The sequence below is a fragment of the Lissotriton vulgaris genome, chromosome 2_1 (assembly GCF_964263255.1).
Source record: "Lissotriton vulgaris chromosome 2_1, aLisVul1.2, whole genome shotgun sequence".
Classification (NCBI taxonomy): Eukaryota; Metazoa; Chordata; class Amphibia; order Caudata; family Salamandridae; genus Lissotriton; species Lissotriton vulgaris.
In genome coordinates this window covers 208,989,607-209,133,785 of record NC_141687.1, presented here as the reverse complement: position 1 = coordinate 209,133,785, position 144,179 = coordinate 208,989,607, and positions in this window count along the sequence as shown.

The window sequence follows — 144,179 nt, the reverse complement described above, 5'->3', positions numbered from 1 at the left end:
CTCCCTAGCGGAAGTTGAACTAGCTATTATAGAGAGTTCTCTGAATAAAGCCCCGGGACCAGATGGAGTCCCGATTGACACCTATAAAGCTGACATCTCTCTCTGGGCCCCCCTTCTGACCAATGTTTTAAATAGTTACACAAAAAAGAGATTTCCATCTACTTGGCAGGAGGCGATTGTAGTCCCAATTTTTAAAAAGGGCCATTGTAGCGATCCAAAGTGTTACAGGCCAATTTCACTTTTGGATTCGCTGATGAAAGTGGCTGGCAGAATTATACTGAACAGACTACATATATGGGCCAAGGAGGTTAATGCCCCGTCTAAGTTTCAGTACTGCTTCACATCTGGCGTAGGCACAGTTGAGCAAGGACTTAACCTAACCATAATCATGGCCAAGTACACAGTGGCAAAGAAGGAAAACCTATTCATGACCTTCGTTAACCTTAGTTCAGCGTTTGACTGCCTAAGTCACGAAGTGTTGTGGGACACCCCAATATACTTAATTTTATTGAAGAATTGTACAGAGGGGCAGGGGCAAAGGTCCGCTTTGGTAAAAACGGAGATGCACTAACAAATTCCCAATTATGAATGGTGTGCGCCAGGGCTGCATCCTGGCACCCTTTCTATTCAATCTATACATAAATAGTGTGGCAGCCTTTTTAATTGATAAGGATTTGGATTACCCTAAAATAGATGGTGTAGAAGTGCCAATATACTATACGCGGACGACGCAGTCCTAATGGCAAGGACCCAAGTAAGCCTCCTAAAGGCGCTAAAGAGCTTTGCAGGAAACATGGATGGAAGAGGCTTAAAAATAAATGTAGGGAAAACCCTAACCATGTGCTGCTCCTCAAAAAAGAATGTATTGTGTAACACCTTTTTAAATCAGTCAAGGATAGTACTTACTAATACCTTTTCCTATTTAGGGATAGCTTTTAACAAAAAAGGTTCCTGGTCCACAGCGGTAGTCGCAAGAAAGTTCGCTTTTACTCGCACTATAGGGGCTCTGAAACACTTTGCAAACAGACTGGGGGGCAGGCCGATACGCGTCCTGTTGGACATTTACAAGGCTAAGTGCGTATCGACGGCCACTTATGGGGCAGGTATCTGGGGGGTTGCAGATTCCTCAGAAATTCAAACGTGTGAAAATGCCTTTCTGAGATATCTGCTGGTTGTCCCTAAATCCACTTCTAGCTATGTATGTCATAAAGAGCTTGCCGTAGTCTATTTAACAGATTTAATCAAGGTTTCCCCAGTCCTGTTATGGTATAAAGAGTGGACAACACCTGAAACTGAAATTAACCGGGCTATCATTCAGGATTGTGTCAAACAGCAGGGGGCAAAACACATCCTTTGGCTTAGCTATATAAAATACTTTTTAACAGACATAGGCCACCCTGGGTTTTACAGCGCCCCTCCACACTATCTTACATCTCCAAAAAAACTCTCAAGGATGTTTGTCTCGAGCATTTGGAAGAACAACGTGGCCAGATAGAGAGGAAGAAGGGGACTGTCATCCAACATCAAAACATCAAAACATCAACATCAAAACTCTGCCAACCCTGGCAAAAATTTCACCAATCCCCGCACTGCACAGCACCTGCTCCAAGCGACAATACAACAAACCTACCCTATGCAACGGAACCAACAAAGCACACCATGGAGGGAAAAAAGGGGTAAATAGACGAAGAAGGAATGGAGCCTCATAAATTAAGAAAAAGAAACACTAATAGACAAAAAAGAAAAGATAAATAGAAAAACCAAAAACCCAAGGGAGGGAGGGAGGGGCAACAAATTCCCTAACTACGCTCCCAGCCACCAGGTCACCAAGGACAAAATGGTGACTGGGAGGAGCAGTCCTACGCATTTAAACGTTGGGCTACTTTTGGGCTATCTCAAAAAGCAGCCCAAAAACAAAATGCCCGCTTGACGTCTCAAGCCCCCTCCTCCCGCCCCTCCCATACAGCCCGGGGGGACCTCCCATTGGTCGGCCGTCCCCCCCAAGTCCCCCTTGGGAAGGAGGGGTGGGAGGGGAGCAGACCACAAACAACTTCTGTGTGTGTAAAAGGCCACTTTTTTGGAACAGGTGCACATAACAAATAAAAACTCCTCGGCCAATGCATTACAAAACTAAACCTCACTAAATAAACAGTTACCTAACCCCTACACCCCTCCCCCGCCCCTAACAGTTATTTGAAACCAGCCCCCACCCCACCCAAGCATTACAACATTACAAAAATACAATATCATAATTCAATGCATAACACATAAGCTTATAAAACTAAACATCTATTATACCAAAACTCCCCTGCCTGCCCCTTCACCACTTAACGATCACCCAACCTCTGAAAGTGCCCCAACAATCAAACCACCTAAACAATCCCTGACGATGACCCAACTTTAAACTATCCAACACAAAAACTCTACCAACCTTGGCAAAAATTCCACCAATCCCTGCCACCCAGAAAGCCGGGGGCGGAAGAGACTACCCCCCCCCCCGTTTTGCCCCCCAATCAAACAGCAATCGCGCCTGACTGAAACCACTGATCCCGCAGTTCCATGTAAACACTCACTTAGACCCCCCTAGAGTGTTCCTGCACAAAAAGACACCTAGATAGAACTTCTCTAATCTTCAACAAATAGAGGTCCATACCCATCCGGGATAAGTGGACACCATCGCTCCTGAAAAACTCCACAGACTCAAACTTAATGTCCCTATGGCACACTCTCCCAAAACCTAAGCTCCTGCGAAATCTAGAAATTTCAAGATTCACCTTCTTACGCGCCCTATCAATCGCCCTCTCCAGATTCTACGAGGCATAAGCTCGGTCCACAAAACATGGCAGTCAGACCACTTTTCCTTCAAAAGCCCCAAATCTCTTTTTATTGCCCTTAACAAAACAACACCATTTACCCCACAAAGGTCATTTTCACCCAAATGGATTAACAAAACATCCGGACATTGACCCCCGACCAACCACTTGTTCAAACACGGAACCAACTCCCTCCATAACATCCCCCCTTTTCCTTTCTAAACAATTTTAAACAAGCGCTCATTAAAACCCAATATTCTCCCGAAATAACAACTGCCAGCTTGAACATGGGCCAATTTAACAAAAGAGTGCCCGACTATCCAAATGGTAAACTCCGGGGAGCGGGGGCCCGCTACGGAACCTGAAACAAGAAAAACAATATGAGCTTTATGAAAAAGAGGTTGACGCAAGCGCTTCTTCTGCATCGCTCCGCACATAGCGTTGAAAGCAGTTGGATGACCAGCGCCCAAGTCGCATAATATCCACCCTAGACCAGCCTCGATTACCAGCTTCTGTTGCCGCCCCAATCCTAAATGAATGTGTCCCAAACAGGACCCCATCCAGGCCTATCTGTCTCTAACCTTTACGCAGCACCATACGCAGGTGATAATCCGTCACCCTGCCCCCGTCAGCATGTTGAAAAACCCTCAAACTATCTTCACCTCCAGATAGCCTCCTCCAAAGCCTAGCCCAATGTAAGGGGCATGTCGACACCGGGGAAGCTGCTTTCAACCAAACCCCTTTCCCACAACTTCTCTGATCTGTTGTAGCTCTGGTCAACCAAACATGGACACCCTTCTCAGCGAAGAAGACCTCCTGCCAAGTGATACCAAATCTTGACCTGGAACCTAACAACTCGGAAACCCTAAAGGCTTCAAAAAACATCCAAACCATGAGAGTAGAAAACAAACATGCCTCAAAGCCATCTCTGCAAACCGCAGGTAACACTGCTAACAAACGCGCCAAAGTCTGCCAAGATAAAGGCCTACGTGTCAAACGAGCCCCACGCGGCTCCCTATCCCAACCTTCCATCATTCGCCTCCCTACCTCCCCAGCAGAAGGGGAATAACCCCACAACAGCTTTCCCATAAAAGAAAAGTCTGCCAATTTTCCAGCGATGGTGACCTTAAAAAGACCTTTGCCAATCAGGTCTAGCAAAAACTGAATCACATCCTCTGAGTGCCTCCATGATTCCTCCCTCCTACAGGCACCTGATGCTAAGAATTCCCTCCAGGCCAAAGCATAAGGTGAACGAGTAGAATCCGCACATTGAACCTGCCACCAGCTGTACAACCCTACATTGCCTACATACCACAGATGTTCCGGCATTGGTGTTGGTGTCCTATCCGCCTCCTTGGCCAGCCCATGGAATCTCTCCCACTGCGAACGAGACAAAGCATCCGCAATGTCATTGTCCACACCAGGGATATGCAAAGCCCTGAATGAAATATCATATCTCAGGCAACCAAGAACAAACACCCGAAGCAATTTCAAAATCTGCTCGTCTCTTGACGACTGTCTGTTGATGATTTGAACCACTTCCAAGTTATCAATCCTGAACCACACCTTCTTATGTGCCAGTTCCTCACCCCACAATGTAGGTGCTATCAGCACCGGAAAAAGCTCCAAAAAGGTGATGCTCTTCCCATCATCCGCCCACTCTTCCGGCCACCGCTCCGCTCACCATCTGCCCTGCCAGTATATACCAAAACCATCACTGCCCGCCGCATCTGAAAAAATCTGAACATCCCACTGAAAATTATCTTCCCTGGCCAATTGTATACCATTAAAGGAATGCAGAAATGTTCTCCACATACGCAGATCCTCCTTCACCCCTGCTGACAAGCGGACATGGTGGTGAGGCAGATGGTGCCCTGACAAAGCATGGCTCAATCTCCTGCAAAAGGTCCTCCCCGCCCTGACTACCCTGCAGGCAAAATTGAGATGTCCTAACAAGACCTGTATGTCCTTCACCGTTACCTTGTGTTGTGACAGCATTTTGTCCAACAAATTCAACATTTTCTCTTTCTTCTCAACTTTCAATCGTGCCTGCATTGCAACACAATCAATTTCGATGCCCAAGAAAGACATGGTTGTACATGAACCCGTTGTTTTGTCTGGTGCCAAAGGCACCCCAGCTCACCCATAAGCTCATGGAACTTCTCCAATGCTACCTGCCAGTCCGCGGAGCCCGGGGAACTCACAAAAAAGAAGTTGTCTAAGTAATGCGTTACCAGCCTCTCACCAGTGTGCTGTGTGAAATACCACTGTAAAAAAGTACTGAAACACTCAAACAAAGCACAAGACATTGAACAACCCATCGGCAAAGCCTTGCCCATGTACCATTGACCTTCAAAATGGATTCCCAAAAGATTCCAATCATCTGGGTGTACGGGAAGCAAATGAAATGCAGACTTTATGTCGCATTTCGCCATGTCTGCAGTTTCGTCCGCAGTCACCACCATTGACATAGCAACGTCAACTGAGGAATATGACACTGATGATGCGTCTTTGTCAATAAAATTATTGACAAAAAAACGGTCAGGCCACGATAGGTATTGTATTAGTCTGTACTGTCCAACTTCCTTTTTGGGCACCACCCCGATCGGGGACACAATGAGGTCTTCCAAGGGCCAATCCTGAAACGGACCTGCCATCCTACCTTCTCGAACTTCCTTGTCCAATTTTTCCTGTACCACTGACTTGAGCTCAAAGGCTGACTTCAAGTTTTTGGCCCACTGCCTCTGCCGTGGCCCCTCATAACCCAAACGAAACCCCTCTTTAAAACCCTCCAACAGTACCCACTTGGCTCTCAAGTTTTCATAACCCTGCAGACCAGCCCTCAATGCCTCAAGTCTAACTGGCGTAGGAGCCCTTGGGCCCAGACCCCTGAGATACCCTAGCTCCCCTACCACTTTGCAACTGCTGTGAAGGCCCTGCTGTGTTCCCACCTGTCTGATGCCACTGCTGATTTCCTTGTGGCTTGACTCCCCAACATCTAACCAAGGGGTGTTTCTTTCCACACTGAGAGCATTCGTGCTTGAACCTGCAATACTCCCTTGTGTACATGCCCTTATTAAATTCCCGGTATGCTCCTGACCCAACTTGAGTTGCCGATGCAATCCCCACCCCTTCCTGGCTGGGTTTCCCTAAGGGTAAACCACTTGCTCACCTAACTTTACTCACCCGTGTGCAAACTGGGGGGGAGGTGTCCCCCCCCAGCTCTCCCTCACTCCATTCTAACACCGACTGCGCCGATGGCGCAGAAACTGTCGCCCCTTGGAAACCCCTCAGACCTAACCCCCTCCACCTCTTTTTCTTGCTCCTCGCCTCTCAGCGCGCTCTTGCTCCTATAGCGTGCAACCAACTCGCTGTGCCCCCCCTCATCCAGGCCCCTCACACCTTCCTCCCAAGATGGGAAAACATCCAAACCCTCCCAAGCTTGGCCCCCCGCCGCCAGGTCCAGATCCTCATCTGACATCTCAAATACCCTAGCACATGGGTACTCACAAACTTTCTCTCTGGGGCCAAATTTACAGTGTGGTTTGTGGCCGAGGGCCGCACCGTTGGGGGCGGGGTCAGTGGGGGATGGGGCGGGGCTCGAGCAACAAAAAAACTGGTACCATGAGGTTGATCACTGGTCCCTGCAGCGGACGCCTTCGTCCACTGAGCCACCAGACCCGACATACACACATCTCTCTATCTCTCTCGTTCTTTCTCAGTCTCTCTCTCTCTCTCTCTCTCTGTCCCTCCCTCTCTCCCTCTTCCTCCCTCTCTCTACCTCTCTCTCCCTCTCTGTCTCCCTCTGTCTCACTCACTCTGACTGTCTCACTCCCTCTCTCCTTCTGTCTCACTCACTCTGACTGTCTCACTCTCTCTCTGTCTACCTCTCTCTCTCTGTTTCCCTCTCCCTGTTACCCTCTCCCTCTATCTGTTTCGCTCTCCCTCACTCTGTTTCCCTCTCCTCACTCTGTTTCCCTCTCCCTAACTGTGTTTCCCGCTCCCCCCTTTGTAGAAAAAGGTAGGGCTAGGACCTTTCTCAAGATTTGCCCGGCGCTAACCGCCCTTGTACCATTCAAGTTTACCAAGCAATGAGGCAGGCGCCGGAGACCAGAAGGCAGGAAACAGAAGTTTTATTCCGACGGAGCAGAACACATCAGATCAGACAACAAGGTATCATCTCGAGGTGCTCTAACAGCCTCTCGGAGGCCTGGCCTCTTATACACTGGTTTATGGCATGTGACCTTTCTTTAATACAATCAGATCTTTGTGAAGCAAGAAAAAGACATCCCCGTAATCCTAGTGTCAATCCCACCCCCATATACCTTCACAATAGAGGTCCTCAACCTGCTGATAAGAGGAGGGGGCCATCACGCAGCTGAGTGTTCCGTCGAGTCTTAGGATGTGTGCGCCTGATCATATCACAGGGGGGTGGGGAGGCCTGGGTCAATAGAGGGTCCTTTGAAGGAGAGCGACCTCATACAATAAAGGGCAGTAAATGATATCTTCCGGCTTAGGCAATGGCCTCGGACCTGTGTGGACAGTCGGACACGGGGTGAGGGGCCATCAATGGAGTGGTATTCATGCTGCGTGGACAATCCAGCGCAGGAGGGAGGTTTATCAACAGAGGGGCATTCATGGGAGGAGAGGAGGTGTTGGTCAGGCGTTGGCGTGACTCCCAAGGACAGGGTCATGCAGAAGGGTCATGCTCATAAGGAGGAGGAGGGAGGGGGAGCCAGGGTGCGCAGAGGATGCTTGCTGGGTCAGAGGGACGTGCTGGCGATTCGATCGTGGACAGGGAGACCATGATACCTAAAATGGCTGCCGTGCTCGTAGTAAATAGGTGACCTAGAATAGCCGCCGTGCATGTAGTACATAGGTGACAAGCTGGCGCAAATGATGTTCAGATCGCAAATTAAAATTCCACAGTCCTCCCTTTTAACATATCTCGCCAACTTGTCAGTTTGGATTTATCCCCATAAGGCCACGTATTTCTACTTCATAGAGGGGACTCATGTGCTCATTTCGGAAGTCCAAAGTCTTTGGGCACATACAGTTAGAAACAAGGCCGCACAAAGGTGGCAGACATTGGATACCTAAACAACACCCACATAAGATCACAACAGGTATCAGCACGAAGGAAAACAACCTCCAACCCCAATTCTTCAAAGTGTCCCAAAACCAGTTCCCAAGCGACCATCCTTCTTGTTCTTGGTGAACCTCTGAGGAAAGTCTGTGGAGGTGTTCAATGGCTTTGTAGACTGAAGGCGAGTTGTCAGGCACGTATGTGCAGCAGCTGGATCCGATGATGCGGCATGCTCCTCCTCGGTCGGCTAGGACCACGTCTAGGACAAGTCTATTTTGAAGGGTCACAAGGCGGACCGCCTGAAGTTCCGCAGTGTTGTTGGCGAGGATACCGGCAGTGATGTTGATCGTTGTTTCTACTGCCTGGGTCAGGTGCCGGATAGCACGGCTGTTTGCCATTGGGCCCCACAGAGGAACAAGTCCCTTTGCTGCATCTAGGAACTGTGCTCCGGTGGAGTCGGCTTGTCCAACGTCATCTGCACGCCTCTGTCGGTGATGGTTGGCAGGGGCTACATATGTGGGTGGAAGAACGAAGGCAATGTAACATGCGCCCTTCCAACCTCTCGGGAGCCAGGTGTAAGCTTTGGTGCCACACACAAAGTACATGTTCGGAGAAGCAACAAAGGAAGGGGGGTCAGCTGAGTCCAATGTTCTGGTGATTCGGCAGGCGCTGTGACCCACCAGTTGCGTTCCCTGGCCTTCTAGGCACACAAGGCCGGTGACATTGATAACAGACAGGGCCACAGTCAGAGTGGCGGTAGTTTGTTTTTGCAGATGAGAGAAGGTGGTTCTGGCTGGATTGTGGAGCACCTGTACTTCGACTCGTTCCTTGGCTGGAATGTCTTTGAGGAAGGTGGCGCCGGCGAGCGCAGGACACAGGGCAGTAGGAGTCTTTCCTGTTTTGTTCAGCCAGAACCCAGAGTAGAAGTGTGACACTGTCCGGCTGGAGGTGGCGTTGTCCTTGTGGCTCTCTTGCATGAGGATCAGCCAGGCGAGGCAAGAGCCGTGAACTGAGAAGGGTGAAGGGATGAAGGGAATAGAGTGTCCAGTGGCATGCGGGAGCAACCCGCAGATCCAACAGTTCGTAGCATTCGCAGCAAGGTTGTGTTGGTGCAACAGTTGCACGAAGGAATTGTTCCAGAATTCCCTGCGCCTTTCTCGGAGCTGAGGCGACAGAGAGATTAGGTGATGCTCTTTCAGGGGGGTCGGCTGTGCAGTAGGTATCAATGCCTCATGAGCCGGTGTGCTATCCTCCAGAATCCAGAAGGAGGTCATGAGGAGGAGGCAGAAGAGGAAGACAATGAGGAGTGCGATTGTCTTTGATTTGTGCAAGTTGTCAGTCTTTGGATTTCTATACTGGGTATTTCCTGTTGCTTCCATCATCTTCTTATCTGGCGCTTCCATCATCTTCTTATCTGGCGCTTCCATCACCTTCAAGGGGGCTCGGTAGCGGGCAGAACCACAGACTTCGTTTAGCTTCTCTCCCGGCAACCCTTGATTGTGTTTAGGTCACCGTTCTGAGATTTAACTTAGTCCGTGGCCTACTTAGCCGAAACTCCCTCCTTTCGACGCAGGAAATACCCTTCTCTGGATGGCACTGTGGGATCAGAGAATTTTGCAAGTTCGAGTGCCTCAGTATCGGGATAACAGTCCAATATCGGTCGGTCTTTGCTCAGGAGCTCTTCTTGGGTGCTGACGTTTTCTGTCGTGGCCAGGTTTGCAGAGACCTTTCGGCAATGATGCGCGTGCAGCCAGTGCTTCTTCCCCTCCACTCGGAGTGCCGTTCGGGTGGTGATCAGCACTTGCCAGGGGCCCGTCCACCGAGGTTCCAGACTCTTGGTTCGCTGGAAATTTCGTATCAATACGAAATCTCCCGGTTGGATGTCGTGGCCGGGGCCCCTGGAAGCATCGGGGATGGCCTGCTGCACCTGTTGATGAATGACAGACAACGTTTTAGTTAACTTGCACAAATAATCAGACAGTAGGACGTCCGGGACGTCATGAATGGAGGTCGGTTTGGGAGCAGTCCAGAGATTCATCGGTCGCCCAAACACGACCTCGTAGGGGGTCAGATGGTGCTTGGTGGGAGTGGAGCGCATCGATAACAAGGCCAGTGGGAGGGCATCCGGCCAGTTAAGTCCAGTGGTGGCCACTATTTTTGCCAGTTTCAGCTTCAGTGTGGCATTATGGCGTTCCACTAGACCGGCGGATTGGGGGTGGAAGACCGCATGAAACCGCTGCTTCACCCCCAACCCCTTTAGGATTAATTGGATAACCTCAGCTATGAAGTGGGGGCCATTGTCGCTCCATAAAATTCGGCAAAGGCCATAGCGAGGGAAGAATTCTTTCAGTAGTACTTTGGCAGTAGTCATGGCAGTGTTGTCACGGGTTGGATAGGCCTCTACCCATTTACTGAAGGCACATACAATGACTAGTACATACTTCAGGTTTTGGCATCTCTCTAGTTGGATGTAATCCATCTGAAGGACCTCGAAGGGGTGATTGGGGGTCCCAAACCCTCCCCGGGGCACTACAGTTCCTTTCCCGGGGTTGTGTTGCAGGCAGATAAGGCACTGCTGAACTAGGCGTCTGGCTGAGTCAGGGATTTTGTCATTGTGCCAGACTTTGGAAATGAGTTCGATCATGGGTGCAGATCCTATGTGTGCGGGGGAATGTGCCATTGTCAGTATGGGGATCAGGTATGAGTCGGGCAGCAACCATTTGTTTGCATCCTTTGTTCGCCAGCAACCCTCTTCGTCCTTCAAACCCACCCTGGCCCACTTAGTCAGTTCGTGAGGGGTGCTGGCCGACTGTATGTCTCTGATCATTTCCCTTGTGTCACTCCATTTTTCTGCTTGTGACCTGGTCACATATATGCGTGTCACCGTCCTATTTTCAGCTGTGGTTCGTGCAGTGATGTCGGCTAATGCATTCCCTTGTCCGACTAAGTCTGTCACCCTTTTGTGTGCCTGACATTTGATCACCGCTAATCGTTTGGGGAGGAGAACTGCCTCAATCAGAGCGGAGACTAAATCTCCGTGGAGGATTGGGGTACCGTGGGACGTCAGGAATCCCCTCTCCCTCCACAGGAGCCCAAAATGGTGGACCACTCCGAAGGCATACTGGCTGTCCGTATATACGTTCGTGGTGGTCCCTGCGGCTATGATGCATGCTCGGGTGAGGGCTATCAGCTCTGCTGCCTGGGCAGATCGTTGTGTGATGCAGGCTGTCTCAACTACTGTTCGGGCTGTCGTGACTGCATAGGCAGCTGAAGTGGTGCCATCTGGGAGTTTGATGCATGAGCCGTCTACCCATAGCTCTCCATCGGGGTCAGTGAAAGCAGTGTCTCGGAGGTCAACCCTACTCCTAGTCTGTTCGTCTGTGAGGGTCACACAGTCGTGTATGGGAGGGACGTCGGGGTCGTTTTCAGGCAGGGGTAACAATGTGGCAGGATTCAAAGTCGTGCATCTCTTTAGTGTGATGTGGGGTGCAAGCAGAGTCAACTCGTACCCTGTCAGTCGTGCGCTAGTCAGGTGTTGGGTCTTGGTCTGGTTCAAAAGGGTGTCAACTGCATGGGGCACTAATACAGTGAGGGAGTTGGAAAGTACGATTCCCTCGCTCTGACGGATAGAGACAGCAGCGGCAGCTACTGCTCGAAGGCAGGCAGGTAAAGCTCTGGCTACAGGATCAAGAGTGGCGGAGAAGTAGGCACAAGGGCGCTGCTTAGGGCCAATCGATTGAGTCAGGACAGACAATGCGCATCCCTCCCTTTCGTGGGTGAAGAGGGAGAAGGGTTTGGAGTAATCCGGCGTTCCGAGGACGGGTGCTGAGCAGAGTGCATCCCGCAATTCCTTAAAGGAGGCTTGACACTCAGTGGTCCAAGGAAGCGGGGAGGGGACATCTTTGGTCAGCAGGGCAAGTAATGGTTTCACAATGAGGCTATAATTAGGCAACCACTGTCTGCAAAAAGAGGTTAGGCCAACCAAAGAGCGGACCTGTTTTTGTGTTTTTGGGATGGGGGTGTCTAGGATGGTTTGGATTCGGTCAGGGGTAAGTTTCCTCCCTTCTTTGGACAGAAGATGGCCTAGGTAAGTCACCTGTGGCTGACAGAACTGCAACTTCTTTTTGGAGACTTTATGGCCATTTTCTGCAAGGAAGTGTAGGAGTTGGACAGTGGCTGTCGTTGCAAGCGGGGTGGTGTCGGCCGCCAAAAGGATATCGTCGACATATTGGATCAACACCACTCCCTCTGGTAGCTGGAAGGCATCCAGCTGTCTTTTGAGGGCCTGTCTGTAAATGCTGGGACTTTCAGTGTACCCCTGGGGAGCTCTACAAAATCGGTACGAGCGGGATTTTAAAGTGAAGCCGAAGAGGTAACGGCTGTCTGGATGGATGGGGATAGAGAAAAACGCGTTCTTAAGGTCGATAACAGTGAAGGTGGTGGCGGTGGACGGGATGAGGGTCAAAATGGTGGTGATATCAGAGACTACGGGATATTGGGGTACAACCACTTTGTTAATCTCTCGTAAATCGATGATGAAGCGGTACGCTTTCTCATCCCCTTCACCTTGCTTCTTAACAATAGGTAGGATTGGGCTGTTGCAGACGTTGCTAACCACCTCTTCAACCACTCCTGCATCTACCAGAGACTGAATGATCGCTACCAGTGCCTTCTCACCCTCTGGGGATATCCGATATTGCGGGAGTTTCGGGAGCATAGCGTCCTGTCGTACAGTTATGTGGATAGGATCAATCATCATTCGCCCCACATCAGAGTCATTTTTGGCCCACAGGTACGGAGGCAGGGTGTTAAGCAGGGACAGGTCAGCGTCAGTTATGGAGCACATGTGTCGCGGGGGAGGGGACCTGGGCATGTCTGGGTTGTCGTACAGGATGACTCGTATTCCATCCGGGGAACACCTAATGGTAGCTCGAAAATGCTTCAGTAAGTCAATGCCCATAATGGCGTCAGGGGAGTTGGAGGAGAGTAGGAATGTCGCGTCAGCAGTGTTGTTTTCTAGGTCAAAGGTAATAGGTACGGACAGGGGGTTAGTGGAGGGCGTCCCATCGAAACCTATCGACGTTATGTGTGAGCCAGACAAGGGTGCCCTTGGAATCAGTCGTTTTGATAACACACTACGTGTCGCCCCAGTGTCTACCAAGAATGGAGACTCTGTACCCAAGACCTTAGCGGTGACATAAGGACCTTGCTGGTCAACACAGAGCTCGACTGGATCCCTCCCTTGCCCCTGGCAGTCCTATGCAAAATCGGGGGCATTTTCACCTTCGGATAGCTGATATTGGTTCTGTCGGGGACGGTCAAATGTGTTCAGTCTTCCTGATCTGTCATTGTTGGTGTCGTTGGAGTTCCCTCGTCCCTGTACTCTATTCCTCGGACCACCTGCCACATCCCTGGAATCCCTATTTCTATTCATCTCTAGCAGAACCGGACACTGGGTTTTCCAATGGCCGAACCCTTTGCAGAAGGCGCATTGGTCATTGCTAATGTCTCTCCGTCCAGTGTGGGATGTTGGGGTGTGATCTTTAGGAGGTAGATCTCTGGGGGTGTTTGATTGGTAGTTCCCCCTTTGATGTTCCCGTCCTAGTGCTATACCCTGTATCTGGGCTATCATTACCCTTTCCTTTAAATCTTTCTTCTTTTTCTCGGACGCCCTATCATTCTCATTCTTTTGGTGCTCGTAATACTGAGCCATCTGAAGGATAGCTGCGGGTTTGGAGGCCCCCCAACTACTCTCACTCGTCTGCAGTTTTTGGGAGACTTCTTGTGTTAGTCCCTTTACATAATTTTGCACAAACAGGTGCTGTCCGGTTGCGGTGGTCATGTCTTGGCCACTGTAGTCGGAGAACACTGTCTCAAATCGGGAGAAGTATTCTGACACATCTTCCTGGGGTTTCTGTCGACAGGCCGTGACTATCGACCAGTCTACTTTTCTTTCCGGGACCAGTGTTTTTAATTTCTGAACTATTTTATCTGGGAGTTCCAGTATGTCCTTCACTGGTTTACTCCCCGGCTCTCGCTGTCTATCTAGTTTACCGAGTTGGTCCCAGGTATGTCCAAACAGATCCGTGTGGTCAGCCTTCCGGATTTGCTTCCACACGTCAGCCGGCAGACATAACCCAAAGAACAAGTCAATATCTGCTAAAGTCATTATTGTCGAACCCAAGGCTGTGCCTAATTCGGTATAAAATGCTGTCGGGTTCTTTCTTAAGTCGGGCAGGGTTTGCTTAAAGGTTAGGATATCTTGTCGGTCCCATGGTTGGTAAACCCAATTGTACACAACCCTTCCCTTTGCATTTTCGTTATTAATATCATCGCTCGTTCCCTGGCCCCGTGGCGGGATCCAGTAAGGAGCCGCTTCTCTGATAGGCATCATAGTATTGGCTACTTCTGCCGAGGTTGTTTCAGGGACCGTAACCTTGGCTTCTGGTTTCTGTTCCGCGAGGTGGCGGAAGACCTCAAGCATTTGCATGAAGAGCTCCGTCGCCTCATGTTCCGTCCCATCTCCAACATCAATTTTCTTATACAGTGTTGTTAGTTTAGCGGGTCCCTTGCTCTGATACCTATCTTCATACGCGTCCAGGGTATAGTAGCTGAATCGCAAGATGAAATGCCGTCTGTGGCTGTCGGCATGTGAATTATATATGCTCATTGTATAATCTTCGCTCTCCCTTCGTTCTACTAATGTCTTTGCTATTTTGTCGATCCCATCCCGCTCATCTTTGCTCAACCTATTTAGTCTGGCTGGTGATTGTTTGCTAGGCTCGGGGTCGTGTGATGAGGTTGTTAATGTGGCTGGTGCAAAGGCCGTAAGGGCTGGTGCACTAGCACTGAGATCGCTTTCGCTCACACTCGGAGCGTGAAAGCTTTGTCGGCAGGGGGCATATGGAGGGGGCATGTAGATGATTGGGGGACCTAGTAGTAACTCATCGTTCGCCCGTTGTTTGGAGGGCAATTCAGGATAGAGCGCAGAGGGGGTCCTAACAGGACATTGGCCTGTCGACCCTGATTCTTGGTTTTGCATAGTATCTTTTCTTTCTTTTATTTCTTCTTCTAGTTGCTTCGCGGCTAGGTGGGCTGCCTTTCGTAATTCTTTCCCTATTTTTGCTTCTTCTCTTTTCTTTCGTTGTTCCGTTTCTTTGCGCCACATGCCGATACTGTCGAGCATAGTGGGCGTGGTCTTATTCTTCTGGAGCGCTATTTCTAATGTTTTTATTTTATTTTCGTCAAAGGAACCTATCAGTGGCCACTGACTTTCAGGGTTCTTTTTCGTATATTTATGCCATAGTTTAGTGTAAGCTATAGCGACTAGTCCATACTTAGTGAACATGTCCTTATTAGGGGTGCCCTCCAGTGGAGCTGGATGGTTCATCTCTAATAAGCGGTCCGGGCTAAACAGGCTACCAAGCAGTGGGGAGAAGACAGGCATGACGGATTACAACGGGGACAAAAGTCTGCACTACCTATCTTATCACGGCGGACAAAGACTAGACAGAATATTTCTATTCTACGTTATTTGGAGGCCGTGAATACCTCAAAAGAACCAATACCGAATAATCGGCCAATCAGACAATCCAGTGGGGAGAATAAGTGGGTACGAAAAATTATCGTTACCCACTCTTTCTCTACCTGCAAAGAGAGACCTTGTTCTTCCCTGTTTGCAGACAAAGAATCTCCAGACAATAATCCACGAACGACAGTTCGGGAAACAGTGGGGGAGGAAGATAGGCACGACGGATTACAATGGGGACAAAAGTCTGCGTTACCTATCCTTCACTGCTTGCAAAGAGAGAGCCTGTTTGTTTTTCCCCGTTTGCAGACAGTGAATCTCCAGAGGGTTTCAACAAAGCGTAATACTAGTATTATCCAAACAAAAACAATTTTCCTCAATTCGTCGTGTTTACACGACCTTACCCGGACCGCATGGACGGTTTCCTGTCCTCTGGATCCAGCGCCCGATCGTCCTCTCTCCTTCGTGTTGTTCGCGGCACTCCTGATGGTTCCCAGTCAGGACCGTAGATCACTCGAGAGAGGTCTGTTCAGAACTAGTGAAGGTCGGATGATCGGCTGTCAGACGAGGGTCTATCGGACACGAGCTCTTCCCGATCGTTGCAGTCGTTCACTCTGTCATCGGGACCTCTCCCACTGGATCCACGTGTCGCTGATGGGCCCCATGCTTTGGGACGCCAATTGTAGAAAAAGGTAGGGCTAGGACCTTTCTCAAGATTTGCCCGGCGCTAACCGCCCTTGTACCATTCAAGTTTACCAAGCAATGAGGCAGGCGCCGGAGACCAGAAGGCAGGAAACAGAAGTTTTATTCCGACGGAGCAGAACACATCAGATCAGACAACAAGGTATCATCTCGAGGTGCTCTAACAGCCTCTCGGAGGCCTGGCCTCTTATACACTGGTTTATGGCATGTGACCTTTCTTTAATACAATCAGATCTTTGTGAAGCAAGAAAAAGACATCCCCGTAATCCTAGTGTCAATCCCACCCCCATATACCTTCACAATAGAGGTCCTCAACCTGCTGATAAGAGGAGGGGGCCATCACGCAGCTGAGTGTTCCGTCGAGTCTTAGGATGTGTGCGCCTGATCATATCACAAGGGGGTGGGGAGGCCTGGGTCAATAGAGGGTCCTTTGAAGGAGAGCGACCTCATACAATAAAGGGCAGTAAATGATATCTCCCGGCTTAGGCAATGGCCTCGGACCTGTGTGGACAGTCGGACACGGGGTGAGGGGCCATCAATGGAGTGGTATTCATGCTGCGTGGACAATCCAGCGCAGGAGGGAGGTTTATCAACAGAGGGGCATTCATGGGAGGAGAGGAGGTGTTGGTCAGGCGTTGGCGTGACTCCCAAGGACAGGGTCATGCAGAAGGGTCATGCTCATAAGGAGGAGGAGGGAGGGGGAGCCAGGGTGCGCGGAGGATGCTTGCTGGGTCAGAGGGACGTGCTGGCGATTCGATCGTGGACAGGGAGACCATGATACCTAAAATGGCTGCCGTGCTCGTAGTAAATAGGTGACCTAGAATAGCCGCCGTGCATGTAGTACATAGGTGACAAGCTGGCGCAGATGATGTTCAGATCGCAAATTAAAATTCCACACCTTCTCTCTGTCTCCCTCTCTCTCCTCCCCTCTCCCTCCTTCACTCTGTCTCTCTCTGTCTCCTTCCCTCTGTCTCCCTCTCTCTCCTTCCCCCTCCCTCACTCGGAGGTCTCCCTCACTCTGAGGTCTCCCTCACTCTGAGGTCTCCCTCCCTCACTCTGTCTCCCTCCCTCGCTCTGCTTCCCTCCCTCACTCTCCCTCTGTCTGCCTCTCCCTCGCTCTCCCTCTGTCTGCCTCTGTCTCCCTCCCTCGCTCTCCCTCTGTCTGCCTCTCCCTCACTCTCCCTCTTTCTGGCTCTCCCTGGCACTCCCTCCCTCGCTCACCCTCTGTCTGCCTCTGTCTCCCTCCCTCGCTCTCCCTCTGTCTACCTCTCCCTCACTCTCCCTCTTTCTGGCTCTCCCTGGCTCTCCCTCCCTCGCTCTCCCTCTGTCTGCCTGTCTCCCTACCTCGGCCTCTGTCTCCCACCCTCGCTCTCCCTCTGTCTGCCTCTCCCTCACTCTCCCTCTTTCTGGCTCTCCCTGGCTCTCCCTCCCTCGCTCTCCCTCGCTCTCCATCACTCTCCCTCGATCTCCCTCACTCTCCCTCTGTCTGCCTCTCCCTCGCACTCCCCCTGTCTGGCTCTCCTTCACTCTCCCTCTGTCTGCCTCTGTCTCCCTCCCTCGCTCTCCATCACTCTCCCGCGCTCTCCCTCGCTCTCCCTCTGTCTGCCTCTCCCTCGCTCTCCCTTGCTCTCCATCACTCTCCCTCGCTCTCCCTCTGTCTGCCTCCGTCTGCCTCTGTCTTCCTCCCTCGCTCTCCCCCTGTCTGCCTCTGTCTGCCTCTGTCTCCCTCCCTCGCTCTCCCTCTGTCTGCCTCTCCCTCGCTCTCCCTCTGTCTGGCTCTCCCTCGCTCTCCCTCCCTCGCTCTCCCTCTGTCTGCTTCTGTCTCCCTCCCTCGCTCTCCATCATTCTCCCACACTCTCCCTCGATCTCCCTCGCTCTCCCTCTGTCTGCCTCTCCCTCGCTCTCCCTCTGGCTGCCTCTCCCTCGCTCTCCCTCAGGGAGGGAGATGTGTGTCTGTCCTAAGCCCCCCAACACTCACTCCAGTGTATGTCAGGGGAAAGGAGATGTGCATCTGTCCTAAGCCCCAGCCTTTCAGAGCAGCTTTGAGGGAAGCAGCAAAGCTCAGCAGCATCGGTGACCACAGCAGACACCGGACTCTGAAGAGAGGACGAGTGAGGGAGAAGGGAAAGGAGAAACATAGAGTGCATTGGATGTGGGAATGACGAGAGCAATGCTCCAGGGCATTGAAAGTTGAGACAGAAGGGAAAGGTGTTTTCAAACAAATATTTATTTATTTGATTTTAATTAAAGACAAGAAAAACAGGTATGAGCACATCAGGATCCGTAGGATTACGATAGTTGTGGACAGCTTGTATTAATAATGCATGTGCTGTGACATGGCATGCACATATTTGTGCAATACATTTGATTCGCTCAGTGCCTCTGTCTCTCTCCCCCTCTTCCTCCCTCCTCCTCCCTCTGTCACCCTCTTCACCTCATCCTGCCTATGTGTGCCTGGGCTGAGACAGCTTCCGGGCACACACACACACACAGCCGAGCTATTGACAGGTCTTTAAAAGACCATTCCCATGTTAACGAGGCTTTGTTCACCTCGTAGGCCCCTGCAGCTCCACGGAATCGTCCGGCCCCGGCCCTCACAGAGCAGCAGTTTCTTGACTCGCGCTGCCGCAGGAGTTTTTGCTGACACTCTTAAAAAATATATATATACATTAAAACACGGGTACGATGTTTGGACGGTCCGCGGGCCGCCAGGGAAGGCTTGCCGTGCCGCCCGCGGGCCGTACTATGAGTACCCCTGCCCTAGCATCACCTTCAACATCCGCGGAAAACTGCCCCATACCCCTCCCCAAAGGCTGTAACCCCCCCCTCACCCCATGACTTGCGCCCATTCACCCTCCCCCGGGGAGCTACCACCCCCTGAACAAATCTTCCTTCCAACCGGAGATGGCGAAAAAAGAAGAGGGCTAACTGACTCCCTCCCCTCCCAACCCGGCCCCCCACCTGCCTCTCTGTACCTCTGCCCAAATGACACTTTTCAAACAAGCATTAGAAATGCAATAGGTCTCGCAGCATTAGAGTTAGTGCTTTTAGAATTGTTTATGGGTTTTTTTGTAAATCTTTAGCATGAGGTTGAGGGTGAGTGAGGGTGAGTGAGGGTGAGGGGTTGAGGGTGAGTGAGGGTGAGGCTGAGGGGTTGAGGGTGAGTGAGGGTGAGTGAGGGGTTGAGGGTGAGTGAGGGGTTGAGGGTGAGTGAGGGTGAGTGAGGGGTTGAGGGTGAGTGAGGGTGAGTGAGGGGTTGAGGGTGAGTGAGGGTGAGGGGTTGAGGGTGGGTGAGGGGTTGAGGGTGGGTGAGGGTGAGGGGTTGAGGGTGAGTGAGGGTGAGGGTGAGTGAGGGTGAGTGAGGGGTTGAGGGTGAGGGTGAGTGAGGGTGAGGGTGAGTGAGGGTGAGTGAGGGTGAGTGAGGGTGAGTGAGGGGTTGAGGGTGAGTGAGGGTGAGTGAGGGGTTGAGGGTGAGTGAGGGTGAGTGAGGGGTTGAGGGTGAGTGAGGGTGAGTGAGGGGTTGAGGGTGAGTGAGGGTGAGGGGTTGAGGGTGGGTGAGGGGTTGAGGGTGGGTGAGGGTGAGGGGTTGAGGGTGAGTGAGGGTGAGGGTGAGTGAGGGTGAGTGAGGGGTTGAGGGTGAGGGTGAGTGAGGGTGAGGGTGAGTGAGGGTGAGTGAGGGTGAGTGAGGGTGAGTGAGGGTGGGTGAGTGTGAGTGAGGGTGAGTGGGGGTGAGTGTGGGTGAGTGTGGGTGAGGGATTGAGGGTGAGGGGTTGAGGGTGAGGGGTTGAGGGTGAGGGGTTGAGGGTGAGTGAGGGTGAGGGGTTGAGGGTGAGTGAGGGTGAGTGAGGGTGAGGGGTTGAGGGTGAGGGAGGGTGAGGGGTTGAGGGTGAGGGGGGGTGAGTGAGGGTGAGGGGTTGAGGGTGAAGGTGAGTGAGGGTGAGGGTGAGTGAGGGTGGGTGAGTGTGAGTGTTACAAAGAGACCCTACCAGTATACAACTTGATGAATTTTGGTGTACAATTTAAAATATACTGCTGCCAGAGAATCCTGTGCATTTCTTTAAGAGACCCCATTAATAGTTTCACTCAGATCAAAGAGAGATGGGAGCGATGGCTGAGGGAGGAGGGGGAGGGCGAGGGGAAAACGAGAAGAGGTGGGGTGAGCCGCGGGGGAGGGGAGGGGAGGGGAAGGCACACGTCAGAGGACATGGTGGGGAAGCAAAGCAAATGAGAGGAGCAAGTGAGAGAGTGGGGTGACAAGGGAAGAGTGAGGCGAGTGATGGAATGGGGTTACGAGTAGAAAGACATTGGCGAGGAGAGGCAGGAGAGAAAGAAAACAAGACGGACGTTCTAGCTTACAAGTGTATACCAATGTTATGTAAGTCTTTCCTAGGGCATGTACAACAAAACTATCCAAGTTACATGTGCCCATAAATCAAAATTACTGCCCGTGTCAACTGCACAAAGTTCTTGTTTCTCCTAGCTACTGCCACTCTCAAAACTGTGACCTTCTGGTTTGTGCTCATTTGAGAACCTGAGTGCCACACCAACAGCTTATTCCATACTCACGAGTCAGATATAGGGGCATCAACAAGCATCATGGACTACACATGTACAAAGATTCCACTGCTAATGTCCGTATTGCTAGTGGAAGCTGGGTAGCATCAGCGCAGGGAAAGCATGAGGTACAGCTAACCAACACGCAGGGCGAACTACAACTCCCAGCTCGTCCCACTTCCTGCAGCTATTTGTAGCTCATCAGAAACTAACAGATGTATTCTATTAGTGAGCTCACAGTGCAGACATCAGATACCTACTCAACAAGAGATTTGTTACAAAGAGACCCTACCAGTATACAACTTGATGAATTTTGGTGTACAATTTAAAATATACTGCTGCCAGAGAATCCTGTGCATTTCTTTAAGAGACCCCATTAATAGTTTCACTCAGATCAAAGAGAGATGGGAGCGATGGCTGAGGGAGGAGGGGGAGGGCGAGGGGAAAGCGAGAAGAGGTGGGGTGAGCCGCGGGGGAGGGGAGGGGAGGGGAGGGGAAGGCACACGTCAGAGGACATGGTGGGGAAGCAAAGCAAATGAGAGGAGCAAGGGAGAGAGTGGGGTGACAAGGGAAGAGTGAGGCTAGTGATGGAATGGGGTTACAAGTAGAACGACATTGGCGAGGAGAGGCAGGAGAGAAAGAAAACAAGACGGACGGACGGAAGAGAGGGGAGGGGGGAGGAGAAATGCGACACGGAGGGAAGGGGAGGGGGCGGAGCGGGTTAAAATATACAAACCAAAAACAAGCCTTTCACCGTAACACGGCGGGCAGGGGAGGGGGCGGGCAGGGGAGGGGGCGGAGAGGGGAGAGGTGCGACACGGCAGGATGTGACCGTTGCGGCGGTGTTACGCGGAAGGAAGTTAGACGGCGTTAGACGGAAGGAAGAGAGGGGAGGGGGAGGAGAAATGCGACACGGCGGGAGGGGGCGGAGCGGGTAAACAAAGACGGACGTGCACGCGCACGCGCTTTTAAGGTCAATGCGCATGCGCATAAGCTCAATGCGCATGCGCATTGACCTTAAAAGTCACGGGCACTGCAAGGAATCGCCACGATTCCTTGCAGTGTGGATAAAGAGTGGATAACTCGCAATACTCTCGCCTTGCTCGATGCGCATGCGCATCGACAGGCGAGACCTAAAACCAGTTGGTGCCCCCGCCTCCGTGGCCTACTCCCCTCCCCCTGGCTTACCCACCGACAACTCTGCCTGCCCACTTCCCAACTGAGAGGGGGAAAACTGGCCCTGAAACACTCCCTACACCACACTTATCCCCCCTGTTATCACGAGCTGTTGAAGCTGTTCTCCCCCTTGCACACAATCCGCCTGAAGGGGGGCATCAGGAGGGGCCAAAACCCCCCTCCACGCACATCGCCAACTCCCTCAGCTGCACCGGGAGCCGCTGACAGAGACGCCGCACGCCTCTTACCGGCTCGGCCCCCACCGCTTTTGGCACCCCGCGCGGGAGCTGATAAGGCCCGCTCCGCCTTCACAAAAACCGCTGCTGGCTCCACCGCTGACACGGCAGAAACGCTCCCCTCGCCCACAACCTTTTGCCTGCCCGCCCACCAAGGCTTACCTTCACCGTGCTCTCCGGACCTCCCTGCTGTACACGCCGCAGCTGGCCGACTTCCGCGGACTGTTCAGACGCCGATGACAACTTGGGTTTCTTCGGCAACGTGCATGCCACTACTGCCGCTGCAACACCCACTGAGGCCTGCCGCGCCGGGCGCGGCGACCCAACTACGTTGCCCAAACATAAATCCAACCAGCCGGCCTCACTTAAAAGTCGAAGGGCCTCAAAGACACGAACATCTTCTGCCGCCATGCTTCACAACCCGCAAACAAAGCATGCTAATGAAAGAATGCCCCAATAAATCTATGAAACCTTTGCCTATCGCAAAAACACACGCAAGAAATGCAAACAATTCCCTAACTACTCTTCCAGCCACCAGGTCACCAAGGACAAAATGATGGCTGGGAGGAGCAGCCCAGCGCATTTAAACGTTGGGCTGCTTTTGGGCTATCTCAAAAAGCAGCCCAAAAACAAAATGCCCGCTTGACGTCTCAAGCCCCCTAGCCCTCCCAAACAGCTTGGGGGGGGGGGGACCTCCCTTTGGTCGGCCGCCCCCTCCAAGCCCTACTTTAACGCGCCAGCACCACGTTATTCCCAGCTCTGCGCGGCCTGCCATCGGGGCAGCCACCACCAGGCGCCATTTCACGTGGGGCCAGCCAAGGCACAGCTCAGCTTGGGGCACGAGGGGCAACTACCAAAAGGCAACAGGGGCAGCCACCACCAGGCCCCATTCCGAGAGGAGCCCACCACTGCACAGCACAGCTTGGGGCACAAAGGGCAACCACCACCAAGCCTTGGTGCACAGGGAGCCCACCGGGACAGGGAAAGGCTGTGCGCTAGGGATATCGCCCCCAGGCCTTCCTTTACGAGGGGCCACCCTCGGCACATGGCCAACTCGGCGTGCACATCGGCGCTCACCAGCCTCACCACCTGCACTTCCAGAGGGCTGGGTGCCCCGCCAATCACCCTTACAGAAGGGCCCCCAACTGGCCTCCTGCGGCCTCAGCGACCACTAGGCCACCCAGTTGCCTTATCCACCAGCACGAGAGCCGCCCGCAGCGCCATGTGGCAGCCTGCAACCCAGAAAGCGGTGCCCTCTCAGCCCATGCAGGGGTGCACCACCCTCCAAGTTGCATCCCACACTTACTCGCTCCTCACCTCATATTCTTTGCACAGGTGCAAAAGTCCTGCTGGAACGTGTCCCAGGCCTGGGGCACGCAGGTGCAGCCAGGTGCACCCACACCTCAGCAGCTTCAAGTTGAGAGGTCTGGTGTCTGAGCCGCAATTGGCATGCTGCCGCCATCCCAGATGTTCAAGGGGCCGATAGAGTCCAATCCCACAAGGCGAGAACTGTCACATTTACCCGGAATGTCGAGCCACCACGTGACTACTTCCGGCAAGCTCCTCACATTGTAGGATTATCAGCAGCGGGGTGGCTCGCTCCGCTCCGGCAACCACGCCATATCTCCTTCACTCCTCCCAGGGACGGTAGCGCTGGCAGGCCTTGAAGGGGCCGGCGAGGTCAGGCAGGTCCGCACCACAGCAGCGGCAGGCTGGAAGACTCGATGTCCTGGACCTCCCCGGTAACTCGCCATAGCCGGAGTCACTTCTGGGGTTTCAATGGGCAGATGAGCCGCTGCCTCACAGAGGGAGTGCAGCTGCACACTCATGGGGTGCCAGGCCGCAGTGCGGTGTCTCCTGCAAGCTCCGTGTGTTCCACAATGTTCAGCATCGATGGGGCCCCACTGAAGCAACTGAATGGTGGCCTCAACTCCAGGCACAGTTCAGGGGCAGGTTGCTAGACAGGGCTCCCGCGGCCACAACTGGCTGGTTGCTGCGAGGGCAGATGGCCAAGATGGCAGCGAGTACACCCAGCCGCTGCGGGGAGCCACTGTTGTCCAGCGGCGTTGTTGGAGGAGGAATCAGCCTCTTCATGGTGAGGGTAGCCTCCTTCCCACGTCTAAAAAGAGCCCATTCAGCCTCCCCCGTGCATTCCATGGCATAAGATGTGCCCCAGGGAGTCGGAGATCAGGGGAAACAAGTCCTACTCCATTCCCTCCTAGGTCTCCCCATCAGGGCCCGGTGTTTCTGATATTCAGAATTCGAGGGAGGTAGAGGTAGAAGTACAGGCAGAAAGGCATTCCGATGTCCTGGGCTCCACTGTAGGCGGAATGTGTCCCAGAGAGAGAGAGAGAAAGAGAGACGACTTGGGAATTCCAGTGTGCAATAGTGTTGGCATTGTGTGTTCTTGGCGGTGGCGGAGAAGAAGATGGCAGTACTAGAAGATGCCCTGAGCCACCTTGGGGTGTAACTGATATTCATAATCTGCTAGGTGTCCAAGACTGAATTAGACCACACTGGCATTCAAAGATCCTGCTAAGTGGTTCACAACCAGGGTAATGCTCTGACGATTCAGCCAGTTTCTGAGGCGAAGAGCCTCTGGGCACAGGATACAGGACCCCATCCCGCTCTGCTTGTTGGCGGTGGTGTTGTCCATGAGGACCTGAATCAGCCTCCCTTTGATGGTCTGAAGAAAGGCTTTTAGTACCAAGCTAATGGCCTGCAACTCCAAAAAGTTGTGTTCAGATCCGGGACTCCCCTGGAGACCAGAGTTCTTATCTTCACCTCTTTGAGGTGGCTTCCTCATCCCCAACCTAGCAGTGAAGCATCTGTCACCACCGTCAGATCTCGGTGGGGTCGGGAGAGTGGTTTTCTACTGGTACGATTGCTGTAGAGCAGCCACTACTATAGGTCTTTTGCAGTCTCCTCTCAACTCTTTAACCTGTTTGGAATCGGACATGTTCCCTTTATGCCAAGCCCTCGGAGACGCGAGATCCCACTTCAGAGCCTGCATGCATCATCTGGTGTAGTTGACAAGCAGGATGCAGGAGGCCGAAAGACACAGAAGAGTGAATACAACTCACTCGGATCCAGGACCGAGGTTGAAACATTGGTATCATACCCTGAATGACCTTTAGTTTTCAACCCAGAGGAAAGTCTGAAAACTGCAGCCTAACCAGGATGGGTTTGATAAATGGGAGCCTCTGCAAAGGAGTCAGGTGTGACTTCGACACTGTGATTCAGAACACAAAGAATGTTAGGAGGGTCACGTCCTCTGAAGGTAATCTACAACTGACTGTGACGAATCCACCTTTAATAGCCAGTCATCAAGATAGGGGAATATTCATCTGAAGATGCGCTACGATCACCACTATCTCTTTTGTGAACACCCGAGGGTCACTGACAAGGCCAAAGGGGAACACAAAAAACTGAAAATGCTCTTGGCCCACCTTGAACCGCAGTTAGTGCCTGTGGGACCTGTTTAGGAATATGAAAATAAACCTCCTGCAGATCCATCACTACCATCCCATCTCTGTGATATAGGGTAGATAGAACCTGGGCTAGTGTAAAAGCCGCTCTGATGCAAGTGGAATATGACAGACAGGAATGGCAGGGTGTAAGCATGTTTGACTATTTGGACAATCCACTTGTCAGATGTAATTCTGTACCACCCTTGGAGGTAATAACTTATCCTGCCTCACGTAGAGCCGCCTTGTGCCTTCGAGGGCAAACTAAAGTGGCTTGGAAGCTGAAGCGGGAAGGGCGAGGGACTAGGCTGTACGTTCTCCCTGCAGGCCTGGACGTTGTCGGCTGGTTCCTCAGCCCTGCCCTTGAAAGCACTGGATAGAGAGGCATCCAACTGATTTAGTGGGCCTTGACTTTACATGTAAGTCTCGAAAGGGGCAGCATTGTTGGGAATTCTGCTGCTCTGATGTAGAAAGGCAGAGGGAGTGTGCTGTGGCCCTGTTTTCTTTCAAGCAACCAAGTGCTGAATCTGCTTTGCCTCCAAAGAGAGGGGTTCCGTATCCATTAGTGATGCCTGGACATCACCCAAAAACACCCATAGATCTCATCTGCTAGTGGTGCTGAAGCACCAGGATGGTACTGACCACCCTGGCCAAGCAGTGGGGAGTGTCCAGTAATGAGCAGAGGAAGGGCCGGCTCTAGGCTCATGGTGGCCCTGGGCAGGGAGCGTAGGTAGGAGGCCCGGATGAGGGGTCCGGGCGGGGCGGAGCGCGCAGGCCAGTAAAGAGGGGAGGAGGTCAGGGAGTTTAGAAGTGGAACAGAGCCAGAGGCCGCCAAATCCCTACCAGGGGCCACCACGCAAATATGTATCCATCCTCAGAGGATTAATATATTAAGGATATATATTGGCGTGGTGGCCCCTGGGGTTTGGTGGCCCTGTGCAGGTGCACAGCTTGCACATGCCTAGAGCTGGCCCTGGCAGAGGACACATTTTGCCACATCCTGACCTTCCTGAATGATTTGTGCAAGATATGAGCGAAATCCATCAGGGACTGCCAGCAAGGCCTGGCTGACCATGTTCCACAATGCGTGCAAATATCATCCAAGTAAACAGCTGGCAATGACAGATCAAAGAGCAAGCATTGCTGAGGGAAAAAATCCTTTTCCTGAATATCTTCATACGTTTTGATGCCTTATCTGGAGTAGTTGTAGGGAACAAGTTCCGGTTCAGCTTACTTATAGATGTCTAGACCACTAGGCTCTCGGGTGTAGGATGCTGAGTGAAGAAGGCAGGATCACTTGGGGTAGGTCTGTGGCGTATAGCCACTTCCTATTTACAAGCAGGCAATAGCAAAGCTTGGCCCAAATGCCTAGTAACATGTCTGTGAGGGCCTCATTAAAAGATAAAAGTTGCTTTGTAGAAGGTTGGCCAGGATGCAGAACCTTCACTAAAAGATTAGATTTGACCTCTATTGAAGGGAGTTTTGAGTCTAAAACTTCGACCGCACATCTGATCACCACAACATATGATGTTGATTCTTCTGTGGGGGGTTTCGGTAGTGACACAGCCCAGTGTCGGGTAAGTGTCCCAACTACTGGCCTCTTGTAAACCCATAAGAAGATTGTCATCATCATAATAGTGGGACGCATCCTCCCAGTCTTTTTCATTGTCATCACCCATGCCATGTTGGATGATCCAAAAAGATTGTGGCGTGCCTGTGGATGACACCTCAATAGTAGCAACTTCGTGTCTGAGTCTGGGTTTGTGCTGGATGTAGCTTTGGTTGAGGTTGAGTCACATTTGTTTCAGAGTCTAACTCCTCCAATTGCACCAGGGTTGGCATCGACGTGGCAGAAACTGGCGTGGCTCTTACTGCTGGAATTGGAGTCTGGTTAAGCATTGACCTCTGAGTTAGAGCAAACCCCACAGCAGGGATAAGAGGCACAGACAGCATCAAGGAAGGATCCACCAATGGCAATCTGACTGGAAGTGCCCAGAGAGAACAGGAAATGTGACATATGTTCTCAGCATGGCCTAATTCAAAGCCGCTGTCTACTGTGACATTGGCAATGGGCCCGGAAATTCGGAATACGTTGGAGGATGAGTTCCTAGGTAGGAAACTGAGATTGAGAGGCACCTTGATGTCAAAACAAATTCTTTGTTCAAGAGAGACGGAACGGGAACAAATCCAGCTTTGATTTCTTGCTTTTCTTTTTATTAGAATTTCCTGAGAATTTCTAATAGGAGAAGTTCTGCCACAGGAACAGCCTTGAGAACAGGAGCAGGTCCACGCCCTCAAGTTTGACTCGGAGCCAGACTTATGCTCCTTGGCAATCTAGGATCATCTTGGGGTTCACTCTGTCCTGTCCTCAGAAGCCCTGGAGTCGTGGAACAAGTCCAGACACTACATGCATACCTCATGTTGATCTGTCACAAACATCTGTTTGTGACAGTCCATAAAAGGCTTAAACCCTGTTGTTTTAGGTGCAGACATCTTATCGCATAAGTGGTCTTTTCCAAAAGTTTCAATGTGTCATAAAAATATCATACTCTGGTATATCTTTCAACTATCTGTTTATTTCTTCAGTCTTATTTTTACAACACAATTTTAACACAGTCTTTCATCTAAGACCAACAAACACATGTTTTGAGTTAACCCTCATTGTCAAGGCTGTAAAAAATACACGCAAGACATATCTCAGATCTCCTAAATAGAGTTATACATTATATTCCTATACATACTTATACAAACACTCCCATGTGCGTATTTCCTAGCTCTTTCTGGAAGAGCATATTATTCAAATGCCATGTCCTGTGGGAACATGTTCCCTTGCAGGCTGTAAAACAATTGTAGCAAAATCTCTCGTTAAAGATAAGAAAAAAGCTTTGGCACGGGCACCAGATCTGCACATAAAACTGCCGAAAGGAAGGAACTGACACACTCTGGTGCTTATATGTGGGCATGAATGTCACTCCAGGGGTTGGGGAAAGCTGATGCGGAGCCGCACAAAACCACCTGCTGGTGCTGGAGCAATGCCGAGAAAACTCTCCAGACCCAGTCTGATGCCTGGGGGCTTTGACAAGGTGAGGAATCTGCGGCTAGAAGCATCTATCAAAAGCTGGTGGTTTGTCTAATCAGTGACTTGCTTCTGTGTGATCGCTTATTACTGGAGATTGGAGCATGGTCTCTACTAAGGACCTCCCTCAGCGGGCTGTGCAGGTAAGAGTGGTGGGGCGGAGGGCCGGGTGGGGAGGTGGGGGTAATTTTGACAGACGACAAGAGAAATTTAATTATTTATTTAATTTCCCCTCATGACGTCAGAGAATCAGAAAAACTTGCAGTATCTGTCAAAAAAGATGGTGGGGCTTATTTACAAGCCCCTTGCACCGATGGTACGTCACTTTCAATATGAGAAAAAGTGACATACTGGCAGTGCAAGGGGCTTGTAAATAAGCCACTGAAATCTAGGAGCAGCGGGGATATTGGTCCGCCGCCATTTCAATAGCTGGCCTCTTCCTGAAGGACTCATCTAACTGAGAAAAAGGACATAATCAACTATTTTCTTTTCAGTTGAGATTAACAACAGGCAGTCACTGTAATTAATAATCAACTGGGTCATTAATTACTTGACTGAGTAACTGCACATATGTAGATCTTCATAACTAGGCCTCGAGGGACCTTTTACTTCGCCATGGGGAATGCTTGAAACATCCTAAACCTGCTAAGTTATCAGAGTTCTGTAGAAGGGGGAAGAGAAAGTCGAATCACCAAATGGAGGGAGTTTCAAGTTTTAGCTGCAAGAGCGGAAACTTTTCTAACTTTTTAAATCGAGGCACAAGTGCTAAGCATTGGATAGTTTTTTATCCCTCATTGGCATAGTTTTTTTTATCCCACATTTTCCTCTGGGTAGTAATGCATTCTAGTATTGATCGCTACCGGTAGTAAATAGCTGGCGGGAACATCGCTGCTGCAGTGCGCTTTTGTTACAAGGGGCTGATTTTGAGGCAAAAACCAGCCCCCACTGTCAAAAAACAGCCCCCACCCTTCCGGCACACAGGGGAAACGCCAAGTGCCCTGTACGGCCAGTCCAGCCCTGGATACAGACTTAAGATACCCTATGAAAGAGGAGTTGCTTGAGCCACACAAATGATAAGGAGATGGAGCAAAACAAGAACGGTCCTCTTTTACTTTCAGCAGCCTATTTAGCAAGAAAATTGTGGAACCATATTAAACTTGACTGTTGGCTTTGATACAGAAAAGTTATGAATCAGATTACGGACGTATAATGAGTGACTTAGCTAAAACTTTCCTGTACAATAAAATTGGGCATGCCACCCTTTACTTACGCAAAACCAAAGGGGATGATGAATGGAGTGCTAAACATTGCAAGCACTCACACCCAGTCAACTGATCTGGGTTTAATCTATCATCATTCTTTAGCACACTCTGCCACATCAGTTCAGACATGGCCATATGCAAATCAGTCTGACCCTGTGCCTCATGGGAACAGTCTAGCCCGAACTGCCAAGCCATGTCTTCCCTGGACCGGAAACAAGCTTCCTGGGACCAGTTTCTGGCTAATCAGCCGTCATCAGCCTGGCTAGCTCGAATCCAGTGGCAAAGTGAGCAAGGGACCCACGTCTGGGCATACTCTGCCAACTTAGGGCGAACAAAGCAAAACCAAAGGGGATGATGGACGAAGTGTTGAATATTGCAAGCACTCGCCCCCAGTCAACTGATCTGGGTGTAATCCATCATCATTCTTTAGCTCACCCTGCCACCCCAGTTCAGAGATGGCCATATGCAAATCAGTCTGACCCTGTGCCTCATGGGAACAGTCCACCCGCACTGCCAAGCCATGTCTTCCCTGGACCGGAAACAAGCATCCTGGGAACGGTTTCTGGCTAATCAGCTGTCATCAGCCATGCTAGCTTGAATCCAGTGGCAAAGTGATCAAGCGACCCACGCCTGGGCATACTCTGCCAACTTAGGGTGAACAAAGCAAAACCAAAGGGGATGATGGACGAAGTGTTGACCATTGCAAGCACTCACCTCAGTCAACTGATCTGGGTTTAATCCATCATCATTCTTTAGCTCACTCTGCCACCCCAGTTCAGACATGGCCATATGCAAATGAGTCTGACCCTGTGCCTCATGGGAACAGTCCAGCCCGAACTGCCAAGCCATGTCTTCCCTGGACCAGAAACAAGCACCTGGGACCGGTTTCTGGCTAATCAGCCGTCATCAGCCAGGATAGCTTGAATCTAGTGGCAAAGTGCGCAAGGGACCCACGTCTGGGCATACCCTGCCAACTTAGGGCGAAAAAAGAAAAACTAAAGGGGATGATAGACAGAGTGTTGAACATTGCACACACTCACCCCCAGTCAACTGATCTGGGTTTTATCCATCATCATTCTTTAGCTCACCCTACCACCCCAGTTCAGACGTGGCCATATGCAAATCTCTCTGAACCTGTGCCTCATGGGAACAGTCCAGCCCGAACTGCCAAGTCATGTCTTCCCTGGACCGTAAACAAGCATCCTGGGACCCACGTCTGGGCATACCCTTCCAACTTAGGGCGAACAAAGCAAAACCAAAGGGGATGATGGACAGAGTGTTGAACATTAAATGCTCTCACCCCCAGTCAACTGATCTGGGTTTAATCCATCATAATTCTTTAGCTCGCTCTGCCACCCCATTTCAGACATGGCCATATGCAAATCAGTCTGACCCTGTCCCTTATGGGAACAGTCCAGCCCAAACTGCCAAGCCATGCATTCCCTGGACCGGAAACAAGCATCCTGGAACCAGTTTCTGGCTAATCAGCCGTCATCAGCCAGGCTAGCTTGAATCCAGTGGCAAAATGAGCATGGTTCCCATGTCTGGGCATACCCTGCCAATTTAGGGCGAACAAAGCAAAACCAAAGGGGATGATGGACGGAGTGTTGAACATTGCAAGCACTCACCCCCAGTCAACTGATTTGGGTTTAATCCATCATCATTCTTTAGCTCACTCTTTACTTACGCATCATACCTTTCATTAGTGCATATTTAACAAAATTGTCATTGGCATACATAACGGCAACTCTTTCCTCTCACATTCCCATGTGTTGGCACTTTGAAATTCGAGAAGACTTGGGGACATTTTTAAAGGTTCAGCTCGCCTGCTCCACAATAAATATGGTGGAATACCCTGTCCATTCACTATTTATAGTCGGGAACCACTGACGGCTGGGCCTACACTGGCTCAGCTGGCAGAAATCTTTGACTGACATCCCAATGGAAATTGGGTCTTCAGCCCATCTGCTGTATTCAGGGCGGACATTCATCATGTTGTCCTGTTCGAGACCGCCAGGGTTAGATTGGTGGTCCTGAACAGGAAATGGGATTTATTGACCCCCAGTAGTGGGGAAAGAAACTCCCATTGCAGAAGGGCCATGTGTTTTTTGTATTTGAAAAACAACAACACTTTTTAGAGTAGGTACATTGACAACAACACTAACAAGGTGCTCTCATTAAAACTGGAACTTATGTTCATTAATACAAGATCAAAGTGAATGTATCCATCTTTGAGTTGATTACTGCAGTTCTGTTTTCTAAGGACTTACATTGAAAACCTTGCAAAGATTATAATTCGGGATCCCGATTTATGGCATTTCTTTTTTTGTCATATCCGTCTGTATTTATTCATATTTATTATTTTCTAATATCTGAATTTATTCATATTCAATTTTAGGTTTTGTACAAAAAATGAAGCTGAAATTAGTATACTTCCACATTTATTTAACCAATAAATGTGCACTTATGCTTGAATGCCTGCCAGGTTACAGTGCTGTGATCACCGACAGAAGATAAATCAATGCACTTATATGAAAATATGTAAATTTCAGTATCAACCTTGTGCATATCTACTGCTGTTAAAGCGTCTGTACTAAAATTCCTTTCTTTTTTAATCCCCTTACTTATCAACACAGCTATTGGCCTGGCAGTCATGGCAGACAATATTTAGAATTACTCAAAAAGCAACCTGTAAGACTTGGCCTTTTTTTAGCTAAAGTTCCCTAAACGTTTTGCTTTCCCCCTAGACCGTTTCCCTGACATAGAGTTGCCAATTCAGATGCTTTGGGTACTTTGCCACTGCTGATCAGTGTCAAAGTACAAGTGTTCCCTGTGTAAAGTGTAATGGTAATTGGTTGGCCATGATTGTTATTCCTAAGAGACTGCACGAGAACCGGACCTCTGGTCATTGGTCCAGGGGCCTGAAAAGGCCTTAGAGAAGGAAGTGGGCCAAGTGGCGCATGGAGATCCCAGAGTATTGAGGAGGGGTTGCTGGCTAGCCCCTAGTCTCAAAAGAGGGGGAGGAAGAGTAAGCAACACCCCCAGGGATCAGAAGCACCATCCAGGAAACTGGGGGGGTGCGTATGAGAGCCCCCGGGTGGAGGCCTAGTGCATACTTGGCATAGGTGTGAGGAAGGACACCTAGCACCAGGAAGGCGTGGGGAGTCTGTAGCCAGAGCTCCTGCCATCCTGAAGTTTGTGGATTCCATTCCTAAGTGGCAGGCCCAGAAAAATAAATAGAAGGATAAAAGAGGGTTGTGTTCCCCAGTGGGAACACCTGTGGGACAGTGTCCAGTCAGTGGGGCTGGAAGGTAGGATGACTGGAGGTAGTATCCTGACCGATGGGCCTTCCCACGGTACCAGTCCAGGGTGGGGTTGGTGTGGGACCAGCACCCCTGGAGGGGTCCCCCTGGCCAGGAGGGATCCATGCAACAGCATTGTTGGCCCAGGGAGTAGTGATACAGAAGACCCCCTGGGTGAAGAAAGCGTGGAACAGGAGGGTGTCACTGTGGTAGAGGGCCTGCGTCCTAGTTCTATCGCCCAAAGCCGGGAGGTCCACCAAGGTAATGATTGGTCTATTCTGGCTTTTGGCTGGAAGGGGGTTGTGTAGGACTTCACCTTTTTTGGGCTAAAGTTCCCTAAACTTTGTAGCTTTCCCCCTAGACCGTTTTCCTGACAGAGTTTCCAATTTAGATGCTTCGGGTAGTTTGCTACTGCTGTTCAGTGTCAACATACAAGTGTTTCCTGTGTAAAGTGCAATGATAATTGGTTGACCATGATTGGTATGTTTGCCTTACTAGTAAAGTCCCTAGTGATGTGCACTGTGTGTGCCAGGGCTAGTAATGCAAAGGTGTGTGGAGAAGGCAACTCAGGCCTGCAGTGTAGGGCATGCGTGCACTTTGCTAAGTTAGCATGTTGTCCTAACAAGTGCAACCACTTGTCAGGCCTTACTTTCCCTTTTGCGTACACAGTAGGCAGCCCTGTGGTAGGTTCCGGGTAACCCCTGGGCAGTGTGCAGTGTAAGTAAAAGGCAGGACATATACTGAGGTGTGAGCTATGTCCTGACAGTGAAAAACACTCCATTTCGTTTTTCACTGGTGAAAGGCCATCCTGCCCATAGGACAGAATGGAGGAGGCTGGGTATTGTGTTTGTTAAGCTAGTTTATCATAAGTTTAAAATGGAGAGGTGAAGTTTAGTATGTATGAACTCACAGTGTCATAACACATCTTTCTATGAAAGTGGTTTTGACACTGTGTGTTCAGAAACCACTCTTTTAGAAAGTGGCTGAGTTTTGTGCTTTAAGCATTTCTGTGTGTCTCTGTTGAATATGGAGTGACTGTCTGGATCTGAGAGGTGAGAGGAGCTGGGGGAGGTCTTGACCCAGGGAGGGGTTAAGATGGCACCAGGCTAACCTGCATCTGCAGAGTAGGTGGTGGAGAAGCCCCGGGAGGTGAAGAGGCCTGGGTTGCAGCTATAAAACAATTGACCCATCTCCTGCTGAGTGATTAAGGATCCAGACCCCCATTATCGTAATATACATTGCCAATATTGCTGCTAACGAACTGCCGGACTGTCTTATGATGCCTGACATTATTTCTGCATAACGTAGTACACGATTATAGCGCTACGCATTGCATTATTTCTCCATTGCAAAGTACAGGATTGGGGTGTGACACATTGCATTATTCCTTCATTGCGCAGTGCATGATTGTAGCGGTACACATTGCATTATTTCCCCCATTGCAAGGTACCGGGGTGTATTGTTACTCATTGTATTATATCTCCTTTGCCCACCACAGGATTGTATTGCTAGCAGCGCACTATTGTTTGTCCATTGCAACGTGTGTGATTCTAGCATTGCGACCAGCATAGCATTTTGAAAGCGATGGTTGGGATTTGAACCTACCAGCCAGCTGGAATGAATATTACCCTTTATTATATGTTGGCTTTTGTATCGTTCGGTCTGATCATTTATCTTTTTGTATAAAGTTTATACTCATTTTATCAAACTCGTGTAGAGTCCATTTGTGGTGTCATCAGTGGGTTGCTGTGAGTGTGGATGTACATACTGTACACTCTTGCCTTGGAGATAGGCCTGGCTGCTTGTGCCAAGCTACTAAGGGGGTGAACAGGGCTATCTCAAACGGTGTCCTTACTTGGCCTAACGTTGAGTGAGGAGTTCCGGGTCTCGCATTTGGTGACAGTGGTGCAGGACTGGGACTCCCGCTTCCAACACAACCCAATTTCCGTTTTTATCCACATATTAAAAATAAATACAGACACAAAAAATATCTGTTTTCTGTCTGTATATATCTGTAAAAATCTGTCAAAACAAGGAGCCTTAATTATAATGAATATAAAATGCAACTGGTACTGTTATCTTCAAACTTTCTTACATTTTTGTCCATATCCGGTAAGCCTAAAACCCTTCATTGGCTGTCCATTCAACTGAGAGAGGCATTTAAAGCCCTCTGTATCATGCACAGGATCTATCATTCTGTTCACCAGCTGTCTGGTGCAATTTTTCATCAGTATACCCCTGATTGCAGACTTCCTTCCGTTTCATCTAAATCGTCTACCATTCCAGAGTTTAAATCCTCCATATGGGAAGGAAAGGAAATTCTACATAGTATTTGCCCACAAACTATGGAACAGTATCCTTCTTGTCCCGAAGAACAAACACATATTGGCAATATTCAGGAAAGCATTGAAAACCTGTGTTTTTTTAGCCTCAATTGTTAAGGATATTGTGGACTTTATCACGGTTCCTTTGCTCTGTAACCAGTGACCTCTGATAGAATGCATCATGGCTACACTCTATAAAACGCTAGATAGATAGATAGATAGATAGATAGATAGATAGATAGATAGATAGATAGATAGATAGATAGATAGATAGAGTGAAGAAGATCATGTGAGTTGTGGATAGATGGGGTGGGTGAGAGTAGAGAGGGGAAGGTGGGAAGTCAAAACTGGACCCAGAAGATGTAGAAAAGCCAGGTACCCAAAGAACCACCCAAGGTAAGTCTCTAGGAAACCCAGAGAGGCCGTGTGCAGAGTGGGAACACAACCACTGCTCAATACAAATCAATGGTTAAGACACAGGTGCAGTTTTTTTATTTATCTTTTTATTAAACTTACATAGGAATCAGCAGTCTATGCACTTTAATAATGCATGGGAGGAAAGGCATTGTACCATTACATAGGAGGGGAATGCTACGGGGTGAGGTCATCTTGTTCATCACAATGGGCAGTACACAAATCTCTCCATGGTAGGTATTCCAAGGGCTCCAAATACAGGACCACTTTTTTGGGCATCCCCTAGCCGAGTAGACCATCTTCTCTCTATACATGCACCAATCAAAGTCCTTTTCCCAGGCTTCTAGTGTGGGTGAGTAGGTCACACCCCATAATTGCGCAATATTTCTTTTAGCAAGCATGAACGCTTGTGTAGCCCACTGTGTCTGGTGAGTGTTCAAGTCTGTGGGTTCCCATATATATAGGAGGCACCTTCGCACCTCTGGGTGAAGACAGGCATGTAGCACCGCATTGATTGTATCTTGTACCTTGTGCCAGAAGGAACTGCCATACGTGTAAGTATCGCTAATGTTTAAGGTCGTGCACAGCCTCGTTTTATCCAAAATTTTTGAGTTTTTTCGTGCTCCTGGGTATCACTCCCCGCTAGGAATGTGTTCAATGAATTGGTAGGTTGCAGTTATAAATCCAGTACAACTGTCACCCTAGGCCCAGGATAATTGCTGAAAAATTCAGCGTTTTTTATGTATATGAATGATGTTTCACTCCTTGTTAGTTACATATGTTCTGTTTTATTTCATTACACTTGAGTTTCGTGTTCAGTTCACACTACTGTTTATTTGATAAAGAATATATTCCATCAAATGCATTTCGGTGGTTAAACGGTTAAACCACCTTCATCAGGGAAACCATCTGAAAGTCAAACAATGATATCACTAAGCATACGGTATTGTAACATCCAAAATATTATAACTTTCCAAAAGCATCCAAATTATACCACTGGTATTATTAATTGCCAAAACCTACTAATAACAGGTTAACGTTTTCTCTGCCGTTCATATATTAATAAGTTGTTTCTAATCATACTGTGCTGAAAGCCCTTAAGGAGTGGGATTCGGTACTGCAGTAATTCGCCCTTATGTACTCGTGTTGGTGTTAAAAAAACGCTGTGTCGCTAGAACTGTGCTCTCCCATTATTAACGGTACGCTGGTGGCTAAGTAACGTTACCCAAAAAAAACTTACTTCGCTTTAAATTGGGTGGCGCACTGCCTTGTTCATGATACAACTACGGCACTTCTACGATCTTACATCCCTGTTCTCTGGACATTTTAACCCTCTCACCTTCTTGATTCAAAGTCGCTGGTTGGCTATGGGTTCTGCGATGTGATTCCTATTACGCGCCGTATATGCTTCAAGGTTTATGTAACGTGACGTAATTTACTGCGCATGCGCTATAAGCATTAAACGCTGGTGTTGTGTGCGTAAAGGTTTTTTTTTTACGCAACGGGCTAACTTTATTAGCTATCTGAAACGGCATTGATTGCGTCGGTGTATGTAGTTCGGTTAACTCTAGCCACACTTTATGACCATGGTCTAGCTAGCGATGAGGTACATCTGCCCATGATTTCTCGCTCTCAAAAGCTACATGTTACAATAAAACAGATCAGTTCATGGTTAACACATCACATGATCATAAATGACATGTAAATTCAGTCCTATCATTTAACCCATGCGGCTTCAAGCTATTTAAATGATAAATCCAATAATTTTCACGTTTCAGCAAGATTTTTTTATTACCTGGTCCTTCTTTCCTGTCGATCTCCTCCAAAACACATGGCCTTCATTGACTTATGTGATATTTCTTCTCCTAAAAATGTGTTGCCACTGTTGATTTTGATGAACTCGTGCGAATGTTACTTTTATGTTCAGTTAGTCTTGTTTTAAGTTTTCTTTCAGTGTGGCCTACATATACAGACCCACACGGGCATTTCAACATGTATATTATGTTGGTGGTGTCGCAAGTTGCATTAACTTGAAGGTGGATTTTGTTTCCTTTCATCGGGTGGGACATGAAATCACATTATGACAATTGCTACAATTCAAGCACGGTGTGGTTCCTCGAAAGGTCTTTTTCTGACAAGGTGCATTGGGTAATTTTAAGTAATCTGACACGTTTTTAGCTCGGGTATAAGCAAACATAGGTTCACTCGCAAATATTCCTTTAAAATCAGATTCTAGTGTTAATATGGGCCAGTGTCTTTTGATTATCGCCTTGAATTGATGGCTTACATTGGAGTACTTACTGACACATGTAAGTCGTTGCTCTGTGGAGCGCGTTTTGCTGGATAGTAGTTCCTCTCGTGTTTTGGATTATGTCCTTTGAAGCGCCTGTTGTATGGTTTGTTCCGGGTATCCTCTGTCCTAGAACCTTTTGGTCATGATAGCCAGTTGTTGCTTTGATTGTTCTTCTTCCGAGACCACTCTCTTCACCCTGAGAAATTGGGAGTAGGGTAGGTGTCTTTTCAATGCTGGGGGGTGATGGCTGTCGTATTTAAGCAAATTATATCTATCCGTGTCTTTCCGATAGAGGTTTGTGGTAAAGTTGCATCCCACTTTGGGTTTTTCAACATCCAGATATTGAATGCTTATTTCACTTATTTTTCATGTGAATTTTATTCTCTCATCCTTGGTATCCAAAATCTCTATTTGTTCCTCTAAACTTTAGTTGGTGCCCTTCCAAACCACGAATATGTCATCTATAAACCGAACATACATGTTGATGTGTTCCTTCCAAACGTCATTGTTGTAGATATGTTCTTCCTCAAATTATGCCATATAGAGGTTGGCGTATGCTGGGGTGGCACAATTTCCCATTGACGTGCCGCTTCTCTGGATAAACCATCTGTTCTCATAGAAGAAATAGCTGTGCATTAAGGTAAACTCCATGAGTTCCATTATAAACACCTGTAATTCCTGTGTGTAATCACTTTGTACTAGGGCTTTTTCTACGGCCTCCATGCCTTGTCGGTGTGGTATGGACGTGTATAAGGCTTTCACGTCGATGGTCGCCATGGTGAGGTGTTCTTCACTCTTCATAGCCTTTAATTTCACCAAGAAGTCTGTGGTGTCCCTTATGTAAGATTGGGTTTTAAGTACCAGTGGTTGAAGATGTTTATCCCAAAATTTCCCAATCGGTTCATGCAGGCTTTTTTTGGTGGATACAATAGGACGGCATGGTGGTCTGGTTAAGTGCTTGGGTACTTTTGGTACCATATATAACAGGGCTGTTCGGGTTGTCTTGTGTCAAATATTTTTTGGTCTGTTCGTTGATCACACCTCTTTCATGGGCTTTTTGCAAAATGGTTTGTAGAGTTTTTCTTATTTCTTCAGTGGGATTGAAATCTATCTCCATGTAAGTATCCTCATCTGCCAAATGTTCTGTGACAGCTTCTTGGTAATAGGTTTTGTTGAGAATTACCAATGCTCCCCCTTTATCTGCCTTCTGGCAGATGATTTCCTTGTTGCTTGCTATGGATTTTAATGTACCAAACTCTTTTTTAGACATGTTCATCTTTTTGCTTCTCTTTTTTGTGTTCAATTGACTGATATCTTTTTTACATAATTGTTTAAACAGATCGATCGTCTTGTGGCTGATTGGTGCCATATATGAGTTTGTGTTTTTAAACCTCTCAATTCATCTGGTGCTTGAGGTCTGGTGTCCGTGATGACATTATCAAAAAAATGCCATAATCTCATCTTCCTGGTTAACTTAAACAAGCTAACTTCCAATTCCAGCAGGTTAGTATGTGCCGTAGGTACAAACAACATTCCCTTTTGTAAAGTATTTATTTGCACTGGATTCAATCTGCAGTTAGAGATATTTAATATCAAATTGTTACCATCTCCTGAGGCACAGCCGGGAGAACGCTATCACTTGTTTTTAAACTTTTGTGTTTTAAAAATTGTTCTTCTACTTACTTGTTCTCCCCATCCTGGGCATTTGTTTCAGTTAACTCCCATGCTCTGGGCACTCCTGCGCAGCTGAATCAAGCGCTGCTGCGGGCCACTACCCTCTCGCCGCCATTCCCCAGAGGCCACAGGCCACGCCCACCACCTACAGGCCACGCCCCTCCCGTTTTCCCCTTCAAATACAATGTGTATCCCCCGGTCGCGCAGCGGATGGGCGCAGCGGGTGCGCCGTCAGCGCGTCGAAGGCGCGCCAAAGGCAAGCCCGTCTGCGCCCGTCCGCGACCGGCATGGACCAGGGGCCATGGGCCCTGCCCCTTTTTTAACCTATACCCCAGCCCAACTTTTGTCTCTCAATACTGGTCAGCTTATTGACCCTTTTCTGCTTCAGCGCATTATTACATTGGATATTTCTTCTCCATCGGCCTCACGACCCGAACATACGCCATTCTCTCCCCGGTCTCAGACTCTTTCCACCCCGGCCCCTTTCCCCCTTTCCCCTTCTAGCACGGCCACTGCCTTCCTGCTCAATACTGGATCTGCAGGTAGACATCAGCTGGAGATTTTTAATTTGCTGGACACAGACGCCCCCGATTTCCTTTTTCTCATGGAGACTTGGTTCTCTGCTGATTCCCTTCCTGATCTTTTCTCCGCCCTCCATGACTCTTACTACGCTCTTCGGGCGGATCGTCCCGCTGGTAAAGTCGGTGGGGGTGTGGCGATGATCATTCGCTCTAGGTTTCAGTTTCAGTTTCTCCCCTATCCTCCCATACTCGGTGTAGATTTTATAGTTGCCCGTTCAGTCAATCTCCGGGCCCCCCTTACAATAGCCCTTTTCTATCGCCCTCCGTAGCACTTGCCTACCTTTATTTCTGCTTTGCAAGAACAACTGGCTACGCTCGTTGTCAATAATTCCTCTGTGCTTCATTTGGGGGACTTCAATTATTGGCCGGGCGACCGCAGGGAAAACCTGTCTTCCAAAGACTTTTCTGCCACCCTTCAGTCTCTTAATTTCCTTTCACATCTTCACTCCCCTACCCATGTCCATGGTTATGTTTTGGACCAAATCTGGTCAGCTAGTTGTTCTATTCTTCCCTCTATCATTGATCTCCTTTTCTATTGAGCTTGGAACCCAAGAGAAGCCCCCCCTACCCAAAAACGTCATGGCCCGCAATTGGAATCGGGTGGACCTTGATTCTCTTTGTGTCTCCCTTGCTTCCTCTGCCCCTGATCTATGTAATCTCCCTATTGACCATCAAACAGACGCTGTGAATCACTGGCTGTCCTCCTCCTGTGATCTAGTTGCCCCCCTTAGGAAAGTTAAGACCTGCCGCCCCCATGACGCCCAAAAATGGTTTACAGATGAGCTAAAAATCCTCAAACTGGACCTTAGACGTTCTGAACGTCATTGGAGGCGTAAATACTGTCCCATCTTGCGAGCTAAATATAAGATGCTCTTGGCAAGCTATAAAAAAGCTATTCTGCGAGCCAAAACGATCTACTTTTCGGAGAGAATATCTCTGTCAGCTAATAAGCCCAAGGAGATTTTCTCCATAGTTCGCAACCTTGTTGCCTATGACAGAGCCAACCCTTCCCAAGACCTCTGTCTGTCTCTGAACGACTTCTTCCTGGAGAAGATCGCCAAGATTAAGTCTAATATTCCTTTAGTCCCCCCGCCCCCCTTCCCCTGCCCCTTTTTTGTCCTTCCCTCTTCTCAATCAGTTTCCCCTCATGTCCCTGGACTCTTTCTTGGCTCTTCTTCAGAAAGTGAAGTCCGGCTCCCCAGCTGACTGTGCGCCAGGTGGCATTTTGAAAGAGCTCTTCACCCATTGCCCTGATCCTCCTCTTTCCCTTCTTAATGCCTATATCTCCTCTGGTTCAGTTCCTAAATTTTTCAAATCCGCTATAGTTCGTCCCATTCTAAAAATAACTGGTTTAGACCCTTCCCTTCCTTCTAACTTTAGACCCATTTCCCTTCTCCCCTACCTTGGGAAGATCCTCTATATGATATCACTTCCTGTCTCTCTTCTTACATCGAGTACAACTACCTCCTGCCCTCCCACCAAGCGGGCTTCCGTCCGGCTCACTCTACCGAGTCAGTTGTTCTGTCCGTCTTGGACGAGCTAAAGAGTAAGGCAGATTCCAACTTGCCCCTAGCCTTGGTGCTCCTTGATCTGTCCGCTGCGTTTGACACGGTCGACCATTCCATCCTTCTCGACCGTGTCTGCGCCGCGGGCGTTCAGGGCACTGCCCTCTCTTGGCTCGCCTCCTTTTTAAAAGACCGGACTCAGGCGGTGCATCTTTCTTGCCATACCGCCCCCACTTGCTTGGTCCCCTGTGGAGTCCCCCAAGGTTCCTCCCTGTCCCCTCTCTTCTTCAATCTTTATATCCGTCCCCTTATTCTTTCGCTTCTTGACATGGGGGTCTCCGTGTATAATTATGCGGATGACCTCCAGCTTGTTTTTGATCTTTCTTCTCCCTTGCACTCCCTACCCAAATTCCACTCCACCTTAGTTTTCATTTCAGACTGGATGAATCGGAATCAACTGAAACTCTATCTGGACAAGACGGAGCTGGTCCTGACCGGCCCCTCCTCTACCCCTTGGTCGGCCGCTTTTTGGCCCTCTACTTTCGCCACCCCCCCTATACCAGCGGCCTCGGCAAAGACCTTGGGTATTAAAGTCAGCCGGGACCTCTCTATGCATGCCCAGATCAGCTCGGTTGTCTTCTCCTGTTTCCTTTCTCTCCGAATCATCCGGAAAGTGTCCCGTTTCTTTTCCCATGACGCCCTTAAGCTCATTATCCTGGCTCTGATTCTTTCCCGTCTCGATTACGGGAACAGCCTGTACGTGGGCATTCAGGCTTACGAACTTCGCCGCCTACAGGCTGTTCAGAATCAGGCCGCCCGTCTTATTCTCCACCTCCCCAAGTCCTCCCACATCACTCCCGTTCTGAAAGCCCTTCACTGGCTCCCTATCTCCCAGAAATCTCTTTTTAAGATGGGCTGCCTGGCCTTCATGGCTCGGGCTCACATAGGCCCAGTGTTTATTAACTCTCTCATCACTCCCTACACTCCCAACCGTTCCCTCCGTTCCTCCAATCAGTTCCTTTCCAATGTACCCCGGTTTCGCAGATCCATAACTGGAGGCACCAGATTCTCTGTTTTGGGTCCCTCTTTCTGGAATAGTCTCCCCCTGTCGATCGAATCAATCACCCCCTACCCTCAGTTTCGTAAGGCCCTTAAGACCCATTTGTTTTCTATTGCGTACTCCTGCTAAACATTCTTGGCTTCTCCCATCCATCTCAGCCCTTACCTCTAGCGCCAGGAAGCCGTTCGGTCACAGTGCGCTCTATTAAGAATCTTTTTTCATTTCATTTCATTTCATTTTCAATTTCATTTCATTTCATCCCTTAGTGTTTCTTCGTTTTGTCCTTCTTTGCCATTACATTCCTGGTTTGGGGTTGTCCTTTTTCTTTTTCTTTTGCCGTGTCCCCTGTGGGGTCTCCGTTGTCTCCGGTACCTCTCTCTAAAAAAGTCTCTGTTGTTGATGTGCTTGCTGTATCTTGTTGACCTACATCCTTCTGTCTGTCTGTGAGATTTTTCCGGCGCTGTTCTTTCGCTATCCGTAGAGGATGTGTCTGTGTGGGAGGCGTAAACTTTGGTTTGTCTCTTTCTGGCGTATACTTCCGCCAAGTGTATACTTCTTGCAGTTTATAATCCAGCGTGTCTCGCTTGTATTTCCTAAGTTTTCTTTCATTGACCTCTTGTGTGTGCTTCGTTAGTTGGTTGTTAATGTCCTCTATTATTTTAGACAATTCTTCCGTTGTAACCATTTTATTTAATTCTTCTGTTGTTTTATCAATGTCAGTTTTTAATTCCTCTAAGATTTTGGAAAGTTCTTCTATAATTAAAAGAATCAAGCCTAGGTTGCATTTGTTGAGGATTGCAAACCATCTTTCAAGAAACGGTTTTAAATTCTTGCATAGCGAAGGTCTCAGGAATATACGGAGGCCTCTAGGAATTCTTTGCGCCTTATGGTATTTTACCATGGTGCTGGAACATTTGGCAGATGAGGATACTTACATGGAGATAGATTTCAATCCCACTGAAGAAATAAGAAAAACTCTACAAACCATTTTGCAAAAAGCCCATGAAAGAGGTGTGATCAACGAACGGACCAAAAAATATTTGACACAAGACAACCCGAACAGCCCTGTGTTATATATGGTACCAAAAGTACACAAGCACTTAACCAGACCACCATGCCGTCCTATTGTATCCACCAAAAAAAGCCTGCATGAACCGATTGGGAAATTTTGGGGTAAACATCTTCAACCACTGGTACTTAAAACCCAATCTTACATAAGGGACACCACAGACTTCTTGGTGAAATTAAAGGCTATGAAGAGTGAAGAACACCTCACCTTGGCGACCATCGACGTGAAAGCTTTATACACGTCCATACCACACCGACAAGGCCTGAAGGCCGTAGAAAAAGCCCTAGTACAAAGTGATTACACACAGGAATCACAGGTGTTTTTAATGGAACTCATGGAGTTTACCTTAATGCACAGCTATTTCTTCTATGAGAACAGATGGTTTATCCAGAGAAGCGGCACGTCAATGGGAAATTGTGCCGCCCCAGCATTCGCCAACCTCAATATGGCATTATTCGAAGAAGAACATTTCTACAACAATGACGTTTGGAAGGAACACATCAACATGTATGTTCAGTTTATAGATGACATATTCGTGGTTTGGAAGGGCACCAACCAAAGTTTAGAGGAACAAATAGAGATTTTGGATACCAAGGATGAGAGAATAAAATTCAAATGGAAAATAAGTGAAATAAGCATTCAATATCTGGATGTTGAAATAACCAAAGTGGGATGCAACTTTACCACAAACCTCTATCGGAAAGACACGGATAGAAATAATTTGCTTAAATACGACAGCCAATGGGAAAAAGGGGGCCCCTACAATGTCCTTAGTTAGCTACTCGTAGGGAAGGTAAACTATGTAGAGAAAAAGTGTAGCAAACTCCAAGGGTATAGATAATCCCTAGATCAGAATCTAAACAAAGTGATAGACCACATAATATATTAAATACGACAGCCATCATCCCCCAGCATTGAAAAGACACCTACCCTACTCCCAATTTCTCAGGGTGAAGAGAGTGGTCTTGGAAGAAGAACAATCAAAGCAACAACTGGCTATCATGACCAAAAGGATCCAGGACAGAGGATACGGACAGAGGATACCCGGAACAAACCATACAACAGGCGTTTCAAAGGACACAATCCAAAACACGAGAGGAACTACTATCAAGCAAAACACGCTCCACAGAGGAGCGACTTACATGTGTCAGTAAGTACTCCAATGTAAACCATCAATTCAAGGCGATAATCAAAAGACACTGGCCCAAATTGGCACTAGAATCTGATTTTAAAGGAATATTTGCGAGTGAACCCATGTTTGCTTATACCCGAGCTAAAAACGTGTCAGATTTCTTAAAATCACCCAATGAACCTTGTCAGAAAAAGACCTTTCGAGGAACCACAGTGCTTGAATTGTAGCAATTGTCATAATGTGATGAAGGGCAATTTCATTACCCACCCGATGAAAGGAAACAAAATCCACCTTCGAGTTAATGCAACTTGCGACACCACCAAAATAATATACATGTTGAAATGCCCGTGTGGATCTGTATATGTAGGCCACAGTGAAAGAAAACTTAAAACAAGACTAACTGAACATAAAAGTAACATTTGCACGAGTTCATCAAAATCAACAGTGGCAACACATTTTTGGGAGAAGAAACATCACATAAGTCAATTAAGGGCATGCGTTTTGGAGGAGATTGACAGGAAAGAAGGACCAGTTAATAAGAAAATCTTGCTGAAACGTGAAAATTCTTTGATTTATCATTTAAATAGCTTGAAATCGCATGGGTTAAATGATAGGACTGAGTTTACATGTTATTTATGAGCTTTTGAGAGCGAGAAATCATGGGCAGATGTACCTCATCGTTAGCTAGACCATGGTCATAAATTTGGCTAGAGTTAACCGAACTGCATACAGCGACGCAATCAATGCCGTTTCAAATAGCTAATAAAGTTAGCCCTTTGCGTAAAAAAAAACCCTTTACGCACACAACACCAGCGTTTAATGCTTAAAGCGCATATACAGCGCGTAATAGGAATCACATCGCGGAACCCACAGCCGAGCAGCGACTTTGATTCAAGAAGGTGAGAGCGTTAAAATGTCCAGAGAACAGGGATGTAAGATCGTAGAAATGCCGTAGTTGTATCATGAACAAGGCAGTGCGCCACCCAATTTAAAGCGAAGTAAGTTTGTTTTGGGTAACGTTACTTAGCCACCAGCGTACCGTTAATAATGGGAGAGCACAGTTCTAGCGACACAGCGTTTTTTTAACACCAACACGAGTACATAAGGGCGAATTACTGCAGTACAGAGTCCCACTTCTTAAGGGCTTTCAGCACAGTATGATTAGAAACAACTTATTAATATGAACGGCAGAGAAAATGTTAACCCGTTATTAGTAGGTTTTGGCAATTAATAATACCAGTGGTATAATTTGGATGCTTTTGGAAAGTTATAATATTGTGGATGTTACAATACCGTATGCTTAGTGATATCATTGTTTGACTTTCAGATGGTTTCCCTGATGAAGGTGGTTTAACCACCGAAATGCAATGGATGGAATATATTCTTTATCAAATGAACAGTAGTGTGAACTGAACACGAAACTCAAGTGTGATGAAATAAAACAGAACATATGTAACTAACAAGGAGTGAAGCATCATTCATATACATAAAAAACGCTGAATTTTTCAGCAATTATCCTGTGCCTAGGGTGACAGTTGTACTGGATTATACGTGTAAGTATGTCAGATGATGTGCATGAATTTTCCCAAATGACCACAGCGCCGTTTGCATTTCCCACTATCCGTCCTCACCATATGTAACAAACGGGGCCCGGTGATATATATTCTATGGAGGATTTTAAGCTGTACCAACCTAAGGCGCGCTGGAATAGCAACCACTCTTGGGGAGGACACTGCCTCCTCCTGCCAGTCCTCATCATCCATCTCAATCTCATTGTGCATCCATTTCTTCCGCAGTGATTGAAGCGGATCCGTCATGTTATTGATTAATTTCTTGTATATTAAGGAAATAATTTTTTCGGGTAGGTGACCATCCAAAGCTCTGTCCTCCAAGGGTGAGGCCTCGGGAGGGGCAGTCCCCTTAGGTGGTGAAGACTGGAGTGAGTGTAGGACCTGTGCATATGAGAAGTATTCAGTGCCTACCAGCTCGTATTCTGTTTGCAGCGTGGTGAAGGACTTGACCCCTCCCAATCCCCAAATGTCTTTAATATGTGAAATGCAAATAAGGTCCCACCAGTCGAACCCCTTTGACCTCCACAGGTTACCCAGTTTCTCAGAATCCCAAAGTGGGGTGGCTAATGTCAATCTACGTCCCCATCCAAGAGAACTAATGGCGTCATGCCAAACGTGGACGGTATGTTTGGTGGGGCCTGTGAACGTGTATCGTTTAGGCCGTAAATGTAATGCCCTGTTACAGTTGCCTGCAGGAAGAAGCCATCTATCCGTGGCATAGGCGGGATATGACCGTACGTGCCATGGTTGATGGCTGCTAGATGCGCTGCCCAGTAGTATTTTTTAATGTAAAAAAAAAAATGTCCGGGAGGCTGATGCCCCAGTCATACCAGTTTAACGTCAACTTATTCAGGGCAATGCAAGGTTTTCTGTCCCATAGCAGGTCTCTCTGCAGGCCTTTAACCTCTTTAAAATAATGCGTTGGAACAAGGTCCAGGGTGTTCTGCAGGGCGTAGAAGGACCTAGACAAGGACATCATCTTGAATAGTGCAACTCTACCCAAAAGAGAGAGGGGAAGTGATTTCCAGCTGGTAATATCTTTTTTAAGCTTACACAGGGGCGGAAGAAGTTTTGGGCGTAGCGGACTGAGGGATCAAGAGAGATAAAAATCCCCAGATACTTAAAGCCGACGGTGTTAATCTGTATTGGACAGCCTCTAGGGGGATGGATGGATCCTCCTTGAGAGCGAATAATAGGGACTTACCCCTGTTGACAGTAAATCCAGAAAATCTACTGAATATCGCCAAAATATCCAACACCCCTATCCGGGATCTCTTAGGGGAATCCAAATAAAGCAATATGTCATCAGCATAGAGTGAGATGCAGTCTTCTAAGTCAGGAGACCGTCTCAATCTTCGTATCATAGGATCTCGTCGGATCCAGGCTGCTAGTGGTTCCAAGGCAAGTGCAAAAAGAAGAGGTGAAAGCGGGCTGCCCTGACGGGTTCCCCAACTAAGTAGGAACGTAGCTGACAGTTTGTTGTTAACTACCACCTGAGCCAAGGGTTCATTGTATAGAGACGTACCCATTGAATGTATTTCGGGCCAAATCCCATCTTTGACAAAACTGCCCAGAGGTAGGGCCATTCAATAGTGTCAAACGCCATGGCCGCATCCAGGGACACGATCACAGCCAGCTCTTGGATGGTATGTGCTCTGTACAATACCCCGTAAACTCTGCGCAGGTTCAAGGCCGTATTTCTGTGGGACATAAAGCCGGATTGATCTGGGTGTACTAAGCCACTGATTATTTTGACCAGGAGATTGGCTAAGAGCTTGGCCAGGATTTTAGGTTTGGCGTTCAGAAGGGAGATTGGCCTATATGATGCAGTCAGTCTTGGGTTTTTCTTCTTTGTGTTTGGTGACTATGGTGGCTATCCTCTGTTCCCTGGGCAATGTTCCAATTTCCCTGGAATCCCTCAAACAGATTTTAGGTATGGTGCAAGTTTATCGGGTCGCAATTTGTACAGCTCAATGGGGATGCCATTGGGACCAAGGGCTTTCTCCAAGTTTAAGGAACCGATTGGTTGTGCTATCTCATCTGTTGTGAAGTCCCTATCCATAAAATCACAGTCTTCTAAGGAGAGGCTGGGGAGCTTAATGTCTCACAGCAATTCCTGAGAGTCCTCTTCAGTGTAGGAGGTTACCGTTGTGTAAACGGTCTGGAAATTACTGGCAAATCTGTCTACTATTTCTTGTGGCTCAGTAAGAGAGATGTCCCCATCTACCCTGAGCTCCGGGACCAGCATGCTTACCCAATCCCTCCTGTCCAGCCATGTTATGAGTTTCCCTGCTTTGTCTCCCAGATCATAAATCTTGCCCTACCCATAGTTTTGGCCCTATCTGTAACTAGAGCCTTGTAGTCATGTTGTTTCAGGCTCAGTAAATGGAGCTTCTCAGGCGTCACTCCAGATTCCAGGTCACCCTCTAACCTATAAATTTCATCCTCGTTGTCTAGGACTTCTTTTTGTTTATCTTTCTTCATTCCAGAGATCAATGATAAAGCCTGACCCCGGCAAGATGGCTGCGGACTGTCCTCAGGTGTAGGACGCTACTACTACTTTCTCCCAGCAGGTATACTAATGGAGCAAATCGCATACAGATATGCAGTGGTTTGAAAGACTGAGAAGCCTCATAGAAAATATTTCGGCACTCACTCATCGTAGCGCATATCGGAAGACCCAGCTGCATAGTTGGAGGTCGGCGGTATTTGTATATACAAAAGCGGCGGAGCAGGTTGTTGAGTACTTGAAGATGCCGGCGCGCGGGACTAAGGCGAAGGATGTGGTCAAAGCTAAAGATATACCAGGAGAGGCCACTGATCCGACTGACCCGATTAAGCAAACCGAGGCACCTAGTCATGCAGTTACCAGAAGACAAGCAATTATTAAACACAACGCGGCAGACTCCGCTTCAAAAACAAAGGCAAAAGCACTCAAGGACAAAGAACTCGATCAGAGGGCCGAGTTAAGAGCAGAACAACGGGCAGAGCTGAAAGCCGAAAGGAGAGCTGCTATGGCGGCTAAGAAGAACGCCAACTCAGACCCAAAAGTAACCCCGGCAGACACCTCTGGTAAAACACCAAAAGCGAGCACACTCAGGCAACCTACAGTACTGGAGGCTTTCTCCGGTGGGCTCACGCGGTCTGATCTTCGTGCAGGCAGGCTCGGAGATCAAGGGCGAAGCAGTTACAGCAGCTGAGCGGGGCTCGCGCGATGCAGCTGCATCGCGCATACAGGGAACGCTGGGTGGGGCAGACCTGGTCAGCCCGCGATCGGAGCTGCAGACGCTGGAACAATCAGCATCAGTAACGGTAACGGAGGCACAGAGACTGTCGGAGCAGAGACCCGGTGAGCTGGCGCTGTGCGATGGCGATGGCGGAGAAGCTGAGGCGCGCAGTGAGGTAAGCCGCGCATTGAGTCTACTGGGCATACATAATGCTGTGACAGCTATAACGGGCAGCACTGATGTAGGAGACACCCCGTTAACAAATGCGGTTATCGCGGGGCAAACGGTACAATCTGCACAGGATTCCGACTTACCGGTGTTGATGTTGATATCGTTGATGCTGTGATCCACGAGCTATGCACTACTACAGTACTGCGCTTAAAGACAGACATATCAGGGCAAGAGGACATGCCTGTTATGGCTGAGAAAGTGTTTGAGACGACAGATTTGATAGATACCAATAATATTAATGATAAATACGGCTCCAAACTAAACTTGGCCCATGGTAGTGCAAAGGAAGTTGTACCTGCTCAATGTCCACAGACTGAGATAGACCTAGGAGCAACGGCACCTGGGTCCCCAAATGAAGAGTGCTTCTATTCAGTAAATGACGAGACTCGTCCTCTTCTGGTGACGAAGAACCAGAGGAGAGTGAGGCAGAAACTTCGGCCATAAGCACAGATCTAGAGTCCGTATCTTCGGAGGATACAGAGGTTTCCGAGGAGACCATCCAAAGGGCTTCTTCCAATCGAAGAAAGAAACCTCAGAGGAGTCGTCAAAGACACATCATGAAAATACCTGCAAGTCCCGCACAAGATGAGATGGCTAAAAAATTAATATGGTATTATTCAGCAACATCTAGTTTATATCAAGAGGAAACAGGGTCTGGAGAGCAGCAGAGAAGACCTCAAGGCGTATATCAGCAACCTCCTACAATGGATTTACTCTACGCCACTTTGAAGCAAATGCAGGGTGAGGCAAGGTTAGAAAGCAAAAGAGCCAAACAAGCAAATAAAAAGATTCAAGGCTCATTAAGCAAGATGAATAAATTATACGCAGAAATGGCGGGAAGAGTGAACGAGGTAGAGGAAAGAACAGGAAAGTTGGAAGACGAAGTAACACGTTGGCAAGAATTCAGAGAGGCTCAAGAAAGAGCCACAGAAGACATTCAATGGAAGCTCGAAGATTTCGAGAACAGACAGAGACGTAATAACATCCGCTTACTGGGCATTCCGGAGGGGGTTGAAGAGCAAGATGCCAGGTCTTTTGTAATTACACTCTTAAAAGGTGCCTTCCCAGAGTTTGGGAGCTGGAACTGGGATAATGAGGTGCAGCGAGCACATAGGTTCCCTTTGACACAGAAATTGATGGTTGGTGCCGCACAGAAACCCAAGCCAAGAGCTATTCTGGTGTTTACAAGTAATTTTCTGGACAGACAGGAAATTATGGACAGAGCTAAACCTCAGGATCGCCGAACCTACAAAGGGATAACCTTTTTCGCGCGTCCAGACTTTTGCCACGTTACCGTGGAGAGGAGATGGAGAATGAGACAGCTGATAGACCCATTCAAAAACATAGGTTGCGAAGCAAATCTGTTATTTCCAGCAAGGCTTAAAATAATCCGGAATGGTCATACAAGGATGTTTTTCTCTGAAATTAAGGCACAGGCTTACCTGAATAAAATGAAAGATCAAAGGAAACATGGGGACACCTCTGCAGTTGCTCAAAAGCCATGATAAAAACATAAGTAATGATAAAGGCATGGACTATGATTGTTAAAACAGGAGCATACTATGTATAGACGAGAACACTAAAATAGTGGAGGGGGATTTCACCCTTCTATATACACGGATTTAAGGCTCTTAGGCATTGTTGTGTATGTATTTGCTTAGAATGCAGTTATTTTGACACAGATGGGAGGAAGATAGTAGCGACGCTCTACGGGCAAGGAAGCAGCTATACATAGGTCAGGATTGACCTATTTGCCTGTAAAGGGGGAAGACCGGGGAGGGGGCTGGGAATGGGGAAAAAGGAGAGCACAGGACAACTGGGATTGTTTAGGATACAACAATATAGAAAGATAGAACAGGAAAGTCGGCTTCTAAAGGATAAACATGAAGAAAATGCAAAATTGAGATGGGATAAAGGTTACACATGGGAGTTGGGCGGTGCACGGCAGAAAAAGGAAAAAAAAATGCTGATGGACATTAAGATTTTATCATTTAACGTTTGCGGGTTAAATGATCGATTAAAAAGGCAGAGGGTGGCAATACTATTGAAAAAAACACAAGCCAACTTTATATGCCTCCAAGAGACTCATATAGAAGGGAATAAACCGTTCCTCTTAGAACAATTAGGGCTGCGACTATTAGCATATTCAAGACAAGGAGCTAAACCAAGAGGGGTCGCTATTTTAACTGAACTGCACAATGTTAGCACAAGGAAAAGGTTGGAGGATGAATGGGGAAGATGGGTTCTAATAGAATGTTTAATCAGTGAAGAATGGATTACGCTGGGTTCAATTTACGGTTCAAAGGAGGATGACCCAGAAGCGTTTGATTTTCTGGACTTAGAATTAGCCACCTGGGCACCAAAGATCATATTAGCTGGTGATTTAAATATAGATGGCGCTACAGGTTCAGGCACAGAGCCTTTGAGGCAATATCAAGGAAGGACAAAAAGAGTCTGTAGAGCTATACTCAATATGGCTGACAATAATGCGCTGGGAGATATATGGGGGTTACTAAGAACAGGAGAAGCTGGCTTTACCTACTATTCAGCACCACATAAAAAATGTGTCCGATTAGATTATTTTTTTATCACAAGATCAATGATAGCGAATATAAAGGTCGAGAGATTACCACGTATTCTATCAGATCACAACCCAATTATTTTAACAACTATGTCAGGTGGGCTTAAAAGACAGGTGAGATCATGGACATTCGAAAGGGAGCTTTTGGTAGATCAGGAATATCTTAGTCATATGCATCCATGGATAAAGGAGTATTGGGATATTAACAGGGGTAGTACTTCGGTAGGGAATGAGTGGGATGCTTTTAAGGCACGGGTACGGGGGGAAACCCTCAGCTTTAGCATTTCGAAACAAAAGAAAGAAAAGCTCAGGACGGATCAGTTAAATAACGCCCTACTGGAAGCAGAGTATAAGTTAGAGCAAGCTACACTGGATGGGAGAGATGTGGAACAATTATTTTTGGAACTTTCGATTGTTAAGGCTGAGGCAGAGGAAGGGATTGCAGAAAAGGCTGCTAAAATATTTACTGTTCATAGAGAACAGTGCTATGAATACAGCGAGAGAGTAGGAGGTACATTAGCTGCAAGAACTAGACAGAGGGCTGCTAAAGGGGCAATTAAAGAAATAAAGGACTGCAATGGTAATCTGATCACAGACACTAAAGGAGTTATGGAAGTTTTTAGGGATTTTTACACTAAATTGTACAGGGAAGACCACGAAAGAGATTCTTTAGACATCCAGCGATACCTACAGAACATACCCAGTAGAGTACTACAGGAGGAAGACAGTCTGGCCATGGATGCTCCCTTGGGGGCCGAGGAAATTATGGAGGCAATGTTGAGTTTACCCTCAGGCAAGGCAGCGGGTCCAGATTTGATACCTGGTGAATTTTATAAGGTTTTCTTTACATATATTAGGGAGGAATTAATCAGAACGATCAGGGAGGCACAGCTAGGAGCATCTATTCCAGTCAGTTGGGGAGGGGCCGACATCGTATTAATTTTAAAGAAAGGAAAATCCCCAATAGAGCCAGGCTCGTACCGACCAATTACGCTTATTAATTCAGATTCAAAAATCTTTTCCAAAGCACTAGCTGTAAGACTATCAAAGGTAATAGAGAGTTTGGTCAACAAAAATCAACATACCACAAAGGGGCACCACACAACACATCAGGAAGATGATCACTTTATTCAATCTACAAGGGGTAATGGGGAATCCTATGGCAGCCTTGCTGCTAGATGCCGAAAAGGCATTTGATCGAGTGGCCTGGGAATTTCTTTGGGCAGTACTTAAAAGAAGTGGGGTTGGGGCAGGTTTTACGACAGCAATTCAATCGCTTTACAAGGCCCGACTGCATCTGTCAGAATCAATGCTGGACGCACGGCACCTTTTACTATCACCAGGGGAACCCGGCAAGGGTGTCCGTGCTCCCCTCTCCTTTTTGCAATGTATATAGACCCTTTGATATCCAAACTTGAGCAAAATAATCTAATAAAATCCTTAGATATAAAAATGGGCCCTATTAAAGTCCTGGCGTACGCGGATGACATCGCGGTCATCACACCTTCACCCACTGAAGCCATCAAAGCAATAGAGCAGTAGGCAGTACGATTTGGTAAAGTGGCAGGATATGCATTGAATAAGGCAAAGACGCAGATTATAAAGAAGGAGCATGCAATCTGCACGGATGCGCGGGTCTGTACTAAGGGGACGTATTTAGGGGGGGTCATTACTTCAGATTTAGATAGTCTGGTAGAAATTAACATAAGTCCTATAATAAAAAAAGCAAAGAAAGACCTAGATAGGATACATAATCTATATATGTCAATAGTAGGGAGGGTTAATTACATAAAAATGAATTTACTCCAAAAGTTCCTATATCTAATTAGAACGACCCCCCTATTCTTCAATTGTATATGGTTTAATTCAATAGAGACGATGATTAATCGATTTGTTTGGTCCCAGGGCAAGACAAGGAGAGCATTAAGATTTATGTCATTGCCAAGGGATAGGGGGGGATGGTCCCTCCCTGATATGAGATTATATTATTGGGCCGCGGCCCTCCAGCAAATGATAGGTCTTATAGGGGGAGCAGAGACAGACTCGGAGATATACTTGGGCTCATTAGCAATATATGGTTTGGTCTTTGGGGAAGAGGTTCAGAATGTATTATTGAAGTTTACTGAACCAAGTTACTTCAAGAGAACAAGATTTAAGTCAGTAGATGCGGCATTCCGGGTATGGAAGGCTTTTAAAAAAAGCGCTGGACTCGGGAGGTTTAATCAGTATACTAGATTAGATAATAACCCTGCATTACCACAAGAAATCTTCGTGGATCTAACCTTTAAGGAGTGGAACCGGATGGGAGTGAAAAAAGTGGGAGACTTATTAGGATCAACGGGGGTGCGCCAGTTTTCAGAAATACAACAGGAATTCGGCATCACTTCCAGGAGTTTCTTCAAGTATCTAGAAGTTAGAAGTTTGCTAGTCAGTAAAACAGTAGGATTGCGGGGATTTGAGGATAATACAATTCTGAAGCTCATTGAACAGGGATATGGCTGTACAATTAAAAGGATTTATGCGGAACTTATAGAAAATAGAAAGGACGACATAGAAAAATTTGACTTGAAATGGGAGAACAAGATAGGGATACCAAGGGGTCTCTTTGTAAAATCATTGCGACTTGGACAGGAGATACTATGTTCTGCAGTATTCCAAGCCCAACACTACAAAACACTCTATAGGTTGTACTACACGCCAGCAAGAATAGCACAGTGGGGAGGTACACAGGGGATCATATGTCGACGATGTGACAGTATAGACGGGGGTATATCGTACATATCTTTGCAGAATGTCCTAACTTGATTCCCTTGTTAGGAGCTATCGAAACCTTTTTTCTTAGATCATTAAATTGCAGAGTTAAATTGACAACAGATGTGATTTTACTAGGATTGGGAAGCGAGTCAATACAACCACAGTATGAATACCTCCTGTTTCTCGCCATGGCAGTGCTAAGGTTGTGTATTTCCTCTGCATGGCGGGATAGAGCACCTCCCACTATACAGCAGTGGATAGCAAGATTACTATATATCTATAACTTGGAAAAGGAGATATATGCAAGAAAGGGGAGAAAGGGGAGAACACTAGGCCTACGTATATGGAAACCGATTACAGATTGGAAATGCGGAAATGAAAGAGCAGAGGTATAATCATCTTAACTTGTGGTTTTCTTATTTTCTTTTGGTATCTCCATTTTTTGTTAAATGCTGGGATTGTAAAAAAAATTTTTTTTCTTTTGAATGTCTTTCAAATGTGTTACATATTATCATCTGGTTTCAATATCTATTGTATAGATACATAGGACGAATTGTGTTCCTAACAGATACAACTCTTTTTTTCCGACTTTCGTTAATCTTCTCCTCTTCTTATCTTTTCTCTTTTTCTTTTTTTTTCTTCTCTATCTTTCATTAGACCTGTATTGTTCAAGTTTTTCTGTGCGGGGGGTGGGAGGGAATAAATGTTGTGAAAATCTTGAATAAAAATATATTAAAAAAAAAAAGATAAAGCCTGACCCCGAATTATAGCCTTGATTGCTTCCCATAAGGACTGGGTTGAGGACACAGACCCCACAATGTCAGAAAAGTAATCGTCCATGGCTTTAACAAAGATTTTACGGATGTTCAGATAGCGGTGGTACCATGGATTAGTTGGGGCTAATCTTCCCACCGTGACCTAGTTGAGAACTATGTGGGCCCATACCGGGGAGTGGTCGGAGATGCCCCTGGCTAAGTGCTTGATTTCGTATATGTATGTGCCTTGTGCAGCAGGCACTAGACAATAGTCTAAACGGGAGAGGCTATGATGCGCCCCAGAGTGAAAGGTGTGTTGTATCTGGTCTGGATGATATGTTCTCCACCCATCCACCAGTCCCATGGCTTTGAGAAAGTCAGGTAACCGGCGCAAGAGGGCCCTACCTCCCGTGGGGGATATCGGTCCAGTGTACCCGAGACTACTGCATTAAAGACGCCCCCGAGGACTAAGAGGCCATCTAGAATGGTGAGTAGGACCGAGCCCAGGTCCGCAAAGGTGGTACCCTGCAGGCCTGGTGGGACGTTTATGGACATGAATGTTATGGGACCAATACCCCAACATATCTGCCCCAATCGTCCGTCCATGTGGAGCTTACATCCAGGGTGAGAGTGTTTTTCACCATGATACCCAAACCCAGGAACCAGAGGTAAATCCCGCATGTGCAACCATTTTGTACCCCCCTCTGTGCATCGCCTTACTTAAATTTCCGATCAGGTGTGTCTCTTGGAGCATGACAATATCCGGGGCCTGTCATTTAATATATTGGAGCACTACACTGCATTTGATTTTGTCCCTGAGCCCGTTAACATTCCAACTCAATTTTTTTTTTATTTCAAAAGTTTTTATTGGTAGTTTCAAAATAAACAAATGAAAAAGTGCCGAGCAATACATACATTGAATATACAGAAGTCATAAGTAAGCAGTAGCGGTACGTGGGAGTAAAGTAGTGGCTATCATATTCGGCAATTAGAAGGACGGTAAAAGCATAAACAATCAATCAGAAGCAAACATAAGGTAACATAAGATAATGAAGAAAAACATAAAATTTGAATATACATTTTGCATCAATGGGAGCAGTAGTATCAATGAGCTGGTCCACAGGTTATTGAAGCGCCTGACTGGACGGAATTATTAACCAGCTAGATCGGTGGGGAGCCTTGGCGGGTCTAAAGTGAGGTGAAGTGCAGGCGGCCGGGGTCTAGGGTGTATGTAGGTGGTTCAAGGTGGTTTATGGGAGCTAAAATAGTTGTCAAATGCATCCCACATTTGTCTCTGAGGGGGACGCCATGGTGAGTGTTGAAGTGATATGTTGTCCGCACCTCTAAGATTGATTACCCAATTTAGCCAGCAGGCAAAGGATGATTTGGGAGTATCTTTCCAATTACTGAGAACCACTTTCACTGCAGCCATGAGGAGTAAGTCTAATAGGGCTCTATCATTGTTGTTAAGGGACGTGGCTTTGAGGAAACCAAAGACTAGGTAGGACAATTCCCTGTGGGGGGAGAAAGAGAGGACCATTTTGAGGAAATCGAAGACCTTATCCTAAAAGGGGGGCACGCACTCGCAATGGAGTATAAGATATTTAAGGTCACCGTCCATAACTTTACAGTTCCAACAGATGGCATCAGTTCATATGTTGTTGGGGAAAAGACGAGCTGGTGTCCAAAATGCTTTAGGCAGAAGCCAGAATTTCGTCTGGGAAAGTGTAGATCTGATTTTGTGTCGCATGGTAGATTCCCAGGTTTTGGCCCAATCTATATCAGATATATGGAAGGAGGAGTGTGATTCCCAGAACTGTAAGATTTGTTTATTAAGATTGGATTGTTGCTGGTTTATGAGTTTATAGATCCAGGACACCTGGTGGCCTAGTCTGTTTAATCTAGAGAGGTAGGACGGGAGAGAGGGAGGGTCTGCAGAGAATTGTGCTTTAGTGATCGCTGCCTTAACCTTGAGGAAGGTATAAAATTCAAGTGGGGCAAGATTATATTCGGATTGGAGTTCCTTGAAGGAGAGGGGGTATGATCCCTTATATAGTTGGTGTGGGAAAAAAATACCCATTTTAACCCAGATATCATTTTGTAATGGCTTGCCCTTGTACAGCACGGAATGGTTATGCCAGATCGATTCCCACCGAGAGCGCCGACTACTGGAATCCAAAGGTTTATTATCTATTTTTAAAAGGGCGATTTTTGTGTTCTGGAAGATTGATTTCGAGCAGCTCGTTGCATTCAGATTTGCTGATAGAACCGCAGCTGGAGCATTATTTCCAAAAAGGGCTTTTTCTATCTCTAGCCAAACGGGGCTATAGTCAGCAGGAGGTGACAGCCAGTAAGAGCCCTGCTTGGCGAGAAAGGCCGTTTGGTATATTTTGAAGTCCGCTAAGTTGACCCCTCCGAGAGACATGTCCAGGGGGAGTTTTTTTTATGCCTATTATTGCTCTTTTCCCTTTCCAGAGACATTTTGTGAGTATAGTATCTAATTTGTGATGAAAGTCCTGGGATAAAGTAAGGGGCAACATCGTGATAAGGTAGTTCACTAGAGGGGAGATCATCATCTTGATAGTCTCAACTCTCCCCCACCAAGTTATGAAACGAGGAGACCATCCATCAAGTTGCGATTTGATTTTCTCCAAGGTGGTTTTTTCGTTGCGCTGGAGGGTTTCAAGGAGGGTACTATCAAATTCAATTCCAAGATATTTAATGAATCTGGTCTGCCAGAACAGGCCAGAGCTTCGCAGCATGTCTCTGGTACCGTATATGTTCAGGGGTTTAACCTCAGATTTATCCCGGTTCAATTTGTAGCCAGAGTGGAGGATTCAGGGTGTTCTGTAACCACCAGGATGTCATCCATATATGCGGCCAGCTTTATGCGTGTCTCACCAAAGCCTACGCCCGTAATATCGTCATTACGTTTTATATCCATGATGAAGGGTTCAAGGGCTAGGAGAAATAGAGCTGGTGAGAGAGGACAGCCCTGTCTGGATCCTTGTTCTAAGCAAAAAGGGTCCGACAGGGAGCCATTAATGGTGATCCCGGCGGTCGGGGTGGAATACAGGGCCATTACCATATCAATATAGGGCATCCCCAGGTTAAAAGATTGCATACATTGTTTTAAAAAGGGCCACGATACCCTGCCAAATGCTTTTTCCGCGTCCAGGGTGATGGCAACGGAGGGTTCCGCTGTTATTTTTTCTTTTTCCAGGACATGACAGAGTAGTCTTGTGTTATCGTTGGACATGCAGTATTTAAGAAACCCCACTTGCGAGTTTCGGAAGAAATGCATTGAGTCTGTAGGCCAGGGTTTTTGCGTATATTTTGCAGTCCGGATTTATGAGCGAGATTGGGCAGTAATTTTTTGTTGAAAGAGAGTCTTTGCCCTCTTTCAGGATGACAATTATGGTGGCCTCACTCATTGACTTGGAGACACCACCCTTCATGTTAAAGGACTGAAACAGTTTCAGAAGGACAGGGGTGAGGATATTTTGAAATTCTTTGTAGAAGCTAGCCGAGAAGCCATCAGGGTCCGGGGCTTTATTGCACTTAAGGAATTTAATGGAGGAGGAAAGTTCCTTGCCCGTGAAAGGGGAACCTAATTTGGAGCTGTCTTCATCAGAAAGTTTAGGGAGGTTTAACGAGCTTAGGTAATTGGTGCATGCCTCTGGGTCTAAGGCCATCTTGTTTTTATAAAGGTCTTCATAAAAAGCCTGGAAAGTATGTAATATTTTGTTTTGCTTGGTATGGATGTTATTGGCGGGGTCCTTAATCGAAGCTATGTTGAACTGTTTTTGTTTGTGTTTGGGGTAAGACTCAAGTAATTTCCCTGCTTTGTTACCCTCACACAGTTTCAGTGCTTTGAATTTATTTATCCAAACACCAGCGTGTTTGCTCATGATTGCATTGTAATCTTACTTTCTTTTAGTAAGCAGGTCTAAAGTGGAGGTATTGTTTCAGTCGGCCGAATGGGAGATTTCCAGAGCTTTAATGTCTCTCTCAAGTGTTTCTAATACTGCATTCAGTACTTTGTTTGTCTGTGCCCGGATGCCTATGAAGACGCCCCTAATTGTGGCTTTGAGTGCATCCCACACTATAGAAATGTCCGACCCTGGTATGTCGTTCAATGTAATGTAGTCTCTGATGGTGTTCTCTATTTGTTTTTTGTTTTCTGGGTCTGAGAGGATGTCATCATTAAAACACCAGCGTTTCGGGGGTAAGACAGATTGTGAACCGACGAGCTTAGTATTGATACAGGAATGGTCCGAGACCAGTTTTGGTGCTATGTCCGTTTCTTCTAGAAGGTGTGTGAAGGGGCTGGAAATTAGTATGTAGTCAATTCTTGAGTAAGAATTATGAGGGGCCGAATAGAATGTGTAATCTCTTCCGTCTGGGTGTTGTAGACGCCAGGAGTCGCGTAAGTTAAATTTGGAACAGAGGTGGTTGAGAATATCGTGGGATCGAGAAGGGTGGAAGACGCATTTGGACTGGCGATCCAGAAGGGGGTCTAGAGGGAGGTTGAAGTCCCCACCAATTATCAAGAGCTCATCTTGGGGAATGCCTTTAATGGCTGTAGAAACAGATTCCCAGAACTCAGGATAGTCAGAGTTCGGCCCGTATATGTTTACTACATGGATGGGATCTTCATTTCTCATTAGGTGTGTAATAAGTAATCTGCCATTGTCCTCTTGAGTGTGTGAGATCATGGAAATGTTAGACTTTTTTGAAACTAGGGTGATTACCCCCCTCTTTTTGTGCACAGCTGGGGAACAGAGGGTGTATGAGATCCAATAATGTTTTATGAATTCAGTGTCTTCTTTTGACACTTTTGTCTCCTGAAGTAGGATGATATCCCCTTTGGTTTTTGCCAAATAATCAAAGACTTTTCTACGTTTTACTGGATGATTAAGTCCCTTGACCTTCAAGGACACTAAATTAAGGCTTTCTGGCAAGGGAATTTGGCCTGAGTCATCTAAACGGTAGGTGTCGCAAAGGAAGTGGCCAACTTATTGTGAATGCTGAAGTGGAGGTGTTGGGACTGGTGTAAAACGTAGACGAGGCAGGTGCATCCAGATTTTGGACCAATAGCTGGAGGGTACGACTCATGATGGATAACCTGTGGTAACCGTCAATGTGATAGCAAGACGAGTAAGACACTGACAATACTACTTTTGAGAGCTGGGTAGCGACAAACAGAAGAGAAAATAGAAACAATAAAGAAACAACCAAAATTACATTTTCCCCAAAACCCTTCGATCCCCCCCCCCCCCCAATACCCTCCCACCCCCAACCCTCCCACCCTCCCCTAGCCCTCAAAGAACTCAAACTTAGGAGCTGTGATGGCAGTACCGTCTAAAGACAACACAGAAGTATATAGTAGGGTGTTAACTCAACAGGAGAAACAGACGGAGTGAAAACCCCAGTATACTTGTGCAATAAACTACATAGTGCCAAACGTGGAACTTAGAGCATAGAGGGAACTCTGGTAAATCTCAAGTGTGATTTAGTACATGAGAGCAACCTTTAACCGCTTTGAGCATTTCCGTGGAAGTCCATGTACTTGATCTAGGGGCGCACATGGCAAGTGGAACCATATACTGTCCTATGTAAGGTAAGTAGAGCTACTTATCTAACTCAGTAACATATGTGGAACTTGGAACAAATCCTAAAGTATCAAGAACGTGACTGCCCAAATAGGGTGAACCTCTGTAATGGTCTACGTAATTAACCAGGACTACATAGGCCTGACTATATCATTACAGTGAGTCCACTAACACTGCGAAAGGATACAGAAACAAAGGTACCAGTGGAACCCAACAGTTCAGCAGCCAGAGGCGTCGTGAGTGTCTGTTTTCTGTTTATTCGATGATCCGCTAGCGAGGTCCATGGACTGTGGAGGCGAGTCTTCTAGATGGTGTGCAAGGACTTGGGGGCACGAGAATAAACGTGGTCTGCCATGCTCGATGATCCTAAATTTTGATGGGCCCGCAAAGGAGAATTGAATGTTTTCCGCCTTCAGCTTATCTCTTAGAGACAGGAAACCTTTTCTTAATTCAACAGTCTCTTTGGAGTAGTCTTGGGTAAATATTATGCGATGGCCCTCCCAGGTGATGTGGTGTTTTTTCCTGGCGAATTGTAGGATGGCCTCAGTGTGTTGATAGCGGAGTGGCTTGCATATCAATGGACGAGGGCTTTTCTGACTCTGAGAGATGAATGTAGGAATTCTGTGCACCCTGTCCAACTCTAAACCGTGGTGGAAGTTAATCCCCATGACCGCTGGTATCCATGCTTCGAGGAAGGCCACGCAGGAATCTTCGTCTTTTTCTACGTCTTCCGGAACACCAAAGATGTGTACATTATCCCTCCTGTTACGATCTTTCAACTCCGCATTCTGCCATTTGAGATCTTTTGTAGCGCATTGGAGCTGTTGCATTACCTTGGACGATTGGGAAGTTTTGTCTTCTACATCGCTTATGCGTTGCTCCCCCTCATTAATACGCTTATTCATAGAACTCATATCTGCTCTGATCGCTGTAAGTTCCAGTTGCATGGTATCGGTGTTGCTTTTCGTTGATTTAGCCAAGTCGTGTACTTCTGCCAGTTTTTTAAGGATCATGTCCATCGTACTAGTCCGGTCTGATCTAGCTTTGATTGGAGATTCAGATAATGTTGGTTCAGGTTTTACTTTCTTATTATTGTTTTTGCTGTCTCTGACCGCCATCTTTCCGTGGGTCGCCAGACTCAGAGGAGATGAAAGGAGATAAGATAGTGCGTGATTACGTCGTAAATTTGATAGGGAGTACCTTCTTATACGACCTGCGGCCTGCGATTCAGGATGCCGGTGGGGGTAGGCTCAAAGCTGGCTTACAAGAAAGTGGTTGAGCGATGAGTAATGAGCGTACTGCGTGTGAGGTGAGTCGTAGGGGTGCTGTTGGCGCTGTTGAAGCTGCTGGGCAACTCGTAAGGGAGCCACTGGTGCTGCAGGTGCTGCTGGGCAGGTTGTACACTGGTGAAAGACTGGTGAGGGATGTAGGAACTTGCGCCTCACTTGCTTCACTTGTGTAGTTGACTGATACTCGCAGCACAATAGAGGCCCCTGTAAGGTAGCAAACCCAGATAGTGAGCAATGATCTCAAGGCTGGTTATGTCTAGTGACGGATGTTAGCGACGATGAGAGGCCATGATTTCTGGCAGAGCGAGCGTATTGAGAAGCACCACTTCCCACAGTGAACTGGTTGCACCCACCTGATAAACGCTGAATAAACAGTTGGTAGGCAGGGACCTGAGTACCTGGGTGAGGTAGTATGCAGGTCGTAGGTAGCAAGTCGCAGATAGGACTTGAGTGGGTCTGCACAGTAAATTGCAAGCAGGTCACAGGTAGGCCGCTTAAGTCGTGTAAGGAGTTCCCTGCTGGCTCCAGTATTGATGTGACATAGTAATGATATGCCTCGTGCTGCCTCTTTAGGAAACAAGCAGGTTTTGGAGATAGTACCTCCCAGTGAAGTTCTCGTTAGCAGTGATGGCTGGCCCCCCGGTTATAATTCCCACGCTGTGGCTCAATATAGTTCACTGAATAACTGAACACTGATCACTGGATAACTGGAAGGAGTGTTCACTTTAAAACAGTATCGCCGCGTTCAGCACCACTCGGATCACTCGCTTCACCCGCTGCAATCAGGTCACAGATCAATCTCTTAAGTCGTGAAAGAAATTCCCTGCTGGAAGTCCAGGTGAGTGCCTTTCTTGCCGTTCCCTCCCCCCTCCTGCTGTCCGTGTGCCTCCCCGCCCCCTCCCGCTGTCCGTGTGCTTTCCCCCCCGCTGTCCGTGTGCTTTCCCGCCCCCCCTCCCGCTGTCCGTGTCTTTCCCGCCCCCCTCCCGCTGTCCGTGCCTTCTCCCTGTTCTGGGGACATGTGGTCGTCTCACCCATACACTGTCCAATCTCACGTGTGAGTAATTATACCCCCCCCTCCAAAAACACATTCGTTTTTGGTGTTTTCTTTGCAAACGACGAATTGCGAGGCAGGCGAGGGTGACGGAGCAGACAACAAACCCATGTGTTGAGAGCATCCCAGCGCTTCCCTGCAGAACACACAGCACTCTCGACTCCCTTCAGCTGTGCAAAGCGCCCTATTCTTCCAGGCGCTGCCCCCCGACGAGGTTCACCAGTTCCAGAGCTCTCTCCCCCCACACAAGCACCCCCCACCCACCCTCACCCCCGTCACGCGCGTCGCCCCCTAGAGTGGGTCGTGTCGCGTTCAAACAACTCCCTGTTCTGGGGACATGTGGTCGTCTCACCCATACACTGTCCAATCTCACGTGCGAGTAATTATACCCCCCCCTCCAAAAACACATTTGTTTTTGGTGTTTTCTTTGCAAACGACTAAGTGTGAGGCAGGCGAGGGTGACGGAGCAGACAACAAACCCACGTGTTGAGAGCATCCCAGCACTTCCCTGCAGAACACACAGCACTCTCGACTCCCTTCAGCTGTGCAAAGCGCCCCATTCTTCCAGGCGCTGCCCCCCGACAAGGTTCACCAGTTCCAGAGCTCTCTCCCCCCACACCAGCCCCCCCCCACCCACCCTCACCCCGTCACGCGTGTTGCCCCCTAGAGTGGGTCGTGTCGCGTTCAAACATCTCCCTGTTCTGGGGACATGTGGTCGTCTCACCCATACACTGTCCAATCTCACGTGCAAGTAATTATACCCCCCCCTCCAGATAACGCCGAGTGGACGTGCCCCTCCACTACCAGCAGTCCGATCACACGTATTAACATTTCGAGCCCCCCCCCCCCCCCTTCAGATAGCACCGAGTGGACGCGCCCTCCACTACCGGCAGTGCCACATTACACATACCACCATTTCTTACCCCCCCCCGCCCTTCAGATATCAAGTAGACACGTTCCCTAGTACCAGCACTGCCCAATGACACACAATTCACCCCTAGCCATCCCCGAGTGGGCCACTCACCAGTCCCAGCACTGTCCCATCACACATACTAACACTTCTGCTCCCCGCCCCCCAGTTATCACCGGGTGGGCCGCTACCCAGTACCAGCACTGTCCTATCACAAATACTAAGCAATTTTATCCGCCAGCCCCCCAGTTATCACGAAGTGGGCCACTCCTGACCCATTACATATGTTAATAATCCTACCCTCGCCTCAATTATGAAAGACTGGACACCACACCACTGCCAGCGCTTTTCCTGATATTTCTACCCCTAACGTGAAGGTTTCCCGCATCGTCACGGGAGGTTTCAACCTTGTATTTTTTAATTAGCACTCACATTTAAATACACATCTTTAGTTTGAGCACTGTTACACTCAACACTATCCTGCTCCGCTGTAACTCAGGCGTTGTAGCACGTTGGGGAGGCATTCGGCCACCCCAGCGGGGACCCAATAATGAAGCATGTCACCAACTAGTGGTGAGTGAGGGTCCTTTTATAAGGAAAGAGTTCTTTCTCTTTCCTTTATAGGCACAACTGGGCATAGGCTGCCTCCAGTAGCCGGTGTCTCATTTTTGGTTTCACTTTTTTGGTTAATGGGGATTATTAGTAACCATACAAATTAAGGTGGTTTTTGTTACTTTATTATTCTTCACTGAGTCACTCCTTAGTTGTTTGCGAAATATTACTTGGGGTACAGGAGTGCTTACTATAGCCCTTGCTCTCTTGTTGATTCTCGGCTCGCCCTATGCCTTTTAAGGCACATCTAAGATGCGCAGGGTGTCGCGGCATAGGCGCCCCTCATAATCATCTAGTTTGAGCTCCGTGGCTTTGCGAAATGACTGTATGTCCTGGATTTCACTTTGAAGTTGGGCGACGCGCCCACCAGACTAGAGGTTGTGAGTTCCACCTGTTTGACTCTTTCATTAAGTTTGGTGAGGTTGGCTTGGATCAGGTTGACCTCGACAGCAATGGTATCAATTTTATGTTCCAATGAGGTTTGGACATTAGTGATTGCCTTCATAACGTCTTTTAATGACAGCTCTCGGTCTTTACATCCTTGGTCATTGGTGGTACCTCCCCAAGATTTTCTGCCCAGGAGCATGTCCTTGGGGAGGGTGTAGCGGTCTAGCTGGCCTTACTTGCTGGTCTTCTCAGCAGCTAGTCTCCAAAATTGACCCCTGGCTTTAAGGCTCGAGCAGGAACGCCACTTGCGGGGCCCAGATCTTCGGGCTCAGGTTGGTTTTCAACAGCGGGAGTCGACGGAAGACTTCCCGTTTGCTGTCAGGTGCATTCCTCAGCCCCGGGCAGTCGGATTCTGTTGCCGGATAGACAGGAGGGGGACAGGTTTCACAGAGCTAGAGGATTAGGCAGCCATTTCACTCCGGGTCTTGGCCACTCCTCGCGGTTGCAGTTTTAAAGAAGAAGGAACCTTCTCAGAGGACCCTGAAGAAACCCAGTGGAAGATGGAAGGTTGGAGAGTCATCCCACCCTTGGATACCCCGGGAACTAGGATACCTACACCAGGGAAGCCGGGTGCATAGGTGCAAAGTTATGTCGGAAACCGCCGTAGACCACAATAGAGGACTTCAGTAAGATGCCGCAGGCGAAGAAGATGAAAGAGTCCGGTGGAATCCAAAGGAGGATTCAAGATGAGAGGTACCTGCAAGCAGAGGGGACAGAGTCTATTCCACTCAGGAGTGACCAGGAGGCACGGAAGACGAAAACCCACCGATGTCGGAGCTGCAGTTGAGCTGATGATGCCCTTAAAGTTGCAGCTGTGTGAACCACGCAACACTGTGGAAGACCAGGAGCTGTTCACAAACTGTCCCACGTCGGATGTTAAGAGCTAGGGGGTCAATGTCCAGCAGGGGCACCAACAAGCCTTGGCAATGGCAACCAATGTAGTAGTCATAAAAGGTACAGTGTCGGACCAGTGGGTCCAAGCTACTCACCACAAGTAGGTAAGTCAGAGCAGGCCTGAGCCTACTGGAGCCAAAGAAGACCCTCAAGAGGGCTCCCTGGCCGAAGGCATAGGAGTCACAAGAGAACCTCTAGCAGCTCACCAAAGGATGAAAGCCCACAGTGCAGAGGATGCAGTGCAGGTGAAGATCTTGGTTGCAGGAGATGCTTAAGGCTGGAGCTTCTCAGAACCCGAAGATCTCTGGTGAAGAGAGTCAGCCAGCCTTGGCAATGGCAAGTTGACATGGTGCACAGGGGTACTGCACCAGCAGTTCCTATGAGGGATACTGGCTTCAAACTTGCTTTGAAGACAGTGCAGGCCTCGTCCGAGTTGCAGAACCATGACCTGTGTTGCTGAACCTTTCGGAGAACGTAGGAGCTCAGGAACAGCAGACCAGCCAGCTTTGTTGTGGTGCCTGCAGATGCAGGGTAGTGACTCCTTCACTTCAGGGAGATTCATTCGGGTGTCTTGGATGTCCACAGGCCTGTAGAAGAACCTGTATGGAGCACAGGCATAGACGACCTGAACTGGCAGTTCAGGCTGCACTGTTCCCATGGGGAGCAGGGTCAAGACTGATTTGAATATGGCTGGGTCAAAACAGGAATTGTGAGCAAAGAAACTATGGATTTTTTTTATATTTATATTTATAACAAGCAAGGCAAAAAACAATATACATAGCGCTTCATTCACATGAGGCCAGATAAACAGTACATCAAATAATAAGCAATCATTATAAGGAAGGAGGAGTACAGGGGAGAAACAGTAAGCAGACAATACTGCAACCATTGGATGTGGGGTCAGGGGGAGAGTGGGATATCTACTGCAGGTGATGTGCATATGTCTCCTTGATACCTATACCACGGCCCTCAGACTCTATACCATTTCCGGGGGCAGCCCCTGGCCACCGTTTTTCCCGAAACATGCACCAGTCCATATTTTCCTTCCACATCTCAACCGTAGGCGGCCTTTGGGACCCCCACAGTTGTGCGATATCACACTTAGCGATCATGGCCCCCAGGGTCGCCCACTGGGTCTGGGCCACGTTGTAATCCGTGTGTTCCCAGACATTTAGCAAGCAGCGCCTGGCCTCCGGTAAGAGAGGAACACCCGTAACGTCTTTCATTACATCATACACCTCATTCCAATAAGCCGCCACGTCAGGACATTCCCAAATAATATGAAGAAATGTCCCCACCAGACCACATCCCGCTTACACAAACCCTCCTCGGAAAAGCCCATGTGAACCAGACGGGGGCCCGTGATGTACACCCTATGAAGGATCTTAAGCTGGACCAGCCGAAGTCTCGCTGGAATCGCAACCTCCTTGGGAGAGGAGATCACCGACTGCCAATCCTCGTCATCCAATTCAAGGCCGTCCCGGACCCAGAGGTCACGCAAGGGCAACAGGAGATCCGACCTATCGTTGATCAGCTTTTTATAGACAAGGGAGATTGTACTGTCCGGAACTTGACCATCCAGCAATCTATCTTCAAGCAGGGACGACTTGGGGACCGCCTCCCCCGTCGAAAAGACCGACATCAATGCATGGCGGATCTGGACATAGCGGAAATACTCTGAGTTCCCCAATTCAAACTCCTTCTTTAAAGTATCAAACATTTTCACTTGTCCCTTAACCCAGAGGTCTCCCACCTTGCTAATGCCAATGAGGTCCCACTTATCGAACCTTTTTGTCTTCCACAGAGTACCAAGTCTATCAGAGTTGGAAAAGTGGGGTCGCTAAAGTCAGGCGCTCCTTCCATCCCATAGAAGTAGTTGCATCTTGCCATACACGAACCGCCGTCCAAGTAGGCCCCAACAATGACTTGACCACTGATTTCGAGTACAGTGCCCTATAGTAATTGCCCCCCGGCAGCAGCCATCTATCCATAGCGAACGCAGGATTCAGTCCGGGACCATACATACCGTGATTAATGGCCCCCAACTGAGACGCCCAGTAATATCGCTTGATGTCCGGGAGGGCGATAACCCCATCGTACCACGGGAGCGTTAGTTTGGCCAGCGCAATGCGAGGTCGACCATCCCATATCAGTTTCCTCTGGAGACCCTCGACTTTATGAAAATAACTGGCGGGGACTATGTCAAGCGTGTTTTGGAGGGCATATATGAAACGAGGCAGAGACATCATCTTAAAGAGGGCCGCGCGTCCCAACGGCGAGAGTGGAAGTCTACGCCATCCCACGACATCTGCCGCAATCTAGTTAAAGGTGGGAGAAGATTCAGCTCATACCGAGCCACAGGGTCTGTGGAGACCCAGATACCCAGATATTTAAATCCCGTCTGCATCACCTGTATGGGGCAGTTACGCGGGAGGAGGGGGATGTCGCCAGAAAGAACGTACAAATAGGATTTTGCCCAATTGATAATTAAACCCGAGTTTCTACCGAAAGAGGCCAGGACATCACAGGAAACCATCAACGACTTCCTGGGCGAGGTCAGATATAGAATGTCGTCTGCATAGAGCGAAATGCGATCTTCATAGCCGGAGGACCACCGAATACCCCTTATCGAGGGCTTCCAGCTCTTCCAGGCGGCAAGGGGCTCAAGGGCCAGGACGAACAGGAGCGGTGACAGGGGGCACCCCTGACGGGTACCACGCCCGAGACTAAACGGAACCGAGACTCGACCGTTCACTACAATTTGCGCAAACCGGTCTTCGTAAAGAAGTCGGACCCAGCCGATAAAACCGGGACCAAAACCAAATTTAGCTAATGCAGCCCACAAATAAGGCCACTCAATAGTATCAAAAGCCATCGTGGCATCCTAGGACGCCAAAATGGCCGGCTCGCGCAGCGTCGCAGCCCTCGCGAGAACTCCGTGCAGACGCCTGAGATTCAACGCAGTGTTCCGATGGGGAATAAAACTGGACTGATCCGGATGGACCAGTTCGCTAATGACAGTAATCAATCGATTGGCCAGCACCTTTGCGAGAATCTTAGGCTCGGCGTTCAAAAGAGATATAGGTCGGTACGACCCACACTTGTCCCTCGGTTCCCCTCCTTATGTATAACAACAATCGTCGCAAGTCGCTGATCTTGGGGGAGAGAACCACATTCACGAGACTCCAAAAACATATCCCTCAAATAAGGAGCTATCTTATCGGGCCGCAACTTGTATAGTTCTATCGGCAGCCCATTAGGACCCATGGCCTTACCAGACCGCAAGGAGCGGATCGCAAGGGCAACCTCATCGGCGGTTATTGCGGCGTCCATTTGCTCTCTATCAGCGTCCGAAAGACTTGGCAAAGCAATGTCACACAGCAACAAATAAGAGTCTTCCTCCGGTCTATCCGACATGGGGGAGTACACCGTCCGAAAATGATCAGCAAAGCACTCAACAATCTCTACCGGGTCTAAGACCCGGCGCACACCACTCACCATCTCAATCTCAGGCACAACACAACTAGCTCTATCCCTCTTGTCCAACCATGCTATCAATTTACCTGCTTTATTCCCCACGTCATATAGACGACCCTGCTTCTCTCGACTCATGGCCTTAGCTGCATCCGTAACCAACGCCCTGTATTCCAACTGTTTTAATCGCAACGTATGTGTCTTCGCGTGGGTAACCTCCTGTTCCAGGTGTAACTCCAGGTCAGCTATTTCAGTCTCAACCTTCACTACCACCTCATCTCTCTGTTTCTTAACGCCCGCAATCAAAGACAGGGCTTGACCCCTAAGAACTTTTTTAAAGGCCTCCCAAAGCGACACTGCGGACGAAACAGAGCCCTCATTCTCTGAAAAATATAGATCAAGAGACTTTATCAAATCGTGACGAGTTTTAGGGTTGCGGAGATACCAAGGGTTGATCGGGGCTACCCGCCCCTCGGTCCCCAATTCAATTCGAAGCCATAAAGGAGAGTGATCAGAAATTCCCAGAGCCATATGTTTAACCTCAGCGACAGAAGGCGCCTGTGCAGCAGGCAACAAGACGTAATCAATCCTCGAAAGGCTACCATGGGCACCTAAGTGGAATGAGTACTGCCGCTGAGAGGGGTGCAACAGTCTCCAACAGTCTACAAGGCCTAAGGTATCGATGAGATCATGAAGCCAGTTCTGCGCCCCCTTGAGGTCCCTAGGTGGGTGTCTATCAAAAATACCAGAAACAACCGCATTAAAATCACCACCCAGTATTAATGATCCCTCGGGGAGAGCAAGGAGAACCCGCCCCAAATCTGCAAAGGTAGTGGGTTGTAGACCGGGAGGGACATACACGGAGACCAGGGAAAGGGTCCTGCCCTTCCAACAACCAGTAAGGACGACATAGAGCCCTCTATCATCGAGGACCGTTGCATCCACTTCCAACGGGAGAGAGTTCTTAATAAGAATACCCACCCCACGGGAACCTGAGGAGAACCCTGCATGGGCGACTAAACGATACCCCTTCCTATTCATAGCATAGCATGCATTTCCTATCAAGTGAGTCTTCTGAAGTAGGACCACATCTGGGGAATGACGTTTTAACAGCTGCAGCACGCTTTATCCTATCCCCCAACCCATTCACATTCCAGCTCAGAAGCCTCAACCCCCTACCCCCCATCCCATATGAGGAAGAGAATCCAACCCCAAGAAGAAACCAGCACTTCAATCAGAAAGTCTTGCAATACATTGCCTTGCAGAAAACGAAACTGAAAAAACAACAAAACCCCACTCCTCCCCCACCAACAGCCTGTTACAACACCCCCCACCCTGCACCCCTGCATAAGACTAGAAAGCCACCCCAACTTGCAGTGTGCCTTTCGCCCCCACATCTAAACTAATCTACAGAAAGTCAAGCAGAGGAGGAAAACGAACCCCCGATAGCCCCGCAACCCCCCGAAATGTCTCACAGAATCATATTACACAGTTATTGCACCACAGTTCGAAACTTCCAGAATACCCCAGGAACCAGTCAATGATAAGGCTTATTTCTGGTCCATCGATCTGCCTTCCGCACCACCGCTCTGCCCGTCCCGCGGATGATGGTCCGGAAGAGTATCAAGCCAGTCGGCCACCACGTCTAGTCTGTCGAAAAAATAAGTCTGCTCTGCATGTTTGATGCTCAACTTGGCCGGAAAAAGCAGGCGTACTTGAGTCCCATCTCACGGAGTCTCCTTTTCACCCCAAGGAAACCAAGTCTCTGTTTCTGAACAGCTTGGGTAAAGTCTGGATAAAAACTGATGGTAGTGTTCTCAAACTTTATGGGACCGCCTGCCCGCGAAGCCTGCAGGATAGCGTCTCTATCACGGAAGTTAAAAATCCGTGCTATTATAGGCCGCCGCGGGGCACCCGTCTTGGGTTGTCCACCCGGAACTCTGTGAGCTCGTTCCACGAAGAAGAAATTACTCAGTCCCTTGGGTACAAGGTGATTCATGATCAGGTTCTCCACAAAAAGATCAGCTGCTGGATCCTCCGCCTTCTCCGGAACCCCTATGATACGGACGTTGTTCCGCCTAGACCTTCCTTCAAAATCCTCCAGATGACGCGCAAGGAGGTCATTGGAGGCCTTCAGATTGCGAACCTCCGTCTGTATCTCAACGACGTCATCTGTCAGACCAGAAGTCTTAATATCCAATGATTTAAACTTTTCGTTGGCTTTCGTTAGGTCCGTGCGAATATAATTCACATCAATCGCCACAGTGTCGAGCTTGTGGGCGAGAGTCTCCATTTGTTTCCAGAGGGATGATCTGATCCCATCGATGGCGGCCATGACGTCTTGCAGGGTAGGCTCCGCCGCTGAGGTCAGTGGATCTCTCGCTCCTTCCAGCGACCTACCCGGTCCACTGTGCGACACCTTAGCCTGGGCATAGCGGTCCATGATGTTGGTTTGGGTATAGCCACCCCGCCGAGTGGTCTTAGACCTCTGCTTGTCCCCCTCCGGCTTCCCCACCATCGTGAAAGGCAGTAAATATGGTTCCAAACTGGGGTGGGGGAATAAAAGCGCAATCAAGAGGCTAAGTGGTAGGCTATGCCCGGCAGCAATCGACGTTGGTCAACCCGAGACAGTCAAACAAAGTAGAAAGATGGAGATCTCTAAGGTCCACAGAAGTGCGGAATCAGCCCAAAAACACGGCTCAAACGACTCTTCAAGGCAGAAACTATGGATTTAGGCCTAGATCTTTGTACTGGGGTGAATGTTTGACATTGTTCAACATTCCGTCGAACATTTTTTCTTTTGCATCAGTTGCACTAAGTGGGAAGGGTAGGCCCAAACGTGGATTGCGTGCTTGCCAAGCCGCTAGAGTCAAGCTAGCCTGGCTGATTTGAGGTGATACCCCAAAACCGGTACTGGGATGCTTGTTTCGAATCCAGGGAGGACCTGGCTTGGCAGTTCTGGCGGCTGGATTGTTCACATGGGGAATAAGGACAAAACTGATTTGCATACGGCTGAGAACTAAAACTGAAATGGTAGGGTAAGCAAAAGAAGGATGGATTTAGGTTGATTTGATCTTTTTTTTGCATTTCCATTGGTGCAAGGTAACACTTTGTGTGCCAGCGCAAGGAAAGGACAGGAATGCGTCATATGATGTTAAATATGGCACATTCCTGCCCTCTCCCTTTCACCTATTGCAGCACAGCAAGGTGTCTTGCTGTGTTGCATTGCGTGAAACCTTGATAAATTGGCCCCCATGTTTTTAAGTTAGCCTTGTATCAGTGCTTGAACCATTCATAGTAAACATATTATATTTTATACCTACTGTAAGGAGCTTTAGTTCATCTTCCTTCAGCCAATGGTTTGAGACATTGTCAGTTCCATCTTGGATCAGCTGACAGGAGCATTATGCACTCACCTTCTTTCTACTCGCTTTTGTTTGAATTGTTCCACCTCCATTGAGTTGAGAAACTATTTAACAACTGAAAGGTACAGTCTGTCATCACACCTTCAAATGTTTATTTAATCAATGCATTCTATACACAAAGAAATCATTTGGTAATGATGTGCACTGCAGGAGCATATGTATTGCTTTTGTCAAAACTCGAGTGCAAGAGTCAAACCTATTAGCTTTATCCATGCTTGATACCATTAGAGATGCTTTTGAGGACAAATACCTTGCCCTGGACCAACAAGGGGACAGGGTGAAAGTCCCAAACACTTCAGTACTGCCAACCCTATTCTGCATTCACCAGATTATTAGTGGTAATCCACCCCTAAAATGGCCACACAAGGGGCATATTTACAAAGAAGTGACAGAGTGAGGTGCAGCCTTTTTGGCTTAACACCACACTCCGCCACTTCTGAAACGCAGGGCTGCACCGCATTTACAACAATATGGTGCAGCCCTGCATTTCCCCCTGCGCTGGCGCTAAAGTTGGCTGTCTAGCGCCAACGCAGGCACCCATGCACAATGGTGCAAGGGTGTCTGTGTTGTGGGGAAGGATTGATTATATGCACAAAGGTGTTCCTTTCTACCCATAAACAATATTAAATGCCGATTTTTAACTTCTAAGTATGCTGCATTGTGCACCACACTAGAAGTTGCAACTCTTCATTTTAAAAATGCTTGTTTATGTGCCGGAAGGGACACCTTCCTGTACATAAACAATCATTCATGGCGCTTTGCTGTTTTAATCTGTGCTGAACAATGCAACACACATAAAAACAGCGAAAACGAGGAGAAATAAAGCATTTCTCCTTGTTGCACCCTGTTAAAACGGTGGGGAGACAAAATATTGATTTTTAAATATCGACATACAATAATGTTGATGTTTAAATATCGAAGGGACATAATATAGAAGGTAAGTTATATCGATATTGGTAATATCGATGTTAGTAATATCGATGTTACTAATATCGATGTTAGTAATATCAATGTTACTAATATCAATGTTACTAATATCGATTCTTATTTGATTTTTATGTATATTATTATGTATTTAATATGTATTTTATTTATGTAATTTAAGTACATTTTGTATTTTAGTACTGTAGCGGGTTGAGGGTTTATAGGGGAATAGGGTGGGAAGTAATTTAATTATACAAAATTAATTATTATTTTTTAGGAATTATAAATGAATTTTAGGAGGGGCGTGGCTTGAGCGGCGATGTGAGCGGACGTGCTCTGCTGGGGCTCCCGCTGCCGCCGGCCTATATTTGCAATTAAAGCGGTTCAAGGGGCATCTAATCTCTCCTTTGGGTGCCCTGGAGGTGTGGGCGCATTGTGGCTGACTGACCGGAAGCTGGTCCGCACGAGCGGCGACTTAGGGGCGATTCCTGAGGCGGACGGGCAGATCATTACGAGCGGTGCCCGCCATTTTGTGACCCTGTCGATTGCTGGGTGAACGGCGCAGAAGGCACGGAGCGGCTGCCTGAGAGACACCCTCGGTGCCGACCGGTGCTGGCCGTCAACTGAGGCTCTCCCCTGGGACCCGACAAGCGTGCGGACGCTGGGAGGTACGGAGGCCCGCTCCCGGGGTCTGGAGCGAAGGTCCGCCGAATTTGGCTTGCTGACGGCCGGATTCACTAGTGCCGTTCTGGCCTTGCAGTCTGGAGCCCCATAGGCGGCCGGCGCAGAGAACGGGCAGTGAGTACTCCGGAGGAAGTGGGCACACCATTGAGAGCGGTGCTCCGCCGCCCCGAGAGCCTGACGGGGGCGGCTCCTGCTCCTGTTGCGCCGGGAGTGACTGAGGCTGTCCCCGAGAGCTGGCGGCCTTTGGAAGGGGACCGGTGCTCGAAGACCCACCATTTTGTGGTGCCTGGAGTCCTGGGGAGACGGCCTGGTGGCTCGGCCCGGCTGGGAACGCGATGATGTGCACCTCGCCGAGGAAGAGGTGAAGGAAGATGGTGGCCTGGCGGGAGATCCCTAGCGGCAGACAGGGCCTGGATGGGGGTGAGTGGCGGCGGTGTGGAGAGGACCTGTGGTGTGCAGCGACTGCCATTTTGTCGAGGAGGAGCGACTGGGACATATGGCAACCTTGTGGAGTGGCCTGTGGCGAGTGAAGCCCACTCATAGAGTGACAGAGAGATCGACTGGAGATCCTACTCTCGGGACCTGCTGCGACCGGACCCTGTGCAGACACCATCGAGCCACAGAGGAGTGTCCGGCGGCGGGCTGTGGAGAGGCGGGGAGGATCTGCCTGTGGGCCGGTGTCGACTGGTGGCGATTGGCCGAGGTGGCCGGAGGCAGCCCCCCAGGAGACTCTGCGGAGCGGGATTTTGCTGCTTAACTGAGGTGAGCTGCGCGGATTTAGAAGATGGGGGGGAAAGAGGGGGCCCACCATTGTCTGTCTGTGGCAGGGAACCTGTGGCCCTGACCGGGGTCCCCCGGGCGGATAGGGCGATCCTGCTCCCTGTGCTGCAGTCTAACCAGTGCGGTACCCCCGGTGGGCCTATCTCCCCCTGCCATTGCCTGTCGATGGAGGTTGTGTGGAAGCAGTGGTGCGACTGGCCCCGGCTTGCTAGAGGCCTGACTCGCCTTCTGAGTAAGGACGTGATTTTCCCTCCGGTCTGCCTGGCCAAAAGGGACGATGACGCGCTCCAATAAAGGCACCAAGGCTGACCCGGCGGCGGCCCCCAAGGACAACATTGTGGTGGCCATGTGGGGCAAGACCGGGGCGCCTGCGGCTGGTGAGGGCCCGTCCCGGGCCGCTTCGGAGTCCCCACCGGTCACACAGGCATTCATGGCCACCTTTATGACTGAGCTCAACGTGGAGATAGGGTCCCTGCGGTCTGAGGTACACTCCTGTGTCACTGAACTTAGAAAAGGAGGTGACGGAGCTTTGGGACCGAGTTGATGGCCTAGAGAAAACTATGGACACGCATACGGAGGATCGGGAACAGCTATGGCAGCGCCTGCTGGCCCTTGAGGAGCAGAATATTGAACTCCAGATCAAACAGGAGGACTTGGAGAACAGGAGCCGGCTCAACAACCTCCGTATCTGGGGGGTTCCGCTCGGAGAGGAAAGGGAGGACATTATGAACTATGTGGCGCAGCTCCTTCATGAGGTCCGGGGGGGATGAAGACGCGTCACCCCCCACACTAGACCGGGCGCACCGAGTGGCGGCCCCGGTGGGGAGACCAGGCCTCTTGCCTGACATCCTAACCAGAGTACACTTCTTTGTGGAGAAGGAGGCGATATGGAAACGTGTGCGTGACCAATCAGACCTACGATATAAAGGCCACAGGATTCAAATCTTCCAGTGCTTAAATTTGTTGAGAGAGACCCCTTATGTACCAGGGGATTGGAGTACTTGAACAGTAAAGAAAAGATTTGTCCCTTGGCTAACACACTAGTATTTTCATGCCTATTTGCATGAGTTCCTGCTGGGCAACAATTATTACAATCTATCTACACATTTGTTGTATAGTTAAAACATTTATTAAAAAAGTCTTTTACTTTTGTACAAAATCATTAGACAATATATAAAGAAAAGTACTGCATAATATAAAAAGTACATTCACAATATAACAATTAAAAATTTCATAAACATAATATCATACACTTCATTTGTTTAAAAAGCACAATACTAAGTATTTTGCACTGGGTTATACAATGAAAAAGATTACATAAAGGGAGAGACATACAAAAGACATGAACAATCAGTCATAAAAGTTACACATCTGAGACACTACTGTTATCAAGATCTAAGCCTGGGCCCGTTGTTTTCTTGACTCCAGGTTAGATTAGTTCTCTTGTTTGTGTATGTGCTGCGTCGACGCGTTTCGATGGCTATTTATTGATACTGTGCCATCTTTTTCAAGACTGTACAATTAGTCTCCCCTACACACTGGGCACTGGATGGTTGCCACTTGTCATGGATTTTCCTAGGAGTAAATAATATGCTGTGAGAATTCATACACCGTGATTATTCGTACTGCTAGATTCCTAAGATGGTATACTTTACGCGGGAACGAGTCTCCTGAATTTTCTCGCTAGATTCCCTATGTTTATACATCGTCTGTTGCTAGTCAAGTTCTATGGGGCTCCATGTTTCACTACTGGTCCTCCATGCCTATCTAGATGACTTCCCAGGGGACTATTAGTGCATGATAAATCGGCCTCATTTTCCTATTTTGCCAAGTCATTGTTATTGTTACAACTAAGTCTATGTATAGCAAAAGTCTATATATATATGTCCGAGTGTTATACAGTTGGCAGCATCACAATTGGTTTGAAAAATGGTTCCCCACGATATGGCTAATCTTACTGCTGGTCTGTTTGGCTGCTCATTTTTATGCACCTATTGGAGCTATTAGGTATTTGCTTACTCTTTGTCTACTCATTTTTATGCACCTATTAGGGCTTTTGGGTGTTTGCTTACTCTTTACTGGGGGTTTCTGTTTCTGCCTTGTTTATTCGATAGGGGAACATATGTTATAATTACTTTTTACCTGGTTACATATTGGTTATTTCATTCGTGGTTTTTCGGGACCTCAAGACTGCGGACATTTCTTTTTTCAAAGCTGTATAATTAAGAATAGGTGAGTTAGTGAATTACTACTCTGATATTATTGAGCTAAGTCTATGGGGGTTCGCGAGAATATATCAAACAGGGATAATAATCCCCATGGCTAACCCGTCGGACTCCTATGTCTTACCGTGTTAGGTCGGGTGGCCCTCTAAGTAGGGAGTAGTAGAGCTTAGAGAAATGTTCAATTCTACGTGGCCTGCTCTGGGCGTTCTTGACCTGAAAGGGTTTAGAGTGCAAGAACTTCTTATTAAATTGACTTCCCATCTTTAAAAATTATATTAGTTCCGATCGGGGTGGGGCAGATATCTTACCGACTATCTTTTGTAACAAAGCGTTCCACTCCCTTCTCTCGAGGTGCTCCTAGCGTCTCCATCCGCAGTCCTGGCAAAAACGAATGTTTGTTACCGTTTGCGGCGGAATTTAAACCTCAGCAAACGTTTTGCTATTGGCCAGATTTAATACCCACCAGCTGTTTATACTTAGTAGTATTTCCCGCGGGCGATGTTAGTTCCATCTTTGCTCCTTCAGCGGTATGCGTTTCAAGCCTCGTTATGGTTCGAATATTTCAAGCCTCGTTTTCGACCCTGGGTGCAGTCCTAGCCTCACTTTGCCTTATTAAATACCCACTTTAAAATCTACACGAAGATACTGGCGAAACGTCTGGACCCCCACATGCCGGGCTTGATTGACCCCGACCAGGTGGGTTTTATCCGAGGAAGGCAGGGGGCTGATAATGTGCAAAAAGTGGCACATCTTGTGGGCAAGGCCCACCATTGGCAGATCCCGGCCTGTCTCCTCTCCTTGGACGCCGAGAAGGCGTTCGACCGCGTGGACTGGTCCTTTCTCAGGGCAGTCCTCCACAAGATTGGACTCGGTCCAAAGATGGTCGCTAGAATTATGGCACCCTACATCGCGGTAGGGGCCAGGATTAGAGTGAACAGACAACTCACGGAGCCATTCGCCATAGACCGAGGAACCAGGCAGGGGTACCTGCTCTCGCCTCTACTATTTGCCTTGGCGATAGAACCGTTGGCTGATATGATTCGTCGGGCCCCTGACATCCATGGTATCCCGTTAGGAGGTCTTGATCATAAAGTAGCGCTCTTTGCAGATGACCTCATCTTAATACTCACGAGACCCCGAGAGTCCCTCCCGGCGCTGCATTCCACGCTTGGCCTATTCGAACGCGTCTCTGGCTTGAAAATCAATAATGACAAGTCCTGGGTGCTTAATCTCACCATCCCGAAGACAGAAATTCCTCACCTAGAGCAGATAGTGCCCTACCGCTGGACAGCACAGCACATCCGGTACCTTGGCTTGCAGTTGACTCCATCGCTTGAGGGCTGGACGCACGTTAATTGGAGAGATTACAGACGTGCGGTGCTAGAGGACCTGCGGAATTAGAAGGCACTTGTGCCATCCGGGCTGGGCAGGATAAATGCCATAAATATGTCCATCCTAGCCAAAATACTTTACTTGTTTCAATGCCTGCCTACCACCATCCCATTGCACAATATAAGAACCTTACAAAGGGACTTAACCAATTTTGTTTGGGGAGGTAAGAGGCCTCGCTTCTCGCAGGCACTCCTCCTGGCGCCCCGGGACCGAGGAGGACTGGGGTGTCCTAATCTGGTGGAGTACTATTGGGCTGCCCATCTCCGATACATAGTCGAGTGGGGTACCACAGAAAGCGAGAATGGATGGCTGCACATGGATAGAGCTGTGACTGGAAACACCATATGGGACCTGGCGTGGAACTATAGGGCGGGGCGATCTCCGAGCGCCTACATAGCGGTACAGACGAAAACGGTGCTGGATATTTGGGATCGGGTGGCGGTGCGCTGGGGCCTCACCACCTTTCCCTCACCACACACTCCAATTGAGGGGAATCCGTGGTTCCCGCCGGCCCTTCACACCAGAGCTTTTCGCAGATGGTCCCAAGGCAATTGCAGGGTGCTTGCGGACCTCTTCGATGGGGGCACCTTAAAATCCTTTGCACACTGTAGGGAGGATTTCCGACTACCACCTGAAGCCGAAATGCAGTATATCCAACTACGACACTGGGTAATGGGAGATGAAACTTATCGGGCGGCCACTCGCGCCTTCACCCCGTTTGAGAAATTGGCCCGCTACTTCACTGATTCAAAAGGCTTGGTCTCGAAAATCTATTATATCTTGCAGCACCCCCAGACGCCGCCTTCCCATGGTTACCAGACTCGGTGGCAGTCCCTTTCGGGTACCGACATCACGCCAACGCAGTGGCTGCGGTTGTGGTGCGACATGCCAAAAATCTACCGTAGCATCCAGCAGCAAGAAAAGCCTACAAAATGATGACCCAGTGGTACTATACACCACAGCACCTTCACAGGATGTTCCCGGCCTCCTCTCCTGAGTGCTGGAGGTGTCGGTCCGCGACTGGGGACTTCTTACATATCTGGTGGACCTGCCCATCGCTAACCCTCTTCTGGAAGGAGGTCCTGAGCCATATCAGGAGGGTCTTGGGGTTTCCTCTGCCTGATGCCACTAGCACAATTCTCCTTGGGGTCAAACGACCTGGGCTTATGGCGCTCACCCGTAATGATTGGATGATAGCGCTCCAAATGCTGGGGGCAGCCAGACAGTTCATTGCCCTTTACTGGAAACGAACAGAAGCACCACCAGTGGCGGCATGGTTTGTACGCCTCTGGCATGTCTTAACAATGGAGCTCCTCACGGCTAGACTGCAGGCCCGCGATACGCTCTTTGGCAAAGTGTTGCAACCTCTGGTGAAATACTTATGCAAAGTAGAGCATGCGCGCCATATGCCCCCTAGGTTGCGAACCCTGCGTCTGGTAGAGGATGCTCTGCTCCCTTCATAATGCACCCAGAGAGTGTGATGTGAGCGTGTTGGAGACTGTAGATCTACCCTGCAATGAAACGAGCTGACCTTACCCCCTTGGGCCCTGCTACTTCTACTCTTTGCTCACCCTTTGATCTTTCCTCTTTCCCCCTCCCTTTCTTTGTCCTTACCTGCTGATTCCTCTATCGGCATTGCACTATTGTTTGGGCCCGCTTGGTCCTACAAATTCACCAGTTCTTGTTTCTAGGTTGTATCTGGCCCCTGGGGCTAAGTGATCAACGCCAGTGACTGTCAAGCATGCAGATAACGCAGACAGCGAAGAAATGTGCGGCCGGCCCTTTTGGGTTGTAGGCGTTACAGCATACTTGAAGATTGCCTTATTATGCGTCCCTACTATGTTTATATGCACTCCTTATGACGCGGCCGGCCCGAGCAGGGTTGTAGGCTTATCGCTGTGTTTATGTCACTATCAAGATAACCCCACTTGCGGGGCCACAATAAAAAAAGATTTGAACATAAATTAATTTTAATTAATTGGTAATTACATTTTATTAATTGGTAATTACATTTTATTAATTGGTAATTAATTTTAATTAATTGATTAATTGATGATTATGTTCTGTAGCGGGTCATGGGTTTATAGGGGAATAGGGTGGGAAGTAATTTAATTATACTAAACTATTAATTCTTAGGAATTATAAATACATTTTAATTAATTGGTAAATACATTTTAATAATTGGTAATTCATTTTAATTAATTGATTAATTGATAACTACGTTCTGTACGGGTTATGGGTTTATAGGGGAATAGGGTGGGAAGTAACTTAAATGTAATTAAGTAATGATTTATTTTTATTATTAGTTTTGCTAATTATATTGTTAATTATTAACTGGTAATTATTTTTTATTAATTGGTATTTATTATTAATTTATTTTTACTTAATTATTTATTGCTAATCATGTTTTTAATATTTATGTATTGGTATTTGTAAATAGTTTATATTTATTTAATAATTATTTTCTTTAATATTGTAAAATATAAATGTATTTATAAGTATGTTATTTTTAACTTCTACACTATCCAACACTTTCCATACTGTTGCACTCTCTGGAGTTGGAATAGTAATTTTTACCCCTCCGCTATCAAACACTTTCCCTACTGTTGCACTCTCTGGAGTTGGAATAGTAATGTTTACCCCTACGCTATCCAACACTTTCCCTACTATTGCACTCTCTGGAGTTGGAATAGTAATTTTTACCCCTACGCTATCCAACGCTTTCCCTACTATTGCACTCTCTGAAGATGTCATTTTTACCCCTACGCTATCCAACACTTTCCCTACTGTTGCACTCTCTGGAGTTGGAATAGTAATTTTTACCCCTACGTTATCCAACACTTTCCTTACTGTTGCACTCTCTGGGGTTAGAATAGTAATTTTTCCCCCTACGCTATTCAACACTTTCCCTACTGTTGCACTCTCTGGAGTGGGAATAGTAATTTTTACCCCTAGGCTATCCAACACTTTCCCTACTGTTGCACTCTCTGGAGTTGGAATAGTAATTTTTACCCCTACGTTATCCAATACTTTCCCTACTGTTGCACTCTCTGGAGTTGGAATAGTAATTTTTCCCCCTACGCTATCCAACACTTTCCCTACTGTTGCATTCTCTGGAGTGGGAATAGTAATTTTTACCCCTACGCTATCCAACACTTTCCCTACTGTTGCACTCTTTGGAGTTGGAATAGTAATTTTTACCCCGACGCTATCCAACATTTACTTATTTATTTTTATTTGTTTTACATTGTTATTAATTTTTATTTATATTATTTTATGTGTATAAATGTATTTGTAATTTATAATATGGTTATTTATTTATAAGTTATTAAAATATGTTTTACAAGTTATTATTAAGGAAGTATATATTATGTATTGTATGTATATTAATAATTATTATTTCTTATTAAATGATGTATATTATTTATTAATTTACAATATTATAACATATTTTAACTATGTTTATTACATTTATAAGTATTATTTTATTTATATTACTTTTTTTATTAAAAAAAATATTTTTTTATTACGATATTTTTGACAGCAATATTTTTCCCCGATATTTTTGTACTTACCTTGTTAGAGATAGCCTGTCGATATTTTTGTAATCGACATTTTTGTTGCAATATTTTTGTAGGTAGATATTTTTGTAATCAATATTTTGTCAGACATTCGTTAAAACCAGGTTTCCCTTAGTCTTAATTTTGACCGTGCCCCATATTTACACCACCCTTGTAAACATGAAGCAGAGTCAAAATCACTGGACAGTGTGGTGGAACGCCCACTGCAACACCCATTGCCCACCTCTTTCACGCTAAGTATAGCATGAAAGGGTGCCTTATTCAATAGGCGGTGTTAAGCCACACTGCCTTGTCAATAGGCGAAGCCCGTATCGCCACAGGAACATCTTTAAAAGTGACGTTCCTGTGGCGATAGGGTCTTGTAAATATTCCCCATAGATATTCTGCACTCATTGCAGTAGCCTCGTCCTTCACACAAAATTAAGCAGCTGTACAAAAATGCACATATTTTTATGCTCAACACCAGATTTATCCCTAATTAAGAGGCCCTGGGTCTATTGATTTTGTTAGTTATTGTTCTGATTAAGGCCACACTCGGAGTCGGAGAGTACAGTTTTAATGGGTTCTGACGTACTTTCTGACGTACTCTCAATAACGGTTCCAAAATAACTGTGCAACGTGGTGGTTAGGATGTCACGTGCAACAAACACAGAAAAGCGAGTTACTCAAACTGGGCAGAAATGCAAGAGCTCGGAGGAGGGTTTTGTCCCCCGTCAGCAGTTTAACGAGTGACAGTTAATTCCAAGTCAACAACAGCGACACAGATGGCGCATTGTACCGAGAGCAGCGCCAGGGACACTGGGAGGGGTGGGCGGGTGGCAGCCAATCTCGTGCGGGCAGGAGGAGGTGTGAGGAGGCAGATCGTTCATGCGAGCCCGAGGATGAAATGCTGGTCGGAGAAGATGAGAGAGTGACAGAAAGTACACTGTAAGCCTGAGGAGATGCGACGATGAAAGAACATGCGGTGCAGGCCTGAAGGATATGGAATCTCGGTAGAAAACCCATTGCAGGTCTGCAGGACATAGAGAGGCGTAGATTAGTCAGTTAGATTTTGGGATGTGTGGAACAGAGATTTCCCAACCAGCACTGACATTGAAATGGCAAAATAGATTAAAATAGTTTTACATTTAAAAGGCTTCTGACACCACATAAGAGCCATCCACTCCTTTGTTTATTCTTGGCCTGTGCTGTGTGACATGGAAGAAGAGGGGTGGGTGTTTGCAAGCTCTGCAAACTTTCCTAGAGGCCTGTGTCTGTGGTATGAGGGTTGCTAATCCCAGTGGGAACCAGACCACAGACACTGGTAGCCTGACTGATTGCCCCTGGGCCCAGCTAAACACAACATAATCCATTTATTAGGGGGGGTGTCACACCCCAAATACCTCCCTGGAGCTACGCCCCTAAGGACATGAAATCTAGGTAGAAAATCAAATGCAGGTTTGAAATGATGCGAGAAGGGACGAAAAGGGGTATAGAGAGAAATTCTAAAATGATCTTGCTGGCAGCGGATAAGTGAAACTCTTTTCAGTTCCCCCACTTATCTTCCACCAGCAAGACCGTTTTTTAGAATTTCACTCCATATTGAGCCCCATTTTTTTAACTCTACCTACTGCGAAAATGAATAAAGGCATATGTCTAGGGATTTTTGTCTGTCAACTATTACTTTGGTGTGTTTTCCTTTGACCTGTAATTTCCGTTTGAACTACGTAGAGTATATACCCGAGTACTATCTCATTGTCTTTATGTATAACTGTGTACCATGTGAATGTCTTTCCGTACAGTCATGTAGCATGTAAATGTCTTTTGTTTCCCCTGCAATATGTAAAATTGTTCGAGTATACCCATAAAATATGCAAAAGCGTCTATGTATACCCATCTAGTATGTGTATGTGTGTATGCATGCTCGTGTGAATGCCTTTTTGTATACATGTTTCGTATATGGTCTTTATTAATACCCAACAGTATGTGAACTTATTTATGCAAACCAATGTAATAGCAAATACGTTTATGTATACACATGAAGCATGTGAATGTGTTTATGTAAAGCCATGTAGTATCTGAATGTGTTTCTACACATCTCATCACCATGCCACTATCAACTACCCCTCCTCTTTCTCTGTCATGCCTATCCCATATCAAGGACGAGTTGTGCGCTATATCAAAACCCAATTAACATAACATATCATCTGGTGTCTATAGCTAGGCCCATTACCTAATGCCACCAATCATCATGCTTTGCCACCATCTCCCAGGTATCACATATTTTAACAACAACTTCTCCTCAGATCTCCTTGAATCACCTGGAGATAGAACACTCAAGTTAACTTTGAGCTTAAACACCATAGCTCCGATAAATTCTCTCTCATTCCGCCTGTGGAATACTCACCCCCTCTGCAAGAAAATATCCTTCATCACCAACCACTTTGACTCTCACAGCCCCTCCTTCTATTTCATTGCAATCACTGAGGCTGAGGCCTGGATTGATCAAAAAGACTTGAACACACCTGAAGCCGTTCTCACTGATCATGCCACCTTTTATGACATACCATGCCACAACCGCTAAGGAGGGAATGGAAGTATTCTCACCCGGTCACTCTTGAGCTCCCCTGTTCCTACACCAGCCACCCTCCCATCCTCTTTCGAATACCAATGTACTACATTCATTGCACTTTAAAAGTAAACATATAGACTCTCTGCTGTCCCAACTATGACTAACCATCTCTTCAATGAACTTGACACTGTGTTATATTCACTCACACCAAACCTCCCAGTCATCATACTTGCTCATTTCATTGTCCTACTCGAATAACAACTGCAACACATCCTTTTCTTGCAGCTTTTCTCTAATTGCTTGCTAAACAACCATTGCTACAAACAGCCCTATGCACAGGAACCCCATAGATCATATACTCTTAACCAACATTGTCACACTGTAAAGCCACATTTCAGCCCTCCCCATCGTATCACAACATCGTGCATATTCTAGGTACTCCCTCTTTCTACCAACACTCTGATCTCTAACAGGAAACATACTCCAGATTCTATTCCACCATTCTTGAAACAGAATATCCAATGACTTTACTCCACTTTAAAGCATTACATCGATACATCTGTTCAGACCTGCTCTAAAATAAACCTATAATTCACACTGTCCACTAGGAACCTTCCATGCCACTACCACACATGCCCAACACAGGAGTTCCCCTTTGCATTTTGAATCTGTAAAACAAAATAAGAGCACTTCTTCACAAGCGGTGCAGGAACAAGACCACCACAAGCTCAAGACATACAAACAAACGCTAAGCACACAGTGTAACAACCTTGAAAATGCTAGGCCTCATACTTTCAAAACCTCATTACCTTACTTCAGCCTCAATCACAACTTTAGTGCACTTTCAGAAACCTGTTCTTGCCAGAAGGCTTACTTTACAAGGACCTGATTCATCTTGATCAGCTATAGGTTTTGTAGCATACTTCTCAGAAATCCCCACTGTAACAAGCAAACTTGCTACATCACTCCCTTTTCCACTTCCACCCCCGTAGAGCATCACTGCACCCTTGTTATCCCCTTAATCCATCATCACTGCACCTTTCCTTTCTCTCCAGTGCATCAGCAACCCCTTTACTAAAAAAAACTGGCACTATTGAACTTCAGCAGTCTCAGACTCTGTCTACCCTCTAATAAACTGGGTACGCCTTAACCAGGTTTCCTTACCCTTCATTCAATGGAAACTGCATTTTCCCATGCATTCCACTTTCTTTCATCCTTTTGTGCTTTTAGACTTATCTGCTACCTTCACCATTCACCACTCCACAGCCCTTATCCTACTCGATCTATCAGCGGCCTTCAGCACCGTCTCCCAACGCACACTAGTCGCCTGACTACAAGACGCAGGCATACAAGGACTAGCCCTGGACTGGATTAGATCATTCCTCACCGGAAGAAGCCAAAGGATCAGACTACCACCCTTCCTCTCCGACCCCACGAAAATCACCTGCGGAGTTCCACAGGGTTCACCCTCTTCAACATCTACATGGCCCCCCTCACAGCCATCATCCGACAACACGGCCTCAACATCATATCCTATGCCAACGACACCCAGCTCATCCTCTCCCTCACCAAAGACCCCACCACTGCTTAACTCGACTTCCAGAAAGACATCGCAGTCTGGATGACCAACAGCTGCCTGAAGCTCAATGCCGAGAAGACAGAAGTCCTCGTCCTCGGTACCACCCCTTCTGCATGGGACAGACCTGGTGGCCAACCGCCCTTGGAAGCCCACATACCCCCTCAACCACGCCAAGAACCTCAGCATCGTACTCGACTCATCACTCACCATGAACCGACTGGTCAACGCCGTCACCTCCAGCTGCTTCAAAACCCTCCGCATCCTCCGTAAGACCTTCAAGTGGATCCCCCCTGAGTCATGGAAGACAGTCACCCATGCACTCATCACCAGCAGACTGGACTATGGAAATGCACTCTATGCCTGCATCAACAAGTCCCAACTCCGCAAACTTCAGACAATACAGAACACTGATGCCAGACTCATCCTCGGCATGCCCCGACACGAACACAACAGCCAATACCTACGAAGTCTCCACTGGCTCCCCGTGGAGAAAAGAGTCACTTTCAAAATCCTCACTCACGCCTACAAATGCCCACACAACAACGGACCCAAACACCTCAACAATGGAATCAACTTTCACGTACCCAAAAGAAACCTCCGATCTTCCAACCTCGCACTGGTCAAAACCCCGCGCATCCACAGAGTTAAAGCAGGCGGAAGATCCTTCTCTCACATTGCAGCCAAGACCTAGAACGAGCTACAAGCAGACATCAGACGCTCCTCCTCCCTGAACACCTTCAGGAAGACTCTCAAGACCTGGCTCTTCGGCTAAACAGATGTGCTGACCCTTCCCTCCACACACCTCCACGCCCTCAGCGCCTTGAGACCCTCACGGGTGAGTAGCGGGCTTACAATTACCTGATTGATTGATTGTTGATAATCTTACTCTAGAGATTTCTTATCAGAACCCCAGAGAAGATATTGCAGCCTCCCTTCCACTGCGAGCTCAGGCACTGAGCGACTTTAGCTCAGCCCCCAGCTCCCAATGGCTTGTACCTTCTCAAATCAGTCTCAAGAAAAATGGTGGTCCTTTTCTCCTCTCAGGGCAAAAGCTATGGTCAAGGGTACACTCTGCAAAATCCCCCTTTCTAATTAAAAAGGTTCTTAATAGCAAGGTTACAAAGTAACGACAGATGCATACAGGGGAGGCTGACAACAAGAGAAAGATTTAGGATATTTAATAGCAATCAACACAACACTATACAGTGTCCCCCGATGGCTGTGCTCTGACATACAAGACTAAAAGGTGGTACATTTACACATCAGGTTAAACAAAGTGAATCAAAAGGCCCATGTACATACACAGTACTTATCAATAATTAGCCATTATCTTGACATAGAAAAAAAAACACATTTATTTGCATACCCTCCTGTAACACTGGCAAGAGAATACAACTGGGTCTGGGAGAACGGGGTAGAGGTGACACAGTCTAAGGGTACGCCCTTCCCCCTGAAGTCAGGGTGAACCCTTCCACCGTCTTCTTCAAAAAAGAAGTCAAAGGGTTCTTGATAAGGAAATTTCTGCCTTTGCCTGGCCCCTTCATCTGATTCTGGGTCCATAGACTTGACTTTGACCCAGCCACCTGTCTCTCGAGTTTGTCGGACAATTCTAGAATGTGATTTTGTCGCTGTGTTGATTCTGTTGTGTTTGCTTTTTCCTCACAAGAATATTGGTCAATCTTTGACGTTGAATTTGTCACTTTGTTTATTCTGTTTTGTTTGCTTATACTCTTAGTGATGCATAATCTGTAAAGCGCTCTGATACCCTTGGTGGTCATGTTCGCGCGATATAAAAGTTTCAAACTAAATAAATAAGGTCTACGGAAGTGGGGAGATTTACAAGCGAGGAGTGGAGCTGGTGCCTAGCACATTGTGAGGCCCTTCTTTTAGACCCAGAGATTTCTGCTGGCACGCACTCCAACGTTGATGGGACAGGAAGGAAAGAGGGTGCCTTGCTGCGGACTGAAACAGAGGATGATATTTGAGACTATCTTAACCTCAAAATGTATATTATTCGAAAAAATGTAAACGCCATAGAGGGTTATGCACTTAAATGTAATGCTATGATATAAAATATAACCTAAAAGTAATACAATATTCTACACAGGACCACACTTCTCTTGACTCTCCAGTTAATTAATGGCTTACCTTTTTTTCTGTAACTTGGAACCCCAAGATGTCGACATTCACTCCATGTCTACAGACATCTCCGAAAGCTCCATCATTGGCCATTTCCTTTTCTTACCCTAAACTACCTCCCTCAGTGACATAATGGGTTCTGTTATGCTTAAGACACCTAATTGTTTTCTCTTTTCCTACTTTTTTATCCCCATCTTTAGAAATGTTTCTCTAGGTGTCTCACTGCCATCCACCACTCAATAACCTCTCCCTCATGCTCAACTTCACTAAATCTGGTGGCCTTTATTTTCGGTCATCGTCAGCACTTTCCTTTCTATCTGTCTCTTTCCATATCTCCCCTGACCTCCCGAAGTTCGCTCCTTCAGCCTGAAATCTCGGGGTCTTCTTAAACCCACTAATGAAAACACAATCCTTCAAAAATGCTACGGCTACCATATCATGTTATTGGTTAATGACCATATCAATCAATCAATCAATAAATAAATCAGGGTTTTGTAAAGCGCGCTGCTTACCTGTGAGGGTCTCAAGGCGCTGTCATATGCAATATCCCCTCACACATTTCCCCCAACACAACCATAAATACTCATCAGCTCAATAGTACTCAGCTGACTGGATTACTGCAATAGTCTACCAAAGGCCATCCTTGGGTATTCCTTCGCTGTACTAGACAAGGCCCTGAAATTCACCTTCAGAACTTTGTACAATCTCACTAGTCCTACTTTATCCTCATCTCAGCTTCTCCCGGAGGGCTTCCCACAAAAAACAAGACCATGAAAACGTTGCTTTGCATTCAAGGCAGTAACTGGGACAGCACCTTACCGACCTCTTTGTTTCTTCCAAGCAGTCAGCTTAGAGTCTGCCCACTGCTTAGCATTGGCTGGCTTGATTGCCAGTTTTATCTGCTTCTTTCTCATTCAATTACTTTCCTTCCTCTTCTTGTGTTTGTTCCTACACAGTAACATAACCTGTTTACCATTCTTATTGGCTGACTTGTATCTGCCCAACTTCTTTTTACTTTTTCTTTCAGCACTCCATCAGGGCACTGTTTTATAGCTATCTCCCTAGTGCTTCTTCTTCCCCAAAGATGACCCGCTCTGTGTTGCTCTCTCATCCATCTCCCCAAGCTCTTCAATTGCTTTTTCTTTTCCTCCATCTCTTTTATTATTTCTTTTAAAGGTCTCAATGGGCCCAGCCCCACCTTCTTTGCCCCAAGCCCCTCTCTGTTGCTTCCCCAAAAACTTTTTCCTCCCGCTCTTTCGTTACTCGCTGAGCTCCTCGCACTCACTCGATATTTATTTTTTATTCTTGTATTTCTGTTTTTTGGGGAGGTCCTGCCAGCTGCCAGTTGCTGCTGGCCTGTTCTGCATTTCCAAAAGTGATTTTACAGTACTATTTTTTTTTATTTTAGGGATACAATCGTCTATCATCTTGTAGCAATAAAATAGAAAAATGGCACCCAGGTCATTACTTAGGCCTCGTCATTACCTAGGCACACGCATGTGTTTCCCTATTTTTCCTTTTTGTTTTTTCGATACTGATGCTGCACAGCATCAGCAAAAAATTATTGCAAAGCCAATATTTAAAATGGCATGAACTATTGGCTTTGCCAACGCTTGTATTTTGTATGCCTTCGTAAAATAATGAAAAAATATATAAAGCACTGGTGTGTGTAATAATAACTATCTGTGAATCTAGAGACTGGGATGGGCACACCACCTTGTTTTGAGATAACTGGTCTAGAATAAAAACCTTTCGCGTAAATGCATAGATACACATATACATTTCTGGACCCATCAGTCTGCGGCTTATAATAACTTGCCCTGGGACTCTCCAACCTGTCTGACTAATTTGATTAGCTGTGTGCTTCTCTGTCTGGTGCAGTTCTTCGCAATATTAGCTCCTGCAACTAGACTCTGGCTCGAGTAGTTTTTAAAATTCTACAGTGCTGCCTGCCTGCCAGGTTTGATTTATTCTGTCCCTCTGTGCCAGTCTTTTCAATGGGATTATCAATAATCCGGTTGGTGGTCGTGGTAGACTTTGCACAGGACACAATGTCATTACAAACACCTGTTTCCGCTTTCTGCTCGACTTACGTTAGCTCACGAGACAGCAGCAGGTTTCTTGATGAGGTTATCCATCCCTCTTTGTTGCCTGCATCCATTCCTTTTCATACTTTTAGAGTCTGCATGTCGCAAAGGATGTCATTGATTCTCATCTGCTCTGTGCCTGATGGTCTCCTATGATGACTTGGTGGAATCCAAGGATGGCCGATGTGCAAATTATTGCAGGGGAGAGGGGACCATGTGTTGAAGCGCATTGTCCATATCTGAAATCGATGATTGTCACTTTTCATCGTCCTGTCTCAACTGTACCCCATGATCTGAAGGATGATGCATTAATGCTGGTACCAGGGCTTCATTAAAAATGAAAAATCAGTGCACGTTGAAAACACACTGCACTTTTGGATAAAAATTAATTAAAACATGAGCTCATGTATTTAAATGTTTCTTATGAGATGCAATTTTATTATGTAGGTACGCCGTTAGGAAATTAAAGCTCAGGCTGTATAGTTTCCGGGTTGCCAAGGCTTCCCTTGAATATTTCCTTTCAGGTGAGTGTTGGGAATTTCCCTCCAAAAACTTTAGTAGTGGTGAAGTGTAAGGGTCTTATTGCTTGTAAATTCCATTACTATGCTTCAGTTCATATGCTGGTTATTAACTAGACTCAGTGTTAATGAAGTGATAACCTTTTCCAGTGTAATTTGCCCTTTTTCAGTATAATTTGCACCTTCCACCAACATGTCTTTAATCTGTCCTGGTCCCTCCACTAACAAGTCAAAGTCAAGTCAAAGATCTTTATTCGGAATAAAACATCCATAAAAGTGCATAACAAAATACAATGGCCAAAAATACAAGAAAAGAGTAGCAAACAAGTCCAAAATAACTTGAATAACATCATAACTCCTCCAACATGGAAGAAAGAACGTCCTCCTCAGGTTGAATATCCTGGCAGTCTTCTGTGTTTAATCAGATTTCTTGTCTGATCCTGAAACAAAGGAGTTGAAACCGTAACCACCGAAAACAACTGGGTGGGCAAGCTGTTACACATAACCAAGCTGGGTGGGATAATCCTCGCCTCTGTGTCCTTAATAGAATTGAAAAATCTTGGTGCGAATGCTAACTAATTTTTGATTCTACTACAGGATCGGAGGCTTCAGATTATGCTAGTTTAACGCTCATTGAAAACAACAGAGGTAATATCCCCCACCGGCTTATAATAGTACGTTTTAAAAGTGGACTCCAATCTGCGCTACCCATAATGTCCTGAATGCTGGAACCCATCATAAATGATTTTGACGCCATAGCGCCTCTGACAGAATGAGCACCGAATATGGTGATGTCAATGCCAGCTTCTTTCATAATATAACGAAGCCATCTAGCGATGTTGGCGGCCGCCACAGCTTTAAAAGGTTTTTGCAATGCAATCAACAATTGTGAACAGCCCTGAGGCCTAATGGCCTTTGTGCATTCCTCATATGTCTTCAAACATTGTACCACACATAATTTCTCATTATCATGAAATGCATTATAACTAATATGACGTGACATTGTTTTGGTGCGTCCTGTAATGGTAAAGGAAACTCCTTCCGGAGTAAATACTGTACCTGTAACGTCGAGAGCTTGCACGTCCGACAAACGTCTGCATGCTGAAAGGCAAAGTAGCATGGCCAATTTGGCCAATAATTGTTTCCTAGTTAAGAGCGTGTTGACAGGCTATCCGTTAAACAATGCGAGAACTAATGAAACATCCCACAAACCTGTTTACTTGGGTTTAGGTGGGTTGGCCACCCGAATACCCTTAAGCAACTTGCACACCACTGGGTGCATGCCTACCGGTTTCCCGTCTATCTGGGCATGCCCCGCTGAAATGGCGGACCGGAAATTGTTCCCCGATCTATAAGCCAATCCTTCCGCTACTTTATCCGATAAAAAGTTCAACACATGAGGTAAATCTGCCCCCACGGGATCCAAGTGTCGTTCCACGCACCAATCCACCAAGTTTTTCCAGGCCAAGGAATACCGTTTTCTTGTGGATGGTGCCCAGGCCTGCCTGATACATTCGGATGTCCTGCTCGAAACACCTGGCAGTTGCCACTGTTCCCTGAAAGCCTCCAAGCCATCAGCTGAAGCCTGCCTTCCACTATCAGTGGGTGTCGCTCCTGATGAGGGCCCAGCAATAGCAATTCCGACTCCGGAAGGAGTCTGGGGAGATCGCAACTCCACTGTACTAACTTGGGAAACCACGACTGGGACGTCCGCCATGGCGTCACCATGACTATCTCCGCCCGTTGTCTGATCACCTGCGACATTACTCTGGGGATCAACATGAAGGGGGAAAAGGCATATTGGGTTGCCTTCGATCAATCCTGGAGAAAGGCATCGGTCTCTTTCGCTAGCGGGTCCGGCCTCCAACTGAAGGACTGCGGGAGTTGGTATGTTAGTCTGGAGGCAAAGAGGTCCGTCTGGAATGGACCCCAAATATTCTGTATCCACTAAAAGACCTCTGGAAGCAACTTCCAGTCGCTGTAGTCCCTGAGGTACCTCGAGTTCCAATCCGCCACCTGATTGGACTGGCCCGGAAGATATTCCGCCACTACTGATATTTGATTCATCAGGCAATAATGCAAAAATCCTTGGCTATCTGCACAAGAAGCGACGACCTTATGCCGCCCAACTTGTTGATGAACCTCACCGCTGACACATTTTCCATGCGAAGGAGGATACAACAAGAGGTCTGCCTCGGGGATAACGTCCGCACGGCGAACGACCCTGCGAGCAGTTCTAAGCAATTTATATGCAAGGAAAGCTCCTGTGGAGACCATCTGCCGCCTGTGGAGATGCCTCCGCAGCGTGTCCTCCAGCCCCACCGGCTGGCGTCGGACTCGATAATGACTTCTGGTTGGAAGCCGAATATTGCTCGGCCGTTTCAGGGGTCTACATGGCCTAGCCACCATTGTAACTTGGTTCGTACTTCCTCTGATAGAGGGATGACGTCCGAATAGGACAGTCCCTTCTGAAGGTGTCTGATCTTTAGCCTTTGCAGGGCCCTGTAATGAAGAGAGCCCGGGAATATCGCTTGGACAGATGAGGCCAATATCCCTACTACTCTGGCAATCGCCCTGAGGGTTACTGTCTGATTCCTCAGCAACTTCCGGATTTCCTTCATGAGATCCTTCAGTTTCACCTTTGGAAGGCACAGCTGGGCTGACATCGATTCTATCGTGAAACCCAGAAAATCTAGTACTTTGATGGGAACTATCACTGATTTCTTTGGATTGATGACAAACCCTAAGTTTTGAAGCAGCGTTGTCGTAAGGGCGAGGTGCTGCAGAAGAACCTGTTGCCATTATCAGGATATCTTCCAGATAAATTATGAGACGTATCCCCCTCTCCCGTAGATGAGCCACAACCGGCTTCATTATCTTCGTGAAACACCAAGGAGCTGAGGAGAGCCCGAAAGGCAGAGCCAAATATTCGTACCATTCGTACCGTTCCACCTGAACTGTAGGTACCTGCGATGCGGAGGGAAGATGGGAACGGAGAGGTAAGCGTCTTTGAGGTCCAACCTGACCATCCAGTCCCCTTCCTGTAGCAAGTCCGTTAAAAGATGGATGCCTTCCATCTTGAAGTGATTGTACGTTAGAAACTGATTGAAATACTTGAGATTCAGAACCAGTCTGTTTCCACCTCCCTTCTTTTGTACAATAAAGATGTTGCTGCAGAAGCCGAGAGGCCCTTGGATGACTGGTGCTATTGCTCGCTTTTGCAGCGAACCAACGATCTCCGCCTCTATAAAACTGCGATCTTGTTGGGAAAAATGGAGATCTGCAGGCGTACCTGATTGAACAGGACGAGAATAAAACTCTAAGTGAAAACCCTGCACTGTCTGTAACACCCAGGCGTCCTGTGGTAAGTCCTGCCACTGCCGAAGGCAGTGTTGAGTACGACCCCCCAACGGAAGAAGAGAAAGGTCTGAAACGCTCACCTGTGTTTTGCTGAACTTTGAAGTTCGCTCTGTTGTTATTCGACTGGAAGCATACCCTGTTGAACCTCCTGCGGGATGGGTAGAAGGTCCCATCTCTGGTGGAGTCGTAGTCGCTTCGTCCACGACCAAAATCACCTCTCTGGGAGTCTTGGGGACCTCCACGGCCTGACGAGCGACCCCTGCCTCGTCCGGCCCTGTTAAAGCACCCTGGCTGGGGATAGGGGGGACAGGTTGGGTTTTTTTCCTCTTTGTTTGGCACCTTTTTCTTCTTTTTCTTGACTCAATGTGCACTACCCACTGATGATCTTCTTCGAGTTCCTTGGGGGTCTTGGCGGGCCAGTGGTGCAAACTGTTTTTTTGACAGTCACGGGGGGCATTGGAGGAAGAGGGAACGTGGGGACGCCCAGAGACTTGATAGCATTCTTCCTGATGGTCCCCTATATGTGCAGTGTCAACCGCTCCCCAGTTACCGCACCACCAATACCTACTCGAGTGTTAAGGCTTGGAAATGGGTCCATGGTAGCAAAGGGGGGCTCAGATTTATTGTATGCCAGTGATGTAATTGTTGTACTTTCCACTTTTGGAGAACCCCTGCGAGGGCATGTGGGTGGATTGTGCCCTGAGTCATGTTTTGAAAACCACAATAAAAACAACTTTGACCAAAAAAAAAGCACCCTGGCTAAGGGCTCTCTTGATCCCTGTTTGCGCCTTATCCAAAGCCATGAAAGTTCCGACGTACTTAGAGACATCTTTTACGAACTTGTCGCCAAAGAGCTGACCCGCTGCTGGGGGTCCCGGTTCCGCATCTGCCAATTCGGTCAGTTTACTATTCATCTTGATCAAGAGAGATTTGCGCCTCTCGGAAGATATGGCGCAGTTGGCGTTGCCAATAAGGCATATGGCCCTCTGGGTCCATCCTGCCAATATATACGGATCTACTGGGGTAGAGGATTCTTTGGCCGCTAAGGCCATCTCTAGAATCTTGGGCAAGGGGCCCACCACATCCAGCATTTTGTCCTGGCATTCTCTCCATGCTCGGTCAAGACCGCGCTTAGGGTCCTTCAAACATTTGCGAAGAAAGGTCAAGAGGCTAGCATCTATTTCTGGCGTTTCCGCCACCTTGTCTGGGAGTTCTGGCCGTGGACACTCCGATTTTACGCAATTGCGCACCTCTCTTGGGAAACTCTTCCTAAGGTTCTCATGCAGATATGCTGCGACTGCGGTGGGAGGCACCCATTCAGAGGATCTGGGGTGCATGATATCAGAAGGGTCGAAGGTGAATGGGGTATTGGCAGGTGTTTCCCCAGTTGGCTGAGGTGTCTTCGCCTTTTTTGGTGGAGGAGGCTCCTCCGATGTATCCGTGTCGGTGTCTGTGTTCGTGGTGTTAGTGTCGGTATCTGTGTCGGCATGGGTCTTACACTTGGCTTTGGCCTTGCCCTCTGAATATGAATGGTCAGCTGCCTCGATGGCAGGCAACGCCGAAAGTTCTTGCGCATGTGGCCACTTAACAGTGTCAGACGAGCCTTGACCAGATGTAGATGCCTCTGCTTTCTTCTTCTGCGGCTTGTCATAGCCGTGTCTCTTGGCGAAGCCCTCCAGCTGTTTCCTGATAGGGCGTAGGGCTGCCGCTAGGGCTTGTTGAACCGTTTGCGGGACCGTGGTCTCCATAGCCCTGTTAAATGAGGACTGGACCAAGCGTCCAAAGCATTCACCAAATTGTTCTCCAAGACAGCTTCCTGCTGTCCCTCATATGTCTCCTCCTCAGCATACTCCTCAGGGTATTGCTCCCATTCAGCCATTGTCAGGGTGGCTTAAAAGTACAAATTAGTGACAGACTCTGAAGGAAGCAGTAATATTTAACTGCAAACACTGTCACAAGGAGGGTAAATGGGGGGGTGGGGGGGGTGGGGGTCAGCCCACCAGCACACTGAAAGATACACTACAGAGACCCCCTCAGCAAAGCTGTATTCTAACAGGTCAGAGACCCAGGCCCAATGATCAGTATAAAGAGCGTGTGCCACTCTCAAATGGGCAGTATTTTACAACCTTTGCAGGTGCTATTGAGGCAGAGCTATCACCAATGCAAAAACTTGAGATTTGTAAGCTAGGGGATTCGCGCCGGTAACGCCTCGCCCAACGCTACCGAATTCCGCCCAAAAAGGAGCCCAAATTCAGCGCGATGAGGAGTGTGTTCCAGCCGAGAGCCACCCGGAAGTTATAGCGTCACAGGGCGATCAGGGAAGCCCTTGCGTATGCGCGTTAAGCGCTATTGGGGAAAACTCGGGATTAAGGCTCGTGAAGAAACGATGAAGGTCTGCCCCCGGGTCAGCGACTGAAACTTGAAAGCGACCGCAGTCGGCGACGCTCATCAAAGACACAGAGGAAACTGAAGGCGGGCTGAGGAGACGCGTTACAGATCACGTGCTCGCCAGCCGAAATGCACCAAATCCCTCAATTTCGATTACAGACAAGGTTTTATCAGCTATGTCTCTAAATACTCATCACAGTTATCAAAGTCAGTAGAAAAGGTCAATATCAAATTATCAATATATATAGCAATGTATTACAGCAAATTGGAGGGAACAGGGTGCACTTATCTCTTGCTGTGAGCAGCAAAGAAAGAGGAAGATGGCCGCACGCAAGGGGTTCCTATGGAGTATGGGGGCGTGCCTATGTACATGTCATGATGGGAAATCTAGTTGTTTATTGTTATTTAATGAAAATACACATTTTCATTGGCTGCTGTGATGTTTGCAGGCAAGAATGAGAAGCATAATCTGAAGCCTCCGGTCCTGTAATAGAATCTGAAGATAACCTAGGGTGGAGGTTGTAAGAAGTGTCTCAGCAAAATGAAGAACAGAAAACTTTATTACAGATGCAGAGACCCATGACAGATCCAGTTGGAAGTGAGGCAGAGAATGAATAATGCACAACCCCCTTTTAAAATAATAAAAAGCAAAAAAAACTAAATGAAAGCCAAATAAAACAATTAATAATACACAAAATCACTAGAACGAAACGGAGCAAGTCTGATACGAGAACTGCTATTCAATTGTCTGCTATCACCAGATCCACTAGTAATTTTTAGATTAGCATTTTCATCCACGACAAGTAGCACCACCATCACCTCTGTGCCCTAGAGAACAAGAAGAACAAGCCATGTTCTCATCTAAGTTGCGCACAAGAGTGATATCACCAAGATCAAACCAATCACTATCCGATTGAGTCTTAACTTGATTATAGATTATCTTGCGTGTTCATCAGTTAGTTTTATTAAAGCATTTCGATTCCACCATCCACATTCCTGTAACAAAACAGCCATCTTAGAAACTTTACTAATTTTAACTGGTTCAGTAAACCTAGATTGTCCCTTGACAACCGTAATATGTTTTTTAATAATAGTGCATACAGAGATCGGTAGTGGTGTATCCAAAATTGGATGAAACCACACATACACAGATAACAGTATGATGGACAATAATGCTGGATAAATAAACACAATCTTTAGTTGTTAAAGACGGAGTGCTACATAGACCACTATCCCCCACTACCAAGAGGGATCAATGTCAATCAAAAGATTGACAAGTGCCCTAAATATCTCCATGTTCTACGCCTTACTGACACTATGCATGACTCCCGGTGACTCTTTGCCTACTCGCACCACTCATCACTGCCTACTCGTCGATTTTCTGCTGACATATGGCACACTGGTCGGGGTGGGGTATGGGGGGTCGGGTTGGGGTTAGGTGGGGGGGTTTGGTTATTGTTTTTATTGTCCTGCCTTATCGCAATGATCAACATTTGCCTCCTTGATATCGTACTCTCTTCTTGGCAAATGTACTTCACTTCTCCTCTAAATCTCAGGGAAGACATGCTTGTCTGTCCCGCCAGCTGTATATGCCTATTGCCTCTACATTATGTCACGATGACTACTGATGCTTTTGCTGGAAAAATTAATAAAACACATTTGAAACTAAAAGATTGACAAGTGTACAACCTGAAAGAAGAGGTCAAAAAGAGTACAATCCTGAAACGCATGTACATATAAGACTAGTAGGTCATATAGTCATAACAGTATTAAAACTGTATATAATCTGTAGTTTGCAATATTAGGACAGAACTGAGCAGCAGATAAAGTTCATGTTCATATCATCATTTTCTTTATTTCAAGATCCATAAAATTTGAAGTTGATAAAAAACAGCCGACACGTGTTTTGTCAGTACTATCAATAAGTACTCAGACTTTTTCAAGGCTATAGAAACGGAATATCATGGCGCATGTGTGCTCTTGTCGTGCAATTGTAACAGTACCCATAAGACTCAGGAATCAAAGTAAATAGCAAGGGTCCATAACATTCATTAAGATCATCTGCAGTGTAATGATATAGATTATGGCAGAACAGATTGTCAACTCGAGTTCAACAAAAGTTAAACACTCCCCTCATGTGAATAATTATATTTTCAATGAGAGTACACAATTCAGACTCCCAGTGAAAAGTGCATGAGTGAAGTTCCACAGTCGGTATACTGGCCCAGTCCTGAGTCGAGTTGTATCTAACACGTAAGATCCTGCGCAAGCGTACTATAGTGTGGCCTCGATGGGTTAAGAGGCGGTAATATAGCAAGTGGCACCACCTGATAATGACGCCTAGAAAGCGCGTCATTATCAGGTGGTGCCACTTGCTATATTACCGCCTCTTAACCCATCGAGGCCACACTATAGTACGCTTGCGCAGGATCTTGCTATTTACTTTGATTCCTGAGTCTTATGGGTCTGTTACAATCGCAAACAAGAGGACACATGCGCCGTGATATTCCGTTTCTATAGCCTTGAAAAAGTCTGAGTACTTATTGATAGTACTGACGAAACACGTGTCAGCTGTTTTATGGATCTTCAAATAAAGAAAATGATGATATGAACATGAACTTTATCTGCTGCTCTGTTCTGTCCTAATATTTCAAACTACAGATTATATACAGTTGTAAAACTGTTATGACTATATGACCTACTAGTCTTATATGTACATGCGTTTTAGGATTGTGCTCTCTTTGACCTCTTCTTTCAGGTTTTTAGGTCTCGTAGAGAGACCTATTGCAGTGAAACCAAAAAGTTTAACTAAAGCGGATTTCCACAAATGCATGAGTTCTCGTGACCGCGCTTTTATCCGAGCCGCCTGCCTGCCTCCGAGAGCTTCAAATTAAAGGCATCTGTTGCTGTTGCTTCCCCCAGCGCACTCGGCCTCACTTCTCCTCCCCCTAATTAACACACACTTCTTTCACGGCCGCGAGGCCGTGCTTCAAAGGGATCCGCTCCCCCTGTAATGTGCAAGAATTAGTGATTTTCCATGTATCTGTGAAAACGTACTTCAAAGCGATCCGCTCCGCCCCTTCTGCATTCACTTTCCCTCCACGTTCCCTCTTCTTCCTTCCTCTCCCCGTCTCCCTGGTGACACCTCTTTGCCCACTTCTTGTTGCTCTGCAAAGATGGCAGCTCTAGCATAAACACAATACTTCACTGTGTTATTTAATCACGAAATAAGCCTGCTTGTGATTTACTTACATAATGAGGTATTAATGTAGATATAATTTTAAATCAGTATTTTAATTTACACACACTTCTTTCACGGCAGCGAGGCCATGCTTCAAAGGGATCCGCTCCCCCTGTAATGTGCAGGAATTAGTGATTTTCCATGTATCTGTGAAAACGTACTTCAAAGCGATCCGCTCCGCCCCCTGCTGCATTCATTTTCCCTCCACGTTCCCTCTTCTTCCTTCCTCTCCCCGGTGACACCTCTTTGCCCACTTCTTGTTGCTCTGCAAAGACGGCAGCTCTAGCATAAATATGATACTTCACTGTGTTATTTTATCACGAAATAAGCCTGCTTGTAATTTACTTACATAATGAGGTATTAATGTAGATATAATTTTAAATCAGGATTTTAATTTTAATTTACCATCCATATGCAGCAAAAGCGGACGAGGTGTTTGTCAAACACAACCCTATGTTGTATTGAATACATATTCAAGTGTAGTCATCTTAAATTAATCACATTTCAAGGTCGTATCTTAAATACTGATGCTTTAGTAATCCCACATCTACCTGTCATTTTACAGTGCATGTTAACCACAATAATAAAATGTACTCCTCACAATTTACGGTGGATGAGCCACAAAGTGGCATTTTTTTAGAGATGCGAACAGGGACCCCTGATAACTGTTCCCAGTTCCCCTGCAGTGTTTAACCATTGTTGTGTAAACAGAGCCCGCCTGTGTTTCTTTCCAGCCGCGCGCGCGGATGGCTTGTGGCAGCGGCTGCTGCACGTGCGATCTTCACAGCACGCGCTTCCTGGCTGCACGCGGCAGCCTCGGCGCGAGGTGAAGGAAGGGACATGACCATCACGACTGCCTCCAAAACAAATCCTTCCTAGAGGGCGCAGGCACAGGGCAGGTCAGAAACAGGCGATTGGGTCTCACTGCGAATGATGTGGTCGTCGCATATATAGCCTGCCTTTTGGGAATTCTTCCCTCTTCCTCTCCCTTTCACTTCCTGCACTTCCTCGCTCTTACAGGCTCTCTTTCATCCCGGATTTCCTCTCCTTTTCACTACCTTTCTCTTCCTTCTTCGTTCCCACCTCTCTTTCTTCCTTTCTCTCTCTTTCTGTGGATCAAAGTCTTTTGAAAACAATGTTTTGGGCCCAGAAATAGAGCCCACCACTTGCAACAAATTAAGCACTTTATCTAAAATGAATCCGTCCTGACCACAATAATACGGCGGACCACCACTCCCGTTTATGCTACTGCTGCATGTGTCTTCTCAAATATATCAAAGCAACAAAGAAACACGCGCAGGTTCTTTAGTTCGATATTTCAGCTTTCGCTTATGCCCAAACACCCAGCATGATCTTAGCAACTAAAATGTGAGGCAAGTGGTGTGCAGACATACGCTTGCTGCAGTAAAGGCGTGTATTTATTTATTTTGTCACTTTTCAAGAGGATTCCTATGTTTAAAGTACATGGCTGATTTATTTTTTAACCCTTTGTTTCTTCAAGCTCTTGGTTCTTCAGAGAGGCACGATCTGAACTCGGCTGCAGCAGAGTGAGTATATAACTGGCCTGGAGACATCCTGATAGTCACTATTATACACTGCGTTCCATCAGCTTCACACACTTTCTCTTACATATAAAGCTCTTTCTTAAATGGGGCATCCGGTGAATGACATCACAAGAGTGCTCGAAACCCCAGCATGCTTTGCCAGACAAAGGAACGTTCTAGAACGTGTATTATAAGTTAGTGATGCTGATGACGCCTGACTCAGTAAATATTAGAGCTCTGTTTTTGTCTTCACTGGATGGCGCCCAAGGCGCAATCACACAACACAACTTTGTGGCTGATGAACCCCCTCAATGCACACGCAGCTCCTTCCTTGTAGGGGGGGCCTCTCCTCCTCCTCCTCACACAACCACACACACACAATCACACCTAACCATACTCACAACCACACCCACACCCACAACCACACCCACCCACACCTACAACCACACACAACCACACACAGACTACCACACAGACTACCACACACACAACCACACTCTATCTATCGCCCTCACTCTCTATCTATCTATCGCCCTCACTCTCTATCTATCGCCGTCACTCTATCTGTTGCCCTCACTCTATCGCCCTCACTCTCTAGCTATCTATCAATCTATCTATCGATCGACCTCACTCTATCTATCTATCTATCTCTCTATCGGCCTCACTCTATCTATCGATCTATCGCCCTCATTCTATCTATCGCACTCACTCTATCTATTGCACCACCACAGCATCACTCAGTACCACCTCAGCATCACCACAGCATCACTCAGGGGCACCACAACATCACTATGGGACGTCACAGCATTACTCGTAGCCACCACATCACTCAACGCCACCACAGCATCAATCTGTGCAACCATTCCACAACAACTGGTTCAAATATGTTCTCTCAATGTTTCAAGCTTTATTACAAATGTCACAAAAAGATGTTAATATTTCACTTCTATTCTTGGATTTTCGTCACAATAAAATACAATGAACATAAAGTTCACAAAAGTTATTTACAAAAGCTATTGCCATTTTAAATTACAATAACTTTAATTTAAGTATTAATGATAAAAAAAATTAAAAGCCATTGTTATTTGTAATATCAATACATTAAAGTCACGTAAAGACAACACATATTGCATTGCAAATGCTATAGGTGTCACATTTGCGAAAGTTAAAACTATTGGCATTGTAAATGACAAAGCTATTAATTTCGCTATTTTCAAAACCAACAGATAAATAAAAAAATTGTGATTTACAATACCAATAGCTCAAACTTTCCTAATGCGAGACCTATTGCATTGCAAATGCTTGTTTAATAAGAACCCAGTCACCTGGAGACAAAGAAGTTACTTTAACATGTTTTCTTTTGTCATAATTCTCCTTGTACAATGCTTGTTTTTGTTTCACATGTTCCCTTACTTCATGCAAATCAACAGAATGTGCATTCTCAACTTTGTCCGTCAACCAAGAGGGACTAAGTAGAGAAATGGGTTTCCTACCTCTCAATAATACATAAGGGGAAACATCAGTGGTAGAATGAGGTGTCGTATTGTAACTCCAGACTTTTTGTCTCACATACTTGAACACATCCAAGCTATTAGCAATAGCTGTTTGTACACCTTCTTTCAACAACTTGTTTGCTCTCTCAACAAGACCATTAGAAGCCGGAATATATACACCAACTCTTTGTGCCCACAATTAACTCCGTTTGTATACGGACACTCGCAAAAGTATCACATTATGCATAGAGATTCCCAAATCACAACAGTACCTTTAAGTTGTGGCATGAAGTCAGCATCAGAGGTGGCTCGCCATCAGAAAGGATCGGAGAGAAATAAGTGCTAACACTCAAAGAAACAATCCAAAATCCGTAAATAAGTACAAGGTAGCAGGAGATGCGGGGCGGAGTGCCTTCCAAAATTCAGTGGAATAATCCAAAGTGAACACGTAGCAAAATACAGTTGGTCCGTTGGTCCTCTGATAAACACCAAATCGTCGCCAATATATGTAAGAAGTGTCTTAGCTAAATGAAGTGGCTGAGATGTCAGGTTTGTGATAAAGAACAGGAAACTTTATTACAGATGCAGAGACCCATTACAGATCCACTTAGATTGAGACAGAGAATGAATAATGCACAACCAGAGTTCTAGATTAGAGAGTGCAGTGAGCTAAATTCGTATTACCTCATGTTTGAGTTACATACAACTTTATTGATACAAGCACATACAAAGGACATAAGAGCAACTAATATACAACTCTCCACAGAGATTCTTGTGTGAATTCTAAAATCTGTGGAGGGGTGCAGCACGCCCGTAAAAGTGCTTCTTTTATCACATAGGAACTCCACTCAGGCATGGCTGGCATATGAATCATGTGAGATTGCACAGTGGAAACATTTTTAATGCAAGGTTATCTTTCTATGAGGTTCATCGTTTGTCAAAGATGTGGTGCCAAGGCTCTTTTTAAGGCAACTAGTTCTGACTTTGCTGGTGCATAATTCTCGGTCGGATTGCATTTAGGTTGGGAATGGTATTTGTCCCTTTTACCCAACTACCAAGTGACTGATATTCAACTCCTTTTCTCAGGCCCTCAACACAGTGGCTCAATAAAATGTGCATTATATCCACAACACAGAATTATAGCTTCCAGGGACCCTTTAATTCCCAGGACAGGGAAATAATGGCATAATACCAACTGCTTACTTTCTACCAATGGTTGAACACAAGAAATGAACATCTCCGGTTTACTGTCGAACAAGGTACACATCAGCTTGCATTCCTTGACCTTCTGATCACTGCTACTCCTACTGTCCTGGGATCAGAAATGTACAAAAAAACGAAGGCTCGAAAACTCTCTATTGATATATGAAAGTTGTCACCCAAGATCCTTAAGGAACAACTTGCCATTTGGCCAATTTTTAAGGATCCAGAGAAATTGTTCCAACAAAGACACTTTCAAAGAACATGCACATAATCTGGAAGAACAGTTGGTAGCCAGGAAATATCCAAAGAAAATCATACGACAATCAAAAAAGCGTGCTTCTAACAATAACCGTGAAGCCCTCCTGGAACCTTCTATCCCCAAAGAGAAATCCAATAGAATGTCCTTTGTCAACACATTTAACACCAAGTCCAATCAGGTACAACAAATAATCCAGAGACATTGGTTGATTCTAAACACCGGAGATCAACTCCCTTCTCCCCTGTTTGCATTTAAACGGGAACCCAATCTGAAGGATAAACTAGTGCATACTAGACCGAAAAACAAAGAAATGCGAGCAGTAGGCACCCTATGGGACTTGCCAGCAGTGGAAGGGTATCACCCATGTGGCATGTGTGCAGCATGTCCTCAGACCAGCAAGTCTTTAAGTGTGGACATTGGCACCAATCGACCTTGGCACCAGTAGAAATTTACGAACTGCAACAGCCAGAATCTCATCTATCTAATCCCATGCCCATGCCAATTGAGGTATGTAGGCATGACCACGAGGAGGATTAAAGTTCGTATTTCTGAACATAAAAGCAAGATTCCGTGCCGCAAACAAGCAACTCGTCTTACAGCTCATTTCTTACAAGCTGGACATGGCCCAACATAATTCACCTGGACGGTTTTAAAGCAACCCTTCATTCCAGAGCACGTGGCAGATGTCAGTAAATACCTATTTGCTAAAGAACAAAACTGGTTATATAAACTTAACACAGATAAAGGAGGATTGAATGAAGACATGTCATGGATGTCATTATGAGAGTTGCTACATCCTAATTAGATTGACATCAGTCTAGACCATTCCACCTATGATGACGGAGCTCTGTCCAATATACATCACAGACAGACCAAAATTGGTTTCTAGATTTTCTAATTAGAAATAAGACGAGCGATAAGACCCATACACTGTAAACTATTGCCCTTCTATAAGATCAAATGAGGAGTGAGTCTGCTGTAAAACAATGATAATTCAACTGTAACATGTGCATAGTATTGCAACTCTTTCCTCTTTCGAGTCGCAGTATTGCATAGTGTAGTGATTGTCTGCTCCATGATCCAGTTGAGGTTTCATTGTTGGTGCGGAATACCTAAGTTGCCAAATATTAGAGTTGCTCTTTCTCTATGAGTATTATACTGTCAAAGATGATTGGTGTGATCAATGTGTATTTTTTAGGTCAGACTAGCAAAAAGAGAAAGAAAATTATAAAACTTTATTATACCGCTGACTATATAACAAATGCCCGTTTCTAAACTATATTTCCCAAGCTGTATAGCGAGATTAACAGTCACGTCATAGGGGGTTCCTCCTCTACACACCAGAACCAGACTGTGCTGTCACGTTATTGACGCTGTGACAACTGAATGATGCATCCAATATCATCTCTTGCATCAATCAGGTTGTACATAATTTACTAACTCGATTATATTACAAAGCATCAATTTGTACTTCTTAGGTCAGACCAGCAAAAAAACGTTATTATATCGCTAACCACACAAAGAATGTATGGTTCTACACTATGTTTCCTCAACTATAGAGCGAGCTTAAGAGTCACGTGATAGAGAGCTCGTTCATTATACACTTGAACCGGACCGTGCTGTCACGTTATTGACGCTGTGACAATTGAATGATGCATCCAATATCACCACAATTTACAAACTCGATGACATCAAAAAATATACAGGCATCTGAAGGTCATGAACTACATTTCCCAAGTAGCTAAGCGGACCTGATAGTCACGTGACATGCCCGACACGATCTGTCAACAAAAATGGCTCCCGAGCGTGGCGTTTCACCTCCCCAGTCAGCTCGGAGGGACGCCAAAGAGAACCGACAGACAAGTTGGTTCTCGCATATATGCTTGTTATGAGTATCTGGTAATATTCGCTGGCTTTAAAAATGGGGCGGCTGACGTGGGTATAGATCTCTGCTATGATCGCACCATGTAGACACCGAGAGACACATGTGTGTGATAGAGCGATTTACGGGCAATTAGAAATCCGTGTAGACGTTTCTTTTATTGGACCAAGAAATTCAATTGTAGCATAACTAACTTTGCTGTGATTGCACCAGGGATATATCTAGCAGACACCAACATGCTTTATAAATCTCAGCTCAAAATCGTGTTGCAGCGCGAGGGACTCTGTCATTTAGACATTTAGAGAGACATGCATGTGCTAGCTCGCTACACGGGCAATTAGAAATCCATGCAGGCGGCATTGGTTCTTTTGCTTTTTCGAATTGGGGCACGAAATTTAATTGCAGTGTAACTTACTTTGCTATGACTTCACCAGCGAGATATCGAGTAGACACTAACATGTTTTTTTTTAAAATCCCGGTTTAAAATCATACTGAAGCGCAAGACACTCTGTTGTGTAAATACCGGGCAGAGTGACACACGCACGTGTTTGAATAATAGTTTGTGGAGGTATAATCCATCTCCCTCTGATAACCCGAGTGCAGCTTGATTAGGTTTTATAAGAATTTCCACCGATTGTGTCTCTTAGATCTAATGCTTCATTCTAAAGGAATTTAGAGAACAAGTGACTTATACCATGAGCAACGAAGTTCTGTATGTCCCACTGTAGGATACATGACCTACCCTTAAGAAGAGCATACTATACTATCTATGAATGCCCTGTTTTGTCATCCTTATTGTTTTCATTAGAGCGGTGCTCCACTTACCTAAGCTGCAGCCAGGTGGGGTGATGCATTATCCTTCTACCGAATAGGTAAGCAGATTTTTTCCATAAAGTAATGGGTTTTTGCCCATACTTTTCTGTGACAATCACGTGATAACAAGATGTACAATAATCTGTTGACATTTTTGTTCTGTTTGTCCTTTTTTCTCTTGCTTTTTCTTTTTCCTGTCCTTGGCACGACAACTCTTCTGATCTGAATATTCAGTTCTCTGGAGGATTTCATACATGATCAGGTGACATGGTTTAAATTTATTAGTTTTCACGAACTTGCAGTAGCGAATACATGGTCCTCAAAAAAGCAGCGGAAGAGACGTATCCACTAATGCTGAAACATGTCGACCGTTAATCTTTAATAAGCAGTTATATGGTTATTCTGCTTAATGTTTGCACTGTTTTTAAATTTTGGAAGAACTGAGAGATACTAGTAAACCTTTCTTCTACTCTCGTCTCTCCAATTTTAAACATCTCACTTTATTCACTTTCACTCACTTATGCACTGCAAAACAGTTACCCGTACGCATATATCCCGGTACTCCCTACAAGTACCTACGAGTATCAATGGTTTGGCGGCAGCCTCTGTAACACCTTGAGGTTGTCAGCATACTCTCCTAGGTATGAGGAGAACCCATATGATGACTAGGGCGGTACCGAATGGGAACTGATGGGTACTTTTTATACCCTAGTGATGTTATGCTGTGCTCGTAGTTTGTCTAGCACACATATTTTTCTTATCACCAATAAGTTTTGATTTGATAGTTGTGTCATGAACAGAAATTACAGTTGAATCATTAAACCCATAGACATTCTTCGTTGTTATAAATAATACCTGTCAACCTTCTGCCACATAGAAGAGGGGGATTGGCAGAAAAGAGACCACAGAACATTGATTTTCAGGGTTAACAGGAGGCCTACTTACATACTCCCGAGGCCAGTACTGAGGGGAGAGACGGTATGCTCTCTGAAGGAAGAATGGGGACACCGGCTGGGGAGGCAAGGGCGCCAGGTCACACGAGCCTCCTTGGCAGCCTGCTGCCACATAGAAGAGGGGGATTGGCAGAAAAGAGACCACAGAACATTGATTTTCAGGGTTAACAGGAGGCCTACTTACATACTCCCGAGGCCAGTACTGAGGGGAGAGACGGTATGCTCTCTGAAGGAAGAATGGGGACACCGGCTGGGGAGGCAAGGGCGCCAGGTCACACGAGCCTCCTTGGCAGCCTGCTGGTAGAGGGGTGCGCCCCTGGAATGACGGACAAGGACCGAGGGCTGGGGGCTCACCGCTCAAGAACGCAGGCGGGTTGCGCCTTGCGTGGTTCTCAGATAGGTGAGCCAGAGGGCCCCTTGGTGCTGGAGTAAGTAGATATTGTATAACCGGTGGTTATGATCAGTGATAATACTTGCAAATATTAAAAGTGTAAATATTGAATTTATAAATGTCAATTTTATAAAGGCTTTTTGTCATGTTTATGAATGTTTGATGGTTATTAAACATGGCCGTTTAACCCACACTCTTGGACTGGCAAGTTTTTATTGTGGGACTGCATGCGGTTGGGGCGAGGGACATCTTGGGGGGTCCAGGCTCTATGAAAATAAACCATACAATTAAATTTAAAAAATGAGAGAAAATCACATATAAGAAGAATTTGCTGTCTATATACACTGCTACATATGGGAACAGTGGGTACATGAGTTGCCCCAATGACACAGACAGTACTTGCTAGTATTGGGAGAAGTGTTCCATCGTAATGAACAACCAGATGGAAAGATAAAAATCATTATTTACCAATCTGTTTCAAAACTTGTCAGCTGCCAGGCTCTCAACATCAAATTCTATAGTACTAAATTAAGTGCTGTGAACCGGATGTATTTGACTGCATTCAGTGCTAGTACATGAGAGCTGGGATATCTGAGTTAATTATGGGGTGTTCCTTTTCGGTGCAAGAAGCCACGTGGCTTGTGACCGGTTAACCAAGCAATGGAGGCAACTCTTCAATGGCAGGTGAAATACATATTCCGTAAACTAACTTTGTTTCCCTTCCAGCTGTGACCAGGTGCGTAACGCAGGCCTCCAAATCCCCCACGGTGGGGGCGGCTCCCGAGCGGCAGGGGGGCCCCTCAGCACATTACACAGGCCTGTGAGCTCCGGATTAAATCCGGAGCGGGGACCCACTCCGTGTACCTTACAGGGGAGCCCCCTCAACTTTTGTTAGGTTACTGACCAAGGCCACAGCTCTCCTGCTGGCAGCTGGCTTACATCTGACCGAATTCACTTTAAACCATGGAAAGTATTTCAGGCCCAGCAATTATATGGGAAAGGGGTTAAACAAGCAAACTCTGGAGTCAATCTAATCCACATGCATGGCGGAGCAAACCTGAAGTTCGGAGCTTCATTACTTTGCTTCATAAAACGACAAGCCTTCGGTCCCCGCGAGGCTAGGTCAGGCATCTGAGGGTGGGAAACCTGCACAGCCCTGAGTGATGTGGTGGTGTCCCTGAGTGATGTGGTGGTGTTCCTGAGTGATGTGGTGGTGTCCGTGAGTGATGTGGTGGTGTCCCTGAGTGATGTGGTGGTGTCTGTCAGTGATGTGGTGGTGTCCCTGAGTGATGTGGTGGTGTCCCTGAGTGATGTGGTGCAGCAGCACAGAGACTGAAGCTAAGAACACGCAGGGTTGAGTGCTACAAAGCGCGTTCAGTTTATCAAAGCACAGAATGATGGAGCCGGGAAAAAGCAAGGGGAAACAGGAAAACACAGGGAGAGTGTATAATGATAGAGGCAGCGAGGGCTGGGGCTTGGACAGTAATCAAGTACGGGGTCGAGAAGGCACTGATGGGAGAACACAGAAAACACCCAGGGCCAAGGAAGGAAGATGCAAGCACACAAGCAAAACAAGCTCTCGGCATTGCTCTCGGCAGATGCAAGGGCGGGGGAGCGGCAGCCTTTGAAGTCTGATTGGGGGGAGGCACAGACAAATGGTGGTGTGTGACGTGACTGGCGATATGCACGCGCATAGATCACATGAACTGTGTCTAATCTGCTGTTACGGTAGACTGTTCTTTTCCCCTTACTATAATTTTGCCGGAGCAATGGCAAGCTCATTGGCTCAGGCGAGACCTAAAAACTGGAGAATTAATGATAGGCGCTAATTGCATTTAGATAGCGCTTACTACCCCTGACAAGGCGTCAAAGCACTTTTCGGTGAGTAGCAGGCTACTCTGGAACCCCTGGAGCCTGCAATGCACTCTTGGTATTCGAAGTGCTGTAATTACTTTAAGCAGCAACAAAACCTTGCAAGCATGTTAGGCACACATGACTGCGAGGTGACCCATGTCATGCGTCACACGGTAAGCTACTTCCGACTGCTTAAGGCAGGTTAGGAATGTGAAAATGCAAATCCTTGAGTCTCAGAATGAAAAGTAGCTTTGACTAAAGACATGGGGCATCGTGGCAGCTATCATCATATAAACAGTCTGTTTGGACTATTTGCCCTTATTGTTATATTTGTAGGTGTTCAAAATATGTAGTTTTGCACTATAAAGATTTCGAATAAAAGAGCATTGTAGATGTATGTTAACTTTTTTTCCTCAAACCATTTCTAACAAGCATTGGCAAAGCCATAAAGTCTCATGAGGGAATATTGAGAGCGCGTAGGGGAGGAGATTCCTAAAAAACATTCAATGTTAAGCACTTTGGTCTTGAAATGTGTTTCTGGTGACTGTGAAATTACAGATAGAATTCGGCACCACGTTCCTTTCACCACTGAGCTGCGTTTCCTCACTTCTGCTTTGGTAGTGCTACGTAAGGGAGAGTGTACGCAGCTGCTTTAAGGTGCTACTGCAAATGGCCAAAGAGGGGGTAGACTGTGGATATGGGACAAAGGAGTAGCTAAATGGTCAAGTAAAATCACAGTTGTGGCTCAAAAAACTCATTATTCTGGACCAGTTCTTGGTAACGTCATCCAAGTGTGGTGGGTTGGGTCCTTACCTCCATTCTTGCTGGGACAGCATCGTGTTTACAGTACTGCTCTTCCACTAGACAGGCTAATGCATTCTGGGAGTTGTGACCTTGGATGGCTGCACTGACACTTATAAAGATAATGTTGCAGTAAATAATGCCAGGTAGCAAACAATAGTGACATGGCACGATGTGGTAATCGTAGTGGGAAGGAAGAGACAAAGTGGCGGGGAGTCTTTAAGTTTTGCCACTTCACTCAGAAAAGAAAATGTAGTGGGCAGTAAGTGGTCTCCTTCACTTTAGTCCTCCTAGAATTTCAGCTGTGCGCACACACAACTCGTTACTGTGTGTAAGACGGCACATGTGTCTGGTGGCAGTGACTAAGAGCTATGCGTACTGTGGATGGTAATGCATGGCATCAGTGTGGTCATTTCGGTAAACTAATGGAATTTTGCAGTAAATCCAGTACAATACTTGACTACAAAGCTAAAATTAATCTCAGTAGTGTTACAGAAAGGCACCTTTGTCAATTTCAAGTTATTTGGATATTTATCTAACCCAGTTTACATGATTGTGTGTAAAACCCATCAGAATCTGAGTGAAAATTGCATTTGCTTCTGTTTTTGCACAGTCAGTTCCAACCGGTTTGGAACAGATGTTAACTCTCCTTGTAACACACTGTTCTAGGGGTAATAACACCAGTAAATAAGGTGCAAGAACTGTTTTATGTTGCTAGCTTTTACTACCATAGTTCGTCATTGCGTAAAAAATACCCTGTGTACCTGGTGCTAATGTTATTTGCACCATATTGTTTTTGAAACTCTTCTTACCGCTGGGTACAAATGACAGTACCGATATTAATGATACCTTTTTAGTTAGAACCTAATAGACAGTGCATGCGCTATCTAACAGGATTTGTGTCCCTTGTTTTATTTCTAACAGGAGGTCATTGAAGTGCATCATGTGCCCTCCCCCCTCATTTCACTGTTCCCTGCCCTGCAGTGAGTGCCGCCCTCAAGTATGACAGATAGTGCACTTCTCAGCGCTTCAGTGAATGGCAGCCCTTGTATCCAACAAATTTATAGTGCAAGTGCCCCTCATGTCGTTATTGTCCTGTCCCAAAGTGCACACATTGCGACATGCTACAAATGTCCCTAGATAGTCGGTCAACTACTCTGGCCTTTGGCGGTAAGGTCATGATTGGTGAGCAGTTAATTTAAGGTCATTAGGGGGCGGCGCTATTCTCGAATGGGGTCGCCCAAAGGGAGAGACAAGTGGTCTCTCATAGCACTCCAGGGGCAGGTACAGCCTGTTGGGTACATGGGTGCGGGGGAGACAGTCACGCTTTCTCTAGGCTGGATGGCCACCCCGAACGTGCACAATGACGCCAGTAAATTGCGCAGAGATGCAAGGGCCCCCTTTAATGGAGTTAATGGAGCGTACGAGGGTAACCGGGGGGCCAAAGTACCCTCACAGTAACCGGGCCCTCTGCGCACGCGCACTTCAACAGAAGGGCGTGGTTAATAGGGCGTACGGGATAACCGGGGAGGGGGTGTTCCCCCACGGTAAACGGACCCTCTGCGCGTGCGCACTCCGACAGGAGGGCGTGATTAATAAGGCGTAAGGGGATAACTGGGGAGGGCGTGTAGCCCCGCGGTAAACGGGCCCTCCGCGCATGCGTGCTCTACTCAGGAGGGCGTGGTTTAGTGATAAGGATCTGACACCAGTTATTGACCTTGCCGTAGCGCAAATAGGTACGCAGAAAATAAATATTGTATAATGTGATTGATAGGAAATACCTTGTACTAGAAAGTTAGCCATCTGAATACCTGTATATATCAATTGTAACATTTTCTGCGTAATTGTGTAAATATTGTTTATTTCAATTTTGATTTATTTTGTATGTTTTAATAAATACGGCGGGGGGTCGAAAGATCCCCCGCCTTCCAAAGAAAGCCCTCTCACGTCCTGTTAATAATATTATGCTGGGTAACGGAAGAGTGGGCGTCCTCCGGCAGTACCTGGCCATATGTCCCTCAGCAGCCCCCCTTCTTCCTAACCAGCGAGTGAGTGACTTCACTGTCACTGTTTTGCTTCTTTATTTATTTTTGCAGTTTTATTAACCTTCTGCACATTACCTGTTAATTAAAACAACAACTCACATAAAGCACAGGACGGTTAACCAATATCAAAACTTACATTTAGTTCACCAGTTCTAAAGTCTGCTGCTTTACCTGTTACATTAATCGATTGCAACAAAAAAAATAAGTAAAAAACATTTTCATTTATAATGCCAATAGCTCTAACTTTCTCAAATGCGACACCGTTTGCATTGCAAATGCTTGTTTAACCTGTGTCAATGGAGTGAGGCCTACAGGTTCACTCATTTCAAAGTTCCACTGCATTGTGTTTAACTCGCCCCTTGGCCTAGAACGGTTTGGTGTGTAGTGCTGCGCAGCGCATGAGTGGTGTATCTGCGCTGGGTGTATGCAAGTATAATGTTGAGCGCTGGTAATGGAGAGCCAACCATAGCAACGAGTTAGACTAATATGACTCAGTACTGCTACTTACAAAAGCACACTATGTCCAACCCACAAGTACAAAGGTGCACGCCAGGTAGTTCATGGAACACTGCAGACACACCTTCGGGGGGGATCTCTCCTGGCCAAACAGGCGAACAAATTGCAGCTTTAATGGAGGCTGCTTAATGGGGGAGAGACATCACTTGTAAAACTCTTGTAAGGCCTCAGATTGAAGGCCTCCCTAGACAAGAATGTTGTTGGTCTCAACAGCGACTGAGATCAGAGGTCACTACATGCATAGGGCATATGATTCCAGAAAATAAAATGGGTCTAGAGGGGGAAGAGAGACAGAAAAAATAATACACGAACACTGCAGGTATTGCTTTGCCGCTAAACTGCTCCCGTGTTGAGAAATAACAGCACGGCCAGCTGCAAATCAATATGCAACAGGTGGGAGCAGGGCGCTTATTGTTGCAATGGCAGCTGGAAATGTGGGGATTTTTTTCCAAATGTGTAAATAGCACATGTAATTTAATTCAATGTCATAAATTATATGTGGGTCTTTGCAGAGGGAAGCTATGTTTCTAATCATCAGAAATCTGTGCTCTGCACTGTACTACTGTGACAAGACTTTAAAAAAATCTCGAGCTGTACTTCCACGGAAGGCACCAAAAACCCACCAACCTCCAATCTCCAAAATCTAGTGTGTGAAAAAGTTTGTGACTCTATAATATTTTTTCTGCGTAATGCAACCCCCGGTTTTTAACAAACTTCCCCACCAAGCCGACATGAGACACTAGGGAAGGCAGGCTAGGCTGGGCAAGGGGAGAACATCGTTTTGTGTTCTGCGTTTTCAACTTTATTCGCCTACATGCATAAAATATAAATTCATCAGTTTTTTTTTTCAGAACAAATTTATTATTTAGCTGACGAATTACATATGGGACACTGTCCCTCAACACATCGAAGGACCAGTGAGCAAATAATGAGTCATCACATATAGTCAGTTCAATCAACATTTGGTATTGAACTGGCCCTCCCAACTCCCAACTCCCTACCCTCCCTCCCGGGTCCCACCCTTACCCCCACACAGTGTCTGCATAGTCCCAAGGCACAGGTTAACGAATCACTAACAGTGCGTGCTCCTTTTCACCCATGATCAACCAGTAAATGTTCTGCTCCAGCATCTTGTGACGCTGGTGGCTCCAGCCACACCTCTCTATAGTCCGCCCATCGCTTCCATATCTTAAAATGCTTCCGGGGGCAGCCCCTGGCCTCCAACACTGGACGCTCCAGCCCCATACAAAAGTCCAATCCCCTCCTCCACACTTCCAGCAAGGGGGCCCTGGGGTCCTTCCAGGCCCAAGCTATATCACGTTTGGCCACTACAAGGCCCAAGACTAAAAGATGACGTTTATATATGTTGCCTCCAACCTGTTCCATGACATGTTAAAGGCCTAGCTGCGGCGATCGGGGGAGGTCCCAGCCCAACACCTCAGACAAGCAATCCCAGACACCTATCCAAAACCTCTATAGCTTCTCGCACGACCATACTGTGTGAAGAAATGTACCCACCGCCCGTTCGCACCTCAAACACTCAGGGGTGGCAATCAAACCAGCCGTCTACAATTGGTCTCTGGTATAATAGGCCCTATGCAAGTATTTAAATTGTATGAAACGTAATCGCATTGCTATCGCTGCACCCCTCGGGCCTCCAGGGCCTCCCTCCAGTCCTCCTCCTCGAAAGCCCCAACATCTCCCTCCCACACAGAGTGCAATTTATCAAGGGAAGAGGAGCAGTGCGTGACCAGGGTCTGATATATGTTAGAAATTTTCTTTTCCTCCAATTCCCCCATAAACACCTTAGCCTCAAGGGGGCTAAATTCAGGCAATAAGGCATGTCGGAGCTGCAGGTATCTGAAAAATTGGGTTCTAGGCATAGCATATTCTTCACTCAATGCTTGAAATGACTTGAGGGTTGTGCCTTTCATGACATGCCCCAGCATCGAAATGCCGATGGCGTCCCAGCCCCGAAACCCCTGTAGGGACACCAGAGCCGGTAGCTGGCCGTTCTGCCACAGCGGAGTCTCTCTCGTTAATTTGTTCCTCCACGCCACACTCGGAAGATCACCTGTGAAACCACGGGAAGCCTCTTCCTGACCGTCGCCGAGTACAGGATGGTATGTAGCGTATCCGGATCCATCATGTATCGCTCGAGGGCATAGGCCGGATCGTTCCGGTCCCCATACCACCATTCATTCAGCACCAGCAGATGAGACGCTTGGTAGTATGACAAAATGTCCGAGGTGGCCAGGCCCTCACAGTACATGGATAGGAAGCAAGTGCGAAGAGCCCCTCTCGCCACTCCTCCGGCCCAAAGAAACTGACTCAACGCCGAGTTCACTTGGCGAAACCACTGCGGCGCTATGGGATACGGGTGGTTTTGCAGCTGGTAGAGGAGGCGCGGAAGGGCCACCATTTTAAATATTGCCGAGCGGCCATAAATATTCAGGGGCATTCTGGACCAGGTTTTCATGTCCGATCGCACTCGGTCCCAGACGAGCACCACGTTGCGTGCCCAAGCGACACCCGAAACATCAGTCAGAGAGATGCCTAGGTATTTAATTCCGCCAGCCGCCTCCTGTAACATGGACGCCCAGGGTCCTTGCCTCTCACCTCCCCCCAGCACCCACAGCGTGGATTTTCGCATGTTTAAGTGTAAGTCTGATACCTCCCCGAATACACACCTTATCTCCAGGACTCTAGGCCCAGACCTATTTATGTCCGTAAGAAAGAAGAGGACATCGTCAGCGTAGAGTGCAATGCGATCGGACAGACCCATCTCCCACTCGAGACCCCGCAACTGTGCATCCATCCGCACCCACGCCGCCAGCGGCTCCATGGCCAATGCAAATAGATAGGGTGAGAGAAGGCAGCCCTGCCTGGTGCCCCGTCCGATAGAGAAGGGAGCAGACACCACTCCCGCCACTCTCACAGACGCCGTCAGATCCGTGTATAGCAGCCGTAGGTAGGAGAGAAAGCGAGGCCCAAGATTGAGGCGGGATTGAAGCGCCTGGAGATATACCCAGCTTAGGGAGTCAAATGCTCTATCTATGTCGGCCAATAGGAGCGCCGTCGGAATCCCAGCCGCCCGGGCTGCCTCCACCACCACCTGTGCGCGGCGAATATTGTGTCTCGTCGCTCTATGGGGCATAAACCCTGCCTGATCGGGGTGGACTAAATCTGTGATATAGGGAAGGAGGCGATTGGCCAGGGCCTTCGCTAAGAATTTCGCTTCAAAATTTAAAAGGGAAATCGGCCTGTATGATGAGTGATGTTCGGGGGGTCTCCCGGGCATACAGAAGACAACAATTTTGGCATGTCGCCAGTCCGCCGGGAGGCGACCTCGCTCCCTGGCCGCTTCCAATGCCATTCTATACCGCATCTCCAATTGGAGATGAAAGGTCTTCATAAATTCACACAGGAACACGTTAGGTCCAGGGGCCTTTCCAGTGTTCAACTCCCCAAGTGCCGTACCCAGCTCCTCCAACGATAGGGGGAGCTCCAACTGGTCGCGACCTTCGTCCGAGAGCGCGCGCGGCGGAAGGTCCGCCAAGAATTTGTCCACGTCCTCCACAGGGAGGACCTCCTGGGGGGCATATAGGGCCGCATAATACTGTGCGAAGCTGGCCGCTAGGTCCTCCTGGGCCGTCACAGGGTCCCCCCGCACATCACGAATTCCCGGCATGGTCTGAGCCTGGAAGGTGTGCTGGCAGAGACTGTAGAGCATGGTGCTGGATTTATCCCCCCACTGGTAGATTCTACTCTGCGTGGCCAGCAACAGCTGGCGCGCCTCGTTCAGTAACAGGGATGTATAAGATTGCTGTGCTAACAGCAGCTGCCCGACAGCCTCAACCGTGTCGCCAGTACTACATTCCCCCTCCAAATCCCGAACCCGCCCCGCTGCCTCCTCTATATCTTTCCTACGGGTCCTGCGGGCTCCTGCACACCAGGCAATATCAACACCCCGAATCACGGGTTTAAGAGCTTCCCACTGAGCGACGGCATCTGTTTCAGGCCTATCATTTTCATCCCAGTAGTGAGATATGACCTCCCGAATATGTGTTTGGTAGTGATCTTGTTGTAGGTGCCACGTAGACAGGCGCCATCTAAATGGCTGTCGCCTCTTATCTAAATAAAGGTCTAGCGTCATGGGGGAGTGGTCCGAGATACCCCGAGGGAGCACAGACGTAGAGGCAACTCTCGCTATCCAGGGAGACGGAATGAACAGGTAGTCTAGTCTGGAGAAGGACATGTGCACAGCTGAGACATAGGAGTATTCGCGGCTATGAGTATGCTGGTATCGCCACGAGTCAATCCATCCCATTCCCTGTGCCAAGCCGCTAAGTTTCGTAGGAGTGTCTGCTGGGAGCCCCCCTCCGGGCCTATAACGGTCCACTCGTCCATCCATCACATCATTCCAATCACCACCCACGATCGCCAGTACATTCGGGATCTCGGCCCACACCTCAAACAGCTTTTCAATGAGCGCCTCTTGCAGCGGGGCATACACGCTACCAAAAACCATCGGCTCATCCCCAACCATACCTTTAACAAACACAAATCTACCATGGGCATCGACCCATTGCGTCTCATGTACATAAGAGAGCCTGCGATACACTACGACTGCCATCCCTCGGGACTCTCTCACAAAGCCTGCATGAAACACTTGTTGATAGCCATACCGCTGTAAGCTGAGGGTTTTAGTGCCTTGGAGGTGCGTCTCCAAAATGTGTCAGTTTTTAATAGCTGGGTATTATGTATGCGTCCTGTGCACACCACCTTTCACACACATTAAAAAAAAAACATCAGAAACAGCAGCAAATAGCAAACGAACAAACACACCATGGGTGAACTTCACTTTTGCTTCTCTAAGCGCAAATAGCTAGTTCGGGTGACAATGGATATTTGTAAATGCAGGTGGCGCAGCTACAAATCGATCGCTTGTTGTTTCATTAATCTGGTGGGAACCTTTTGACAAGGAGTCAAGACCCCACCTTGGCCTTCTCCAAACCTGCTTATGTAAAATCAGTATTTACGGAGCAATCTCAAAAGTTAGCTCAGAATGAAGGCCCCAACTCGGCTCGCAATACACGATGGGGGCGGAGGGATTTGCACACGGCTTCAGTGTACATCTTCTTCTACAATTCACCAGTCGTGGCTCGCGGGGGGGGGGGAATATGTCATGCGGGGGGGAGGGGGAGAATTATATAAAACAATTTAAACAAAACTTACCTCACCAGCCGCCGGTCCGTGGCCGCGCCACCTACTCTGCTCCCCTTCTTGGCGCCTTCAATCACTTCATAAATGGCACTGGACTGTGGACTGGCAGCCCCTCTCAGCCAATCCTGGCGCTGCTGCAGCGCCAGGATTGGCTTGGGGCACAGGTTACTTTTCGGCCGCAGCACCCCCATTAGGATACCAAGGGCTCCTAATGGGCATGCGCAAAAAAGCGCAAACACAAGTGCGCATGAGTGGGCACGGGTAAAAAATTCACCCTCCGTCCCCACTCATGCGCACTTGTGTTGCGGCCTGGTGACACGATCATGTCAATCAACATGACGCCAGACCGACCACCCCCTTCAGCCTCTGCATGATTGTCAGTTCTTGCATCTTTAAATTAAGGAAACTCCGTTTAAGTTCAGATAAATGCGAGGGAGCTGCGGGCGGCTGCGGGCTGGGGGGCTACGCCCCCAAGCCTCAATGGACCCACCGCGCCTTCCCAGGCCTGATTGGTGAAACTTAAGTAGAGGAGGCAGAAAATACCCCTCCCCCAGACATATTTGTGCATTGCTGCATTCCTGTAAGCTAGATGGGGCACGCACTAGAGAAAGTAGAGCCAGGTTTCCCCTGTGCACTCTAAAGGGTGATCTTTGATTTGGTGCAAGGTCACATGGAAGGGGCCTGGGCACATCTCAGGAAGGAGATGAGGTTGATAAGAGAATCATAAAGCGTTGGGCTGGGGCCCTGGGCTAACCTTTTGATGTACATATCACTGTGGCTGACATCCATTTGTGAACTCTAGTCACTTCCATTGTTTGTGTTGTGTTGCTATCAGCTTTGGAATCCCTCCTGCTATGAAAGACCGCTTTCAAGAAGACAGAGAAGTAGGCACTTCAAAATAAACAGACCCCCCCCAACTTAAACGTCAAAGACTCAGGGGTCGATTAGGAAAAAGTCCGTCCGCCATCCTGTCGTGGCAAGGGACGTCTGCCATAATGGCGGAGGTCCCGCGTGCCGAATTAGGATGCACCCGCCGCAGTGGCGGGTGCATCCCGCATTTTTATCATTGGGCCCGCCGCAATGCTAAAAATGCATGTTGTCCGTTTCAAAACACAACAAGACAGGCACCACGCGGTGCCTGCCATGTTGTACTTTGAAATGCAGAGGGGTACCATAGGTACCTCCCATGTGCACCCCCCATCTCCCCTTCACCCGGGGGGCACGCAACGGGCCCAGGTATTCCCCAAAGCCCATCCTAATATGGCTGGCTGTGTCTGATAGACACCGCCACCATATTAGACCATTTCCGCCACGGTCGCAAGGCGACCGCGGCGGAAAAGCAGCAGACGGTCTTCCCATTCGCCGCGGACCCCCCAGCCATCCTAATGTGGCTTGGGGTCATATTAGGAAGGATGGAGGATGGATTGCCCCCGCTGGGCCGGCTGTGGCTACCGACAGCCCGGCGGGGGCAATCTGATTGCCATCCTAATCGACACCTCAGTCTCTAAATCACACTTGGTGTCTGGAAGTGGATTATAAGGAGAGGAGTTTGAGACAAGAGTTAGGATAATGTGTCAGCGCTGGATCACTTTTGACTTTAGAACAAAGCCAGAGAAAACTCTTGAGACTTGGACTACTATTAGTGCACTCTGGATGTTGCAAATAATGAATGGATAATAACCACAATTTCTAGAGCCTGGAGGATGAGGGAAGGGGAACTACCAAAGAAACACTAGAGCCTCGGCCTTAGAGTGATTGTGTAGTTGTTTGTGAATGTTATATTTTTAGTTTGTGCTTGTAAGTGCTAGAAATAAAATACTTCTCTTTTTTCATAAAAGTGAATATTTAGCAGACAGCGATTTATTACTGCTGCTGCTGGCATTTTGAGTAGTGAGCACACGCTCACTACCCTGAATCTACCTCCTCCCGAGGGGGCCTTGGGCTGCTCAACCACGTTACCACTGAGAATCAAGTGGAAAAGGGGTACTTGGCCGAGTTGTTCAGTATCCATAGTAGGGCAGGCCCTGAGACATCAGGAGTGAAAGGCTTCTACATTCCATCCACCATAGCTGGACCTAGTAGCCTTTGTGCGCCTCATGTCCCTCCGAAAGGGGCTCTGGCGCATACATATTCCTGACAATTTATTGATCCTTGTGATATAATTAGGTAAAAAGAATAAGCTATAAGCAAATGTGTGGTCTAGATGCTAAGTTTCAGACTTCAGATTCAGGAACAATTGTTTGAATATCATCCTCTCTCCATCTAACATAACACTGGGATCCTTGGCAAATGTCGCTGTGCCTCAGATCTTTTATCCTACTGAGTTCGTGTAAGGGTAACTCAGTACGTTTTTTGTACTATACAAGTGTATCAATAGCGAGTCGGGGGAAGTGTTGGAGAGTTGAGTTTGGGTCTGTATTCTTGTGACTTTTCTGGGCATGTTTACATGCTTTTAGGGGTTTGCAGTGTTTCATAGTTGGTGGAAGAAGTTCTATATTGTTTTCCTCTAATAGTGGTGTCAATTAAACATGGATACATGATTTAAGCAGCACCATGTGAATTTTTTATTAAATGAATCTTTCAACACCAGTGCTTATTTCTTCATTTTGAAAGCATTTTTTTAGATTTTTTTATGTAGTGCAGATGCGTATTCATTTGAAAAACTAGTAGAGGTGAAAATAGTTTGTTGTTAGTTTAAAAAAATACCTCTGATGGTGCTGCCAATGTATATAATACATGTCACGTGTCCCAGCCAAAGGGATTCTACATGACCTCCATCCAACATCTGCCGAGTCCTGTCCACCACTCACAGTTGTTAGGAATGCCACATTCTGGGAAGGGTGTTGGGAATGACACAATCTGGGAAGGGGGTTAGCAGCCCCTCCCCTGTCCACTACAAAAGTTGTGTTTTATTTCCATTTTGTAAGCATCCCCAAACTTTACATCGAACGCCATTTGAAATTTGGCATGTAGGGCTGAAGGAAGTATACTTCTGCCTTAGCTAGTCAGGTCCCTTACTCTGGATACATGCTGATTAAGCATGGGCGCAAAATCTGTTCCGCTCGCGGATTTTGCGGATTTTCGGCAAATTCGCGATCCGCGAATTCCTGCGAATTTGCCAAAAATCTGCGAGCGGAACGGATTCGGGGGGCAAAAGTTCAAGCTTCAAGCTTGTAACTATTTTAGAACGGCGCCAGCAAGCTACCAGCACCATTCTAAAATAGTTACTAAGTTAGCTACAACAGGAAGCACTAATAGATAAAATGCAGGTGCTCGAGCACCTGCTTTATTTTATCTATTAGTGCTTCCTGATGAATCTAACTTAGTAACTATTTTAGAATGGCCCTGGCAGCTTGCTGGCGCCATTCTAAAATAAAACAGGAGTGGGGCAGAGGGCAGAAGGTCACAGAGTGGGGCAGAGGGCAGAAGGGCACAGTAACGAGTGGGGCAGAGGGCAGAAGGACACAACAACGAGTGGGGCAGAGGGCAGAAGGGCACAACAACGAGTGGGGCAGGGGGCAGAATGGCACAAAACCGAGTGGGGCAGAGTGCAGAAGGGCACAAAAAACGAGAGGGTGGCAGTGATGAACCAGAGGGCACATCGCAGTCTTGCACAAAAAAAACCCCTGCAAACACGCAAAACGCCCCGCGAACACGCCAAGCGCCCCGCGAACACGCAAAAATAAAAAAATCCGCAAATTTGCACAAGTTCGCAAATTTTGCGGATCGCGAATTCGCAAATCCGCAAAATCGCGGATCGCGAATTCGCAAAATGTGCCCATGCTTAATGCTGATGGCTGAGTTGCTGCATCCATCCACGACAGTGGTCTCTTCCTTGAATTACTTGTGACCTGCCCATTAGAGCTTCTCCAGCGCAGGGCGCTTATAGCTGGCAGCATGGCTTTAAGTGGAGTGAAAAAGGTGGGGGATCCCTAAAAGAGACGAGGTCTATGTAATTGAAGGCGTGGCTTAAACATGTAAATTACAATTCTATGCTTCCTGTAGAGTGCTACTTAACCAATATTTTAGCACCTTTCTGTGCTTTCTGTAATTGCATCGAGCTATATTACACAACTGACATACACCTAAAACCTGCCAGGACTAATGGCTTGGCAAAAGATGTTAGCATATTGAAGATAAATGAGTAACAATAATTATTTTCTTTGTTGTAAATACATATTATTAAAAAAGTTTCACTTCTGAAATGATTAAACTGTGAATTAAACATTACTAAGGCCTGTGAAAGGGGTAGTGGTCTTCACCGTGTCTCAATTACGCCCTTTCTGTTAGTCACACAACTCTCCTCTGCAGTCTTTGTGAGACACTTACCCCCCTTTTCACTCCACATCTTTCCAAAATCCTCCATCTCCATATTTCCCACCTCAGCTCTTTCATCTTCAGAGGCCACTTTTCACTCTCTTCTGCATGTACTTCCTTGCCTTCCATTCACTATACCTCAGTACACAATCACGTGTCAGCACTGCATTATCATTTAATTTTCACCTTCTCACTATTTTGACAACTGTGTACCATCTTCACATACATTCGGAGAGGGTCAAAACTGCAACTGGAATATGTGATCATTGGTCTCTGCACTTCTCAGAGAGTCCAAGGACTGGATGACCATATATTCTGCTCTCAATTGCAGCCTGTTATAAACACTTAAGGCCCGATTGCGATTTCGGGCGGACCACAACCGACCAACCGTCGGTTGCGGTCCGCCTGACATCTGCTCCTGCAGGCCGCCTGCCACATTACAATGCAGTGGGTGGAGGCATCAGGAGGAGGGACTGCCCGCTACTGTTCTGAAAGGCTAAAGGAGCCTTTTGGTGCTTCGGAAAAGAATCACAATCCCATAATTACGGCGGAGCCAGCTTTGGCTACGCTGTCAGGATTATAATGTCACTTTCTGACAGCCTTTCCATGTTGGCTCTTCCGACATGTAAAGGCTGTCCGAAAGAGACTTTGGGGGCCCCTAGCAGGGCCTCCTTCCCCCCGGCCCTCCCCTATGTGGTCTGGGGGGGCACTTATGGTGCCCCCTTAAACATCCCTGCACCGTGTGGCGGGCCTGCCACACGGTGCAGGGTTATTTTGGAGGCCTTCTCCGCCAGCTGCACAAGCTGCCATTTTAAAATGGATGTTTCCGGTCGCATCCAAATTGTGTGGTCAAAACAATCGACCTATGGTCGGGCGGTTCCGGTCTGCAATGGCGTCCCCCCAACATAGTAATCAGGCTCTTAGAGGTGACTCAGTCAAAGTATGCACTATGCAAGAAATATGTACAACTAGAATAAATATGTTATGTTATGTGTTATGTTATAGGATTTCTAGATCTCACAGCTGCCCCAGCAACGGGGCGTTCCGGCGCTGTCAGACCAAAAAAGATTTCCAGAGAGAACTGCACGAAAGTCTAGGTCAAGTGCTATACAGATGAGAACAGGAAAGTTTTAATAGCTTTCCGAAAAGCAAGCAGGTCATCCAAAGCTCGAATGCATAATGGTAAGGAATTCCATAGCTTAGCAGCTAAATACCGGAACGAGGACCCACCAGCCCTAGAACGTCTAAAACATGGCACGTTCGCCAGATGCTGTCCGCAGGAGCACAGCTGTTGGTGTGGCATTTATGGGCTCAGAAAATCACAAAGGAGTTTAGGGCTATTGGCCTTTAATATTTTGAACGACAAGCAGAGAGCTTTAAACTGAATCCGCTTGTCAATCCGAAGCCAATGTAATCCTTGAATAATGGCCCCAATTGAACAGTGGCGAGGGAGGCCCACCAGTGCTCTAGCAGCGGAGTTCTGAATTCGTTGAAGACGCCGTATCTCCGCTTTGTTGGCTCCTAGGAGCAGCGAGATGGCATAATCTAAGCGGGATAATATTGTGGACTGCACAATAAGCTGACGCACCGCTGGATTGAAAAATTTCAGGAGAGGTTTAAGGCCCCCCTAACTAGCTCAAAGCAGGTGGCCGCGACTCTCTTAGTATGGGTCTGGAAGCTAAGGGTAGAATCCATCCAGACCCCAAGGTTTTTAACCACAGATTTAGGTGGCGGCGTAAGACCAAGGGATGCTGGCCACCAATGCTCATTCCAAAGAGTAGCTTTCTTTCCCACCAACAAAACCTCGGTCTTACTTGCTTTGAGCTGTAGACAGTTATCTGTCATCCATTGTGCCACTGCTGTCATCCCCTCTCTGAATCTGGAGGCTGCTACCGATGGTCCCTCAGCTAAGGTGATAACCAGCTAGGTATCATCCGCATAGGACACCATTGTTAGGTCCCATCTTTTAGCAACCGCAGTCAAAGGCTGTACATACAGATTAAACAGAGAGGAGCTCAAAGCTGAGCCCTGTGGGACCCCCTGTCCGATGGAATGGGATTTTGACAGGAACGGAGGGGCCGCCACCCGGAAAGATCTCTCTGTAAGAAAAGACCTAAACCACTCTAGTGCCTTCCCGGTCACTCCTGCTGCTGGTATGTGATACCGTATCAAAGGCAGCGCTAAGATCCAACAAGATCAGCGCTGCACTTTGACCGGCATCCAACACCGTCCGCAGATGGTCTGCGGTGGCAAGCAGGGCGGTTTCTTTGCTGTGGTCTGGCCGAAAACCGTTTTGGGATGGGTCCAGAATGTTATGGGAGCTCAAGAATTGAGATAGGATGTAATTGACATGGGCTTCGGCGATCTTGGCTATCCAAGGGAGGAGGGAGATGGGTCTAAAATTCTCCGGTTTTAAGGGGTCTAGCGTAGCCTTCTTAATGATAGGAGACACCCAAGCCTCTTTCCAAGCGGCTGGGACAATAGCCCTAGTAAAGGATAGGTTAAGTATTTGGCAAATAGGCTGCTGAAGCAGCATCAGAGATTCAATGAATCGGGGTGGCATCATAGGGTCAGCCGGGGAGCCGGATTTTATTTTACCGATTTAGTCTCATCAGGTCCTTCTCAGAGATAGCCTGAATATCAGATAACATTGGACAAGACTCATCTCTCATCATTATGGGCATGATGTCAGGGTCCACACATGGAAAGGATTGGTAAATTTTGTGAACTTTTTCTACAAAATAGGTAGCGAGCTCTTCACATTGTTGTGCAGATGTGACACTAGGTGAAGTGTCTTTGCTACTGCTGAGCTCTTTAAAGATTTTAAAAATACATTTGGTCGGATTAGAGATCAGCTGAATTTCCTTTGCGTAAAAAGCCACTCGAGCAGCACTGATCGCTTTGTGATAGAGCTTGATCTTGGACATGTATATTATTTTGCCTTCTTCTGCATAGTCCCTTCTCCACTCCCGTTCCGCTTTTTTGCACACTTTTCTCAGTACTCGCAGGGATTCATTGTACCATGGGCTAGAGTTGGAGATGCGCCCTTTGGTCCATTTGGCAGGGATCAAGGAGTCTAAGCCCTTTAATAACCAGTCACGGAAAGCGGAGTAAGCAGAGTCAGGATCAGTCATTTCTATCAAGGGGTTAGACATAAGGAGGGCATGGAACTCGTCAAGTCTAAGCTTATGCCAATGGCGTCTCAAAACCCTATTCTCACTGTTGCGTTTGTGCGGCTCCTCAATAGATAACCTAAGCTCAATCAAGAAGTGGTCGGTCCATCCCATAGGCTTAGGCATTACTACTATGCTCAAGCCAGGGATATTGGAAAAGACCGGGTCTAGCGTGTGACCAGCAATATGAATAGTGCCAGACACCAATTGTTCCAGCTGCAGTGCGCCCAGATCCTCCACAAGAGTGCATACAGCATTATCCTGCAGTATATCAAAATGGAGGTTAAGATCGCCTAAGATCGTAAAATTGGCGGACCCTACAACTAAACCACTCACCACGTTCAGTAGTGATTCAATAAACTTAACAGCCGGCCCAGGGGGGGGCGATAGATAAGCAATCCAGACAGAGCGAAGTGCGCACTGATATTGACCAGAAAGCGAGCGCTTTCACAGTCCCTAATATTCTCCTTAATGAATGTGCATAGGTACTGTGATTTATGGATTATGGCAATACCCCCACCCCTGGAATCTCTGTTAATAGCACTGATTGAATATCCCCTGGGGAGAGTGAGATTAGGTATCGCTATCATGTCATCTTTAAGCCATGTTTCACAAACAAATAGAATATCAGGAGTCTCCTCTACGATGACGTCATGAATTTCCATATGATGCTTCACAAGAGATCTCACGTTAAATTGGAATATTTTAAGGTGAGCTAAGTGGGTTGTCTTTGTTGCCCCTTGCGCCAACTCTGGGGCCAGTTTGCGGAACCTGCATGCTAGTTCAGTCACCCCCAGCTGAGATGTGCATTTACTGCAGTCTCCAGCACCAGGATTCAGTGACAACAAAGCGTCCCTCCCATAGTAAAGCCGATCAGTAGGTTTCGAGCCAGCGGTTTTGGCGAGTGATGACGTCCTGGCGCCCCCGCTGCTTTTCATTTATGAGGCAGGAAGGGGGTGAGGCTTCCGACCCACACATCGTCACCCGAGAGATCCTCCCCCAATGGCGTCTTGGCCCTGCCTCAGTCCCGCGGCAGCGCCAAATCGGCTGCGTGGGCACAGGGTCACAAGGTGGAGACAGGTCTAAAGTGCAGAATCGTAAACACAGGTAAAAAGCCTATTTCAAAGCAAGCTGACACTGCGGGAATTCGAAGTGTAAGCAGTTAAAAAGTAGTATGCAACTCGCAAGGTTAAAAACAGGTTTTAAAAATACAATAACAAGAAACCTATATCCCGGCTGAGCCTCAGGGAACGTAAGGGCAGTTCTAACTAACTAGGAGTCACATCATCCTGGAAAGAGGCAACACTCCTATGGAATACAAGATTAAGAAAGGTTTGTGAAATATAAACAGGAACATCTTGGATTACCTTAACATTTTTTACATTCAGTGCTCAGAAATCAATCAGCGTTTTTGGCAGGAAAGTTAAGGACATGAATACAGGGCATGGTACGGACCAGTTTCAATGCCCATTTTTAATGACTTCCGGGTCTGAGCCCTGTAGGGACCGGGTCCTCTTAAAGACCTGACTGGCAGAGAGGCCGAACGTGGCCAACGTCAGGACATCTCTGGTGGCTCCTTGTGCTACCCGTCCTGTCAATGTGTGCATGGCAATTAATAATGGCATCACCTCCGCTGTGGCAGAGTGCTCCTACACTGCTCTGCGAGCAGTAGTTAAAGGAAAACTAAAATGATCATAACTGGTGCGGGCAGGGCTGGGCTGCCAGAGTAGGGGCCGGGGGGGAGGAGGGAGTGGTCAGCACACTCTAAAGTGGGCATGACGGTATAGCTGTCCGTCTTGGGCCGGCAAAACTGTCATGTGCACTTTACATGTTCCCCACAAATTTGTAACACACAACCTAGTGAGGAACATGCACATGCTCCCCCTCCATCTCTGAGTGCAGAACCACAGTACTCAGACCAATCACACAATAATGCTGTAAGTCAGTGTCATGACTGGCTAGGGGAGTCAGGAGCCTGGGTGCTTCCTGGTTCTTACTGTGGAGAAGCCAAAGCGAACTGATAGGTGGCAGCTAACCGGCCTGCAGGTAAGTGGCTTTTTTAAAATTAATTTACCACTCACATCCTCTTTCCAACCCGCCACCCCATTAAATAGCGGCCGCCACTGGGCCTTACTCAAGTTGTACTTTGGCTCAGGCTCCGGCACTGTTGCCTTATTAGTTATTGATTAGGAGGGACTAACCTCCTTCCTGATCGGCTCAGCTCAACTAGGACCTGGCAATATCGCAGTAACAGAAAGACCCCTTCTTCCCTGCTGGCAGTGCAGTCCTTGCAGGCGACAGTCTAATTTTACAGACTTGCATGTTTTTCATCCGGAATGCGGCTCACACCCGTAATTCGCAGGTTTGAAAGAAGCAGGGCTTTCATGCTAGTGGCACCCGGTGCAACAATGCTTGGGGCTACACCCCATTGGCCTCTTACTCCAGAGATTCCTTCACTACCACCCTTTAAAAGCGCCCTTCAAGTCTCCATAACCACTCTCTCCTGCATTTCTGCATGCAGATCTTTGATCTCATTGATTGACTGCTCACTTTTCTATATTAGGATTTTAACTTATAAACTCCAAGTAACAAAAGACTCTCTCTGACAAAAAAGCCACAGAACCATTTACTTTATATGCACGATGTGATCCGCATGGTACATGTGCTTGGCATCACAAACCATCTGCGCTACGTTATTATGATGAGTCAAAACTTCCACTGGGCACAACTCCATCTCTCTCCAGCAGCTCCATTAATCACCAGAGTTATCTTGATATTTTTATTATTGCAGGAAAATTGCTGGAGCTAAGGAACACTGCAGTAGGTGCTATTAATTCCACCATATATCAGCGGACCATTGCCCATGCCAATGAGGGCATTGGCAAGGAAATACGAATTCCCACATATCATTCTCCGAAATCTCGCAATCGTCCGTTCCTGGGAATGGAGGATTGCGAGATTTCGGAGAATAATATGTGGGAATTCGTATTTCCTTGCCAATGACCTTATGCATTCCTCCGGAGTTTCACACAGAGATGTAGCAGGCTACTTCCAGCAACCGAAATTTCTATGTGAAACACACAATAGGTATTTTTGTGCCGATTGGCCTGGTACCTTCTGTGCCTGAGCCACCCAGAGTTGGGGCCCACGCGTGTGCATTCAGAGGGCAGATCCTTTTCTTCGGGCCTGTGGCGCGGTCTTACAGTCTTTTTAGGTCTCGCCTATGCAACGCGCATGCGTTGCATAGGAGAGACCTGTAGTTATCGCCACAGCTTTGGGGGAAAAAACGTGCACGTGTTGCATTGCAAGCAATGCAACATGTGCACTTCTTGGCGATTTCCTCTCGGGAGCGCGCGGTTCCATATGGTGGTGCCATATGGTCACGTTCCTGTGAGGGAATCGCGCAGGCCCCCTCCCGTCGCTTTTTTTAATTGCAGATCTCGCTTTCATGGCCACGCGGCTTTACTGCAGCTCGGGCAATGCTTGTTATCCTCGCCTGCGGTCCGAACAATTACAATCTGCTGGTTTGTATGCTGTGCCATTTGCGTTAATCTAACGAGCGCCACTTGGCCCAGATGGTATTAAAGCAAATAGAATCGCTGGTATCGAAGGAAGGTCAAGTAAGAATTTTAGACAATTGCCCAGGATTGTGCAGTGAAGGTTCTCGGTGTGATGATGTTGTGTTCGTCATATGACTCACTTGTGTCACTGGGTTTGTCTGAGAACAGATAATTGTAAAAGAATGTGTAAACACAACCTTATGCATTCCCCTCTCGGCCATGCGTGCACATTTCTCTTTTGGTCTCATGAGTGCACATTCCTCCCTTGGGCACATGCTTGCACACTCCCCCCTCGTCTCATGCACACAGCTCCCCCATTCCCCCTCCTTGTGCACATTCCTCTTTCACTATCTCGCTGTGAGCAGTGGCTCACGCGACCCTTCCACCACTGAGCTGTGTGCAGTGTGGGACCCGAGGCTCCCCTTCCTTGCAGGGCACGGCGGCTCTCCAGAAGGCCACATGTCGCTCCTCGTTTGATCATGTGTCCACGTTTATTTTGGATCCGGCTGAGGTCCCTGCAGGACACTCGCGTGTGACCGTTCTGGACACATCATGATCCAATAGTTGGTGCTTCCGGCTAAATCATTCCTACACAATTTCTGTTTTGGGCACAGCTTAACCCCTTGTGTGGCAGATTGGGGTCTGATGCAGGCCTCTCTAGCAGCTCTACCCAGAGCTCAGGCCCATGTAGCGCTTCTAGGCTCAGATAAGGTGCTGGTAAGGAGATTACCGGCACTTCACAGTAGGACTGTTTTGGACACAGTTTGAGACTCTCATCCTCTTATCCTAATTGATCGCAACCCATTCCCGAATTTTATCTCCCCCAGGCTGCTTTCCTTTTTCCCCTCTCTCCTCCTTTCTTCGTTTCTTCCCCCTCCCTTCCCTCAGTAGCCTAGAGCAGCCGACACCAGACGGAATAAGAGATCTGTGAATGACTGAGGTCAGCTAAGGTCACCTGAAGCTTTATTTCATTTGTCACTCACAGAGGTCGCGCCTTTGTCTGGCATGTAAAATGTGACATGGGCTGGGGTACCCAAAGCCACAAATAAACCAAGTCCCATTACCGAGGCTGTTTTACAGGTGTCGACCTCTGGGGGCTCTGTTGCAAGGACTACCCATGGCTCTTTTATAGGCCCCCAGGGTCATGTTACAGCCGTCACTTGCTCAGGGGACCTTGGGCTGATTGCACATGCCATTAAGTGAGGGTTCTATTACATATATCACTGGTTGATGCTACATGAAGGTAGCCATCGCCACAGCTTTGGGGGCAAAAACGTGCACGTGTTGCATTGCAAGCAATGCAACACGTGCACATCTTGACGATTTCCTCTTGGGAGCGCTCTTTCTCCTCCCTTCTGTGAATGTGCCAACCTTGCTTCTTTTACACATTCTGTAGCACTCTAACAGTATCTTATTTCCTAGCACTTAAACAGGTACTGTTTACTCTCTTCAATCAGGCACATCAGAGCATTCTTCAAACCACCAAAGCAATAACGTCTGAACACATTTACCCCTCTATTCTCAAAATATCTTCCCACTTTGTGAACAGCTTTGGTTGCAATTGTTAACCACACACATGGCTTGCAGCCACTTTTCATATGTCTAGCACCCCACTAACTCCTGGGACCAACTCCTCCTAAATGGTTGAATATTTGTTATTTTATGTGCATAGATGTGATTAGAAGGAGCAGAGATTTTGCTTGCCTGTGGATTTTCTTGAAAATAAAGCTGGGACTACAGTTCCAGACTTTTTGCTTTGGGTACATATACATTTGTAGGTTTCGCCTAAGACAGTGCATGCGCTGTCGGCAAAATCTTTTGGTAAAAATCCCCCTTTAAACCGTCTTAAAGCCTGCCCATTACTTTGGCAATACTTGACTTCGGCGCCGCTCTTGTTTCCTTGATTTTTATTGGTCACTGCCTCCTACTTCCTCAGGAGCTTCAGTGTGAGTCCCTGCCATGGAGCATGGACCCAATACAGCTTCTTCTCTGCACTCTGTCCTTCTACTGGTCACAGCGTCCTGCAGATACTTTTGTCTTTAACTTTTCCTACACATACCCTCTAAGAGTGCATGTGTCCCTTTCCCACATCACTGCCCATACTCTTACTCAACCTCCTGCTCTCTGTTGTGTTGCTGCTCCATCCCTCCGCCACACCTCCCTCATAATCCTTGCCCTCTGTTGTGATGCAGCTCCCTCCCTCCTCCCCCACACCACCCTCATGGCGCTTTTCCCTCCTCTTGATGTCTGTTGTGTTGCTGCCCCCCACAGTTCAACTGCCCCCTTCAATCCTTGCCCGTCCGCTGCAAAAAAACATGAAACAAAGCCAAATAGCTTGGGCTGATACGAGTGCCATTTGGTTTTGTAAAAAACAACGTATTGCGCAGCAGGCTGAGCTGCTGTGCAAAACAACTTAAAGAAAAAAAATGATATGACTCTGTCAATGCTGGCTTTGTGATGGCACTTTTTTTTCTATAAGCCAAGTTGCACAGCAGCCCACACTGTTGTGCAACATATCTATAAAGAACATTGACAAACCTAATAGATTCAGCATAGGCGAAATCAATAGGCTTTGCCAATGTTTGTTAAATTCGGTTTTAGAACTTGCTTTGGAGTGCATTTGTCTGCAAGTCATATTGTTACTATTTCTTTAAAATATACTTAAAGTGGGCTTTGGCTCCCCCAGAGCAGTATTATTCTTTCACCATATGCTCTTGGCAACTTGTTGTATGATTTGCACTTCTAGGAAGTGCTTCCATTGAAATGCATACAGGGCTATTACACACAGAAAAAGTATACTCAGTCATCACACTGTAATATTCTATTCTTTATCTCCTACATGCTTTATATAGAAAGTTATCCTTTAACTAGCATTTGTGCATGCAATAGCTATGAACTGTATGTGTGGGTGCCTAATGCTTGATGTTTGCATGTGTTGACAATTTAAACCAGATCTATTGGTTCTGCCAATGCTTGTTGTTGTCCTGTTTAATATAGCAATTACGCTATTCTACCCATTAGAGCATTAAACCAAACATGTATCCTACTGTAAAGAAATGGATTATAAATAGTCCATTAGTCCGAATTTCTTTTATTTTCTATCTAGTATAAAAACAACTGAGAGATGTTACATAACTTATACTCCTCAAAGGTCTGTTAAATTTGATAAGATGACCCACATGCTAATAGTCTCTCTTATACTGATGCTCCTGGTTGTCCTTGAGTGTGAATTCTAGGGTTAAGGCAATGCATCGATTAAGGTCGATTAAGGTACTGGATCCTCCCACCACTGGAATCTTATCCAACCGTGCTTTTTGACTTTGTTTGGATGGAGATCAGTTTGTAGCCCTTAATGAGCTTGAATGAAAGAAACATATAATTTGCCTGTCCTGCAGATTTTCAGTAATTTCTAATAATTTTCTGTCCCCAAGTTACTTTCGTAATCTCTCGTCTCACTGTTATTGTCCCACAGTGTATGACTTCTGTCTTGATAGATATATTGTAAGAGACTAAAATTGCTTACTTCTGCCATTCATCCATATTTGCCATATCTTTTGTTTCTCTAATAAATACCCTAATAGATTAATGTTTTATTTACTGTGAGTGGAAGAAAATCCTGGCTCATACCGACAGCACTTTTCCAAAAATGTCTGTTTGTCCCGTCCAAAGAAGCAACAGGTGGACAAATCCTGCTGCTGAGATCAGAGGGAGCTGCGTTAGTTTCACGACCAAAATCATAACAAATCCCCCAGTGGAAGCCACAGAAAAAGTAAGCATTCCATGGGTGTGACTGGCACATATGCCTTGTGTGCATTTTACACAGTTATCAGCACGTCTAACTTATACATGAATGCAGGGCTTTAAGTGGGATGAAAAAACTGGGGGGGTCTCTCAAAGGGGTGTGGCCGATGTAATTAAGGGTGTGGCTTAAAAACATGTAAGCTAAAAATCTGTGGTTAACATAGCGTGCCACCCGACTAGATTTTTGCTATTTCTATCCCTGCATCCAGATGTATGATACAAGTAACATCATACCGAAAAGTCAGGGCTATTGGCTTTGTCAATGGTTTTTTGTTGCATAAGATAAATAGGCAGCAACTATGTTTTGTGTATATATTGAAAAGCTTCCACTTAAAGCCCTGGTGACACCACAACAATGTTGCTGCTCCTGAGTTACAACATATGACAGGATACTTTACGAAAGAGCACATTTTGTGTTTATTTCCTTCACCTTACACCATTGGGTGTATTGACACAACCTTCCCTCAGCTCGGCTAGTAGGCCCATGTTTTAAGAGCTCTTGCAATCTTCCTAGTCTCCCTTGTGGAGGAATCCATTACTTAAATAGACTTTACTTTTAGAGAATGACTGCGTTGCTTCAGACCTGGATGACACAAGAGGGAATAAAAAATAACATTAATGAGTGACTAATTAGCACTCTGGCCAACTGTAACCTCTCTCATACCTCTCTCACTATTAAATATATCAATTCAGTCCAGTCTTAGAAATCAGTAATTTCAGTTGCTGCCGTGAAGCATGTATTTCAAAGTACTATGTAGCGTCCAGAGGGTTGTTAGTTTTTCTGCTCAGGGTGCTGGCCTTTACCTCATAAAGTTGTAGGCTGGAGTTTGGTTGAAAAGCAGTAGCCTGCCCCCAAAATCATTACAGTTGGCGAGTATGGTATAATCTGCACCCTCAACTCCTGATCATGGTTTGTCACTGCACAGGTGCTGGCCACTCCCATCAGACTGGACTGGGATACATGAATCAGCTATTTCTTGGTTGCAATACTGGGTGCCCCTATTCTGCATTCACACTGGTGGTTGATGGAGGCCCGTAGACCTTCATGACACCCTGGTTCCTTTCATCACCTGTGTTTGGAAGCATTGCCAAGTTCCTGTGTACCTCCTCACTGGTAAAATGTAGGAGCAGGAAGCATCTTGTGGCACAAACAATGTCCTTCATGGCCTTTAGTAGTTGGTCATCCGTGCCACTCACATGCTCCAACATGACATGTTGGATACAAGGGACACATGTGACTGACAGGACAAAAGCACACATAATAGCAGCACAAAATGGTTACTGCCCCCGTATAATTTCCAGAAAATGTGCACCAAAACGTGGACAGAGAGAAATCGCTTATACTTTTGCCTTGGGTCCGTGCTTCGGACTCCATCAGCCTTAGGGTCCAGGAGAGAGAGAGATGGTGCAGTGCAAAAGAAAAGCTCAGGAATATACAAATCTTATCTACAGTATGCCTTCTATACTCAAAGACTCAAGTCTGCCAGTGAGGTTAGAATGAGACACTGTGCCAAATGCAGCGCTCAAATCAAGCAGAATGAGAGCTGCCGTGCTTACAGAATCAAGATGTTGTCTAAGACATTCAGTAAACCCCAAGAAGAGCGAACTCAATACTGTGCGCCGCCCTGAAACTAGACTGCAAAAGATGGAGAAGCCGATGGGTCTCAATGAATGTGGAAAGTTGCATGTTAACATTCTTTCTTTTCCAAGATTTTGGAAATGACAGGAAGGAGGGAAATAGGACGGAAACCTTACCAATAGGAAGGGTCCAAATCACCTTTTTAAGGACGGGGAGAACCAGAGCATGCTACCAATTATGGTGTATGTAGCATTCACGCAGAGAGGTATTAAGACGATTTAGAATGACAGTTAAAACGGAATTGCCTAAAAGTTTGAGTGTCACAGGGGGGGGGGCAATGTAGAGCCAAATGAATGGATTGCAGCTCATTCTTTAGTGAGGCAAGATCTAACAAGCATTTACAATGCAATGGTCTCGGCAATATTAAAGGTAGAGCTATTGGCATTGCTCATAACATTTTTTTTCATTTTCTTTTAAAACATACATAAATGGTATTGTCATTTACAATGGCAATAGGTGTGCATTAGACAGTAGTAGAGAATATTCCCGGACATAGAGCCACACAGACAGAGCCACACACACACACAGACAGACGGCTCTGTCTGTGTGTGTGTGCGTGGCTCTGTCTGTGTGTGTGTGTGCGTGGCTCTGTCTGTGTGTGTGTGTGCGTGGCTCTGTCTGTGTGTGTGTGTGCGTGGCTCTGTCTGTGTGTGTCTGCGTGGCTCTGTGTGTGTGCGCGCGGCTCTGTCTGTGTGTGTGTGTGTGTGTGTGCGGCTCTGTGTCCGCGAATACTCTCTACTACTCTCTAATGCTCACCTATTGCTATTGTAAATGACAATACAATTTGTTTATGTTTTTTAAAAAAATGAAAAAAATGGCATGAGCAATGCCAACAGCTCTACCTTTAATAATGCCGAGACCATTGCATTATAAATGCTTGTTCTCTCTGTAAATACAGATGACATACACAGATTCACTACAAGGCCTAAGGGAGCCAGAGAAGCTTATATTGACCAGTGCAAAACACTACCCAACTACTATTGCGGTACATACACGGGAAAAACTACAGAGCCTGCGGGGGCAAACCAACCTCATAGTAGGCGAGCACTGCCCTACTACTGTAGCGGAGTCCACCCAACCAGCCTAGCATGCTCCCTCTATTGTGGATGATACTTAACCGGGCAGGAAAAAATCTCCTCTGCCCACAATACGATTGTAAACCCTGGCACGCTCTGCCTAGCATACCCTAAATACAAACTTCAAACTAAAAAGTGAAAACTCCAAACTAAAAAAAAGTTTCTGGCAGACAGCCACATAAAGGGTAAAAGAACGATAAATGCCATGGAGGGGAGTTGCTTAGTGGAGAGCGGGAGTATTGACCAGCACACCTGGACATCTTATCAGATGGAAATACCGGCAAACTAAAAAGCGGACTCCCGTTCATTGCGCATACTGGGTACACATATCTGGCTAACTAACGTGGCAAAACTATATACAAAAAAAGAGGGACTAAAAACAACAGCGCTGGCCATCGCACTGAAAGCGGAGCAAACTAAGGCTCAGAGGGACTGCTAAGGAAGGTAGTTCCTTAGTTAGGAGCATGAGTATGGACCAGGACACTACGTTATGCCCCATGTGCGTCAAAAAACAATTAAATAATTACAGGGAGGCCCCAAATTATATGGACGAAGCGTGGGCGTCTGCACATACCCGAAGTCAGGAATCCAAAAGTAATTCCGGGACCTAGTATTCACGCAAGGAGCAAGGTTGCCGCCATAGCGTGTGAGAACCCAGGGTTCCGTCTATTTGTATCCTCTCGGTGCGTGCTGACATCACGCGTATCAGATAGAAGGACCGGCAAACTAAAAAGCGGACTCCCGTTTGTTGCGCATATTAGGTAAAAATGTCAGGCAAACTAAAAGACGTACTCGCATACATGGACAGCTATATACAAACAAGCACTGGTGATCAATTTCAGATTGTGCGTAAAAAAACAATTAAATAATTACAGGGAGGCGCCAAATCATATGGACGAAGCGTGGGCGTCTGCACATACCCGAAGTCAGGAATCCAAAAGTAATTCCGGGACCTAGTATTCACGCAAGGAGCAAGGTTGCCGCCATAGCGTGTGAGAACCCAGGGTTCCGTCTATTTGTATCCTCTCGGTGCGTGCTGACATCACGCATATCAGATAGAAGGACCGGCAAACTAAAAAGCGGACTCCCGTTTGTTGCGCATATTAGGTAAAAATGTCAGGCAAACTAAAAGTCGTACTCCCATACATGGACAGCTATATACAAACAAGCAATTTCAGATTCACTAGTAATGTTTCTCCTCCTCACCTCACCACAGACGAGAAAAAAATGGCGCCCGCCATCTTCCGAATTTTTTGGATTCGGGGGCGTGGTTTTGCTGTTTTGAGTGATAGAGAACGTCACTGTCTAAAGAACAGCAAAACTTACGCCCCCAATTCTGAAAAAGACAGGGCTAAATCGGAGTGACGCATCTCTCCTCCAATGGCTGGCCTCCGTTTAGGAAGCCAGCCATTGGAGGAGAGACGGGCCAGAGAAGCGGGTTCTAAAGCCCTACTAAGATACATTAAATCTCCTCCCCAGACTGCGCAAGCGCAGCCTTTAGGGCCTCGACCTAAAAAGGACCATGCACTAATTTTAGAGGTCTCCTCAAACTTATTGAGAGGAAGAGTGACTTCTTCATGAGTTACATATAAGACTCTAGTATATGGTATAAAAGGTGCCCATGAACTGTAAGTTAAATGTTACTGGTGGACTGGAGCTATCCACTGCTGTGACAGTGTAAAACATGTTTTTGGCCCTACCACTGCAGCATTACTATGGCTCTTTAAACTGTGCAATTCGACTTGTCCAAATAAACTCTTTTGACAGGTCAAACCTCCCTTTTAAATATTAATATGTCACCCTAATGCAGGGTGCAAGGCATTGAAAAGTAGGACATGTCGAAAGTTAATATTAACATGTGCTCACGGTGACTAGCACCCACAAGCTATTTTCACTGTAGGAAGCCTGACTGGCTCGTAGAGAAATACAGGGAAGTGCCATTAAATACTAATACTGTATCTCAGGAATGAGATCAGCTAGAAAATTAATTAAAGAACTATTTTTAAAAGTTATTAAAAATCCAATTTAATAGTGAAGTGGATTTTTTATAAATATTAAGGAAAATTAACTTACCGAAAGTTACATATCCCAGCCTGACATTTCTGGAGGCTAATCTGCATTGGCTCTCCAATATGTCCCAGCTAGTGATTAGCCTTGAAAAGATGTGAAATGCCTCCCAAGAGCAAACAATAGGCTGACGTGATTTGACAAACATGACTTCTTTGAGTTCAACACAATATGCAGAGTAGGACTGAGGGCCTCCTTTCAACACCACACCATTAAATCCTGCTTAACAGCTCTGTTTAGCCATATTTAACATGTGGGGTGCACTAGAAAGGGAACAGGATGTCAAGACGATTCTTGGGTTGTGTGACGGAACAATGCATGCGATTACTTCGCATGCCTTAACAAAGCAGTCTCAACCATGACCGACTCTTTACCACGCATGCCTTTACAACTAATTTTATTGTAAAGGCATGATTGGCACAGGCATATGCGTGGTAAAGATCTCACTCCAGCCTCTCAGCCCTGAGGCCTAAAACCCGGCCCTGCATATCACCCCCACCCCAGCCCTAAAGTCAAGTCAAGTCAAGTCAAGTCAGAAGCATTTATAGCGCGCACATATCACATCCAATGGAGTCTCATGGCGCTTGCAGACGACACTGACCAAAAGAATAGCTAAAATCAGGAAAACAGCCAGGTTTTGAGTTTCTTGCAAAACCTTAGATGTTCAATGGTAATTCGCATATCCAACGGCATCTTATTGCAGAGAGAGGGTGCCAGGAAGGAAAAAGCTCGACCCCATTTCTGGCCATTTGGATTGGCCGCGGGGTAAGCAGTGACTTGTTGCTTGATCTGAGTTGTCTGCTTGGCTCATACCAGGTAAGTTTGCGGGACCAATATTTTGGACCTTTCCCATACATTTGTTTATGTGTCAAACATAAGATTTTAAACGTAATTCGCTTCTTTACCGGGAGCCAATGTAACTCCTTGAGGCAGAGGGCAGAGGAGGACATTCGCGGTAGGTTCAGCACTAGACGTGCTGCAGTATTTTGCAGAACCTGCAACTTTTTCAAGAGATTTTCATTCGTTGCCAATAATAGGGCATTTCCATAATCTAATCTATTTATGATTAGGCCTTGAACCAGGGGTTTTCGTGCCTCGTCAGGTAACCATTTGAAAACTTTTCGACGATTACGCATGATTCCGAAACAGATTCCCACAATGTGATCAATTTGGCATTTCATAGAAAATGTATTATCCATATGGATGCCCAAATTACGCACTGATTCCTTAGGAGCTGGGCAGTCGCCTAGCTGCACTGGCCACCAATCCTGCGTCCAGTATTCGGTAGCCTTGAAAAACAGCATGACTTCTGATTTGTTGCCGTTTAGCTGCAAATGATTCTTGCCCATCCAGTTCTTAACCTCAATCATACATTTTTTAAAGCGGGATTTGGTTTCCATAATGTCAGGGCCAGGAGTGACCAGGATTTGGGTATCATCAGCGTAGGATAATACATCAAAACCAAATGCCCTGATCACCTTGGCTAGAGGTGTCATATACAGATTAAAAAGTGTCGGGCTCAATATAGAGCCCTGCGGGACACCCCTTTTGACTGGCCGAGAGGTGGCTACGTTCTTACCCACTTGCACTGTAGTAGTGCGATTGGATAAATAGTTCTTAAACCAGTCTAGGACCCCCCCTCTGACACCAATCTCCCATAGCCGTTGGATCAAGATGCGATGGGAGATGGTGTCAAAAGCCGCAGACAAATCTAGGAGGATTAAGATAGTTGCTTGATGTTTGTCCAACGCAATCCTGATATTTTCTGCGACCTCTATCAATGCAGTCTCCGTGCTGTGAGCAGCACGAAAACCAGACTGGGAGGGATCCAGCAACTCCTTACTCTCCAGGTAGTTTACCAGTTGCCCATTTACAAAGGATTCCAATATTTTCCCAAAATAGGGCAGCAGGGAAATAGGTCGATAATTTAGGTGGACCTCAGCATTAGCACCAGGTTTTTTCAATATCGGCCTAACTCTTGCCGCCTTCCATACCGTGGGAAAGTCAGCTTCTGAGAGTGATTTATTAAGGAGAAAGGTGAGATCTTCAATAAGAACTGGGGCCAGTGTTATAAATGTTTTAGGGGAAATTTGGTCATTAGGGGATCCTGATTTTATTTTTTTCCCTATTTCTAGAGTTTTCTTATTATCAAACATTTCAAATGTCTCCCATCTATGGAAAAGGTCATTAGAAATAGCCATAGCATCATGAGGGAATGTTTGTATAACTTCCTGACTAAAAGTGTTCTGTATGGTATTAATTTTTTCTTCAAATAATTCAGAAAGGGCCTCAGTCCATTCTACCGAATCCGGGATGGACAACACTTTCATTGGAGTTGTAAACTCTTTTAGGATGTGATATAATTCTTTGGAAGAGTTTTCAGCTTTACTTATACGCTCTACAAGATGTATTCTTTTAGCTGCTCTTATATCCCTCATGTAGCCTGTATGGAGAGCTTTATATATCTTACGATCATTTAAATCTCTACTTTTTCGCCACTTTTTTTCCGCAGTTCTGGTAAGAGATTTAGTACATTTTAGCTGGGCTGTGAACCATTGTGCTTGCTTCTTCTTGCACTTGGTAACCCGCCGAGGGGCTATCTTATCCAGCGTAATTTCAATGGCAGTCTCAAAGTGTTGTGCTGCTATACTAGCACTTTTTGTCCAGATCATAGGATCCATATTGAAATGATTAAAAAAAGAGGATAGTGTGATTTTTTTCATTGGGCGACAGATTCTGGAATCTGCTTTACAGGTTGTTCCAACCATTTGGGCAGATATTCTACATTTTACTAAATAATGGTCTGTCCAGAGCAGTGGAATCGGAGAGGACACCCTTATATTAGAAAAATTTGTAAACAAAAGATTGAGCGTATGGCCTGGTGGTGCGTCGGGCCATCGACCCTTTGACTAAGATTCAGGGTATACATATTGGAGACACATTTTTCAGTCTCTGCATCTGATTGTTCATCTGCATGGTAATTAAAGTCTCCTAAAAGCAGAAATGTCCTCAGTCAGAACATGGGGCGCAATTATTTCTAGCAGGGTGTTGGCGAAATCTCCCTTTGTCCCAGGTGGACGATAAAGTAGGGCCCCTTTCCAGATCTCTTTTGAAGGGCCATTCATCTTAAAAATTATAATTTCTGTCTGGTCTATCACCATGCTCTCTATGACGACAATATTAATAGGTTGGACTGATGCAATTAATAGTCCTCCACCTTTAGATTCCTTCCTATCATACCTAGTTATTACATAATGAGGGGGAAAGGCTATATACAGGTCTGGGTCAGCCTGTTCATGCAGCCATGTCTCGGATACAAAACATATATCTGGAGCCTCTGTATCAAGAAGGCTCCATAATTCCAGAGCATGTCTAGGAATAGAGCGGGCATTTAAATATATAGCTTTGAGTTCCTGCGAGACTGCAGTAGACACATTAGAACATACATGGCCAACGTTCATCTCCCCTCCACTTAGAGAGTTAAGGCCGAAAAGGAACGGGAACCTATTCATATCGGCCATTAATGCTTGTGAAACTGGAGTTTGATGTAAATTTAAATCCATAAGTTCGTCCCTGGTGTACCTGAAGAATGGCACAATGGTACCTGATGTTATGGCTGGATGGACATCAGTCATGTAAGACGACATTTCAGAATCCTCCAGTTCCCTGGCAACTGGCGGCGAAAACAGAGTAAGCAATTTTAAAAGCACAGTTATTCTGCCAAACACATTGTACTTGATATATTCCAGCAAAAGAACCAACCCCCATCACTAAAACTGCCCCTTTTCCCCTGCCCTGAGCCCTAAAACCTGGCCCCCAGCTCTAAAAACAACCTCAGCCACCCACCCTGAGCCCTAAAACCTGGCCTCAGCCCTAAAAGCTACCCCAGCCCTAAAACCTACTCTGCCCTAAACCCTAAAACACAGCTCCCAGCCCTTAAAATACACTGACCCAACACCCTAAAATCTAAATATGAAAAAAACTACTCACCAAGCCATCATTCCTTCCATTGTTGTCTGCAGGAAGT